General features: G+C 39.3%; 3 protein-coding genes and 1 long non-coding RNA gene across 4 annotated transcripts; 1 reads left to right on the forward strand and 3 right to left on the reverse strand.

Annotated features, from left to right (window-relative positions):
- Window positions 1–6,554: 6,554 nt before the first annotated feature.
- Window positions 6,555–16,011, reverse strand: LOC124286380 (39S ribosomal protein L2, mitochondrial-like). The gene is made up of 5 exons (XM_046722742.1): window positions 15,972–16,011; window positions 10,369–10,500; window positions 9,364–9,485; window positions 7,821–8,069; window positions 6,555–7,054 (listed from the first exon to the last, which is right to left on the reverse strand). Exons 2-5 carry the CDS (start codon window positions 10,461–10,463, stop codon window positions 6,642–6,644), a joined length of 879 nt encoding a protein of 292 aa, XP_046578698.1. The 5' UTR covers window positions 10,464–10,500; window positions 15,972–16,011; the 3' UTR covers window positions 6,555–6,641.
- A 198-nt stretch (window positions 16,012–16,209) lies between these two features.
- On the forward strand, window positions 16,210–20,276 carry LOC124286381 (U6 snRNA-associated Sm-like protein LSm8). The gene is made up of 4 exons (XM_046722743.1): window positions 16,210–16,312; window positions 16,743–16,783; window positions 17,902–18,029; window positions 19,807–20,276. Exons 1-4 carry the CDS (start codon window positions 16,282–16,284, stop codon window positions 19,895–19,897), a joined length of 291 nt encoding a protein of 96 aa, XP_046578699.1. The 5' UTR covers window positions 16,210–16,281; the 3' UTR covers window positions 19,898–20,276.
- A 3,403-nt stretch (window positions 20,277–23,679) lies between these two features.
- LOC124286382 lies at window positions 23,680–28,482 on the reverse strand. The gene is made up of 2 exons (XR_006901024.1): window positions 28,438–28,482; window positions 23,680–24,892 (listed from the first exon to the last, which is right to left on the reverse strand). It is a non-coding gene; the product is annotated as an uncharacterized LOC124286382 (long non-coding RNA).
- Window positions 28,483–28,532: 50 nt separating this feature from the next.
- Window positions 28,533–121,692, reverse strand: LOC124286379 (cyclin-dependent kinase 17-like). Its single transcript, XM_046722741.1, is given in 18 exon segments — window positions 28,533–30,918; window positions 31,960–32,037; window positions 32,384–32,441; window positions 32,443–32,475; window positions 33,385–33,427; window positions 34,648–34,851; window positions 35,611–35,670; window positions 36,521–36,581; window positions 39,475–39,598; window positions 40,356–40,418; window positions 41,508–41,602; window positions 42,979–43,093; window positions 45,667–45,723; window positions 46,980–47,102; window positions 50,253–50,380; window positions 110,137–110,215; window positions 110,217–110,330; window positions 121,503–121,692. Coding segments are annotated over 17 exon segments (1,404 nt in total). The 5' UTR covers window positions 110,268–110,330; window positions 121,503–121,692; the 3' UTR covers window positions 28,533–30,886.
- Between the last annotated feature and the right edge of the window lie 204 nt (window positions 121,693–121,896).

Below are 121,896 nucleotides of genomic sequence, written 5' to 3' on the forward strand. Positions count from 1 at the left end.
ATCTCACTTCACAAGGCATTATTTGTATTCATCACAAATATATATAAAGACTAAGCGTTAGTCTAAGCCTGACAGCGGCTACAAGTGTGTCACTACCCTGGATTTCTGGAATGAGGCCCTGGGAGACGGGGGTATGCCAAGAAGAGAACTCTTGACCCCAGGAACCTTTGTCGTGCAAATGTCGTGACTTCAATACCATCTGACCCGGTTGTTCTGGAACGTGGTGGGAAAGGTGGGAGACACTGGATAATGGACAGAAGTAAATAGATGGGCCACACTCAATAAAGGAGAAAGGAATAAATAGGAGCCCCAAACTGAATACAGGACAAAAGAGTAAATAGGTGGACCACAGTGAATAAAGATCAGAAGAGTAAAATAGGTGGACCACATTGAATAAAGGACAAAAGAGTAAATAGGTGGGACACACCTGAATAAAGGACAAAATAGGAACCAGGTGGGCCACACTGAATTAAGGACAAAAGAGGAACTAGGTGGGCCACACTGAATTAAGGACAAACGAGGTAACAATGTGAACCTCGATATGGCTATAACGAACTAAAATTGATGGTCCCTTTCAGTTCAGTATAAACGTGGTGTACAGTGTTTATAATCATTGTGATAGTTGATCGTGATTATGTGTTGCTTAGCACCAAAGCCAGCAAGGTCTCAGCTAAATCACGGTAGCCTAGCGAGACTGGATCAGACAAACAAGTGACTCGGGACGTAAACTGCATTGGGTCGTTGTGGGCTCAATTGTAATTGTAATTCATCAAACATGTAGAGCACGAACAAAAGCATCCTAAAAGCAATAAGAAACATTTCAATTCAAATAAGAAACCCATAGTACCATTCCAACTGCATATAATTAACTGCATGCGCCTTGAGCATGCTGCAAGCGTAGAAATGAGCGCATTTTAAATGTGCACTATCATTACATGTTATATGGGCAGGACATCCGTTCTGGCAAAAATATGGCAATATATCCCAGGGTGGCATTATAACCAGGGGCATTATAACCAGGGTGCACTGTACACCATAAGCACCTGTTTATCTCGGCCAGATAGTAATGGTGCCCGGTGTTCGCGAAAATTCCTCAACCCAATATAGTCACGCTTGTGTGTGTACGCTGCCATATTGGGAAGGCTGTTCATCTTGACGGCACGCCTTGATTTGACATATATATCTGAATACTTGACGCGTCCGCTGTAGCCATGCAGCTGAATTCACAGGTATAGACAACTCCCTGATACCCTGATAAGACATCTGGGGTGTATATAAAGGTTATACAGGTGGCGGGGTTTGAGACCACGGACACTAGACATCATGAAGATACTTCTACTTGCTTTTATCTTTGCTTTGGCCAAGGCCGGACCCTTGCAGATAGGTCAGTTACTAAAGAAATATATTTCAGAGCAGGAATATTCAAACGCGAGTCTTACATAAAACGAATCTGGAAAATATCGACTTTCTGTGTTTCAGGGAAGAGGGCAACAAACGGCTGCTTGGGTAAGTCAAACATTAAACAGCCTCGATATATTTCTTGAAACTGCAGCAACTTCAGCAACCCATGCTTGCTGTAAGAGGCGACTAAGGGGATTTTGTCAGTACAAAGTATACATCCCTATGTATGTATTGTGTTAAAATCCTCCTATTGCCCACTGAAATATTACATAAATGTGGGATTGTTGGAACTTATACAACGCAAAAGCTTTTGTACCAGTTTCAGTGTAAAAAACAATGTGCAGTGTAACAAATCAGTCGTGTTGTGCTGTATCCATGGTAACAGCAATGACCTGTTATTAAAGTATATGAAGTATCCTGAACAACATAACAGGCCTGTTATTACCCCTTTTGTAGCATAAAACATTTTTTTCAGCGAAAGTTGCCGTTGCTTCGAATATTTTTTCGTTGCTTCGAGTATTTTCTCGTTGCTTCAACTATCTTTTCGTTGCTTCGAGTATTTTCTCCTTACTTCAGGTTCCTGTCAAAAACGTGAAATTTTGAGTATTTACTCGTTACTTTAAGTATTTTCTCGTTACTTCAATTATTTTTTTCGTTACTTCGATTATTTTCTCGTTGCTTCGAATATGTTCTCGTTGTTTCATATTTTCTTTTCAAAAACTTTAAATTTCAAGTATTTACTCGTTGCTTCCAGTATTTTTTCGTTACTTCAAGTTTTTGAAAGAAAGTTGAAGGAACGAGGAAATACTCAAAGCAACGAGAAATTAATCGAAACAACGGAAATATAATTAAAGTAACAAGAAAATACTCGAAGCAAAGAGAAAATACTCGAAGTAACGAGAACATTTTTGAAATGACGAGAAGATACCTGAAGCAACGAGTAAATAATCGAAGGAACGAGAACTCGCTGAATCAACATAGATATTTTTATATATTACACATATATGCACTTGCTGCGAAAAACATTGACAATGTACAATGCAATATTTATATAATTAACACATATAAAATACAGGTAAGTACACTCATGGAAACGAATAAAGGAACATACGAAAGTGCAAGCGTTCCTATACTCTTTTCCGGGTTTCTTGTCATGCTTTATACTGCACTGTGGGTAAAAATCTGGAAATAAATAATGGAACACTTGTACTTTCATGTTTTCCCTTATTCGTTTCCATGAGTATATGTAAGAATATGATATATCATGTGTATTTCAAACATGCGCGACCGCCTCCGTGGTGTAGTGGTTAGAGCGTCCGCCCGGAGAGCGGAAGGTTGCGGGTTTGATCCCCGGCCGCGTCAAAGACGTTAAAATATGGTACTTGTTGGTCCCTGCCTGGCGCTCGGCATTAATTGGGTACAACAAGGACTGGTCGGCTCGGAGTCAGTATAATGTGTCTGAGTGGGGTATTCATGCTTCACTGCGGCATGGTATCTCAGTGGGCTAGCACTATAAAACCCGCTTCAGTCTGGGCTAGTACAAGCAGCCGCACACACACATACACACGCATGCACGTCGTCATATGAGTGAAATATTCTCAAGCACGACGTTAAACCCAATTCCACCTCACCTCACCTTCAAACATGCGCGACCCGTGAAGATCCGGGGTAGAATAGGTCTTCAGTAACCCATGTGCTTGCCATAACAAGGCGACTATCTTGTCGTAAGAGGCGACTAACGGGATCGGGTGGTCAGTTTCGCTGACTTGGTTGACAAATGTCATCGGTTCCCAATTGCGCAGATCGATGCTCATGCTGTTGATCACTGGATTGTCTGGTCCAGACTCGATTATTTACAGACCGCCGCCATATAGCTGGAATATTGCTGAGTGCGGCGTAAAACTAAACTCACTCACTCACTCAAACATGCGCAGTATCAACCGATAAAATAATACAAAAGCATTTAATGTAACTTAAACGTTCAGGATGGCTTCTATCTAGTGCTGATTGCCCACTGTTTTCCAGACGCTTTTGCCAACATACCTAGTCCTTGCCTGAACAACCCGACCAGCACAGTCTATTTCCCCCCACCCCACCGACAACACCAAGTTCCTTCAGTGCGACGTCTTCAAACGCATGTACATTATCCAGTGTCCCAAGGGAGAGATCTACAACGACGCCACAACGTCATGCCGACCACGTAACCAGGCCACACAAGCACCTGCTGCAGCCTCCACTCAGGCACCCTTTCAGACCAACAGACCTGGCAATTCTGGAAATCCCTGCACCCCACAGAACATCGCCCAGAACAATATCTACTTCGCAATCAATGGCGACGAAGGCCACTTCATCGAATGCGACCCTCTCGGCACTGCAAGCATCCTAGCTTGTCCTTCGGGGCTCCGTTGGGACCAGAAGGTCGTGGCTTGTGTTTACCCACCCGGTACGAACCCGACCAGAAACCCTGTCATCGTTCTTCAGACCACAAAAGACCCTTCAGGGAACTTGAACACCAATCCCTGCAGTGCGGCTAACCTGGCGGCGGGGAAGTACTTCTTCCCTTACCCAGATGCACACAAGTTCATTCAGTGTGACCCTTGGGGCGACGTCTACATCAACACCTGTCCCAGCGGCCTCATCTGGAACTCTTACCTGGAAACATGCTTTTCACCCTTCGGGGCCGTCGGGGGAAACGCTTAACATAATTTCATGGACTTCATCACTAACTGTTCCATTCGCATTAAGGAAAATCATTGCTTGAGGTCATGGACTGATGTTATTTTGTAGTCTGATGCATTTCGTACGTTAATTAAAATATGATTGTTGTTAAACCTGTGGTTGTTGTTGTTATTATTGTAATTATAGTGTTTTGTAACATATTGCAAAATCATATACACACCAAGTTTGAAATCATTGCTTCCTGTACGCAAATGCTTCCTGAAAACAGGCATCAGTAACGGATACCACTTTTAGCCATGACCTTGACCTTTGACACAGGTACCTTACTGTTTAAGAAGTAGTAAAGATCCATACTTATTTAGTTTCGTGTGTGCTGACCATGTCTCAAAAACTGTAAATTGTATACCCCAGCTTACAATACCTGACCTGTAGACCTTGGCCTAAGACTGCAACTTTTCTAAGCATCCAAGAGAAACTCAAATAAGTGCTGTTGATCACTGGCTTGTCTGGTTCAGACTCGATTATTTACAGACCGCCGCCATATAGCTGGAATATTGCTGAGTGCTGCGTACAGGATATGGAATATGTTTGATCCCACACAGAATCTGGGGTAAATCTGACTTGTATCGACTTCGTGGCTTTCCTTTTTTGGACAGTAGGGGGCAGTTCACTCATCACGCAGAAGACCTGCGTTTGATTCCCCACGTGGCTACAATGTGTGAAGTCTATTTCCGTCTTTCCCAGCAGCATAATGGGATCGGGTGGTCAGGCTCGCTGACTTTGTTGACACATGCCATCGTATCCCAATTGCGCAGATCGATGCTCATGCTGTTGATCACTGGATTGTCTGGTCCAGACTCGATTATTTACAGACCGCCGCCATATAGCTGGGATATTGCTGAGTGCTGCGTAGAACTAAACTCACTCACTCAACGAAATACTGACCTTGACCTTTAACCCTGTTCTGAAATGTGCCAGATTTCCCCTTATCCTACATATCTATAGTAACATCAATAACATATGTGTGTGACTCTCTCAGAAGTCAGCACTCCGCTATATTCCAGCTATGTGCTTATAAACAAATGAATCTTGGCCATGTAGTCTTGATATTAGGGCCTGTTCATAATTTAGTGAGTGAGTGAGTGAGTATGGTTTTACGCCGCTTTTAGCAATATTCCCGCAATATAACGGCGGGGGACACCAGAAATGGGTTTCACATATTGTACCCATGTGGGGAATCGAACCCGGGTCTTTAGCATGACGAGCCAACGCTTTAACCACTAGGCTACCCCTGTTCATAATTTATGGCGAAGGGATGTAATGATGATTTTAAGGAGGGGTCACCCATTTTGTTCTGGGGAGGTTGCGGGGTCAGCAATTTCTTACATAAAAATATTGCAAAATTAAGCTGAAAACTTGGGGGGGGTTCATTGATTTTGTACATGATCATGACATGCAGGAGGGGTCTCTTACTTTGTACATAAATGTTAGGGGGGTCATTCACATTGTAAATGCTTCGTGACCCCGGACGTCCACTTCTAGGCCTGTCAGGCGTGACTCCCGTCCGTCTGTAACGGCTCACCAATCTCAGGATTGTTCGCTTTGAACAGTTCATCAACCTTGCAACGTGGGACTGTGTCGCTCCCAAATCCAGCATACCAATAGCTCGTTCTCTCTGCTGTGCTGTTAGCCTTGGCATGTTTCCTTTTTACCATACGATGTGATCATGGAATACATCATTTCCCTACACATTTTATACCTGAATTAAATACGGCTTTTTACGAAGGAATTTCGCAAAATTCCATGCAAATTTAACATTTTTACACAAATTACATGAATCTCGTGCAATTCAATGCGTAGTGTATGTTGTTTGCATTCGGGCAAGTTGTTTCAACCCGGTTTTTATTGAAAAAAATACAAACGTTCGTTAAAAAATGAAACATAATTTTGGTGACGTTTCTTTTGCCCGTGAGTTTATATAGTAGGAACAGAAGACAAACCCGAAATTGTCTCAGTATCAAGATGATTACATATGTCATGAATTGACCCTGGCTCTTTGTAACAGAAAATTTCATAGGAAAAGATGAAAGACAGATTAAAGTTTGATCTGAAGTTAAGTGTTGAGTGAGTGAGTTGTTGTCCTGTCCAAGCATAAACACACAGGCTTATAACATGATAAGTTTATCCTAGTACTTTATCAAGAAGAAGAACATTTCAAGCAACTAAATCACTACTTCGAAATATATTCTCAAATTACAATGTCCTATGCACCTTTCCAACACCAAGATATAATCATCAACTCCACCTAGTGGTTAAATTGTTTGCTTGTCAAGCCAAAGACCTGGGTTTCGATTCTCCACATGGGTACAATGTGTGAAGTCTATTTCTGGTGTCCCTTGCTGTGATATTGCTCAAAGTGGTGAAAACATCCTCATTCCTCGTCCATCCTCAATAGTAAAAATAGAAAACAAACATCTGACGTATATATTTAATAACATCTTTCCAAATGACATTGAACTCACATACACAAACACCATGCCACCTGACTAAATCACACGTCATTACACCGTATATCTATAAACCGAAGGACCTTCCTGTGGAGGTTTATTATAAACTTTAAGAGCCTTAGGCTGCTTGATCTTACGACCATTATAACCAGTTTTCCGATGCCACAATCCACTCTTAGGTCGAATCCCGAACCATCTGGCCCGTCCGGCTGAACCAATGATCTTTTTGTCGTTATCCACGTTGGACACCCGGCCAATGGTAGCCATGCAGTCTGCAGCTACTGCTACTTCTCGCTTGGACGGAAGTCGCAACACACACTGATCGCCGAGTTTGCGGACAATTTGAGCACTGGTGCCTGCTGCCCGGGCAAATATACCTCCCTGTCCTGGAAATATCTCCAAGTTGTGGACCAGGGTTCCTATGGGGAGAGCTCCAATTGGATGAGCATCGCCTTCTTGACCTCGCACTGCAAGAATAACAGATATCTATATGATCCTGAAAGTCTATCAGTCACTGTATAACACATAGTGATCAGGGGGGGTAGCCCATTTTGTTCTAGGGAGGTGGGGTGTGTGTGTGTGTTAGCAATTATGTACACATTTACTAGTGGAAGTGTCATTGATTTTGTACATGAACAAGCAGGGGGGAGGGGGTTCCACTTACTTTGAACATACATTATAGGATGGGGGTGGGTGGGTGGTTAATTCACATTGTACTTGCTTCTCCATAAAAAGCATCATCACCCCTTCCTAGCCATAAATTATGAATGGTCCCTAAAGATAGACGAGTTACAATCTTGACATTTGGTTAAATAAAAAGCTCGACCTCCAACAGCAGCAAAATTCAGATATTTTGAAAACTTTTTTAATAATAGTATCCTCCTTTAACACACAGGATTTGATGTAAGTAGGGAAAAAATAGACACTCATACACACAGTAATTAGAACTCAAACCTAATTAATGTAATAATGTAAATTGTAAAAAAAGGTTTAGAAAACAGGGAAAGGAATCAATCCCTATGTATACCTGTATTGGACAGCTCTCTTACATACCCACTATTACACTAGATTTACAAAAGCGTTCAGAGATTTAACATGTGCTTTCCTGCACAATGCATATTTCACACACTGGTTTTCAGACTGACTGGAAGTCCTTTATAAATACAAATTGCTCCTATAAATACAAATTGATCCTATAAATGTCGCACCTGTGGCTGGTTTCATTGTTCTCACCAGCTATTTTGGTCAATTTGCCGGATGTTTTGATGATGTCCCCTGGCTGCATGTTCTGGGAGGCAAGGATGTAGCGCTTCTTGTTGCCTCCAGCAACGACCGCAATATCCGCAGAGCGACAGGGGTCATACAGCACTTCCATCACCTGTTCTTCCACTGGGGGTCCGTCTTTGGGGCCAACACGCTTGAAGTCCACCATTCGGTATCTCTGCCTGGCACCTCCACCAACTCGGCGATTGGTGATTCTCCCTGTGAATCACACACACACAAACAATGCTGAACAGTGAACTGACCCACTTTTCCTAGCTTCTCACAGTTTGAGAAATAGTGAGTGAGTATGGTTTTACGCCGCTTTTAGCAATATTTCAGCAATATCACAGTGGGGGGACACCAGAAACAGGCTTTACACATTGTGCCCATGTGGGGATTCGAACCCAGGTCTTTGGCGTGACAAGCGAACGCTTTAACCACCAGGCTACCCCACCGCCCAAGAGAAATAAGCTTGGAGTGAGTGAGTATGGTTTTATGCCGCTTTTAGCAATATTCCAGCAATATCACGGTTGGGGACACCAGAAAAAGGCTTCACACATTGTGCCCATGTGGGGATTCGAACCCAGGTCTTCAGCATGACGAGCCAACGCTTTAACCACCAGGCTACCCCACCGCCCTAGAGAAATAAGCTTGGAGGACAGGAGTAAGTGAGTTGTGCTTAACTCCACTTTGAACAGTATCTCAGCAATAATGTGGTGTGTCAGCTTAGTCTGGGAAGAGACCCTGAAGTCATACAGGTCACAGATGATTCCCAGTGGGTATGGCACTGACTCACCTATAATGATACTCTGGGTAAAGAGCATGGAATGAAAACCCACAATCTTAGAATTCACACAGGGCAGTGACAACTCTGCACAGTGATGTTTGGTTTGTTGTTTAACGCCACACTTAGCAATATTCCACCTATACGGCAGCGGTCTGTAAATAATCAAGTCTGGACCAGACAATCCAGTGATCAACTGCATGAGCATCGATCTATTCATTTGGGATACGGTGACATGTGTTAACCAAGTCAGTGAGCCTGACCATTCGATCCTGTTAGTCATCTCTTACGACAAGCATGGATTGCTGAAGACCAATTCTAACCCATCTTCATGGGTATCTGCACAGTGAACTGAAACACATTAGAGGACTCGACCACCCGTACCTCGAGCTGAGATTAAGATGCAAGAGCAAACATATCTTTAGCAGTTATGGCTGAAAGCACAGGATGCCCACTTCCATAACTATATAAATGGATATAAACTGCTGGCTAGCTGTTCTCGAAAAGTTCGTAGCCCTAAGAACTTCTTAAGCCCATTCTTAACACATTGGCTACGATCATAGTTAAGAATTCTTAGGGCTACGAACGTCTCGAGAATAAGGGTCCTAGTGCTGCATATTTATGTCACGTCACCATGACAAAACTTGATACTGTATACCTTGATTTCACTGACATTCATATACCTCAATTTCATATTCATGTCAAACATTCTATGTAGGTTGTTCTCACCACTTGAATCACGGCCTCCAGACTTGGTTAAAGGCAATGGTTTCAATGTGTACTTATTGAGGTCGATGCCTTGATTGATAAACTTCATCTTGCCATTTAAACTGGTGCTGGTGGTGATATTCCTGCAAATAAAATAACACTGAGTCACAAGCTGACACTTAATCTCCAGGACCTATACAGATGTGGTACAGGATAAAATAGGAATCACTACATGGAAAGAAATGAACATGTATGAACAAGGAATTCATGTACAATGGAGTGAGCAAGTTTGGTTTTACACTGCTTTTAGCAATATTCCAACAATTTCACGGTGGGGACACCAGAAATGGGCTTCACACATTGTACCCATGTGGGGAATCGAACCCAGGTCTTCACCACAGCGAGCAAGTGCTTTAACCACTAGGCTACCCCACCGTCTTACATACAATGGAAGCTTACATACCAGAATGAAATGTGAAGCTCTACTGTCACACAAAAGTAGCTACCAGCCACCCTTTGACATCGTGGGTCAGGAAAATGTGAGATCTTATGCCCCATGTGTAAGATGACCTTCCTTCAAACCCCTCTAATTCTCGGTATGAAAAACTCACCTTTTATGCTTTGATATACGTGATACAATAAACTAATACATTTACACTCTAAATTACTTCATACAGCAATATTGAATTATGTTCACAATAAGTAAAATATTAAACAGAAATCAGCCATGACCCTGGAATCTATTCACCAGTAAAAAATAAAAATATTGTTTCATAACATTGAAATGTTTGTGCCATGTTTATTAACGGTATTATTCCATGATCCAAATTGATTCTATGTTCTGTGAGTGAGAGAGTTTGGTTTTATGCCGCTTTTAGCAATATTCCAGCAATATCACGGTGGGGGGACACAAAAAATGAGCTTCACACCAATGTGGGGAATTGAACCCATGTCTTCGGCGTGATGAGCGAACACTTTAACCACTTGGCTACCCCACTGCCCACCCTGGGTTCAGACTATTCCTACCTCACACCAGCAGCTGTGGGAGACATCCTCAACATGGAGGACAGCATGGAGGACAGACATGCCACAGATCGGCCCACCTCCCTTGCCGCTGCCATTGTGATGAGTAGTCTAGGGTGCTCACGTACTGTGTATCTGAAAATAATTACAACATATTAGTCTTATCCTATATCGGTGTATGTTCTGACTTGCTGACGTGGAATCAGAATTGAATGTTATTTTTTCAATAACTGCAAGAGAGCAACAGGATTGAAAAGGGATGTTTCCATGGTGACCTGAAATAAGCGAGAATTGTTACACCCCTGTGGGTAAGAAACAAATGTGAGATAAGTGGTATCAATAATATATGTGAGATCGAAATCCCACTCTGTGATCGGGTCAGATTATGACAGGACTATTTCAAGTGATTATTTAGTTGTGCATTGCTCAAACTCACTTACGTACGATACACCACTGTGGATGTGAAACCCATGTAAAAAATTGGTATTGCACCTACATGCGAGATGGAATTTCAAGTCCGAGTCTTATTAAAGTCTTGGATAATTGACAGCTTTGACGGAAACGTGTGTGGAGGGTCACCCTAGGTATGAGTAGTGACTAGTTGCCCGAATAACGTCTCAAATGACCATAATATATATTATGTATTAATACGCCACTTTGACAAGAGGAGACAAGATATATGTCGACTGGATGTTGTAGCAGGTTGATTTATGGGTGTGTGAGAAACAGATTACTGCCCTTGTGCCTGTCGGACAGCATTTATCTTACAACTTGTTGTTCTGAATATATCTACAGTCACGTCTCAATGGGTCGAATCGCTAGGGACCAAGTAATAATTTCGCCTTATCCATGTATTCGAGACATAGGTATGTCTTTGAGGGTAGAAAAAAAGATGATCCAGTCCTAATTCCTCCGCCTAAGCATTTGTTTATCTAATGATTTCCAAATCACTATTAGGGGCACCTTATCAGTTCCAGTCTGATTAGCACAGACAGTGATTTCCGTAATTGAACTCACCCGTCAATGGCGGAAAGGTGTGAGCCGCGCTGGTTTGTTAATTGGATCAGTTTGCTACACCAATCAACTTCTCATTGGCTGACTTCGGCTTATGTATACAAGATTGCTGTTGTTTGAATCTCATGGGACCAACTTTCCTTTTCGAGTCATCGTGTGTATTTATGAGACGAATTCGTGTAACCGGTATTCAAATGATGACAACTATAACAGGGAATGGTCGGGACCGACAGGTATTTCGAGTTATGCATAATATTCGAGACACCGGCATTCGACTCATCGAGATTTGACTGTATCTCACTTTGGGCATTTTGAAAAGACTTGTGTGATAAATGGTATCTGACAGATACTTAAGCAGTTATCTCTGTTTACACATGATACAAGCTGTAGGATTTATCTCAGCACAAAAAATTCATTTTTATAAAGTGGGGAGATGAAACAGGTTTAATATCACATACAACACTAATTCAATGGACAATCTTTGTCAAATTGTCTTCCCTTCACTAATCTGCTGGGAGGGTTGATCCAGACGGCCAACCTTGAACTGATACCGCATCGCGGTGGGCGAACTGGCTAAAGCGCCAGGCTAGTGATCCAGCGAGCTTGATATGACGGGATCGTGTCCACCTGCGACCGGGTGTAAAAACCTTGAGTCAAGTTTGTGTGCAGACTCTTTCAGTGTTGTCACAACCCCTAGTGTACAGTACACAACCCTGTGCACTTAAAAGAACCCACGAATCTGTTGGTATATGACCAGATGGTGGCCACATGAATACGTGCAAACACCCAGTTGCAGGTACAGCAACGAGCAGTAAACTTGGATAAAGTACAGTGACTATGTGTCCCAGTCCACCCAGCTGTAATTGGGTACCTCATAAGGATGGCAATGCCACAATAACTCGGTGGCCTAGTGGCTGCAAAAGTTGAATGCTCCCCGGGGAGTTGAGATTGACAATACAATGGGCCATTGAGATTGACATCCAGTGAACGAGGGAAAAACAAAGCGCCTTTGAGCAGCTGAGCTGGATATCAGCGCTATACAAATGGGGCGGTGGGGTAGCCTAGTGGTTAAGGCGTTTATTTATCACGCCGAAGACCCGGGTTCAATTCACCACATGGGAACAATGTGTGAAGCCCATTTCTGGTGTCCCCGTCTGTGATCTTGCTGCAAAAATGTTAAAAGCAGCATAAAATTAAACTCACCCACTAACGATAAATTAAGGATAGATCCAGGATAGAAATGAAATTTTTCCGAAGGGTAACAAAGGGCACCAGACAGAATTTAGGTGTGAATTTGTAAAAATAAGTTTGCCCATACCTTTAATGATCCAATTAAACTTAAAACATCACAACAATTTTGTCATTTTAATTTTTTGTTTTGTTTTTGTTTAACAGTAAACATCATGTAAACCTGTACACTGGAGAGCTGGAGTTCCTGAACACTATAACGACTGCAAGAATAGTTCAGCTTCGTTTGTCCTGGACCCATAAACAAACCTACAGACTATGTTATCATCGAAAACATGTTTTCCTGTTTTGTGAAATGGAATTCAAAATAGCCACACCTATGTTCAGCTGTGAGATAGAGTGTCACTGACAGACAGTTTGATAGGGTGCAAAAATAGATTTTCAACAATTTGAGTTAATTTACTTCTGTTTTAGGAAGATATGTATCACAACTTCGTAACAAATAGCTCAATATATTAACACATGTGATGGCTCATATCACTAAGGCCAAATAAAAAAAATGTCGTGGTTTCGATTACACCTCTTTAAAATTTAGGGTAGGTAGGTAGGTAGAATTATTTTTTTTAAAACATATTTTTAGAAGTAAAGTACAAACTTAAATAACACATTTATCAATGTGTAATTGTTTTTTCAATCAAGCTTGCAGCCATTATATCGACTTTCTCTATCAGAATGACCGATGTCTGTCGGTGCGGGGAAAAAACAATGGTATCTGAAAGCTTATTTTATTCATTCCGTCTAAAAAAGTAGGGTCGGCACCAGAATTCAAGGGTCGGTCAGGTAATCGGAACCACAACATTTTTTTTTAGGCCTAACTGATAGAAATATCTTCCCAGTGACACAGTGGTAAATCTTTTCATTCATACTATGACTGGTATGTATATTGCAACTGATTAGATGATAGATGCAAGGTTGATTCCCATGGGATTATTTTTCAAATATATTATCAGAATTTAAAAGCAATCAGATGCAAAGGCGGATCCAGGAATTTTCAAAGGGTGGGTGGGGTGTTTGAACCCCCTGAATCCCCCCTTGTATCTGCCAATTAGATGTAGGAGGAATAACTAACTTAAAGGTAAATTTAATATCAGCTGTTAAATTCTGCATGTTATTTCTTCTCTAGTTACTTGAAAAGGTACATATATGATGTTTAATAGCAATAAACCCTTGTAAAAAAATGCCTATGTTCTCCAGGTTTCTAAGATGTATTTCACAGTTTATTTCATTGAAAAGAGTGGTTATGTCTGGTAGATTTGAATGCTGCAATAGTTAAGGACTTGAAACAACACAAAAGCTGATAAATAAGCGAGTTTGCTTCATTTCATCAATGTGATGTTACCCAACATGGACAATACCTCGTTGTTTCCTGATGAAGGAAAGTTCATGACAATATACCGTTTGAAAATAAACATACAACTGTATGAATGATACCTCCTTGTTTATTGTATAGTGCGACATTTCGATGTAGATTCTTACACCGTTATCAAGCTAAAACTTCTAGAATGCTGATCAAACAATTAGAATGCCAATCAAAAAAGTAATATACTGTTTTTCATGATGTTTTCCTCGTTATCTCCTCGTGTGTCAGTAGACAGTAGATTACAGACAACGAGAATTAAGTTTAAGTCTTAATAGTAATGGTATTTTGACATTACTCAAACAGTATACAATTGTCACAAAACATAAAAGACTATGCCAGAAACATGATCAAGGGAAGACATCACAGTTAATCTGCTGGCTGTTGTGTAACAGTAGTATCGCTGAAGGAGTCGTCGGCACGGACAATACAGATATGTACCCCAGGTACTAGCCAAAATCTGAATACAGATTACAGAAACGTATGTTAGCACAGGTCCAATCCACACTCTACCATTTTCTTGATCATGGAACTGTTATACTGTTATTTTAGATGCATTTGATTGCGTTATATAAGAAACAAGCATACACAGTAACAAATATTTCATGATGCACAATATCACGCTCAATCAGTTGAATGGGTATAACTACCTGCAGTTTCAGTTTTGGGTTGTGGAAGAATATGGACTCGTCCTCTGTTTGGGGTACAGATATAGTGGTGTGACGATTCATCGATACAGTGAATCGATTCAAAGTTTTACATTGTCGAATATCCCAATACGATACTTCAAATGGGCCACGATACATCGATGTTTAATTTTGAATATTGCCGAATCGCGATATCTGTCGATAGAAAAGACTTACTTTTGTTTGATGACTAAATACATGTATATGCTTACATATTTTCCCTTCATAAGTAAACGTTTTCTTGGAAATTCTTGCGTCAAGAACTGTGTCAGACATAGCGTTCGCATGATATTAACATTCACAAAGTCTGTGAATAAACTTAATTATCCCGTTTCCAAATGAGCATTGAAAGAACACTGGCGGAATTTGATGAAATACTTTAAAATGGTTTTGTTTTGATCTTAAGGTGTATTATAGTTAGTATTGTGATACCTTTTGTATCTCCACCCTTACATCGGGATTTGTGAGGTGAGGTGAGGTGAAATTGAGTTTTACGTCGTGCTTGAGAATATTTCGCTCATATGATGACGTGCATGCGTGTGTATGTGCGGCTGCTTGTACTAGCCCAGACTGAAGCTGGTTTTATAGTGCTACTGCTAGCCCACTGAGATACCATACCGCAGTGAAGCATGAATACCCTATTCAGACACATTATACTGACTCCGAGCCAACCAGTCCTTGTTGTACCCATTAATACCGAGCACCAGGCAGGGACCAACAAGTACCATATTTTAAAGTCTTTTGGTATGACGCGGTCGGGGATCGAACCCACGACCTTCCGCTCTCGGGGCGGACCTCTAACTACTACACCACACATCTCAGTAGTACCTGTGTGGACAACGGCGGAATTTGTATCGTATCGCAGCTTCAGTGCACAATACTTTGGCAATATATTGTCGTGACTAAAATTTTAGCAATGTGATGTATCGTATCGCAGGTTGTATGCCAATACCTGCACAAGTACAGAAACATGTTCGGGGTACACATCTCAGTAGTATCTGTGTGGACAACGACCCCTTCAGCAGTAGTGTCAAGGATACTGTCGATCACTTAACATAACACAGACATGTTGGAGGGAAATGAATACCTGATCTTTAGAAATATCTGCATGTATTATTTGACAACTAAATCATGCAGAGATCAGTCAGTTTACTTAATAGACTGAAAAATCTATAATCTGTTGAGAATCGAGCACCACATTGCACAAAATGCTAACAGGATAAGTAATTGCATGTACAGGCAAGTCCTGCCATATATAAGCCTACAGACATAAGGTATTTGATGAAATGTGCTCTCCTCACCTCCACCTTGCTTCAGAAGGACGCCGCCATCTTTGAGATGGGACAGGGGCCATAGCAAATGTATAAATGCTATGGGGAACACGAATTAGTGTTTTGTGAAAATGACCGAATCCTAAAAAAGTATGCTATTTTTGTATCAAATTATGTGCTACACATTATTACATTGTATGTATTAAGCATGTGATTAAGCGACAGTGGTGTGTTAAATATTTAGTGAAAATAGATGCTCCCTGAAACCGGAAGTTATACCAACGTGCTTGGATCGTGGCTATATCAGGCGAATCCTCTTCATATTTTAAATTGTCACATCATGGCATCTGCATTAGAGAGCTATGTTAATAGTATCCTTTGTACTTTTATTAATGCCGCTGTGGTTATGATGCTGATGAAGAATCACCAGTCATAGTTCATTATCATACTACAGATGTTTCAGTCCTCCAGTTTTCGCTCAATGAATATTTGAAAATCTTATCATCACCACATAGTTCCTGATTGTATACGTGTCTCTAACAGTCACTAAGCAGTAAGAAATGATGATATTTGTTCCATTTTTTTCCCATGCAACTAAAGGTTTCAGTAGAAACATGTTGAAGTTACACGTAATTTGTTTATATTCGTCTTCATAATCGTGTTGAGCCTGCTCGTTTTGAACTAGTAAAGAAATGGACCTTTAATCATACGTATACATTTTAGTCCTTTATTGTGTAATTGTTTCTTGTGTACATTAATGAATGACAAATTTGTGGTTATTTCCTTGACAACCTTTCTCAGAAACAGTATCTGTGGTGACAGCTGATGGTCGAATCATTGTGGTAAGAATCTTTCAGTTAGTCACAGGCTACCTGCCCAGTCCATAGTACATGTAGTAGCATGGCCTAAAGAGGACAAATGTGACCTTTACATAGAGTTTTCAGAATTCGTCAGATCACTTCATATTTTGTGTAAACTGTTCACAAAAATAACCCATATGATTTGAGTTGCTTGCTTACAAATATGTATGAAAATGTGGTAAGAGTTCTTCCCATTCCCCCATCCCAAATAATATTTATATATTGATATATACTAAAATTATCAACAAAACCTAAGACAACAATTACTAGCGAACTCACAAAAATAACTAAAAACCCAAACATTAATTATAGGATCGAACTGTTACCTCTGTTAATCTACAGAATAAAGAAATGGGGGAACGGAAGGAACTCTTTCCGAAAATATATCATATGGAAAAGTATAATAACATTCTAGATCAAGAAGTATAATTATCCTATGTTGTCAATTCAGCTTACGGATGTCTTTGTCATCACATATTTTTATTTACTTATCAAATACGGGCATCACATGTACATAAACTCTACTGCAGTGAATATTGCGTAAAAGTGCTAAATCTCATTTATTTGCCATTGTATCACTGTTGTGAGCATATGTTACATGTGGCACATATGGATAGATACTAGTTCGAAGTCCCCTGAACCATGAGCAGAGAGTATTTTTGAGCAGAGAAATGCTGACTCATTTGTTTAAAAGTGTTCAGTTTTCTGGACCAAACATTTTAAATATGTCCTTCATAACCATAGTAAGCAAATGGCATCATTTGAGTAGATACTTGAAAATACTAGGACCCCGATGATGTTTTAATTGCTCTATCTCAAAAGATTTTATAAGTATTCTCTTGCTTCATGAGGGAACTGGAGATTCAGTGCCTAGACATATAATCTGCCATGTCCATTTATTGATTGATGACTCAGACATGTCAAAGATGACAAATAACACTTTGAATTTCATCTTAACCATAGCGGTTAGTTTTCTTTTGATAATCACACATCACTTGGTTATCTACAAGATAAGATCCATACTATCTGTTACCATGGTTACATTCTGTGGCGCGTTATTTGAATACAGATCTATATTCTGGGTTCATCTATCCATACAGGGAACTCTTAAAGGTTTTGACCAGACTATCAACCTGATCCTAGACGAGAGTCACGAGCGTGTGTTCAGCATGTCACAAGGGATGGAACAGGTAGTCCTTGGCCTCTACATCGTCAGGGGAGATAATGTGTAAGTTGCTCAAATTTGACTCAAAACAGTTCCAGGTTTGCTGTACAGTTGTGTAAAATATGCAAGTTAGAGCAACATTAGTCAACAGATATGGAAGTTCTTGAGTGGATAGTGCAGGAAAACAATTAAAAAACATGTTAGCCATTTCACTGTTTTTGCTTGAGCTCTACTGAAGAGACAGTACCGCCTCCGTGGTGTAGTGGTTAGAGCTCTACTGAAGAGACAGTACCGCCTCCGTGGTGTAGTGGTTAGAGCTCTACTGAAGAGACTGTACCGCCTCCGTGGTGTAGTGGTTAGAGCTCTACTGAAGAGACAGTACCGCCTCCGTGGTGTAGTGGAAGAGACAGTACCGCCTCCGTGGTGTAGGTTAGAGCTCTACTGAAGAGACTGTACCGCCTCCGTGGTGTAGTGGTTAGAGCTCTACTGAAGAGACTGTACCGCCTCCGTGGTGTAGTGGTTAGAGCTCTACTGAAGAGACAGTACCGCCTCCGTGGTGTAGTGGTTAGAGCTCTACTGAAGAGACAGTACCGCCTCCGTGGTGTAGTGGTTAAAGCTCTACTGAAGAGACAGTACCGCCTCCGTGGTGTAGTGGTTAGAGCTCTACTGAAGAGACAGTACCGCCTCCGTGGTGTAGTGGTTAGAGCGTCCGCCCAAAAGACGTTAAAATATGGTACTTGTTGGTCCCTGTCTGGCTCTCGGCATTAATGCGTACAACAAGGACTGGTCGGCTCGGAGTCAGTATAATGGGTCTGAGTGGGATATTCATGCTTCACTGCGGCATGGTATCTCAGTGGGCTAGCACTATAAAACCAGCTTCAGTCTGGGCTAGTACAAGCAGCCGCACATACACATACACACACACATGCACATCGTCATATGAGTGAAATATTCTCAAGCACGACGTTAAACCCAATATTCACCTCACCTCACTGAAGAGACAAATGCACAGGAATGATTTCTTGTAACTTAGACTTGTGTATCATTGTGTGTGTGTCTAGAACATGTGACAGACTTCACACCATATGAACAGATACCAGTTTCCTGAAACAACATTTTAAACAGAACTATTTGTAAATAAATTGGAACCGAGGCTGTTAACATATTTTCTAAGCTCAGTGTTAACTACAGGTACCCAATATGAAAGCAGAGCTACAGATAACTTTCTGGGTCATTGAGTTATGTACTCGCTTGTGTTCATCTCAATTGGGTATCCAAATTTTCTTTTGAGTAACCAATTATATTGTACCCACCTTATTCAAACTCAATTGGGTATTTTGCCATTTTTCATTAATTGTAAAAAATATAATGAAGTTTAAATGTTGGTTTATGTGTTTGTTATTTACATTTGATCTATAATATGAAAACGATAAGAAAGACTGCAAGTTGTCAAGTTTATGTGCTGAAATAGAACCTCTCAATATACCTTAGTTATTTTATCTATTTTTTTGTGTGTACGATGTAAGATCAAATTTATTGCGTTTTTACAAAACTTCAAGTGTGCAATAGGCTTTATAGGAATTGAGTTATCGCATATAAATATTTGCGTAATTTACGCAGATACGTACCGGTAGCTTATCTGTACCTCTGATGAAAGATAATGTGAATACTCAACAGGAAATGATGTGTTGTCCCGCATGTATCTTCTCCATAGCTAAAGATATTTCGCATACATAGACAACTGTTTTTAATATTTTTAAACTTATTTTTCTAATATTTTTGGCATGTTCATGTATTAAGTGTGTGTACAATTTTGCATACTGACAGTACTGTCTTTCAGAGCTGTGATTGGTGAAATAGATGATGACACAGACTCTGCTATGGACTTCAACAACATCAAAGCTGAGCCCCTTAACTCTGTGGTTCACTGACCAGTGGAGCAGGAACCTGTGTTTACGTTAGCCAATTGGTGGACATCAGACTCAGTCCACAGCATGTACTGAATGAACAATTTGGCCTTGTTCTGCAGACTGTGATTCCCACTGTCACATGCTGAACATTACTACTGAGTCTCAGCTGAAACCTCCAGACAAGAGGCAATGTTGCATCAGCAAGAGCTGAATAATGAAAGTGGAACTTGTTTAAGATGATACTTGAGGACAACACTTTTTTAGATGAAATAGTGATTAGCAAAATTTTACCATTTATGTGAAAACTGTCTACTTCTCTGTAACATGGTTACTATGAAATAGATAATGTTTGATCTGTTATTAAATTACGATTCTATGTAAATAAAAGTGAGGAAATGTTTTAAAGATCTACATTCAATGTCATAAGTTGTCATGTTGACCTCACTTTGAAAGGGATCGGATGCAGTGCTTGAAATCTTTTTAAAATTCTCACTGGCCAGATGATCCTTGACCTGTTGCCAAACTGGATCAGTAATCAGAAATATCGGGCCAGGGAATCTGTATGGCTTTGTATGATGGGCATATGTAATTAGTTTCACTTGGTCCCTTTGAAGCACTGGTCTGTGCAGAGTTGTGTCTGTTAGGCAAGGCAGTGATTCGAATCTCAGACTCGGTGTGATGATTTTTGTAGATTTTCTGTAAAATGCCTAAGACCAGCATTTATGCATCATGATTTTATCCCCATCAAGCTGACAAATTGAATGGGAACCACTGTTGAAAACGGTGATAAGTCCAACTTTCTATTTTGTGAATCCAGGTGAGTGAGTATGGTTTTACGCCGCTTTTAGCAATATTCCAGCAATATCAAGGCGGGTAGCACCAGAAATGGGCTTCACACAATGTACTTCAGTTTGACAAGCGAACGCTTTAACCTCTAGGCTACCCTTCTGCCTTGAAACCAGAGGTATCAATACAGACAGGTGTTCCACTTACAAAGAAGACACCTCATTGTGTCTGGTGCCTATCACTTGATATTTTGTGAACATACAACTTGGCAGATTTACATGGAACTTTGGGTGGTGGAGGTTTGTCAAAGGATTTTGTTGTACCTGAAGTTTATGTTTCAAATTTTCATGACTCCCCATCCCCCTTCCAATACAAATACCATTTTCTCTTGAAGAACCTCTATCATCCACATAAAATATATTTTGTCTTTAAAATACACCTTAAGGCCAGACCAATTTTATTTCTTGTTTTACAGATTTTTGTCCTCAGAAAACCTAAAGGCAGGAGGGAAAAAATAAAAAAATTAAAATCACCAGTCAAAGTAATATTCCTTTAAAATACTACAAGTATTTTATTTTTGGCACTTTATGAATGTTTTGGGGGGTAAGTTTACATTTTTGGACAATAACATCATGAGGATTTTATTTTTTAAGTGGGGAAAATTCATTTTTAATTTTCTTATTCTTGAAAAAATTTGACCGCAGATCCATAAAACAAGAAATAAAATTGGTCTGGCCTAAAGAATGATCAAGATCTTTTCATTTTATGTCTTTGTGAGAATATCAACGTAAAGTCGTCAAAATTAGACCAAATATTTTTACAGTGATGAAGAATTTGTTTAGAGGTCCTTGGAGTGGTAAAAGGTTGTCAGTAGGTTTTAAGAATTGTTTACAATATTCCATCCCCAAATTCTTGATCTGGAGGTCATTCATCATAATATGAAAGTATCATTCTCATTTCAGCCATTATTGTACACTCAACTTCATGGTCATTAAACATTGTACAGAAGGACTTGTTTTCTGTATTTGTTTTAAAACTTATGTATTGTATCGTTCTGATTTTAGTTAAAGTATATGTCCCCAGCAACCTTTGTATCGTAAACCAATCAGACTGGACCAATAGCACGTCATCACGTCTCCATGGCTCCGATCTGTAAAGATCCAGGTTAGAACCGGTCTTCAGCAACCAACGCTTGTTGTAAGAGGTGACTAATGGGATCTGGTTGTCAGGCATGCTGACATGGTCAATACTTCATGGTATCTCAATTGTTTAGAGCGATGCTGATCACAGGATTGTCTAGTTCAGACTCGATTGTTTACAGACTGCCGCCATATAGTTGAAATATTGCTGAGTGCGGCATTAAACAACAAACGAAACAAAACACTGTTTTTGAATATCAGTCTTTCAACAGTTGCATGGCCATTGTTGGCACAGACCAGTGATTGAATAACTCAACTAGACAGTCGGGCAGGTGACCAATAAATGTTGCCTGTCCTCACTTTTGACTCATAAATTGCATTTATCATTGTTTCAAATGTGAATTAATTCAGCAAATTAAAAACAACAAGCATGAAATTAAATACTCAGACATCCCCAGCCTGTGACATTAGTAAAGAGCCTGTTGAACTTGCAATTCCCCAAATCTATCTTCTTGCGTGTTATTCATACTATGCTTCCAAAAGGGAGGTATTTAAAAATATCAATCGGGCTTGCAGATATTTCTCAGGCGGCCTGACACGAACGTTGCCAGCCTTGGGTAGGCGGGCATGCCGTTATTTCAATCACTGGCACAGACATAACAGAGTATTTGACCATGTCAAAGTACAAGGTATCTTTGTTGTCACAGACTGGTGCATGTTGCATCATGCTTAAATGAATGCTCCCCAATAGGATGTTGTTTGAGTATGGTCTTAAGCTGCTCTAAGCAATATCGGGGCAGAGGACACAAGAATGGGCTTCAAACCCAAAACCCATATGGGGAATTCAATCCTGGGCTTCAGCATGACGGTGTTCACGAAGAGCGTCTGACCCTCTGACGGCAGATTCGCCGATGGTCTGATAGAAGTCTACAACCCGCGGCCCCAGTGTCTGACTGTATATTTCACAATGACTTTGAAGATGTTATATGTGACATGTAACACTTGTTTGCTGTTTATAAATCTTACGAATGTTAAGAATTTCCATGCCAATTATAAGAAATGTAAAATCTGAAATGTGTGTTTAATTTTATTCTATGGGTCCTGTGAATTTTCAATGGGTCAGACAAACATCTGAAACTTGCAGGACCCAATGTCTTGTTACTTTGAAACACCATTTGTGAACACTGGCATGACAAGTGAATGCTTTAACCACTAGGCTACCCAAATGCAGAGTTTTAGAACTGCTCCTGGGTAACCATCCTCGATAATCTCCAGGGTATAGTATCGTTATGATCAATCTCCACTATGCATCCACGGCTTGGCCCGATAATTTTATTACCTCCCTTTGCTGGCTCCGCATTCTCACAGTAGCCAATCAGCTAAGCCGCCGTTACATCCGAGCTTGCCATTGTCAACAAAGATAAAGGTTTGTTCGCAGTGTCACTCAAATTTTGGGGATATTGCTGGAATATTGCTAAAAGCGGCGTAAAACTAAACTGGTCATAACCCTGATGACTAAAAACATGAACAGATTCGTGACTGGCTTCTTAGCACGTGACTGTACCCTGACAGTATGGACTGGTTGGTTGGTTTGTTGGACGCACTCGGCAATATCCCAGCTATATGTCGGCGGTCTGTAAATAATCGAGTCTGGACCAGACAATCCAGTGTTCAACAGCATGAGCATCGTTCTACGTAATTGGGATACAATGACGTGTCAACCAAGTCAGTGAGACTGACCACCCGATACTATTAGTCGCCTCTTATGACAAGGATGGGCTACTTAAGATCAATTCTCACTTGTATCTTCACAGGTCGTTTTCATCAGTATTTCTCACTCCCAAACACTCTCAAACAAACAAAAAACAAAGACAAGCGTACATATTAAACATTTATATGAGGAATCTGATGCCCATGTCGCAGGCAAGCTTACACTAGCACCTACAGTACAGTGTATTCACAGTGTAGAGTACTAGTCACGCCAGCTACAGGGCGTCTAGCAATATCCACAAAGGCATGTCGCTTATCACTTGTGTGAGAATGTACAAAAGCCTTATATACAGATGGTCTTCTCTTGATAAGAAATACAAGCTTGAAAAAAAGAGATATTTCACATTTTTACAAAATTGACAGTTTGATTGTTAGATTTGGGTTTGATCTTATTAATTAAAATGTTCAAATTAAGATGCTGGGCTTGAAAGCCATCCTCCTCCTGTTGAAGAGATTCAGAATGTTGAGCATACATGATCCATCTGAAGCTCAGTGTTATTTCATTATGTTTACACACAACAAAGAAATATCATCGACAATTATCCATGGTATCACACAGCCATTTTGTTACATTAAACACCCTGGACCAATTCACTACCATAGTTTCGCACTAAACCTGATTCAAATAACATGATGCTAAAAATAAGTGTCCAATCAAAATACAAGGAATGAGACATTTCTATGAAAACAGCAAATGACATTTAGAAAGTGGTCAAATGTAACACGTTATGTTTGGGATTAAACTTTCTCAATCAGGTACAGATTCTGTACCCAAACGGGACTAACTCAACACAAGTACGAGACGTTAGTAGAGTCGGTACTTTACTGAGAAAGGGTAATCTCGAATACAATGTGTTACGAGAGAAATTTCCATGTTGATATAGATGAGAGAAATTACAATGGTGACTTCCAAAATGAAACTTTGGTAATATATGGATCAAGGTACTTAGTATAACACAATGGAGATATGACACAGTTGATATGTGAGGATGGGAAATAAGCAGAAAGTTCAACCGATGCTGCAGTTGAACAAGAAACAAAAGTTAATTAAACTACCTTCATCTCATGACACTTTCAACACATAAAGCTAGTTATGTCAAGACACATGAGACAATGTTGATTTTGTGGCGACGCTTGAGCAAACAATGCCTCCAGCTGTACATGAAATGAAAAGTCGGAAACAGAAGATGGAGATGAATAGGACCAGTGGCTGGTAGTTATTTGGCGTTGGACTTAAATGTTGGATCCAATTTTCAGTGAAAACTCAAGATAAACCAAAGCTATCATGAAGCAGATGGGATCATTAACTTATGAGGTACAACTTAATAAGATACTGCAATCATCATCAACACTCACAGACTTTGGTAATGGTGCTATATTCAGTTTATTATGTATATGAACAGTCTCTGCCGAAACCTGTCAATGTACGGGACTAAACATGTAAAATGATATCATTTTCCGTAGACTTTAAGAGTCAATGTAGATATTTTTGTAAGCTAAATTCATGATTAATAAATTTGCTTGACCAAAGAAAATTTACTAGCCTCTAGCCTTAGACTAGTGGTTTAAGTCACAGACATGTCTGGAGATTTGAACTGGGTTTGTTACAGATGGCTTCACGTATCTGATTGTAGGTGAATGAGTGAGTTTAGTTTAACACCGCTTTTAACAATATTCCAGCAATATCACGGCGGTGTGACTGTAGGGACCGGTGTGGCAGTCATGCATCTAGTAATTTCGCTGCTAGAAGTTCCCTGTCAGAAATGACAGAAAAGTTTCTCCAAGACGCTAACCTGCCATGGGTCACATCTGTTAAACTGTATCATCAGTAAGTAATAGCTCCCAAATCCTTTTCTTATTGATGAATATAATATTTTGGCTTTCATTCCATCTCTGCTTGAGGGTGCATTTTTTCACAATTCTGGTTCATATTGAGAAAATGTTGGAGTCTGATGTAAACACACGACTGAATTTAGTCAAGTTTACTTCAAGAAAAATATACTTCTGACCATCGGATAATGAGTCAACATTCATTCTATCCACAGTGAGCACATCATATCTCACATGACAAGATCTCACACTATGGATTACATCGGCAGACAACTAATTGTGTGTGAAATTCAAATGATCTTCCAACAAATGTTTCATAGACAATGAATACTCATCAAGGGAAAGACATTGCATATCATTTTCATGAAAAACTATAATGAAATGTATGAAAAGTTAAGAAATTGGCCCAAAATCATTCTTTGTGTGTCCTTGAAATATTTGTCCCCAACAAATGTATCATGATGTTTGATTGGCATTTTAGAAGTTGATGAGTAATAAGAAAGGTAGGATACTATACGGATGACAACTTCTTTGTTATATAATGATGCAGCGTTTCGGTAGATTTGTGACTCTCTTGCTTGACAACGGTACAAGAATCTTTACCGAAATGTCGCATCATGATGTAATAAATAAGTTGTCATCCATATAGTATCTTACCCTTCTTAACTGCATCATGATTGGTAGAAATTTGCAAATGTACATCTTTAGATTTAAAGCTGCGATACCACTCGCCATGAACGTATGAGAATAGTTTTTAGTGAGTTTAGTTTTACGCCGCACTCAGCAATAATCCAGCTGTATAGCAGTCTATGAGAATAAATCCTTGTTGACATTCAGTAGCCATCTAGATCCACATTTCTGGGAATTGAACCCAAAAAACTAATCCAATTTGTCTCACTCGAAATAAGGAAAATGAAAGATTTTTTTGTACAATGAAAATAATTTTTCCTAAAAATGTTGCCTTCAAATATAATACCTGGTAATGTGACTATCTAAACAAGGTTTCATTTCAAAATCAGTTACGGATGGTAAATAATATATCGACAGCAAGAAAATACTACTACATTAATCTCGTTTGCCATTTGCTTAGCCCTTATTGTTAAAACAATCCTATGAAAATAGTAGCACTTACAGACATAACTAATGTCACTCCATCTAGAGCATATTAAGCACCATGATATGTTTGCTTGTTTGGCAATGAGTGTCATCTTACTACATAATAATATAACCTTTTCCACAGTACAAATTCAGTTTCAAAAAGTATTTCATTGGACATTTTTGGGTCCATTTTGGGTCCACTTTAATGTTTATTCTGAATAAATGAAATTTTATAGTTGCATTCCCTGTGATATTCATAAATTTGGGTAAAAATAAAAAAAATACAATTTGAAAAACTATGGAAAGGTAAGGTATCGTTCACGGCCCAACTCTGCATCTTCCATTTTGTGTGTGACATGTAAGAAAATCCCCTTAGCACATTCAGTTCACACTAGTCAGCCAGTTACATATCTACATTACTTTTCTGTTATTTGAACCCTGTATCATTGAAAGGGCCACTATCCATCAGTGCAGTAAAAGCACAGACTTAAAACCTCATGAACCTTAATGAAATCTGAAATGATCATCTAAAAAATGGTGACATGTGTCTCTATGTTATGAACTTCCTGATAACTTATCAATGTTTCTTGACATGGTAATGTATCCTAATGAGGTCCCAATGTTATGCTAGGACCCTTATAACGCTTGTCTTACACAATTTACATTCGTCAATATCATGTGGAACGAGACCTTGTTCCATGGAGCAAACTTAGCTCTAAGCGATCGTATATCCCGTACTTCGTCATGGATCTACGACAATCATAGCGCTAACATCACCTTGTGGAACGAGTCTGAACGATCCATGTTGGAATTTCCACCTTCTTCTAGCTGTATCACTGTCTGTTAAGTTGTTAGTCTTGGTCCAAACAAAAATGAAAATGAGATGATTATCTTAAGACATGATTAAACACCCTCCATTGAGAGTGGTACTAAAAGATCAATAGTTGTAAACATTATCACAGTCCAAGCACCTCAACATTTCTAAACATTCTGTGGGTAACTTTTGAAGGAAGCTGAAACCAAAACAAAGCAGGATTTTGAGTAAGAAAAATATCACACTCCTAATGATATCGCCAAGCATCTGGAAAACATTAGGTCCAGTGAATAAGTGACTCTCATTAACCTAGGTTTCAACAATATCTGATCATATCACATCTTAACAGATTAATGTCGGGAGAAGGCGCAAAGTTACAAAAATTTATTCTTAGAACTTGGGGTAGGCACCAGCACAGACATGGATCCTAAACCTCATAATCTGAGCTATAATGAGATTCAAAGCCCTGACATGCAGATCCTGGCAGATCAAGGGAAGTAACTGAACAGTGAATTGCGATGCTTTAGGCACCGGGCCATTCTGCCAACTCATCCCCTTTCATGACTTATAAATTCAGGGTTTTGAGGCACTCTCCTACAAAAATAGAATATATCATAAAAATATATGGTTGTAAGTGCACACAGATCGGAGTAACACCAAATCTGAACTTTGAGCCTTCCCCTGTGTGGTGTGGAAAAATACTTCAATAAATTGGGCCGTGTTTCAGTTACTTACATTTATTAAAATCCACTTTTGTACATATCTAGCTGAATAAATAACTGTAATATAAATGCCTTTCTCACAAAACCGACCCAGTCATCCCGTACATGTAGGTTTGATTGTTGTCTAACGCCGCACTCAGCAATATCCCAGCTATATGGCGGCGGTTACATGTACAGTAACAAATGCAGTGATAAATGTACTATCATAATTTGTTTAGGAATAATTTCATTGATTTGATACCTCTGAATTGTTCATTTGAAACCTATGCTAAATATTCTATTTCATTCACAGATTACCCAAACAAATTTAAAGATCACTCAACTTCATTTGAGAGCTATGTTCTAAAGACTGAAATTCTGAGGGTAAAATGCAAAGGCACTCTACTGCAACACTGTTAAGACTGACTGACTTAGTTTAGTTTTACGCCGCTTTTAGCAATATTCCAGCAATATCATGGCGGGGGACACCAGAAATGGGCTGAACACATTGTGCCCATGTGGGGAATCGAACCCGGGTCTTCAGCGTGACGAGCCAATGCTTTAACCACTAGGCTACCCAACCGCCCCACACTGTTAAGAAATATAATCCCTTTCTCTCCAAAACACTGACCCTGTCTTGACTTCAGCTTCCTTCAACCTGTCATGGGGTATGTAAGATCAAGTCATATATCAAATTAAAAGGTATATTTTCTTTTATTTGTACAGGTGAGTAAATGTACAAATTAATTAGATCATGATTTATCAATAAAATGTATATATGAGAAGTGTATATGAGAAGTGTATACGTGTATATGTTGCAATACGAAATGGAAATGAGAGCACAATGAACATAATAACACACAAACTGAAATTAAATAATGATTCCTGAAAGTCTTCCGCCAGATCGATCAATACTGGGCAACATCACCCTAGGCTTGGTTTTGTCAATACGAAAAATATGCATAATTTAACTTACAAAGTTCAATTCACATTTTACTTTTAAAATAGTTGAAATCTTATTGGAACAAAAACCACTGCTGCTTGTGTAGAACGTAAGAACACACTCAACTAGACTAATTCACAGAGACGTTTATGCCTGATGCCATTTTTCCATATTGGCAGTATTTTGGCACTTTTCCTGATCCCCAAACTGACCATTCCCAAAATTAACTAGCAATCACTCATGAACTAAACATAACTAACAAACGTTCACTAAATTTTCAAAAGCACTTCTAGTTCAAGTATATTGGTAACTAAAGCATTTATTGCATTAACTGTAAGTTCTGTCAAATGAACCTGTGTCATCGAAAACTTGATGAAAACCGACAATACACAAGTATAAATTGTACAATAATTGAACCAAAATGTTAACGATATATAATGCTTTCATGTTTTAGCTGTTTTCAATCCTATACCACTTGCACATTTTTCCTTAAGCAAACAAATAGACAACTGTTTTGACTGTATTCATTTCATTAACCAGGTATAATTTTTCCAATCCTTCGACCAATTTAACCCTTCTCCTAGATCAATAGTCTTACATATGCCACTAGTCAATACATCAATGCATTCATATGCCTATAACCTACTAGTATATAAATATCTCCATATCCATTGTTGTTTGTTCAAGCTTTTGTGCTTGAATATTCTCTCATAATGTTTAATTAGTATCAATTTTCAGACATCATTTGATTCAGCCATTCAAGCCAGAATATCAACTCAGAAAACCGATTCTATTAAAGCCAGTTTTTCACCGTATCCCTCCATGGCCCCTGACTGATGACTGTTCTGATACACTGGTATGTATTAGCTCTTTGAGCCATAAATGAACATTTTTGTACATTGACATTAAAACAGCATGGCAAGGACATACAATGACAGCTTAAAACATGACATCAGATGAAAATAGAGCATGTACATAAATGCCTTTACAAAAAAGTGTTTCTAAATATTGTATATCTGAATATTTAAGACCTGAGGATATGGCTACTAAAGTCCCATTCCTAACAAACATCGTTCAATAATCTGACTATTCTGCTGTGCTTTGATATATTTCTGTTGTAAAATGTCTTAATACATGGTTAAATTTTGTTCTTTTTCACACATTAGTTTCCATTTTTGATACCCGACCGATAACAACGTGAAAATATAAAAATATAACGTCGACCCCTGTAACCTTATGACCTTGACCTTAACATTTAGTGTTGTATCGAAAACATTATCACCCTTAGATTTATAATGACTTCAACAAAAATACAGCAAAGCACAGTAGCGTTAGTTCTGTCTGAAAATCACATGATCACACATGCTATCTGCCTAAATACTAGTCATCAATAAGCAAGCCTTTAGACGCCTACTTATGTGAACTATCTGCACAAATACACAGTGATACGATCATACAAGTCCCACACCCAACACATTCTGCCTGCAGAAGTCTTACGCCATTATGTTTTTTCTAAAGAAACCACTTGATGCTGTGGTTGAATTTTTTAGCAAAATAAATAAATTACATTAAAATAGAGACAAAATAAATACACAAATATTACATCTTGGTAGTTGTTAGGACCATGATGTCCTTCCTGCAGCCTCAACCAGGAATACCCCATTATATGGCGTTTCTCCTCGTCATTTTTTGCGTTCATATTTCCTTATGATCTCAGCTGATGTAATTGTTCATCATCGATCAGATTTGATCTCTGTTTTTTCTGCAGTTGTCCATCATGCTCAGTTCAGGGCCTACAACTCCGGGCGGGACTCGTGCTCTGTCGGGGCATGGATTACCCCCCTTGAGCAGCTCACCTCCAGGGGTCTCTCCTTGTACCCATGAGCACCTGGTAGTGTTGATTATTCCATTGTCTAAGTTTGTGTTTCATCAGAACAGCATACTTTGGCGGCGACGGTTGCCTGAAAGGGACGTAACTTTCATTACAAAACATATCAAACAAAGACTGACTGACTGAGTTTGGTTTTACGCCGCTTTTTGCAATATTCCAGCAACATCACGGCGGGGGACACCAGAAATGGGCTTCACACATTGTGCCCATGTGGGGAATCGAACCTGGGTCTTTGGCTTGACGAGCCAACGCTTTAACCACTAGGCTACCCCACCGCCCCTATCAAACAAAGAATACACCACTGAAATATAATGAAACTGAGAGGATAAATATCTAATAATAACCTGGTCAAATGCACACAAGTACATGTCAATGTATTTTAACATTGGTACCATATATAGCTGCGTATAGTGCAACCCATTTATAAGGCACCTCCTTTAAAAGTCAAGGCTAATTCATCTACCTTCTCTATAAAGTGATATGGAATGAACCACTTCACATGCATAGAAAGAATCCTTTCATTTGAAATCAAATCATGCTAGACTTCAGGTGTTGTTTTCTACAATGCTATGTCGCCGCCTTAAAATCAGCAGGGCTCCAGATAATTTTTCAACATCAGGAGTACGTACTCCTTATTTTTTCAATATAGGAGTACTGGAAAAACTTAGAGTACATTTTGATTACAGAATAGAATTAAATGGACTATCAAAAGCTTCTGTTTCATTTCATATATGCACCACAACATTGCTACTCTTGTGTAAACAGGTAGGAAAAACAATAAAACAAAAAAAGTTCAGTCTGTAAATGATTCTAAGACCGTACACCATTGCTGTGGTGCGTATCTGCTACATTTTCTAAATTATTTCCTACCGTATCGTGCATATATTTTATCCGTACATACGCCCATACAGCCCTTATCTGGAGCCCTGAATCAGTATGTAAAATTCCGCAGGCATGCATGAAAAAATAATGCACATGAATGCATGTACATGAGTAAATATACAAGAAGTAAAAACTTGACATTCAACACTAGTTTGCTTTGTTTGTTTGTTTGTTTGTCGCATTATCATTTATGTACAACAAACAAACATTCAGTGCTGGCTATACCGACCTGATGTTGCTACGGACGATGACCTCATCCCGGGGTCCCGATGTAGAGATACTCCTGGTATTGTGAATATGGAAACAGCTGCAAGCACAACATTCAGACGCTACAGCACTGTGTCTTTGACATGGAGTCCAATTCAACACTTAAAATATATGGTTATTCATTCAAAGAAATGTCCTTATTTTACATCAGACAAACTAATAAAATACTATTGCTGCATTTTTGCTGCTTGTTGAAGTATATATAGATCAACAGTTTGAGTTCACACTTTGAGTCGACTGGCCCCAACCGTGACATCATTTTTATCAATTTGTCAATTTAAGGAAAGCTTACAGATACTTGACCAAATTATTTTTTACTAGACTGCTTATTAGATATTAAGTGCAAGACAAGATCATCTCAGAAATGATCTAAGCAGGTGACTTACTGTCAGGCAGTCGCAGTATTGAAGGGCCGAAGGATGTGAAGAATGGCTGCTTCATCCCCCTGGGCGGCCGATATCCTGCTCTTCCCCTCGTACTGGACAAACACAGACATCACACAGTAAGTAGTAGTGTTGGGAATTGGTTGAAATCTCACAATTGATGATTGATTCATTACCAACGAACATCATCGAAAAAAAATTGGTTAGCGTAATTTTTCAGATTTTCCTATCCAGGTTGTTATTGCAGATATGAATAACATGATGCAACTTGTTACTTTAAAGTGAAGACGAATATATCATGAACATAAACTTCCTGGAGTCTTTAAGAAATATTCAGTCATGGCTTTTCAGTTAGTGAAGTGAGTTTTCTAAGAATTAGACACGTTTTCAGGCCCTGACACTTCAACGATATGTTCCATTGTCAAGTATTTTAAAGACTAAAACAGTAGTTCCAAAATCGTTTATGTTCGATTATGAGAAAACGTGATCGATTGCTAGGTCGTTTGGTCACTGCGACCAATCTTCGATTATTTCAATTAATCGGAAACCACTAGTAAGCAGTGAAGGAGAGAGTTGACTTTCAGGAGGAATTTTGCAATATATCAGCCATATTACAGCATGACATAGTTATTCATTTTGTACCACTTAATCGACAAATTCCACATGGAAGATACAAATACATGCCAGATATTAAACTGCGTCCTGTAACGCACCAAATGAGATTCAAATCTATAACACAACATTGTTGTGTTTGATTATTTCATGCCTGACAACTCAGAAAACATTTTGATTGCAGGCCATTTTGACAAAGTTTAACAAAAATTCCAGGCCATTTTGACAAAGTTTAACAAAAATCAAATATACCTTTTCAATGGGGTTCAGTATATATCACCCTGTTGACTTGGACATTTGATGAGTGACTTCTTAACTGTTTTCAAGTGTGGAAAATCCTTATTAAACAGTTCAGTTGTCAAAAGGTATGTATAAAGTTCAGTGTTTCTTACCTTTAAAAATCTGGCTAGAATGTCTAAACCATCAGAATCCAATCTGCAAGGAGAGGTATTTACAGAGTCAAACGAATCATTGACAGAGAGTGTGTCATTAAAAGAATAGTTAAAGTACCGTTCAGTGTGGTGATCTGAAGAGGTGTGGTTATGGTGGTGGAATTGGGTTTAACGTCGTGCTTGAGAATATTTCGCTCATATGACGACGTGCATGTGTGTGTATGTGTATGTGCGGCTGCGTGTACTAGCCCAGACTAAAGCTGGTTTTATAGTGCTAGCCCAATGAGATACCATGCCGCAGTGAAGCATGAATACCCCACTCAGACACATTATAGTGACCTCGAGCCGACCAGTCCTTGTTGTACCCATTAATGCCGAGCGCAAGGCAGGGACCAACAAGTACCATATTTTAATGTCTTTTGGGCGGACGCTCTAACCACTACACCACGGAGGCGGTGCTGTCTCTTCAGTAGAGCTCAAGGGGACACGGTCGGGGATCAACCCGCGACCTTCCGCACTCCGGGCGGACACTCTAACCACTACACCACGGAGGCGGTCAGGTGTGGTTATGACATTCAGAGGCAGATACAAGATACAAGACTCATGAGTAAGTTGTAAGTAAACAAATACAAATGATGAGACAGAAACAGTGTCTAGAAAAGGGAATATACCCCCGGCATCCCCTCTGTATTTATGGTGATTACATCCATTGGTAAGGTGTTGGAATGGAGATGATCACAACAGATCAATGAGTGAGTGAGTAAGTGAGCATGGTTTTACACCGCTGGGGACAGTGAGTGAGTGAGTTTAGTTCTACGCCACACTCAGCAATATTCCAGCTATATGACGGCGGTCTGGAAATAATCAAGTGTGGACCAGACAATCCAGTGATCAACAGCAAGAGCATCGATCTATGCAATTGGGATATGACGACATGTACCAACCAAGTCAGCGAGCCTGACCACCTGATCCCGTTACGCCAGTGGGGATGAGGGAAATAGACTTCACACATTGTACCCACGTGGGGAATCAAACCCAGATCTGATGCGTGAACTGTCCCCAGTTCATAAAAGTCAGATTTACCCCAGATTCTGTGTACATGTGGGGTCAAACATATTCCACATCCTGTACAACTACTGTTAAACATTTCAAATGTTTGTCTAGTCGGACACCTGCAGCTTCTGCTCAGAACAACCAAATACAGGTACAGCAAGTAAAATATTTAATCAGCATCGATATTTTAATAAAACAAAAGAGACTGACCTTGGTGCTATATTGATGAGAGGTTCTGGTCTGTAGAATGGAAAGTTGTAGGAGACAAACTCCTCATTGGTCGAGATTCCTGAGAACTCTTCATCTGAAGGAGTTCCAAGTGTCTTGAAGATGAGGTGGAGCTCATCCTCCACCGTGGAGCCGGGGAACAGCGGCCTGCCGCATGCCATCTCGTAGAAAATACACCCAACTCCCCTGGAAACAGAAAACATGGAGCTTGTAGTGAGTGAATGAGTAAGTGGGTGGTTAAGATGGTTGGGTGAGTGAGTGATTGAACAGTGAGGTGTAAGAATCTGCCGAACCAGTGATTGATACTACGAGCACCTTTCCATACAATCACCAAACTCATCAAGCCTGTCCACATGTGATTATTACCTCTCTTACAACAAACACACTATGTGAGATCTACTGAACCCAGATTTCCTATGGGAATCAAATCATATTTATATTTGCCAAACTTATGATTCAATTAATGATTGCCCATAGTAGATTGAGAAGAACTTGTTTCATAAACATAACCACTCATTAACATGCAACCCAAAACATTTAAGACGTAAATTATTAATATCTCAAAGTTTTGGCATCACGATGTTAGTTTGTCAAATGCTGCACTCGGCAATATTCAATCTGTATGACAGCCATCTGTAAATAATGGAGTCCAGACAATCAAGTGATTGACATTGTGAAGCTAGATCCACGCAATTGGGATACGATAACAAGCATCAGCCAAGTCAGCAAGCGTCCTAACCACCCCTGACAATCCCTTTAGTAGCCATATTCAACAAGCATGGGTTACTGAAGACCAATTTTTACCCAGATAATTATAAAACCTAAGATATGATTCCTAGAAAACACACAGAACAGTAGCAGTTGGAGGATGCAAATCATAGACAAGACCAAGCGGGCGCGAATGATCCTCAAAACTGATGGAGACTAAACTTGGGAGGAACGTACCACATGTCAATCTGTGTTGAGTACTCTGTGGACCCTAGTAACACATCCGGTGGGCGGTACCTGCAATAACAGTCATAAGATTATGTCACACAATTAGTGTTGGGAATTGGTTGAAATCTCACAATTGATGATTGGTTCGATACCAACGACCAATCGTCGAAAAAAAATTGGTTAGCGTCATTTTTTAGATTTTCCTATTCAGGTTGTAGTTGCAGACAAGTATAAAGAAAAAACATTTGGTTCTCGGTTGTTGTTTGGTTTTATTTAGAAACTGCACAAATTATATTTGCAAATTTCACATCCAGTGGAAAATGATTCAGTTCCAGTGTAACATAAACTTCCCAGATCCTTCAAGAAATATTCAGTCATGACTTTTCAGAAAGTGAAGTGTGTTTTCTAAGAATTAAACACGTTTTCTGGCCCTGACAACGTCCTAGATATGTTCCATCATTAAGTATTTCAAACTCTATTCCTATTATGAGAAAATGTGATCGATTGCTTGGTCGTTTGGCCACTGCGACCAATCTTCGATTATTTCAAGAGATACATGATTATTATTGTTGCTACACCATTTCTACACCAAGGAATGCAACTCTGCATAACAAATCGTGGTGCTTTCGTCACTTGGTCACCCCTGCTTTTCAAACCTACAATCATTATCAGGGTGAATTCGGGATCCAAACCAATGATGTCTGGCTCATCCAAGGGACATAACTCTGTACAGCACGACTGGGCCAACTGTCCACTTACCCCATCACTGATAAATGATTCAAGTAATAAGGTGACTGCAATCCCTCAAAGAAATGTCTGCCAAGGATTATGTTAACCAAATATTTAACAATTCTCTGATGAATACTTTTAACATTCATGAACCACAAACATGTTGCCTGATACTGGAACAACATCTTACCACAATGTGACAACTTCATTTGAATATGTCTTGGTTGGAATTGACTTTGCTCTGGCTAAACCTAAAACATGAAAAACAAACATGTAAGACAATATTTACCATAATCTTATTTGTCTTGATTACCAAAACGTTTGATGAAAGTGAGTTATTTTATAATGATCTACATTACAACCTACATCCCTCTCCACATAATAGTGGTACACACATCATTGTTGATGTGATCTGTAAAGAGTAAGTGAGTGAGTTTAGTTTTACACCGCACTCAGCAGTATTCCAGCTATATGGTGGTAGTCTGTAAATAATCGAGTCTGGTCCAGACAATCCAGTGATCAACACCATGCGCATCGATCTGCGGAATTGTGATGTGCAAGGAAGTTGCAATGCTAATGAGTGAGTGAGTTTAGATTTACGCTGCTCTTGGCAAAATTCCAGCAATATCAAGGCGGGGGACACCTGAAATGGGCTTCACACATTGTACCCATGTGGATAATTGTACCCGGAGAAGTCTTTAACCATTGCGCTACCCCAAATGCTAATGGCATCAAACCCCATTGTTATTAATGTCATGTTGCACTGTGGCATGGTTGATGAAGTAGAAACAATAAAGTGTTGATAGTAATGAGATTAATACTTTGACATCAACACTTCTTGACTTACATCAGTTTCACCCCCTATGTTTATATGGACTTGGATTGGGTAATGAAGACTATCAATCGCCAACTCCCTTAGCAATATTCTCAAATGTACTTGTAAAAACTTGTATTGATTATCCTTTCACATGATAATTGATGCCATCTTGAAAAACCAGCGTCTTCATAACATGATAATAAACATTTATTTCAAGAGTTGAAATTTGATTAAGAATTGACTTCAATATTTTTTGGCTTTTATTGAAGTATAAATGTCAAATCTAGCATGATCTTATGTCCATTACTTCTTAAACTCAAAGTTTATTAACTAGATGTCAAAGTGTTGGCTAAGTCAACAGTAATAGTTCCCTGACTGTCATGAAACAGTTAGACCATTTCGGATGTCTTCTAATTTTATTCAGTGGAAAATAAATGCATAACAGATTACCCAGTTAGTCAATCAAATGCATGGGATCACTTGCAATTCATATTTCACAAATTCTCAAATTCCACTTTTAAATGTATAATAAATACAATATGTTGACATTAAAGTTCAATGTACCCACGGTAAGTAGAGTTGAGCATGTATACGGTTACCCCTATGGAGTCATGACGTGACATGTGCCCAATAGCCCCCTGATAGCTTCCGAACATTTATCTGCCGTTATCAGACGGTGCCAGGATGTGGAAATGTCAGCCATGAGCTGCTGGCCTTAACATCCAAGCTGGCTCCTCCTCATCACATTACACAGAACACATGGGGATGTCGGCCATTGCCAGCTGTTAGTTCATGCTGCATATAGCTCACAATTACCATTCTGTAGTGAAGCTTACATGAGAGAACCCATTATGGTGATGTCACGCTATATTGTGCTGGCTGTTCGGAGCCACGATTGCATTTGTCATTCTGAGTATGTTTTTAAGCACTGACATGACTATAGATCATAGTGCAAAATTATTTAGATATTACCTGATAACTAGAACATGGTTTTGGTCAGAGAAATCACTCAAATCTGTTCATTCTGAGGTTGAATAAACTGATTAAACGATTTCACCATTACCAACTGTATGCTTATGTAGAAGACATCAGTTGCTTCAAATGTGTTTCGCCAGTTATATTCAAGTGTATAGTGTCTATTTGACCAACAGGCAAATGCGATGACACTATAACATTTCTTTTTATTTAAACCTCCCAATGCTTCTGTTGTAAACATTTCAGATTGTGATACTTCATTAATGCATCAGGAAAGATGTTAAAACCCTTTGTATTAACCTTAAGACAAGAATAATTAAAACATTTGTTTACTTGAACCAATTTGTCCTGCTTGAGCCTAGTAATTATTCAGCCTTAATCATTTTGTACTTACTTTGACTATAAGATTTAAACCTGTTTGCGATGTGAATTCTTTGGAAACTATCATTTTGAAACAGGGTAATTACAATTATACACCATCAATCATTCCCTGGCATTAGAGTATTTGCAAGAGTGAGTGAGTGAGTTTAGTTTTACGCTGCACTCAGCAATATTCCAGCTATATGGTGGCGGTCTGTAAATAATTAAGTGTGGACCAGACAATCCAGTGATCAACAGCATGAGCATCAATCTGCGCAATTTGGAACCGATGACGTGTCAACCAAATCAGCGAGCCTGACCATCCGATCCCGTTTGCCGCCTTTTAGTTTATGACAAGCATGGGTTGCTGAAAATCAGTTCCAACCCGGACCTTCACACGTCTCTAATTTTGAAATGAATGATTACCCGCTTAGATTACTGGGTTCGGACATTGTAGCTGAAATCATACTGAGTGACTGAGTGAGTTACGTTTTACGCCACTTCTAGCAATATTCCTGCAAAAGCACTGCAGGGTACACCAGAAATATGCTTCACACATTGTACCCGTGTGGGGAATTGAACCCGGGGTCTTTAGTGTGACAAGCAAACGCTTTAATTACTGGGCTACCCCACCACCACCAGGGGTGGAAATAACATTAAAATTGCTAGTGTACTCCTGTACAGTGGCACATGTAAAATCACTTGCCCTGATAATTTTTCCACTATACCAGCCGTTTTCTTGTTGAATTTTTAAAATAAACAACATAATTAACATTGGAAAGTCAACTGGACACCGGTACAGTGTGATATAAAAATTTGCTTGCCAGACAGAAAAAAACACTGGCCTCGGACGTCGGGCAATGGGTTATTTCCACCCCTGCGCCACTGAAGTCATAGACTGTACGTATATCATGAGGAGAGCTCATTAAACCTCTATATGTCTCGTGTGCTATGTTTATTCTACAGATATATGAACACGTCGTAAAAGTTACCAAAGTCTGCCAGCTTCAGCTCCCCACGCTCATTGATTAGAAGATTTTGTGGTTTCAGGTCTCGATGGAGTACACGGCGCTTGTGACAGTACGCCAACCCTCGTAATAACTGGTACAAAAATATCTGGAAAAAAAATACAAGGAATTAGGAACTCCTTACATTGTTCTATGTGTATCATCAGTTCACCTGAGTTAATGTCTGCATTTTTAATCTGAACAATTTTGTTGGTGTTGTTTGTCTGTTGTTTAGCAATATTCCAGCTAAAGGACAACCAAGTTCTATGGATAGTCAACTTCTTTACTGCAATTAGTGTGACGGTTCGGTGTAGGTACTAACACTGTTATCAAGCAAGTTACGATTTATCATCAGTTGACTATCCACAGAACTTGGTTTTTCTTTATCTTTACAACTTCTAAAAGGCCTCTTAAAGTGAGTGAGTGAGTGAGTTAAGTTTTACCCCGCACTCAGCAATATTCCAGCTATATGGCGGTGGTATGTAAATAATCGAGTTTGGACCAGACAATCCAGTGATCAACAGCATGAGCATCGATCTGCGCAATTGGGAACTGATAACATGTGTCAACCAAGCCAGTGAGCCTGACCATCCGTTAAGTCGCCTCTTACGACAAGCATGGGTTACTGAAGGCTCATTCTAACCCGGACCTTCATGGGTAAGGCCTCTCAGAGAAGTAATATTCCAGCTATATCTATTTTGAAGAAAGAATAAAAAGCAATAGCAACAATTTGTTAAAAATACACTGATGAGGAGACTCAGAGTTTGAATGTTTTTTTTAATGAAATCTGGAAGCAAATGTTGGGCAATCTATTATTAGACTGACTTACAAACTTCCTTACAAGGGAGATAAATCCAGTGACCTACCTTAACATTGGTCATGCTCATGATGTTGCCACAGTCATCCATATACTGTTTGAGATCCTTTTCCTGAAACAAGGAAGGATGTACAAGACTTCTTCAAACAAGTAGGAGACGCCTAGCAGGAAGCTCCATCATGTAAACAAAGATGAGTCATCATAAACTCCCACATATCATCAATTCAAAAACTTTCTGATGTAAATAAATCAAAAACAAAAACTCAGCTTAGGAGACTAATGTGAAAAATATGTGAAGCAAAATTGTTCACATACATAGTCAAGTGCTTCCATGTGTGTATTACTAGCTTGGAGTAATGCTGACTTTATAGTGATAGCCAACTGACAGGATGACACTATGCTGTGGTTTAATGTCCATACTTCACTCTATGTACTGACTCAAAGCTGGCCAATCCTTTCTATATCCCCTTAATGCTCATTGCCAGGCAGTACCATCATTTGACATGGACTGAACCACAGACCTACCACTCTCATGGAGTGAGTAGAGTATGGTTTTATGTGTTAGGGATATGATGTTGTGGTTTAATGTTGATACTTCACTCAGACACAGTATATTCCAAGCTGATCAATCCTTGCTATATCCCCTCAATGCTCATCACCAGGCAGGGTAATAACAAGTACCATTTTTAACATCTTTGGTTGGGACTGAACCACAGACCTGCCACTCTCATGGAATGAGTGAATAAGTATGGTTTACGTCGCTTTGAGCAATATTCCAGCAACATCACGGCAGGAGACATCAGAAATGAGCTTCACACATTGCAACCATGTGGGGAATTTAACCCAAGTCATAAGCGCTTGAACCATTAGGCTACCCGTCCACCCCCTGTTATCATGGAAGATGCTCTATCCTCTAAACCATGAACAGGGTCAGTGACAAAAATATGTACATGCTTTCTGTAATCTACAAAAGCATTGTATTGTTATTCCGAGAATATGCTTATTTTTGTTCTGTGATGCATTAATCTCTAGACACAAATATTTTATACATGGCACTGTAGTCTAAAAAATCAATGTCTTGCACAGATAACAGATCTCAGCTGACAAGATCGTTTTAAGTGTGGCAAATCTTCCCATAATAAGTAGGTGTTACATCTAATGCAGACCATCACTACAAAATCAACAGGAGAGTGCTACATACGAGATATTCAAAGACAAGCGTCAGAGACTTGTCCGTGTGTATTATATCATGTAGTGTGACGACATTGGCGTGCTTCAGATCTCTTAGCAGTGACACTGAAACAGATAGAGGTTGGCAGATTAAAGTACATCCACAATTATTATGTTGTGCATATTCCACTTTCCCTACAATTTGCACTCATACATAGCATTTGATTTATCTAAATATTTACAAACACCTATGTTAAACATGTTTTTCTTGAGAGACTTGCAACTTTGAATATCTCAAATTCAGTGACATTTGAAGCGGTTTGATTAAAGACATACATATTGATTTGACCAAAACTATTTGAAGAAATCATAGGGCATTATCTGAGATCTGGTTGCCTTGAATTTTAAGACATTCATTTCAGAAGGTAATTGTAAAGGAACTGTGAATGTATTATGAACCCTGCATAAAGATATCATTACTTACAGAATACACTATATCAACTCAGACTGGAATAACGTGAATATTATAATTCCTGAATTCCAAAAGCTAAAACATGCCCAAACCGCTGCATTATTACCCTTGTTATTTGAACAAACATGTATATTAGCTTTTCATTCTCAGCTTCCTGGGGATCATACAAACAGTTCTAAATATCACACACCTTTGCCAGTATAACAGAGATTTAGACAAATAAACCATCTAATTCACTGTGATCCAGGACTGGTGTACATCGCTGGAAGTGACAAGAGGCCCCTGATCCTGCAAGCTGGGACCTGTTTATCAGTTTCACTAATATTTACTATCACTTACACTAAAGGGAATCTAAATGTGGTGATGGCTGGGTTGAAAACACTGATGGCAGTGTAGGGGGAGACAACTTACAAACCCTTGTACAGGGGCAGACAACTTTTGATCATGGCAATTCAGGTGTAGATAACTCACTGCCCGGCAGCCATGCTCCTCACAGTGACAGCCTGTTCATGGAGCTCTCTGTACTATTGCTAATCAAAGCTCCTCACTGTGTTGGGCACCCCATAAACATACATGAATCACCCTTATGTTTACAAGTGATGACTGTATACTCTCCTACCGGCTACAGTGTATTGGTTTCAACTTTGCTGTTCCAACTATATTTAACAAAATACATACATAATTCATCAAGGATAAAAAAAAACTTGTATAAATTAATAAACAAGATTGGTAAGTCCCTGTAGACTAACAGAAAACCCTTCCTTCCCCCCCTCATCAAGGAAAAAAAGATTAGTTGTCAACCTTTTCTGAAATCACTATAATATTATTCCCAAAACATAGTCACACAAATATATATCACTGTGTTTGGGATCAGAAGTGTAAGTTTCAAGATTGTTGAAACAGCTGCTAGCACATGGGTGACAGCTATGATAGCTTGAGGGTGATGAAGGTATCACATGTTGGACAGCAGCTTGCTTGTTTTCAGGAGCAGATAACTCACTTGTCTGGCATTGAAGGGCAGGTAACTCACCTTCCCTGATGGCTGTACAGGGAGCCCCTTCTTCGTGCTCCAGCCTGATTTCTTTCAAGGCAACCAGGTTGTCAGTAAGTCGACTTTTCCCTTTAAACACTGTTGCATATGTTCCCTGGAAAGATGAGCAAATGAGTATGGCTTTATACTGCTTTTACCAACACTCCAGTAAAATGAAAACAAGTGTTTGTTAAAACAAGATTCACACTGTACGAGGGGAATTGAACCCAGGTTTCTGGTGTTTGAAGTGAACTCTCTAACCACAAGGCTACCCCACTACTCGTTATGGAGAGATGATCTTTTGACTGACCAAAAATACAATCAGCTTATTTGCAAGGGCAGCTGCTGATATTAGCCTTCTAGCACAAACAGGTTTGTTAAAACAAGAGACGCAGCTTACTAGCAGCTGGAATGATGTCCGTATACATCAGTCTATCAGACTTTCCAGTTGACTGTTGTAACATTTGATAAAGCTGCATCACAGCATAATAGAGACAGTAGAAGTAGAGGTCATGTGAACACTGGATGTTTGACATCTAAAGTATCCAAAGGAGAACCTATTATCACTGTAAAACTTGACACTACATACTTTTCCACACCATGTTCTGGAACAATAAAAGGTTTCTGGGATTCCAAGACACCTATCAAATCCTGAAAGCAGTCCAGTGTCAGAGATTAGCCAATGATGATACTATAAATGTCCCCGTAGAGAACCTTAAATCACTCAGTGGAATGGAACGGTGAACAATGTTGTAACTGCTATGGGTACACACCACAGTACAAGAGTTACAACAGTGACACTGTGGACCTGACCGAGGCAGACAGGGGACATAACATGAGGTATCTCATGGCTATGCTGCATTTACTGATATTCCAGTTAAATGGCGGTGGTCTGTAATTGATCAAGTCTGGACCAGACAATCCACTGATCAACAGCATGAGCATTGATCTACGCAACTGGGATACAATGACATGGGTCAACCAAGTCAGCGAGCCTGACCCCCCCGATCCTGTTAGTAGCCTCTTAAGACAAGCATTGCTGTACCGAAGATCAATTCTAACCACATTTGTTGCATACAAGTTGAAAACCAATGAGACATAAATTGATACGCTGAGAATATATTGTAGCCAAATAATGGCAGTAAACCATCCAAATGAAAATTCACGAAACAGCACTGGAACAGTTCCACAAGCACAGACCTTGAGGAACAGGAAGTAGGAAGTCCTAGTAGTAATGGCCAAAACATTGTTAAGTTGAGAACAGTTTACTAATTTACTCGCAAGTCAGTTTGGCGGGCAGGATACAACTGATGCTTCATGGATGGGACATGCGAGCCAGAGTCAGTCAACCATAGCAAGGTTTAATCAAGCCTGGCTTCAATAGCTGATGTCTACAGATGCTCACATCAGTGATGTAGAGTGTATTTACAAACTTGCTGTATCTCACCAATCACTGACAATATCTGGCTATGGAACAAACAAATGGTTACATTACACTAGAACTGGAATACGTGTGGACACACAGATATAGTATGAGACTTAATTCTTGATATCTGATTGGCTTGAGACTGTGATATCTGATCTTGATTGTCATGAGAATTCACAACCATCAACACAATGCTGTCTGTGGCAGGGCTTGAAATAATTGGTATTCTGGTAGCTAAACATAGTACACATTCTCTTGTGGATATTCTCATGGCAATGGTTGGAAACAAATTATCACAACTTAAAACACCCCTTGCTACAGATTTACATGTTATTGATACATGTTATTGATACATGTAATTGATACATTTAATGGAAAAAAGGAAAGAAGAGAAACGTATGTACATTAACAATGATCACCCAAACCTTTTTGGCTTCTTATAAACTATATCCAATTTACATTTTTTGTTGAAATCTAATATAGCCTATGTACAATATAAGTATAAATGTCACAGATCCTGGGAACTATAAAACAATTACTATATAACTGATTTAGATTCTGTACTTGATATGTGGAAATGGTTTGTAAATCATTAGCTACAAAGTCTATAAACCACAGTCAATAAACTCTTAAAGTTCTTAAATGTTTATTTGCTACGTTTAAAACAATAACCATAAAACTGATTTTCAGGTTAAAATGTACTCCAATAAAAGGGTTCTGGAGGTTTCAAGACAATGTTGTCAAGCTTTTGCAGCTGAATTAGTTTAGTCTAAGAATCTGTTTTAGCATTGTGTTACTTCAAGCATTGTAACAACCACACTCTAAACTTCAGCCCGCGATAGCTTTACAAACTGCACCTACTTTGGGATTCAAACCCATTACTTACTGTGACACTAACAACTTGGCCATTGGGCAAAAGCAATCTACCTAGCATTGAAGCCTCCTTCGGAAGTCTTCTCGTGTTTTACAATCTCTCAACTTCCGTTATTATTCAGGAAAGAGCTAAGAAAAACAAGCTGCTTTCCCTGAAAATTCACACGCCCCTGATGAACACAAGTAACTTCCTCGTCATATATGGATGTAAAATATTGTGCTCTTATCATGCATGAGGTAAAACATTTTTCTTCAATTCTCCAAAATGGATCCTGATGTTATAGGCCCTTGAGAATCCCAATAAGAGACTGGTTGGATGAGAAAACAGACTCCTTGTCGGAGTTTGTAATCGTGTCTCTCTATCATCCATCGATAAATGCAATCCTTACCTCCCCAAGCTTGTCCAGTTTGGTATAGGATTCAATCTTTCCAAAACCAATTTCAGACTGTAAAAAGGTAAAAAGGAAAAATATTAATTCAGCAATATTATGATGTGAGGAAAGCTCTCAAAGGCAGAAAGAATCAATACATATTAATATCAACTTTCAAAAATGAGAAAAAAGCAGGCTTCTCTTCTAAATTGCCTGGTTTTATGGTATGTGAATTTCATAAATTGAAATTCATTACAAACATGAGCAGCTGAAGTCAGACCAGTCAGATAATCACATTTTCTATAAGGGAATGAGATGTCAAGACTTGTTTCACACAAACACTACAGAGATATAGTCATTGGCCAATAATGACATAGAGAATATTACTAATAATTTAGCCCAGCAACATTATTGAAGCATCCAGTAAGTATGGTTTTACCATACTTTTTAACAATAATCCAGCAAAATCATGGCAGGGGACACCAGAAATGGTTTCACACATTGTACCCATGCAGGGAATCAAACCTGGGTCTTTGATGTGATGAGCGAACACTTTAACCACTGGGCTACCCCACTGCCCCCAACCTGTTAAGTACAATCATAGGAACTTGAAACCAGTGGTTAAAAGTATGAGCACGAGCGTGTTGGGATTCTGGGTGAGAAGAAGTTTCCATCATGCTCTGCTAGTTGTAAGGGTGTCATTGATGGTCAGACTTGATAGCATGTCACTGTACGGTGATGGTGTAGATCTTTGCTCACAATATCCCTGACTAGATTTGTCTAGACTAGACAGTTTACAGGCAAGCAATATAGTCAAGTGAGTCAGTGAGTTTAGTTTTACACCACTGTTACCAATATACCAGCAATATCATAGCAAGGGACACCAGAAATGGGCTTCACACATTGTACCCATGTGGGGAATCGAACCCAGGTCTTCGGTGTGATCAGCAAATGCTTTAACCACTAGGCTACCCTACCGCCCTGTCATATAGACAAAATACTGACCACAATGAATGACAAAAAAGGAACTACCAGTCATTCAGGATGCAATGACAAAAAACATCTCGTTCAGGTATTAAATCTCACACAAGGTCATTTACACTGCTGTTCTATGACACAGTAGACAAAACTGAAGCCATGTCCCAGTCCACCTTCATGTACAACCTCAGCAGCAATCTCCCTGTCAACACCATCACTACAAACCCCCACCCAATCAACATTATTCGCCTCTTGTAGAGAAACAGGTACACTGAGGACAGTCTGTAGCCCGAAAATCCCAATGCAATCAAATCATTACAAAGCTTGCTATAGCTGTGACAAAATGTGCCTACCAGAGACTTCCTCCGTGACCTCCGTGACAGTTGGCCATCGGGACTAAGGGTCAGATTTTGGCGTGCTAGGAAATTTTCTGGAAGACGGATGTCAGCCGGTAGAGACAACCTCTTTGTCACCTCCTGGAAACAGAATAAACCATTATTCCACATATTCAACATTATGGCTTCCATTGTTGCAGTTTCGATCCGATCCCAAAGGAAAATCACACCAATTCTTTACATCACTAAGATTTTGCTTAGATTGTAGATTTACTTCACTGAGCTATCAAATTAGAAATAATTAGTCAATTTCCCCGATAACTGTATTGTCTTGTGTAATGTGCACACAACTTGTCCAAAAACACAGCTGGATGTGAATTTTACATGCTATAATGAATTTTGATGATTCATTCCAAACTAATGCATTTTCATCTGCACATAATACTTGAAATTCTATTTTTCCAAAATACTGAATCCCCTAAGACGTGCACATTATACTTGGGTGTGCACTATCATCAAGAAAATATGTACATATTTGCAATGGAATGACAAGAGGCTGCAATTTGTAACAGGAAATCATCCATTTACCACAATGTAATATGATTTTAGCTATCACGAGACATAAAATCCTACTTGGTTTACTCTGGAACATATGTATGATCTAATCGCTTGAACCAACTTCCTCAGTGCTTGTCCAGCTCTAAGAATATCTTGGAATCATTGGACAGGATTTGCTTTTTGTTCTGAACACACTGATTGTGCCATGGCTCAAATCAGCAAACACTCTTAACGCAATTACTGCAGCAAGATGAAAGAACACCAAGAAATAGTGAGGTAGGATTTACAATCAGTTAAATTAGCAACACTTCTTTCCCTGTTGGTTTAGCAAACCACAACTCTAACACTCGCACATGAAAACACTGTATGCATTACGTGTTAATACAACCTTTACGAGATTGCATTCTAGAAATGAGGAAATCATTGCAAGCTCAGACTTTTTATACAGTCTGGCCATCACTCCATGGTGGTCTACATGCCAGTATATTCCCCCACACTGTAAGGGAACATCTTAAACAGATCGGATCCTAAATGGAAACAGATCGTCAATTGAGGTTGACACCTCTGTGGCTGTTGACTAGATTGTCCACAAATTGTTTTCTTCAAAGATTTTAGTGGTTTGGTTTGTTTGTTGTGTAACGCCGCACTCAGCAATATTCCAGCTATATGGCGGTGGTCTGTAAATAATCGAGTCTGGACCAGACAATCCAGTGATCAACAGCATGAGCAACTGGGATACGACATGTGTCAACCAAGTCAGCGAGCCTGACCACCCGATCCCTTTAGTCGCCTCTTATGACAAGCATGGGTTGCTGAAGAACAATTCTAAGCTGGATCTTCACGAGTACAAAGTTTTAAGTGAGTGAGTTGGGTTTAATATCACTTTGAACAGTACTGCAATTGTATGCAGGCATGTTAGCTTCATGTGGGTGGTAAAAGGTTTTAGATTTAATTACTAGTCTTAAATTTTTATCTGTGATAATCTAGTTGTTTTACTGTCCTTCGTTGACAGGTTTCTATAATGTACCTTTTATTTTGTAGTAATCTATAACTTGATTTAGTCACAATATGGCTGAAATATTGCCAAAGTGACTTTAAATTTTAACTCTCTCACTCACTCATGTAGGTGGAACGCCCGAAGTGTTCCAGGTGAGACCTACTAGCTAGAGTATGGAGACAACAAAAGCAGGAATATAATCTGTTTGAATGAGAATTCAAAGCCTTAAACCAAAAGATATATTTATTTTCATGTAATTCAGATATACCGCACCACATTATCCACTTTCATTTTGAAAGTCTTTTTGAGACGGTCCTCACATTTCCTGAAAAAAGACATTTTCCCCGCATGCGCAAACCATTTCCTGACAGCATCTTTCTTCAGGTGATGTTGTGTGAATGGATGTTCGCAGGGTGGTTGGTGCTTGCATTGGTTCTATTCAGATGACAGTGTACTTCAAAGGAGAAACTATTTTAGAGTTAACTAAATAAGGGCAGATATTTCATTCCTCTGGTAGACCACACTGTTTCCACACCAGCTGGTTGAGTTTGAAGTGAGGACAATGCCACGGTAACACAGAACACGTGGCAACTGTGGCATGGTGTTATTTAACACTCCATGTCAAGCAAAACCAGGTTTATGGTTCCCTGTCAAGGATATGTTAATTTCTCAGGTTGTACTTTTGTATTTGTTTGTTGTTTACCACCGCACTCAGCCATATTCTAACTATATGGCGGCCGTCTTTACATAATCAAGTCTGATCCACACAATCCAGTGATCAACAGCATGAACATCGATCGACGCAACTGGGATATGATGACATGTGTCAACCAAGTCAGCAAGACTGACCATCCTGTAAATCGTTTCGAGACTATCTCGACTATCACGAGAAGTAACCAAGATTACGCGAGAGGAAGCCATATTTGTTTCGGGGTCAGTGCGCCGTGGAAGTGTGGGAAACCACGTGCGAGATTGGAAGATTAAAAGAAGAATTTTAACCACCAGAATTGTGTTGTCTGTCACATCCGATCCCGTTAGTCGCCTCTTAGTCTTACGAAAAGCATGGGTTACTGAAGGCCAATATTCTAACCCGGACGTTCACGGGTATTCCATATTGGGACCTGACAGCTTATGTAACTGTGGAAGACATACACCTGGTCTGGTTTTATATCGCTTTTAGCAATATTCCAGCAGTTTCATGGAGGAGGACATTGTACCCATTGGGGAATCAAACCTGGGTCTTCAGTGTCACAATCGAAGGCTTTAACCACTGAACTGCCCCACAACCCCTGTTCTGAAAACATTTTGGGTTTTATTCACTAAAAGTGCTTGCCCAAATGCACCCAGTGCATTCTGGTTGTATCGCATGGAGGTGGGTCTGAGTGCACGTGAAATTCAAAGTAGTTTTGGGTATATAAGACAGTGGTAAATGATACAACGGGCCCATTCGTCCCATAGGCTTGTAGGACTGATTCATTTTGCTATTGTGGCATTAGATTGTTGTACTTGTATTAGAATATTGTGGTGTTTAGAGGTTAGCCAATTAGCCTTATTTAGATGTTTCATTTCAAAGTTCATTTTCTACACTTTAAGAGAATCGTGTTTAGTTTATTGTAAATTATCCATAGTTCTCTCACAGGTAATAGTTTTCAGTTACATAAAATTTGTTAGTCAGCTCCGCACATGTTTATTTCCACTGCACAACAACCCCTTGTCGTACTATCAACACAGCTTACCTCACTAAACCTCCTCTGTTTGTTGCGGAGTCGGACGGGAGAGATGACATCCTCTTTCTCGTCCGACGTGACTGATACCTCCTCACTTTCTCCATCAGATCCGATTCTGGGGTTCTCGTGTACAATGCCTGCAATACAAGCAATACAATTAGCTTATAATAAACCACAAACCAACAACACACATAAAACTGGAAAATGACAATTCATGTCATTAGGAAACGGTGAGTGAGTTTAGTTTTATGCCGCACTCAGCAATATTCCAGCTATATGGTGGCGGTCTGTAAATATTCGAGTCTGGACCAGACAATCCAGTGATCAACAGCATAAGCATCGATCTGCGCAACTGGGAACCGATGACGTGTCAACCAAGTCAGCAAGCCTAACCACCTGATCCCGTTAGTTGCCTCTTACGACATTAGGAAACAGAATATATAGTAAACAGTATGTGTGACACTAACAGGTGACACCTTCTGGCATCGTCACTGACATGTCCTGAACCGATCCTTCCTATACCACTGAAACCAGTCCCAAAACAGCAATGCAATATACATAACATATCATTACAGCAAAACTATTTGACTCTTGATGTCTTTCAGTGGCATTTAGAAGTTGTACATTGATGTCCAAGTTATTTTTTTATGGATTAAACTTCTTTATAATTTACTTCATAACAATTCATTCCAGGTCCCTTCATCACCTGATGAAGGAGACCTGGAATGGTCTCAATCAAACGTTGTGAGGGAAATTATAAAGAAGTTTAATCCATATAAATATCTTGGATATTTGACTCTTGTTCCTGGCGCTGGAGGAGTCCCCATACTTAGTCTCTAAATATATATTACTTTGATAGAAACCAACAATTCCTTGTATATTGAGTCCCCCCAGCTGTGATACAGTCATCCTTTGGGGCAGAATTGTTTAATAGGTGAGCAATGAGTAAATGAGTAATCTCCCCTGGTACTAAGTTAACTCCCCTGCCTAGAAGCATCTGTTCCACGTAACACATCAGCTGGAGGGATACAGGCCTTCACAACACTGCATCACAAACATATGACTATTAATCGAGCTAACTTTATTAAACATATTTACATTTTCCTTCTTCATTTTCAGAACTGACACTGTGGTAATCTAGACTTGCCACACAGTATGGACTTGCATGGACAGCATTGGGTGTATTTGTTTCAGAGTCTGTATGACAGACTACTCAAGATTTAACACTTTTATAAATTGTCAAAGTACAGACTACTGTGGATTATATTTGGTTGATGTTTAGTGAGTGAGTGAGTTTAGTTTTACGCGCCATTCTTAGCAATATTCAAGCAATATCATGGCAAGGGACACCAGAAATGGGATTCACACATTGTACCCATGTGGGGAATTGAACCCAGGTTGTCAGCGTAACGAGAGAACGCTTTAACCACTAGGCTAAAGCATTGGTTGCTGAACATCAGTTCTGACACAGACCTTCCCGAGGTACTGCAGATTAATGGATTGTTGTTTATTTATTCTATTCAACAATATATTGTTCAAACATTAGTTTTTGCTAGGTAAAATAAACAAATATATTTAAGAATTCAATGATGATATTTCTATAAAAACTTTCCAAATATGGATCCAGTTGAAGTCTACAGTTCGCAAGCATACCGGTACATCAGTTACCAAAGAACTGTCGTAACTGGTTCATGATATCTGATACAGATGGCAAAAGAAAGGCTGACTATAAGAGCAGAAAACACAAGAGCTCAATTCAGACTCCATCATATTTATCTTTCCAGCTAAATCCTTTTCATATCTTCACATTCCACCTCATTTCATGCAGATAATTTCTATTTGGGAAACCCACAGTAATATATACCAGAATCCTGGATTCCACAGTACCAGCAGCATTTCCCTATCAGACACCCAGTATTGAGAATGCTGCTGCTTCAGTGTACATATATAACCACTTGTAACTCAATCACAGCTGGCATCTGATCTGCCAACCATTAACAGATAACCCAGATCATACTCCTGGATACCGGGACAAAATAGGTCACCTCTTCATTCAGTACACCAGAGTTCCACTCCTTCATCTCACACCTTGACCCACCAGCAATCAGTGTTGGCATGAGTTAAGGCCAGCATCATCAGTGAGCATCACGTGAAGGGAGCATCTCCCCACTCCCGCCCTCCCCTGTACACACAAAGGACTAAAATCTCCCAAATCATAATGTAATGCCTTCGGTAAGCCTTTTCTCCATCTTGAGTATTGTCATATATTTATAGAAGGTAGCTGCACCTATTCTGACACACTGCCAGCCGTGAGCAAGAATCTCTACAATATGGTTCCATACCAATTCCCATAAGGAGGTAACAGTACGTTGGTAATTGTCCTGGTTCCATGTTCCTGGGTCATTCTGCCATTTTGGAACCATGTGTGAAAACACGCAAGCCTTCACCTACCCCAAGCAAACACTAGGGTCTGAGTTATAGCAGAATTAGTGTCGGAATGTTCAAGATGCACAACAGAAACTAAATCTAGTGGAAAGATCTCATCCATCGTGTCTAACACAGGCCATTACCTCCGCTCTCCTACAAGTTTGGAGTCAGCGACCTTGCACCAAAGACAAGGAAGCGTGGTGTGGATGTACGTAACCTTACCTGCATTCCTCCTATTTCTGCTGCGACAGTTACATCCGATCCAGTTGAGGCCATAGTCAAAAACTTTGGAGATGTATGTGAACATGGTTCATGCTAGTTCCCGAGATTCGCCTAACTCCTGTACTGCTGCCCATTAAGTCCTGGCAGACTGTTGTTACACTGAATGGGCTAAGGAAGGGGTGAGGGAGGGAGGGGAGGCAAGGGGGAAGAGTTGGCACATACACTTCCCCTTGCAGCCTTAGACCAGATGGTTTTCATCTTCCAGAAACAATAACAGTCTCATTTCCTGTACTGACAACATGCAGCTGATCCAACTAGGAGAGTACAATAGTACGGAAGTCTTATCTATAATTTTATATCTGTGACACAGTTTCCATCCGTTTCACATATTGTCCTGCTCTCATCAATGATAGAGAAGATGTCATGTTATGCTTCCTTCATGAATGTTGTTTGACATCATTTACACTGAATACGGCATCCAATGTTTTCAGGACAAACTGACAATTTTTTAAAGTTTAATAGTAAAGGAAACAGAACATTCAAAAATCAAACAACAACTCACAGAGCAGACAGAGATTTAAATGTTTTACGCAGAAGAAAATAGAAGATTTGATTGACATAAAGAGACATGCTCACTCCACTGCATCAATGCCTAAATTGCAAACACAGATTAAAGAAAGCATATGGCCAACAGAACCCATTAAATCTGGGCCATGTTCCTTTAAAGAATACTTTGGTATCTGTTCAACAGTTTCTCAATTTACCATCTGTCTAGCATGAAACTACACAGGCGATGTGCATCTGGAGACAACATGTCCTCGGTGACCTGCTGACATGTTCTGCCTGGAGCGTCTCCGCCACTCAACTAGGGGTGAGCAGTGGGTGAGGTGAGTGAGTTTAGTTGTATGTGTCACTCAGCAATATTTCAGCTATATGGTGGCAGTCTGTAAATAATCGAGTCTGGAACTGACAATCCAGTGATCAACAGCAGGAGCATTGATCTGTGCAATTGGGAACTGATGCCATGTGTCAACAAGTCAGCGAGCCTGACCACCCGATCCCGTTAGTCGCCTCTTACGACAAGCATGAGTTGCTGAAGATCAAATCTAACCCAGACCGTCATGGGTCAGGGGTGAGCAGCACTTAACACAGGGGACTTTAATACTGGGAGGGGCTCCAGAGGTCGGAGAGGTGAGATAGCACAGGTACTAGTGAGGTATTGCTGCTGTAGACTAATGCTTAGTCTCTGAATATATATAATTTTGATAGAAAACAAACAATTCCTTTCAAACTGATAAGGAGCCCCAGTGACATGTGAGATTCAGGGTGAGTGAGTGAATTGGGTTTTGGGGTTTTACACTGCTTTTAGCAATATTTCAGCAATATCACGTCGAGGGATACAAGAAATGGGCTTCACACATTGTATCCATGTGGGGAATCGAACCTGGGCTTTTGTTGTGACGAACAAACACCTTAACCACTTGGCTACCCCACCGCCCCAGGAGATTCAGAACCTGATGAATCTAGACTTGCTTCATTTAGGATTTAACATTTCAGAAAGGGTTAGGGAGAAGGGTAAATAATGTGGTTCAAGGACTGTGAGACAGACTATTGCTGCTGCTGCTGCTGCTACTGTTGCTGGTATGTAGTAGCCTGTCTCAGAGTCCCTGTTTTCCTTCCACCCAGTCCTGAATGCAATGTTACTGTTGAAATGTATTTGTCATTGATGTTTATTTTTTTCGCGTCACGATATGGCTGAAATACTGCTGATGTGGCAATAAATATAAGTCACACTCACACTCACTAAACACTCACTCACTATGTTAAAGCCCCAAATGAAATAAGTCTAGACTGAAAATGATGCTGTGTCCCGAATCAGGTTTATTGGATTCAAAACATATTGATGCAAACTGATACCTTCAGACAAATGCTGAAATATTTTGAACACATATTTTCAAAACAAAATATTTACCAACTCAAAATATCGCAAACTCCCTAAAAATATAAACAGCAATGAGAAATTCATTTCTAATCTCCAAAAGATGAAAACGACAAATTGATGAAACAAACTCATCCCACGTCGCCTCAAACCGTAGCCTGCTACTGCTCGCACTGTGGCTGTTCATGTTACAAAGAAGACTCCTTCACGATCTACAGACAAAATATCACCAGTATCGTATATGGATGATTGTTTCCTGATAGAGAGCTATCAAGCGGCTGCCTGAGGGAGCAATTGACGTCATATGTGACACATCAAACAGTCGTCAGTTTCCTGTCTGAATCATGTTCTTTCACAAGACACTGATGATGTGTGTGGCCGGACTACAGACAGTCGGGATATACAGTTACAACAGGGAGGATGTTCGGACTATTATCTTCTGGTCTGCAGATCGCTGATGGCATGGCGGATGTGCCTTTCTCCATGTTGACAGAAAGGTTACTCGTTTCAGAAATAGTCAAATTATCGTCAATACAGGAAATCAAAATGAGGTTCTACAAATAGGATTCTACAAAAAATATTTAGGAACGTGCATTTGAGGAAGATTGTTCACAGAAAGATACTGAAAAGATAAACGATATGTGCTATCTATAGCAAACAAAGTTTAGTTACACATTATTCCATTTGTGTTTTTTACATTTGGTGGTTACATGTATAGTTTGTTTTTTAATGATGCATGCAGCAATATTCCACCTACATGGCGGCAGTCTGTAATTGAGTCTGGACCAAACAATCCAGTGATCAACATCATGAGCATCGATCTATGTAATTGGGATACAAAGACATGTGTCAACCAAGTCAGTGAGTTACAAATCCCATTAGTCGCCTCTTATGTGTAGCTGAAGACCAATTCTATTATATATATATTACATAAATATATCATATCTTATATTTATACCATCAAAAAGGTTATAAAAATGACATGCTATCATGGCCATCATGAAAAGGAAACTGTCCCAATAGAAACATCCCCTCTAATTGTAGTGAGTATGGTTTTATGCTGCTTTTAGCAATATTCCAGCACTATCACGACAGGGACACCAGAAACGGGCTTCACACATTGTACCCATGTGGGGAATCAAACCCGGATAACTGGCGTGACGATTGAACGCTTTAACCACTAGGCTACCCCACAGACCCACTATGATACAATGTTGTATTCTACACATCTATAAGGATGCAATCACAATCGGGCACACAGTGCATCAGTGAAACACTATCAGCTGAAGCACGCCAAGTTTTGCCATTTCTACCAACAATAACAGACTGATAACAATAGGCTGTGCTTCTTCTCTCAATGTCAATATCCCCCAGCTTTCATAGACACTGTTAATGCTGCTCAAACCAATATCGCCATTGACGTCACACATCTAAACACAAAGACTCCCCACTTAAAAGAAACCCAACATTACCGCAAAAAGCACCCTTCTCTGCCAAGCGCATAACATTCAACAGGATATTTATAATATTGGACAAGAAGGAATCAAATGGTCTCGTTCTGTGTGATAAAAGGAAATGGGGGTTTTATGGCCCCCTTGTCTGTGTTAATGGTTCTGTGTTGTAAAATACTAACAGCCTGATGACTCGGAGATAAGCCATGAACTGATCTGCAAATAGATTTCGATTAACCAGCAATAAGGGAGGTAACCCTACCATGTAAACACCTGTTTTCCTCTGTTGCCATATCCCGTATTACTTACCCAGGAAGAAACAAATGGAGTAACGATCACATCTATAATTCATACCTGGATACGAAACATTGAATAATAAATCAAAATCCTTTCAATAATCATAAGAAATCTCTGCTTAAAACAGACTACATTGTATACGTCATATTGAATATATATTATCAATGCTATAGAATATTCACTCTAAACTGAAGCATATGCCATGGGCATAAAAGACAAAATAACGGTGAAAAGTATATGAATGATTCACGGAGTATCAGTGTTGAGAACAGGTGTTTTTGAGTTGAGTTTCTCTATAAATATAAATCTATCTGTAGGAACTCCTGAATTATTGCTTTAGTTGAAATTAATAACGTTGAATCATGTTTCAATGTCAATAGTTATTTGGTTCATGGATATCAGAACAAGCTGGAAGTATTCTGTTATTTTCACTTGGGTGGTCTGAGTGACAATACAAACTAAACTCTCTCATCAAATCAGAAATACTGCCATGTTGGTTTGTTGTTTAACGCTGCACTCAGCAATATTCCAGCTAAATGACGGCGGTCTGGACCAGACAATCCAGTGATCAACAGCATGAGCATCGATCTACGAGACTGGGAACCGATGACATGTGTCAACCAAGTCAGCGAGCCTGACCACCTGATCCCATTAGTCGCCTCTTAGGACAAGCATGGGTTACTGAAGATCAATTCTATCCCGCATCTTCACAGGTAAATATTACTGTGGAAAACAAAGGAACACCATGACACTATCTAATAATTGTTTGTTGTCGGCCTTATGGGTTCCATGGTCTCAACATGATTACTTTTCTGACATTTTATGTTCCTGTAGCCAACAGTAGATTGTAGCAATGTCATTTAATGACAGACATATTTTTTTTTGGATTTGACTGATAACCATAATGTCAAATGAATAAATATCTAATTGTGAAGTTTAAAAAACTCTTCACTCGTTTATTCACAAAGCCCTTTAGTATGAACGTTTTAACAAAAAGCCTATGGTACAATACTGGCGCCATTGTTTGTTGTATAGTGCAGCACTACATTCCAGCTGTATGATGGTAATCTGTAAGTAATATTATATAGGTCTTGAAGTCAATGATATTTAGTTTAATAAAAACCGCTAAATCATAAAAATAATAAGTACAAGTTGTCCCAGCTCAACTTGACCTATCTAATATGACTGACTGACTGAGTTTAGTTTTACGCCGCTTTTAGCAATATTCCAGCAATATCACGGCGGGGGACACCAGAAATGGGCTTAACACATTGTGCCCATGTGGGGAATCGAACCCGGGTCTTCGGCGTGACGAGCCAATGCTTTAACCACTAGGCTACCCAACCGCCCCCGTCTAATATGAGGAAAGAGTTCTATACATCCATTGACATATCATGAAGTTGTCATCGTATCTCAGTTGTGTAGATCGATACTTATGCTGTTGATCACTGGATTTTCTGGTCCAGACTTGACTATTTACAGATCAAACATATCATGCAGTTTTGGAGTGAGTGAGTGAGTTGGTTTTAATGCTGCTTTTAGCAATATTCCAGCAATATCACGGCGGGGGACACCAGAAATGGGCTTCACACATTGTACCCATGTGGGGAATCGAACCCGGTCCTTCGCCGTGACGAGCGAACGCTTTAACCACTAGGCTACCCCACCGCCCCTGCAGTCTTGGAGCAAGTCTAAGGACACAACAGCAGCAGATGTCATTATTTCTAAAGACACAGCTATTATTTCTATTTTAACAGTCACATGGATTCAACTTGGATCAACAGGAAGAAATTCCTCTACAACAGGCAACTGGCGGCAGAAGTAAAGTCAGCGGGGAGCTGCGACCACGAAGCTGACAGAACCTGGCGCCCTAAGATATCTTCAAGAGATCCCAAACCTAACCCACTCGCTCATCCTGATCAACAGCAAGTACTTTTCGCATAAAAAATAACAGGTATATCCTGCAAATTACAGAAAACCATGATGGGACTTCATTATTTTCCCAGCCGCCACCTGCAAGGTACAATAACAAATCAACCCTCCCATCTGTCTGCGGAATACCCAAGGAGGAATCAAACTGACCACAGATGGCCGTGTCTGGGTCCCATCATATAGTCCCCTCGATATAATTAATTACATCTTTGTGGTTTCTCTAACACCAACAAATTGATTCGCCATTATCTAGCACAACTGAGATTACAGCGTAATAGCATCAATTTAGACATCTTACACCCTGCTCAGCTAAAACTGGACTGGCTGTGGAGGATATTCTCCATCAGCAGCCCCATTGAAATCTGTAATCCCTCATCCCAATGGTCAGCGGAAGTGTCCAGCTCAAATCAATCTGACTGTAAGACGGTTTAAATCAAGGCCAACTAGTTGTGAATGGGTATCCTTGTCTGTTCTAAATGCAGCAATAATGTCCCAATTACCAGACTAGGCTGGGCCTAATGGAGGCCTGGAGCCCCATGCTGATGTGTCTGTACACCGAGACTGGTACATTTACAGTGAATAATCAACTTGTGAAGTTTGTAAATTACATCAACACATTTTTCATCTTATCCACGATAAATTTGATCTTCATGGTTGATTGTCTTTTGAGTGAAGGTATTTCAATTCTTGTTAATTTAGGTCAATGATTAACACGCTACTATAAATAAGTTAAGCAGTGATTTCATTCATATACTATTCACACTTTGCTAAGGATCAAATCATTGATTCAACAAAAAACTATGATGTGGGGTCCAATTTGGTTTAAATATCTAAGCTTATTGTAAGCATGGATCCTAGGTTTCAGTATGTCACTGCATCTTGTGGATCCCGTACCTGCTATTGACAGGTGTTGTGTACTTGTCAATGACTCGTTCCATGATTTGCAAAATGGTTGATTGGTGCCATGAAAACCATTATTATGGTTACTCATGTATCAAGTGCATAAGGTTAGATTAAAGTGGCTGTTTGCCTAAAGAAGGGTTACCATATTACTATTTATCCAGTTTTAAATGGATACAATTTCAAATTATAAATCTACGTTTATCCTCGATAATCTCCAGGGTATGTGTTACAATCACTCTCCACTATACCCTGGATGCATCCGAGGCTTGGCCCAATGATGTTATAACCTCCCTTGGCTGGCTTTTTATCCAATCAGGTGTCTACGCTGGGAAGTTGAGCGAACCAATCACAACTCACTTACGCTTCTTAAATTATCTAGCCGTTTAAACTTAGCAACACAATTGATGCAGAGGTACTCTGAAAGAGGCAGGAGTTCTTTTACATATTATTTTAAAGTTTCAGATCTGTCAATGTGTCTGTATTATTTCTCCAAAAATCTGAGCGGCACTGTGAACAAACCTACGCGACTGTGACCGCTATCTTTGTTGACACTGGCAAGCTCGGATGTAATGGCGGCTTAGCTGATTGGCTACTGTGAGAATGCAGAGCCAGCAAAGGGAGATAATATAATTATCGGGCCAAGTCGTGGATGCATCCAGGGTATAGTGGAGAGTGATCGTAACGTATACCCTGGAGATTATCGAGGATGGGAATTTTTGTGATCCTTAACAAAGTGTGAGTAGTATATTACTACAGTATTAAAAAAGACAGGTTAACTATAGTAATATGAAAGTATCGGGTGTTCTTCACTACTTTTGAGTAGTATATTATACCGTTTACAAGTTCAGCCTTATCAAATTTCTGAAATTTGTCAGAATTTTGAGAATAATTTCCCAGAAAGATTTCTTCTAATACAAATCATAATTATCAAAAATACAGGAAGAGTAAAAGACATTTGGTTTTACTTTACTCAAAAAACCCAGAAAATACATCATGAAGAAATGAACAAGTTTCATATGTTTCTTGTGTATCAGGACTTGGATAAATAATCTAAAAATAACACTGATATAACACCAAGTACAGTGGAGCTCAGCCGGCATGTTATTTATCAACTCGGCTGTAATCGGATATCGCAATGACGTTAATGTGAGTAGCATTCAGAATTCATTAATGTTTTGATTTCTCAAATCTGAATTTTATTCCCCTCTTAGCATGGGGAGCAGATTTATCTGCGAAGTACGAAGCTCGCAGGAAATGAACATTTAACAACGTTGGTTTATCTTGCCACAACTGATGTGAAGCAACTGCACATTGGGAGATACAGAAGGGGATAGAGACAGAGATAGAAGAGGGGAATGACCACATAAGAACCTCTCAGCTGATCCACATGTTGGACAAAAATAGGCCTCCCAGCTCCCAAGGTTGCCAACACTCAACAAGAGAGCTGATATGCTCAGGCAGAAGTACAAACACAAAATGTGTGTTCTTCAATTCCCTTAATAGGCATCACCATTAGAGGGTTGTCATACGCCTGCTTCATTTCTTACCAAACTGAAGGTCAGTCACACACAGAACATTCCCTGCATCCATTGGTGGAATGTTTCTTGTTAACGTAAGCTGATATCTATAATGTTCAAAATTCAGGTGGTCCTTGGTACTTGAGATTTGTTACTACAGTGTTTGAATCTAAGACCATCTAAATCATTGGGTAAGTGAGTAAGTGAGTTTAATTTTACGCGCCGCAATTAGCAATATTCCAGCAATATCACGGCGGGGGACACCAGAAATGGGCTTCACACATTGTACCCATGTGGGGTATCGAACCCGGGTCTTCGGCGTTATGAGCGAACGCTTTAACCACTGGGCTACCCCACCGCCCCTCTAAATCATTGGGGCTATATGAGGACCGTCATTGATTATGGGTGAGTGAGTATGGTTTTATGCCACGTTGAGCAATATTCCAGCAATATACCGACAGGGGACACCAGATATTGGCTTCACACATTGTATCTATGTGGAGATTGAACCCGGATCTACAGTGTGATGAGTGGACACTTTAACCACTACACTAACCCACCGCCGCTGTGATTATGAGAGGTGACATATCAACATCATTATATAAAACAATCTCAAATATCCATGGAAACTCCTGCTAAAGACAAATTAGCAGTGAATGTCACTGTATAGAGAACTATCTTCCATTCAAATTCTGGCAAAACCATTCCAAGACCAATCCCATTTGAGACTGTGCAACTCAACACACAAGAAGGATCAGTTTGTATACATACGCTTCAAGAAACATATACATTCACTACATAATATTGCTCTCCTGTTATTTCCTAATCTCCTGCCTTGCCGAACCTTAATACATCCCAAGAGAAGGTGAGTCAGAAAACATAACGAAGATCTTATATACCTGGATTCCCCAGTCCTAGACGAACATCTGGTCTCTGAACCAAACACATCAACAGAATTACCTTTTAAATAATCTTAAAAAATATACCATTAAAAAAAAGTAGAGGATATTCCATTTTTCAAGCATACCACTAGCCAATGCCAATGCATATGAGAAAAGGTAATATATATCCATACAGATGAAACATTTCCAAAGGAATGGAATAAATTGTCACATTTTCCCTGAATTTCTCTTCATCATCTGTTTCCTCCTTGGCTTCATCATTTGCATTTATCAATCTTGCTGTATATCCAATATCCCCTACTTTTTTTGAATGGTATATAATATAATATAAATGAGCCCAGTGACTCTCTACACTAACAGCAGTAGTCTAGTCTTGCCAACACCTGTAGACTTGGATGGGCCTGTATGACACTAAACCCTACCATCCTTTATTCTGTTTTCAGCTTGTATGCACACTCAGTGAGCATTTCCTTTTAAGAGACTACTTATTGTTATTTGAGGATGGACAGAATGTTCAAATTCAAAGCAAAAATTCAAACTGAGGAATTCTTGCCACAGAAATTCTTCACAGGCCCTCCTCTTGAAGTGTGTGCATGCAAAGAGGAATATTCACAGGAGCTAGCTCAGGAAACATGCAGCATGGATAGTTTAGCATTGCTGACAAGGCAGACATTCTCCCCATAGCAGACATAGTGGAGACAGAGGGTGTTCTCCTTGGTGAAACCTCCCCTGCCCGACATGGCTTCCACAGGTGTCTCTGAACCACAGGCACACATCTACATGTTGACTTCAACACATTTATTTTCACTCCATCTTCAACTGGCAGGTCAGTTACCAGAAATCGAAGGGTCAACAAGCAGCGGAATTGAGCAGCCATAGACTAATGTTTAGTCTTGAAAATATATATAGCTTTGACAACAAATAACTCATCTAGGCCAGATCAATTTTATTTCTTGTTTTACGGATCTGCCGGTCACATGTTTTCAAGAATAAGAAGAAACAAATTCATTTTCCCTGCTCAAAAAATAAATCCTCATGTTTTTATTGGCCAAAAATGTAAACTTACAACAAAAAATTTGATTGTTTTCTGCCCCATATAAACTTCATAAAATGCCCAAAACAAAATACTTTTAGTATTTAAAAGGAAAATTAATTTGACTAGTGATTTTTATTTTTATTTTTTTCCATCCTGCCTTTAGGTTTTCTGAGGACAAAAATCCGTAAACAAGAAATAAAATTGGTCTGGCCTTAATTTGACAAGGAGCTCCAGAGAGGTGGGAGATTCTGAACCTATGGAAAATCTAGACTTGCTTATTTAGGACTCTTGCATCACAGACAGAGCTTAAGCGTTACAGATAAGGTTAGGCAGAATGGAAAATAATATGATTCAAACACTGAGACAGATTAGAGCAACAGCTAACGATGATGTAATAACACTGAGTCGTGGAGACTTTGTGTAAATGAATATCATCACTTGATACTAATTTCCTTCCATCAATGGAAACCACTAGTGTTGGTTTCATTCATTGTTCACTGACTTCAAACCAGGAAGTGAACGAGAGACATAATGGATGGACTTTACCATTAACTACATGCTTCCATTTAATCACATCAATGATTTTACCCTATATGATAAACAATGAGTCCTTCCCAGAATCTTAGCAGATATTCCTTTGCAAAAGCATGCATTTCATGAATTGTGTCCCTTACAAGCCTATCAGCAGGTCTCAACCCCACTTTTTGATATGTACCAAACTGTATGCTATCAATGTAGGATTGGCCTGAAGACCGGCAGAGTTTGCATGTTCATTAAGAAGATGGACAAAGTACTTAAATCCTGTCATTACTTCAGTTTCATTTGTCACGAATGGTACTGCAACAAATGACCATCCACTTGCTACAAAGATGAGGATCATGATACCAGATTCTATAGTACAAGCGTGCAACATCAGTATAGGTGATGAGGAATTAGACATAATACACAATCCTCTTTGTTATCACACCATCCACATCTTATAACGGCAAGGTCAAACTCAGGAACAAACGCCACCAGCACAAGAATTGTAAAAGAATAATCACGTAGGTCTACGTGCCTAATTTTCATCATAGTCTTAATATATGGATAAGAATTAGCTGATTTTACCAGATCAAGGAAATTCTAGTTAACAGTTTTTGGATGATACAGTCACAGACTGTGCAAGCATTCAAAATAGCTTGCTAAATTAGAATAAAGTATTGTATTTAACAGACTTGACCAACTCGACAGACATTCTGTCTTGAATAGAGAATTACACCCTGTGTCAGTGCCATCAATTTCTGAAATAGCACTCTGATTTCATCACGAACACCAACAAGATGGAAGATGTACTTAATTAAGAGACTCTAGCATCCTCACAGATCACCTAGATGTAAGCAAACAGAAGCTCATTCCCACCTGATTGGCAAAAGATTATCTTCACTGAACCTTCTATAAGGTAAATAAAACTAGAAATCCAGGTCGTAAGGCCTTGTCCTGTATATTGATTGAAGTTGAAGGTTTATCCTGAGTATTGCATTAGTGTGAACTGTTAGTGATCCTAGGTGCTGACAGATCTGTTTTTGAAATACCAGCTGGATACCAGCTTTGATAGGTGCCAAGCACCACATGCTTGAGTGAAGTGAGTTGGTTCTTAAACTGATTTGAATGGTATTTCTGTTACATCACGGCATGTCAACTTCATGTGGGAGGAGAGTTGAAATCATCCATGATGTTTACGCATCAACACAGCACAGCAGATTTGGGTAAGTCCAACCAGGAATCAGTAAATGGATAAGAAGCAAAGATCACAGGATCCTGGTACACTAAGGGGAAACAACACAGTACAGCAAATTTGGATGCCAAGACAACTGCACCACCTGATTGGGTGTGTCAAACTAAGAATCAAAAGAGTGAATGTCCGATTAGAACCTAACATCACCGGATTCTGGTACACTAAGGGGAAGCAAGACACAGCAAATTTGGGTGCCCAAGTCAGTTGCACAACTTATATTAGTTAACTATAAGTGTTGCATCCAAAAAATGTTCTAACCTGTGAAGATCTGGGTTAGAATTGGTCTTCAGCAACCAATGCTTGTCATAAATGGCAACTAACGGGATCGGGTGGTCAGACTCACGGACTTGGTTGACACATGTCATCGTATCCCAGTTGCGTAGATCAATGCTCATGATGTTGATCACTGGATTGTTTAGTCCAGACTCAATTAGTTACAGACCACCGCCATATAGCTGGAATATTTTTGAGTGTGGCGTTAAACTACAAAGCAACCAACCAAAAATCTTGTAATGTATGGGTGAGAACAATTATGATCACAACAACCATACCTCCTGCTTTGATGATATAACTGGGTACAATCATACAGCTCAAACTAAATATTCTCCGTTCTTGTTTTAATGAGATCATTGAGAATAGAACCAGTGTTTCTAGCCATCTTTTTCATGATGTGATGTGTGATCCTGAACCGGGACCTTGAAATGTCAAGCAGTTAACGACTGTAGTTTCCTGCTACAGTCATCAATCTTTCAGTTAAGTCACATCTTGCTTTGCGTGTAACAGTATCTGGCCCTGACCTAACTGAGTAATCCTGTAGACTTAACCTACAGTGACATAGATCAACTTGTGCTGCCATGCTATGTCGGAGTGCCTTCCTGTCAGAGCACTGTCTGTCCTTCAGACACGCGTATAGTCAACATTAATGGGTGAGTGAGTGAGTGAGTTAGTTTAGTTTAGTTTTACGCTGCTTTTAGCAATATTCAGGGTTGGAAATAACTTTAAAATTGCTAGTGTACTCCGGTACAGTCGCACATGTAAAATCACTTGCCCTGATAATTTTTCCACGATACCGTCCGTTTTCTTGTTGATTTTTTAAATTAACAATTTAATTAACACTGGAATATCAACTGGACACCAGTACAGTGTGATATACAAATTTGCTTGCCCGACAGAAAAAAACACTGGACTCGGGCGTAGGGCAATGGGTTATTTCCACCCCTGATATTCTAGAAATATCACAGTGGGGGACACCAGAAATGGGCTTCACACCCACGTCTTCCCTGTGATGAGCGAACACCTTAACCACTAGGCAAACCAACAGCCCCCAACATTAATGACATGCACTGGGATGTGGTGTCATCCCTTCCAGCAACTCAAAACACAATTGAAAAGTAGTGGTATGAAGTTTCAATGTTGGGGAAAGAACAAGAAATATCTTCAAAGAAACTCAATGCTAAACTGTTGCATACCTTTTTTTGTACATACGACTTTCAGAAATTTCTCCCACAAGTTCAACATGTTGCCCGAAACCAGAAACCAGTTATCTTATTAGGAAATATATATAAAACAAATCCAAATGGAGCCCAGAACCATCCTTAATTCCTGGGAATTGAGCTCAGGCAATTTAATTTATTCTCTGGGGCCTAGGAGGCAGACTCGCTTGTGGCATGAAAGCCACAAACTATGCATGTTCAGAGTACCGGTATTCAATTGGAAAATTTGTTCTTCAGTTTAGAGCAAATTAGTGAAACAGAGGTCATAATGTTCATATAATCATGATAAGGTAAAGCTCCTCCAAATCTCCTTCCCCAGTGGAGTAAGTTTTGCATGACTGAGTGAGCTGGGTTTCACAGTTAGTAACTCCACTGGCATGCCAGTCTGATGTTGGACTGACTGACTGACTGAGTTTGGTTTTACGCCGCTTTTAGCAATATTCCAGCAATATCACGGCGGGGGACACCAGAAATGGGCTTCACTCATTGTACCCATGTGGGGATTCGAACCCGGGTCTTCGGTGTGACGAGCCAACGCTTTAACCACTGGACTACCCCACTGCCCCGTCTGATGTTGGAAGATATAGGGCTCACTTTTCTTGAAGATGAGCTTCCAGACATTGCCTTCTGTAATCACAAACTTCTTTGTATTACAAATTGTTTCAAAAGTATGCCCAAACTAAAATAAATCGCTGTATCAATATCACCCATCATCAATATAAGCAAATTATGCTATCCTATTTCAAAGTTTTACATTTTAAGAAATTATTTTCTATCAACAGTCCACAGGCACAAGACATAACTAAAACAAATACCAGAAGATATTTGATCTAAAGAATCTGCAGCTTAATGGATGGAATGCTTCCAAGAGTGTGCATGGCAGATGGAACAGCCCCAGGGGGTATGCACAGCAGATGGAACAACAAACACAAAGCACTCTTTCCATCAAATACCCATCATGGTTATGGAGAACAGTTGGCAGGAAAGTAGTATTGTGAATGAACACTACTCGATATGCAGGAAAAACAAACTATTCTCCTGACAGCTAGTTCACAATGAAGGAAAGGGAGTCTGCCATGAATGAAAGGTCCAGGTACTATATTCCAAAGGAGAATATCTCAAGAGGTCAGATTTCAATCTGGACACAGGTGTTTATTTAGCTGTTACATCCACACCTGGCAACAATAAACACCAGATTCATTGTTTACGCCTGGTGTATCTTCAGTAACCTGGTATCATTTTCCTGGCAGCAATGTATATTCTTTAAGTACTCACTTTTTTAAATAACTTCATTATCGCAATAACATCTTTTCCATCAATTTAAAATCTTCATTAAGTTTTTCTCCAGTAGCTAATTCAAGCCTTAGAATTGCTGTTGTAATTAATATTTAGTTATATTCTCATGTAATATGTAATAACACTCAGACAGCAATTAATTATTCATTAATAATCTTGGAAACATCATCATCTTTTTTGTAAATGAAATAACAGACACATAAATGTTCATCAAATCTGGTTTTCACAAGGGACTGCTAGTTTCACTGGCTTCTATTTGTAATATCATAATTAATGGAGACCAGATGAACATAAATATATATGACTGCAAGTCATTATATTTCATGGGAATGTGAAAAAACACCCAATAAAACATCGCTTAAGCTAGTCATGAATGCATTAGACATCAATGATGATCACTCGTGTATCAACATACACGTTCCAACGAGACAGATTCACAGACACAATTAAACCCAATTAGCGGCCGCTGGATCCCTCTACCGTCTATGCATAAAAGGCCTTCAAGCAGTAATAATGCTAATAATGTATTCAATAATACACATGTTGTGAAGACGTCAAGAAACTGTACAGTTGCCAAGGAACGCTTTTCGTTTCTATTGACGCACAACACAGAGCCAGCTACAGGGATATCGGATTCTAACACATTCAGTCCACAGAAAAGCAACATAGAAACCTGTAATCAATGAAAAATATGCCTCATCAGAACTGACATAGCAGTCTGACCATTCCAGTTAACTCTCAGACATTATGTTCTTACAGCTAAATCACACTCCTGGTTGGTTGACTGTTTCTGGCGTGATGTGTGAGAAATGAAATAAGCTGTATACAACTACTGTGCAAGGGAATGATTCAGTGAATTGTTTTCTGCTGATGTCAGCAAAATATATCACAGCAGCCTGTAAGTGATGAAATCTGGCTGATGAAACCAGTGGTTGATAGTATGAGCCATAACCCATGCAGTCAAGGCACATAATCACATGGCAATCATCACATGATTCTTATCTTAGAATGACACTTATCACAACGGCCGCGGGGTCAGTACAACTGACAGGGTAAAAATACCTGAACTATGGACTGGATAGGAAATCGAAAAAAAACCTGAAAGCAGTTTTGGTGGATTATTTCTTGAATGAATGAGAATGGTTTTATGCTGCTTTCATCAATATTCCAGGTGACACCAGAAATAGGCTTCAAACATTGTACCCATTAGAGGAATCAAATCCCCATTGTTACACACACAAATTAGCAGGAACAAACTAATCCTACAAATCTTCTGAAACCATCGTAATATGGTTAGTACCAATGGTTTGTGTGTTTGCTGTTTAACGCCTCATGGAGCAACTTTCCAGCTGTATGATAACTCATAGTGAGTGAGTGAGTGAGTGAGTGAGTGAGTGAGTGAGTGAGTGGGTGAGTGAGTGAGTGAGTGAGTGAGTGAGTGAGTGAGTGAGTGAGTGAGTGAGTGAGTAAGGATCAATATCACAACAGGGACACCAGAAATTGGCTTCACACATTGTACCGATGTGGTAATTGAACCCAGGACTTTGGCACGACAACCACTAGGCTACCCCACCGCCATTGTAGTCATGAAGAAATACAAACTGAAACCGGTAATGCCAATGGGTCATTATGTGACAATGAGCTTTTACAGGGAAATTTCTTTCATCTTAACCTAATTACAGCCTACCAGTAGCAAGTGATGAGAGGCCAATGCATCACTGTCTGTGATATTGACATCTGGGACACACACCTGGGGAAGAGTTAGTCCCCCGAACTGATCTTACTCAAAAGCCCTAAAAATAGTCCTTGCTTTCTGTAAGTTTGGGGCTGGGGAATGTGGTAGTCAGAATATATTTTATGTCCCATCCCAACCGTCAGTTTTGAAGATATATGCAAAAACGGATTAAAGAAAATTCTAACAAATAAAGTCAGTGAATCTTTACTCGCTGTTGTAGTTATTTATTTTACAGATGACAATAGCAATTCAAGGATAGGCAACTGCAAGAGTGAATAAAACTTTGCTAGTTTACCGACTTGTCCATTATGACAGTTCAGAGTACTGTAGATCTATTCTTCCTATAACTTCCAAATGTTCAATTTCACAAGAATAACTACTGAGCGCGCAAAGGCAGAGCCAAGAGTGCAGCACTGTAATTATTATTAATTCAAATATAAGACTCTAATAATGCAAAATTTCCTAAAAATATCTCGGCCAAAAAACACTACAACTTAGGTTGAGTCTGTTGTCTCTCTAACTGCTTTAGAACGAGAGCATGCTATGTGTGACGTCATCATACTTCCAGTAATGCATGTAGCAGAAGATGCCGAACATTACAGCGAGAAGAATGCGATCTAACATCCAAATAAGACGTGACATTAAATTAAACGGATATAGTTTACCAATTACCACCTCCAGGAACACGCCTGCTTAAGTACTTTTTTAATATTTATTTATATTTTAGCAGATTTAAAGTATAAACAATCTCTGAATCAACAACACATGCTTTGATGACGTAATCGCCTGGAGATCGCGAGACAATTCGAGCATATCTCTGGAGCAAATCATAACCATTAAATCTTACGAAAAACTACATTAATATGAACTTGTAACTACAATATACATTGTCTTTACATACAATACGTGTATGTAATAAGATGTAATCATGTCTTGAGAAGTTAAGAAACATGAACACGATCTCGGGAAACGTGATAAAAATACAAAGTCCTCGATCGTTTACGACCTGACTATTACACTTTCCTTTAATATACAACTATTTATGTGCCAGTTTATCAATTTTCACAAGTAAAAAAATCATAAATATTGGGATGCAGTATAGTGAGTGAGTGAGTGAGTTTTACGCCGCACTCTGCAATATTCCAGCTATATGGCGGCGATCTGTAAATAATCGAGACAATCCAGTGATCAACAGCATGAGCATCGATCTGCGCAATTGGGAATCGATGACTTGTGTCAACCAAGTCAGCGAGCCTGACCACCCAATCCCCGTTAGTTGCCTCTTGCGACAAGTATAGGGATGCAGTATAACCCGAGACTTTAACTTATACTGAATGAAACACCCTAAAAGATCTGACAAATTCTACTAACCCCTTGGAGACATTTAAAATTAGGCAAACAGACTTGGCTAGCTAGTGCCATACTGCTTTGCTGATGGTTTAAGTATGCTTATGTTCTATATGAGATTCAATGTGTAAATGAAAACAGATAAAGTGAATCATCACTGTCAAATAGCTTCTTTTTTAACTCAAAGTGAAATATCTGTTTGATAATTTCATCATGAGTTACAAACCAATGCAGTTATTTGATGACACATATAACAAACAAACTATTTATTCATCATGCAGCTTCATCCATACTGCAATGTGCACAACAGATTCTTTGAAATATTTCCAGATATTACTATATAACCTAATTTAAAGCTGTGTACTAGATGAACTCAGCAAAAAAAAAAAATTTAAATGGAAAAATGTCAAAAAATGTTTTGAAACATTATCAGAAGGCTTCCAATGCCATCATGCCAAAATATTATTTAATGAAAAAATTTAATTGGCACTTGAACCATGGGATCTCCCCCACCTCACCTCATCAGTGCCACTCAGGTTAGAGGTGTTACCTTGTATAATGGCGTGTAGGCTTCTGCAGCCTGTCAGTAGAGCTAGCACAACTGACACACACATCGAGACTGACTGGACCTTGCCTATCTGAAATTGATTCTTCCAGAAGTCCTGACCGAGGATCTAAGTATGTGTTATTCAGAATCACAACCGCTGAGACAGAAGTTTAGGCTTGACCAATGGTCATTCTCTTGACTGATATCAGGAGAAAGTTTGGTGGTCTGTAATTACTTCAGAGGCTCGTGGGATCTATCCTTGTTTTGGAAATAGATTCTGCACAATGTGCTTAATCACCGAAGGTCAGTCTGAGTTGGACTGAGAGATATATAGTCTGTACAGTACTGTCCACTCCTTGCAGAGTCAGGCGTCCTGATCAGCTGAACTCTGGATCAATAGGAATGTATTGATAAAGATCTCAATCAAAGTCAATTCATCAACAGTCTTGGAATAACCACTGGGTTATTAAAAATAACGAATATACTGATGCCACAGAACAAATTACACGAGAGGTCTGAGACAGGTTGTCTTCAGAATTCATCACCTTTATCTGGAACTGACCATTTGTCTTGTCAAGATCGGGACACTCCTGGGAATTTCCAAATGATGTGATTGTTGTTATTATCAGGTCATGATTAGGTTACTACAGACTCCTCCATGAAAGTACAGGTCGGCAAGACATCTACACATTGATGTCCCACTAATTGTCTGCCTTGACACTGCTGTTCAGCAATGTGATCACACTTTGTCAATACATTCTGCTGGAAAGAGCTTATATTGGGTGATTACATTCTCGTTCTGTGTACATCTGAGCATGTTTGCTGACTGCAGTGATCATATTACTCCGCATATTTTTCAAACAAGTCAAATGTCACATATCATTTGACAGGCTCATTCTACGACTGCATCCACAGTCTAGTGAAATTCCATTTGGTTTAGTGTTCACCGCTACCTACAGTCCAATAATTCCACAGAAACTGATGTTTATTACCAGGTTTCGATAGTACTACTAGCAGACGCAAATGTTTGGGCACAAACTGCAGATAGGTACAATTTCGTTGATATTTCTTCAATAATGATTGATTTACAAAATGCTATTGATCACGGATTAGTAAAAACTGCAAAGACCTCATACCCAACCCTATCATCACAAGAGCAGACGACTTTGCAATTTGTACAAATCAACACAAAGTCAAGCAAACTCCAAATGTCTTCAACTAAATTCTGGCAATGGTAGCACTTCACATTCAGAGTTCTTAACTCATCTGACATAGATGGTTAAATCATAACCTCCCAATCACATATGACAGCATCTAATCACCATTCATCAGACTCTTGGACATATCAACTATTAGAAGTTGTCAGGCAGAAATCACTCCAGTATCCATCCTTCTCAGTGTACCAACCATAGCCTCCTGAACACTGCTGCTAGACGAGATACCAGCATCCTGAAAATCCTGTCAGAGAAGCATCTTGTCCATGACAGTACCACCTATCAGTGTTCTTCACATCCGGCCTTGGCAGAGGATATTCATCATGTCAGAATTATCTGGCTGATCCACTAAATCTGTCGGAGCACCTATCTTGTCTAGTCTTCATAAGTAAAACAGCCAATCCATCAAGAAAATCACTGCGTAGACACAAGATAGACCATAGACATCAAACAGTGTAATCTTGCAAAAACCTCCTCCAAAGTTCAAATTCCACCCAGGAAAAAAGTTACATCTAGTTATTCAAAATGCAACTATTTCACTGATTTCAGTTCTGCTTGATTTGACAAGCAAATTCAAACTGTAACATCAAGTCTTCATTTACTGAGGGTCACAGAGTTCAGTCGGGAAAGATGGTGATGTATGTAGACATGAACAACTGCTTCATCCACAATCTAATCTTGTGAAGAAATTTCAAGTGCATGTCCATCAAAATTTACTAACATTAAATAGTCTGAAAACATGCCCAACTTCCAAAATTGTGGGCCAAAAGAGAAATTCACACCACACAGCTTCACCATCGGCAACCCACTGTATTTCTATAACAATTTATCCAAACATGTGGACATATGGCTTCAATAATAAATCAACAACTGTTCTCACAATATCGATGACAACCTAATCTGCGGTCTCCAGTGAGAATTACAGCTTAGTCACAAACTCCAGGTATCTTAGATACCGCACCAGATACGGAGGCAAGCACGTAAGCACCATCTGGTCATTAAAACAATGTTGATCTGTCTGAGCACGGCATCCGTCAGAGCAATATCTACTTGGTGTGATGACAATACACAAAGTGCACCTGCCTTCCCACTATCAGGGTATCTATTGCCTGAATTTGGACTTTCAGTTGTCACACCAGTGATGCAGTTCCCATTCTGTGACACGTGTTCAGATTATACAAGCCCAATAACCACAACCTTGGAAAAACAAATAAATGCTGCTGACAAATGACCTTTCCAAGTGAAGCATTCGCAGACGGCACAGTGTGACCAAACCTCAGTTTCTCATCATGAACAGCAAAGTGGAACACACATTAGACTAGAATGTCTTTCAAGTTTTTATCAGGCTGTTGTTCGAGGCTGATGACTCAAAAATGTAAGGTAGCGCACTGATCAGAACAATCTCACTAGACTTGCTGGAAACATAAACAGTAATGTGACAGATGTAAATGCGAACACTCTTCACAGAATTCTGAAAATTAAGTTCCAATAGCGATTTGAGGTGTTAATTTACGTCTGCCGTGAAACTCCTGATGTTAACATTAGCTAGCAGCAGACAAATAGTTTGGGTTCATTTTTAAGGAAGAACCAGCATTTCTGTTGCTTTCATTTGAATAAACAGAATCCTCTGTGTGGCAGAAAATCAATCCCCCATTGTTTTGTTCCTCATAAGTAGATTCATCTTGAAGCTGACACTTCCTGGTTCAGTCGCTGGTATGTGATGTATGTCATGTCAGATTCAAGTAGGAATGTTCACCTCTCCACTCAATGCTTTCCTCGACAGCTAAGATCTATCTGAAAACTCAGTGCACTTGCATAACAATGAGTGTAACCTGATCATGATCATAATCGTTTGACCATTTGTCGCTAAACACATTCATCACTACAGGCAAAACTCCAATGCAGAACTGACACGCAGTCCGTGCTTATAGATTTCATGAATTACACTTGAAGCCAGACGAAACCCAACATTAAAAAGCCAGCATGTGCAGATTCATGTCTACCCTTTGGCTGTCATGCTGTTGCGGGTTGGCAACAATACTGCTCATGTAATAGATCCCATGTTATTTAATCTTATCACAACAGCATCAACAGGCTGACACATTCAGACATTGGAGCATATGTTGCCACCCAAACCTCAGTCGTGGTGCGACTTGAAATGTTTCAGCTCTTGTGACATGAAGACAGTTTCACTGACTTATCACCATCTTGTCTCTGTGAGTTGAGAACATGATGACACAATCTGAACCAGGGTCTGTGAATCACTCCTCACCATCCTGTCGTCATCTTGTACACAGTAGTGACTCATTCCCATCAACCATGCTGGTGTTTTGTCCAACTCAGATGAAGTAGCCCTGTTCTTTGCACTTAGATTGCCTGCTGCTGTCAAACTGTACAGCCTGCTTGTCCATCTTGGTCTTATTATGTTGCCATTTTCAACCAAAGTATCAATCTATGACCTTTCTCGACCTGCAGGTGACGTAAATACAATGATATGACACTTCCCTGTAACCACTGCCCTTGTGAGTCCTTGTCATGTTTTGTATGACTTATCAATAACTTGCCTGCCATTTGTCTGGGTCAGTTATATTACACCATAGTTATTTCCATCCATAATTGCACAATATAATTGAAGCTGATCTGCCTTGTGAATGTATTGCCATAAGAACTAAATTATCCCACAGAAAATGGTGCTCAAAATGAATGTCGTAATCGATGGAATAATCACCCCATTTCCACAGCCATAATCGCAGGTATTTTTTAAAACTACAAAATGAATGTTATTTACACCGATCAGGTAAGGTTACACACATTGCAATAATGGTGTTCATCAACTACATCCAAGGACATCAGTAAAGAAAGTATGTAGGTTTAGATTTCTTCATGATTAACATTCTATAAATCCTTATAACTTGAACAGAATGAGATAGCAATGGATAGGATAACCAGCTAGCATGTCACAAAGAAGCGAGTGAGTGAGTGAGTGGATGAGCGAGTGAGTATGGTTTTACGCTGCTTTTAGCAATATTTCAGCAATATCACGGCGGGGGACACCAGAAATGGGCTTCCGAAACTGTACCCATGTGGAGAAGTGAACCAGGTCTTCAGCGTGATAAACGGACACTTTAACCACTAGGCTACCCCATGGCCCCTTCCACAAAGGACAATATTATACAGCTGTAAAATACCAATATCCTGTCATTTTTTGTTTTGCTGGTGTCCTCTTACAGACAAAAGCTTCTGCTCAGGAGAGTCTGAATCTCATACAGTTGTAATACACCTGAACTACATGGTGGAAGACAGAGCACTGAGGTGACAGAAAACAGGGAATATTTACATATGGAGGGACTCACATCACTTTAGTGCAGTCTGCCTCTCAAGCCACTAGCCAGATGCCTGAGTCTAGTAAAATTCTGTTTGGTCTATTAGCTTACATAATACAGCCTGCATGATAACTGAACATCTAACGGAAATGATCTTAAGAGCCTTGTTCGGACATAGTCATTGGTGTAGCCTTGTGGGTCAAGCGTTAGCTTGTTATGACAAAGGCCTGTGTTTTATTTCCAATATTGGTACAGAGTGTGTAGCCCATCTCTGGTGTCTCCCACCATGATGTTGACGATGACTATAAATGATGAACAGTAGACCCAAAATTCTTGGGCAAAGACGTTCAGTATCAAAATATACACGACATGTCATCCCTTTAGTTTAACCATTGCTTTAGAGACTGTCACCGTTGGATACACAATATACCAGTATGGAAACATCAATGACGCCTGTACAGTCAGGTTCTACAGATGTTCACTACAGAGCTACAGCCAGACAGCTGGCCACATGGAAACACCATTAAACCATCCTCTGAATCACGGTCTGGCCAACATGGCAAATTTTGAAATGCAATCCTCGTCTGGTCTAGAATGGCCATTATTGGGAAATGAGCCTAGCAACTCAGTTTGGGGAAGCCGGCTGTTACAGAATGACATTTAAGATAATTAATATTTAACAATGTATACATGTTATACATAAAGTAAATTGCTCATTTTCATTCACAAAGGAATATGGGCAGGTTGACACTCTAAGTTTGGCATGCTGGTTCCATCTCTCTAAAGGTCATGATATCTGCATGACGTCCCTTTAATGTCATGTTGGATCATTTTCAGCTGGTTACGGTAGTGAAAATGGGCTACGGCATTATCGCTAGACATGGTTATTTGACTATCAGATTCATTGCTGTAGGAGTCGTGATATTTTGATACATGAATTACCTGTTTCACTGAGCAGAAGAAATAGTAATAAAATAATACTTCAACAAGAATATATATATTAATTATTGACAATCTATGAACAGTTTTCAACATTTTAATTTGTTTGTGTTTCACTGAGCAGAAGTGAGTGAGTTTAGTTTTACGCCACACTCAGCAATATTCCAGCTGTATGACGGCGGTCTGTAAATAATCAAGTCTGGACCAGACAATCCAGTGATCAACAGCATTAGCATCGATCTACGCAATTGGGATACGATGACATGTGTTAACAAGTCAGCGAGTCTGGCCACCCGATCCTGTTAGTCGCCTCTTATGACAAGCATGGGTTACTGAAGATCAATTCTAGCCTGGATCTTCATGGGTCACTGAACACAAGAAATAGTGATCAAACAAATAATACTTCAACAAAAACATATATTAATTATTGATTAATTATCTCCTGTAAATAGTTTTCAGCATTTTAATTAGTTTGTTGTCTAACACTACACTGAGCTATATGGAACCAGTTCTGTAAATATTCAAATCTGGACCAGACAATCCAGTGACTAACATCATGAGCACCAATCTTCACAATTGGGACACGATGACATGCATCAACAAGTCAGTGAAGCTGACTTCACATTTTAAACCCTCTTATGACAGCATGAGGTCTAACCCAGACAATCACAGGTTCATCATTATAATTGATACGACTTAGGATGACTTTACATTCTAACAATGAGAATGAAATATTTCTTCTTTGTTGTCAGCATTCACATTACGTTCCATGCTGATGTTTCCATTAAATTCCACGTAAGATCTATTTACCATAGCATCTTGAAAGTACACACAATCATTCACAACCAACAAGCCCACAAGTGAGAAAGACTCTTTGTTATTTACAGAAAATAAGTACATAAACAGGTTTATTTTGCCTATCAACAAGTAAAGACAAAAATTCCTTGCCAAATTTAAATCTAGCTCCAAGAGCCAATACTTTTTATCAAATCAGTGAAAAAGGTATCTCTATTTCCAGCAAATTAGTACATAAATAGGTTTACTTGCCTCCCACAAGTAAAGAAATTACCTCCTTTCCTCTAAAATTAAATCCCCCTCAAGGCCAGTATTTTTTAACTACATCAAATCCCAAGGCTGGTTTTAACATTCTGACCCCTAATCTCCACCTGGATAGATATCATCAATCCTTCAGTGGTGCCTATCTATACTCGGGACATTTAGTCATAGAAATGAAAAACATCTGCGACAGAAAAATCTCTCCAAACATGACCCACACAACATCGATTTACTTAATTCTACTTGAATCTACCATTTTCCATCAGTGACGAACTAAAACACTATTGGTGGAGATAAATTTGACGTGTCATAAAAGATTCAATAAAATGGTGGAAGTTGATTGGCCTGATAGCTAAGTCCACACTTTGATAGCATTTATTACTGACATATGTTATTGATTTTTCATAATTTCAGGTATTGGTATCAATGACATGTATCGTATATATGATGACATGGTCAGACAGCCATGTGGCTGTGTTTCTCTATCGATGAGTATCTCCACTGCATAACGTGGTGTTAAGGCCAAGTGAAGTTATAGGTTAGAACTGGTCTTCAGGCTTGTTGAAGGAAAGTACTAACTAGACTAATGCTTAGTCTCTGAATATATATATACAATCTTCCTTGAGACAAGCAATGCCTTTTAAATTGAAAAGGAGCCCCAGTTAGATGAGAAATTCAGAACCTGTGGAAATCTAGGTTTGCATAATCTAGAGCTTTTGCATTACAGAAAGGGCTGGGCAGAAGGGAGTATAATGAGACTCGGGGATAGACTAATGCTTTGTCTCTGAATATCTATAATTTTGATTGTAACAAATAAAACCATTTAATTGGAAAAGAGCCCCAGGGAGACCAGAGATGCAGACGTGGGGAAATCTAGACTTGCTTCATTTAGAGATTTAGCGTTGCAGGGGGGGCTAGGCAGTAGGGAAAATAATATGGTTCTAGGACTGTGAGACAAACTAGGCACTAACAAGACTGGGTGGTTAGACTTGCTGACTTGGCTGTAGACGAAAGTTTAGTCCAAGAAATAAAGTTATTTCACTTAAAACAAATATAAATACACAAAATGAAAAGGTCTAGAACAATGCTTACTGTAAGAGTTAACACAATCCAAACTAGCCCAATCATTCTAAGCTTGTGGTGGACTCTTTTTCCATTCTATTCTATGGGATCTTGACAGACTAACTTGGCTGATGCTATCATTGCATGCAAATTGCGCAGATCGATGATGATCAATATGATATCACTAACTGGATTGCCTTGTCCAGTATTGATTACAGATTGATGGCATGAAGTGTGATTATTGCAGAATGTACCGTTAAACAATAAACGAGCAGTGAGGTCAGCACAACATGAAATATAATATCTGCTATCTGACGTCACTCTATTGTCTCGCCAGGTTCTCCTTTTACAGAGTAAACCTCTACAGGCGGTTTTGAGGGAATTCCCCAAGATATGTTGGCCCTCCCCATTTCCCTCTGCCGCTGGCCGACCAGTCCTTGTTGTACCCATTAATGCCGAGTGTCAGGTAGGGACCAACAAGTACCATATTTTAACGTCTTTTGGTATGACGCGGTCGGGGATCGAACCCACGACCTTCCGCTCTCCACTTTCATGAGAAGGAGTGTTTGGTTTTACATCAGTTTTAGCAACATTCCCGCAATAACACGGCGGGGACACAAGAAATGGGCTTCACACACTGTGCCCAGGTGGGGAATCGAACCCATGTTGTCAGTGTGACGAGCCAATACCTTAACCACTGGACTACCCCATCGCCCCTTGATGAGTTTGGAGTTTACATAGTAGTGACATTATTTACCAGAATATTTTTTAGTAGAATTACAAACTGTATAAAGTATCATTTCATTCTCAGAATAACGGCTTAACTTTACCCAGCCCAAGCTGTGTAACTGAAGAACAAACTTATCTTATGATCTTACATTCCAAATACATTTTACTATTAGATATTAACAGACTACAAGCACTTTGCAGGGACACCAACATCCAAGGCATGTTGAACTTATCCAAAACCACAATGTAAGATCAATATATCATTTGAGCCATATCGGTTCAGGAATTTGAAATAAATTTAGCAGCAGTGTACATAAATCATGAAAGCTGCATTGACCAAGAGTAATACATACATCTGACATTTTCACAACAGGACCTGAGGCGTACATATAGATGAAGGATTTACCGACGCCAAAATAGCAGGCATAAGCTGCTTTACTGTTAGTTGTCATTCATAGGCTATTCTCCCTCCCTGGACATAGTCTTGAAATCTTTTATCACAAAAACTATTTCTCTCATCAATTTTTCCCCGATCATAGACTTGCTTTTATCTCATCTGGATCGGTTTATATTCTATAATATACTGCAGGAATACTCCCTGCTGACACGTGCTGTGGTACTACGGTGGTTGGTAGCTACAAAGGTCAGACTCTGAATCATATTTCATTCTCCCGGTTTTGCTGTAACTGTTTGAATGGTAAACCAAGTTGAAACATTCTTACGGTGTTCCTTCTGGTACTGATGGTGTTGAACTGGTTATTGTTAAATGTAACACTGAAAATATTAAATATGTAGTATGAGTTTTTTTCACTGCTTGAATGATTTGAGAAGATCCGATTTCATCACCATTAAACAAATACAATATATCTAATATCTCAAGGGCATTTACAAGTGGAATGCATAAGAAAAGCAAGATTTATGCAGATATATAGATATATTGTAAGAAAAACAAGATTTATGGATGTGAACTTCTTTGTTGTGAATAACATGACGTTTCGGAGCGTATGCTTGCTCCTTCGTCAGGTGAATGGTAGGGAGGTTATGATGGAGCAAGCATACACTCCGAAATATCGTGTTATTCACAACAAAGAAGTTCACATCCATAAAGTCTGCTTTTCTAACAATATATTTATATAATAAAATAGGGATTAAAACCCATGATCATCAGATCCTGACATGGTCAAGGGATGTAACTCTGCATGGACATGTCCCCAACATGGCTCCACAGGTCATTACAGCCATCCATGACTCCACTAGTCCTGTACAAATCACTTACACACAGCGAAACATGACATGCAGTTGTAACCTTGACATACATGCTGAATGTGTTTTTGCTTGTTGTTTGTGTGCCATGATATGTCATAAATGCTTATAGTACTTGGCTGTGGCTCAACACGTACTACAGTGACATGTGGTGGCATGACACTGTTCCATCACTACACAGTTGTTTACCAAGGTAGGTTGTAGGTAGTGAAACCAGATCAGAGTGCCCCAAACAGCTGACATCAAGAAGACAGGAGTCAGTGAGTTTAGTTTTACGCCGCTTTTGGCAATATTCCAGCAATATCATGAGGGGACACCAGAAATGTGCATCACACATTGTACCCATGTGGGCAACTGAACCCGGGTCTTTGGCATGACGAGCAAACACCTTAACCACTAGATTACCCCACTGCCCCTTCAAGAAAAGAGTGAGTGAGTATGGTTTTACGCAGCATTTAGCAATATTCCAGAAATATCAGAATTGTTTAATCATATTTTATTGTCCAAAAATACAAAGGTATCCATCTAGGTTGAGTGGGCAAATGCATATGGTTCCTTATCATGACCAGGGAATAATGAATACAAGGTGAACTGCACCTCAAGACCACTCTTACGTGACTGTCCGCTATCATTTCAGTAGTTCCACTTTGCAGGTTTAACAGCACAAAAATGGTAATACAAGTCATCAAATCTTATACTGGACGCAAAGGAAGAATCCTTCTGAAGATTAGCCGCGACAATGCTCGGTCTTCACACAACCATATCATAAGCCAGCATCATAAACATTCACATGTTATCAGACAATCATGAGACAAGCTGGCTGTTCAAAGGAAGCTTGTTCTGAGCCATGATCCGTATCCCGATAGAGAGGGCTAACAAATTAAATGAGCTGCCACCCACTGTACGGTTCATTAGTAGTGAGTGGAAACAGACCAGATTGCAGCATCAGTTGTGGGCAGGCCAGTTCCTGTAACTCAGCTCTGGTAGATAACACACACATGGGCAATACGAACAGATATCACCACATTGCGGAGGTAAGCAGGAAGTTAGCTCAGGTAAACAGCAAGACATGATGCACATGTAGAACTGACAAGGAAAGCTGCATAAGCTGCATATCTTGTTTATGTAGTTTATAGAATATTGTCACTGTTTCTGTATGGAACGTTTGGACAATAATTATTTTATCTCTCTTATCTCTAAGAAGGATTGTTGGAAATACAGGATCACTGATGAAAGAAATGATTCATTGAAGAAAGTAGCAATAGAAGGATTGGTGTGGAAGGCAATATTACGAATGTTGAGAAATCAGCATTGGAGATGAAATCAGGAATAAGGTTCTTGAGGAAAGCAGCATTAGAAGTATTGGTGTGGAAAGTAGCATCACAATTGTTCAGAAACCAGCATTGCAGATGAAGGCAGCTATAAGATAGCTGAGGAAAGTAGTATTACGACTGTTGAGAAAGATGCATTGCAGATGAAAACAGCAATAACATTCTTCGGAAAGCAGCATTGGAAGGAGTGCTGAGGAAAGTAGCATTTGAAGGACAGTTGAGGAAAGCAGCATCCCTTTAAATGCATCAATGTATTGTAGCATTAGATTTTGATAACGTCACTTGTAGCAACAGCAACACATCTGGAAGAATGTTGCTAAATAAAAATCTATCTGAAGAATTTTGCTGACAAACGAAACACTGGGAGAAATATTCTAGATAAAAGTAACGTGTGGGATTATATTGCTGATAAAAGCTGCATCTAAAGAGAAGAGGTATGAATGGATCCAAGCAACATTCCAGCTCCATTACAGCAGGTGTTCCTGTAATCAAGCCTGAATCTGACCAACATGGTGGTCCCTCTTCAAAGCAACAGTCATTCCAAGCAGCCATTTTTACCATCCCATCCCCGTTTAGTGAATGAGGAAGATGGATTTAATGCCACTTGAACCAGTATTTCAGCCATATCCCTTGTCAGCTTGATGTGGGGGATCAGCCCAAAGTGATGCTGGTTTGGATGTTTACAACTCAGCTGAAACCGAGAATATTGGTACAGTGCTGACAAACATCAAACGTAATCAAGGTGAACTACGATGATTTTAGTAGCGAAGCATGACCCTTCTGAGGTAGTACATACTCTGATAGGGAATCTTCATGGGGACATCTGCTCATAAACAGCATTGGCATCACGATGATTGCTGATGTTGTAAGATTGTCCATAAAGACAGCAGTAGTGGTATTTCTACAAACCAGTCAGCTATTAATCGTATTTACTATCAGTGATAGATTCAAATATTCCTATTTCTCACCGACTATATGCTACAATTGAAAGAAAACACTGTTATGCATTTTGCAGATAAACGATCCTAACATTGTAATGTTAAGATTTTAAACACGCCCAGTCTCACAATTTCTTAAAGATTTAACATCGTACTCAGAAATTTGACCAGCCAATCCAGTGATTACCATCATGATGACGGATCTAAACAGGAGATATGATGAAATTGAGCAGTCAAATCAACAAGCCTGAACACTCCACCCTGTTAGTCGCCTGTTACGACAAGCACAGGTTGCTGTAGACCACACTAACCTCAACGACTAACTTCTCACAGGGCCATATAAACGTAACAAGCAGGTACATCAGCACTTACTGTTTTCACCAAGGTCACCCACCATGTTGTATGTTATCAATGAGCATTGATCTATAAGACTTCATAGACACAACGTGGAGAATTCGAAACAGCTATATATTGCTAGAATATAACATGAATACATGTGTTTATCACATATGCTCTAGGTTTCTGCACTGTAAGATGTGCTAACATATTCTGACATGTTTACCAACTTGTTTTTCAAGGCCCAGTAGATACAAACGCTTATTCCACACTTATTACACTTCTCTGCTCATAACGCACAGCAACCAAGTTGTTAAATCCATCTACGTGATAATCCAATACAAAGATCATTACTGGGGGAGACTGGAGAATCAGGCTTGGTTACGACAATGACGTAGCGCCTCCATGTAGCATACAGAAGGTAGATCTCATCATCCCTTTCCACAGATGCTTTCACTCTGTATGGAGAGTACAGGCTTGTTTATATGCTGTTGTCATGGTAATTTTTGCACTCTGATATCATGAATAAATAACATTCTAATTATGCGAGGTGCAAAGCACTCCCTTTTTTATATTTCAGCATGAAATGATACAACACATGTTGAAATGGAGACCTCTGAGAAGCGACAAAGTGTCTGAAATATTTAACCCATCGGAGGAATTGTGTTTAAAAACAACTTAAAATAGCCCAGTTTGACACAGCATATATGGAGTGAGTGAGGATGGTTTTACGCCGCTTTTAGCAATATTCCAGCAATATCACGGCGGGTGACACCAGAAATGGGCTTCACACATTGTACCCACGTGGGGAATTGAACCCGGGTCTTCGGCGTGACGAGTAAACACTTTAACCACTAGGCTACCCCACCGCCCCACAGCATATATGGAAATCAAACCAAAGACATTAGTTCATATGTGTCGAACTGCCTAAGACAGCTAATTTTTCAGAACAATTCTAATGGATCTCCTCAAAAACACAACTAAGATTTAACTAATTACACATCCGTGATATTTACAAACATCCAAGGTGAAGTTCCACAGATTAGAAACCTACATGGAACGCATGCAACAACAGACATCTCTTTTATCAGTTGTAGTATAGATCAAATAATTCTAAAATGTTTCATCTGTTAAAAAAAGCCTGGGTTCCATGAGGAGGATCGAAATTTAAAAGCCTCCTGGTATCTATGAGGTTTGCTGCAACAGCATTTAAATGTAGAATCCCTTGAATCTTTTTTTCAATTAAAATTGTAAAAAAAAACAAATAGGTTCCTGTGGTCCTCAAGGTTGCTGCTAAAGTGTTGGAATCTAAGAACCCTTAAATCTTTAATCAATAACCTAGTTTACAAAATCAGGTTCTTTTGCTCCACGAAGTTGTTGCCATAGCCTCTGAGTTAACAAGCCCCTTAAACATTATTAAAATTATTTTAAAATAAGTTTTCTGAGGTCATTGAGATTTTCATCATAGTATTTGAATCTTGAACATCCTTATGTCTAACTCCTTACATAAGGGTAAGGACGAGGTGGCCGTGAGGTTCATGCCTTATTTCACACAGGTAGGATTAGTAAGCTTTTCCTGTATAGCCTCAAACTTGTACATTTCTCCTTCCAAGCTGAAGTGGAACTGCTGCCAGGCACACCTTGAGTTAGCCATGGACTGTGTATACACACATGGTGCTGTGTAGAATGTTAGCAGCCAGGGGACGGACTGGGCAGTACCATGTAGGTCAGTATCCCAGATGTAGATAAACAAGCCTCGCCTGCACCTGAGCTGTCAATCACTCACGCCTACACAGTGTACATAGCTGGTCAATCTCATCTCATAGATAGCGCTGGTATCGGCTTCCTGTTTCTGTTGGATGAACAACCTGGTGATGATTTTCCAACTCAGTTCAATTCGAAACACTTTTTCACCTGTTTATTTGTAAAAACAACCTTGTGTATTTGCTACGGGTTTATGAAAACATCTATGGAAAACATTATGATTCCATGTAGCCATGAACCAAACTAATATATCTTAAAGTGAATCAACAGTCAAACTTGCATCTGAATAAACAGTAAAAATCCGTCTAAATAAACAGAAAACATTCCAATGTGTTTGATCATTTAAGCCTGATAGCGTGTAATGGTTACCACAGCACTTATTAACAGTAAACACATGTTTCCCAGCAACCTGTACTGAAATGACAACTAAACTATCAGGTGTCATTAATATTCCTCTCTACCTACATTCACTGCACATCTAAGTGGTGGTGGGGAAGTCGAATGATATAAGCGTTCGCTCACCTGGGTTGATTCCCAACATGGTAAAATGTGAGAAGCCCTTTTCTGGTGTCCCTCAACGGGATATTGCTGGAATATTACTAAAAGTGGCATCACCCCTGACTCTGTCACCACACATTCCCCATTGAAGCACTTCAGATACAAATAAACAATAAACAAAGTAATGAGTGAGTAACTTTAGTTTTCCCGCCACACTCAGCAATATAATAAACAAAGTAAACAAATTGTATGTCATATTGCAAGGAAGATTGAACTACCTTCCACATACATATCTAATGTAAAGTATGCATACCTCGTATAAAGTGCAACTCAAAAGAAGTTTAACAACACCTCAGTCTTTCATATTACAGCTTTTACCGTGACATATAAATCTAGGGGTCAAATGATCATTACAGGAATTACCAAAATCCTGTTGAGTAAATACTGACTGACTGACTGACATGGTTTTACGCCGGTGTTTTTGCAATATTCCAGCAATATCATGGCGGGGATACCAGAAATGGGCTTCACAAATTGTACCCATGTGGGGATTCAAACCCGGGCCTTCGGCGTGACAAGCGAACGCTTTAACCACTAGACTACCCCACCGCCCCAGTTGAGTAAATATGTTGTAACAATGTTGTAATAGTTGAGTTCACTGTAAGATTGAATAGTTTCTTTACTTCCAGGAACTTCATATTTCTTCTCAAGAATTTTCTCCATTGTATATTTTTGTCGTCCTTCCATGTCACATGTGATGAATTTTAGCATCATGAAACATGGCGTGTTCTTTAAGTTTGCTGAGTAGTCAATGGAGTTGATGACAATTTTAACATTCTCCGGTAATCAAGGCAAGTCCTGTTTTCTCCCACCTCCACACCTGACATTCTACCAGTAACAGATGTCATTGATTTTATTCAACTTGCACGTAGCTGTCATTACACTCACAATGAAAAACGACCCTTGCTGAAAAAATGTAAGAGGAATATTCTGTGTAGATTAACTAACGTGACTTTAACGGACACATTGAGACACTCAAAGATGAACAGAACATTTCTTGCTTCAGGGGAAGTACAATGACAACACATAAATTCCTGGGCTGTCTTACAAATCACACCAGGAACAGAAAAGGGATTAGCACCTAAGTACAAATTACCAGCACAAGCATATCATATGCTAATTCTTTAAAGAATGGATTCTGTCATACTTTGCTAAAAATTCCACAGTCGTTATGTCAGATATGTGAAGGTTGTGCTTAAAATCTGAAACTAACATTTAACTGTAAAATAATTTTAAAATTTGTGACCGCTAAAATTATGATTTGATGAAAATGCAATTATTTTTTTTGCTTGGGTTGAAAAACTTGGACCTCTTCTTCTGTTTCACAAGCAACATCTCAGCCATACAACAAAATGATCTAAAGATCTACACCTATAGTTAATTATAACTATTTTTAATAAAAAAAAGAAAAAAAGAAAAGAAATGACTATTAATTTATTTTTTTAGAAATGACAAATTTATGGCAAATTGTTCTAAAGGAATTTAGAAATGGGTGCATTCAAGTGCCAGATGATTGATGACAGAAGCCCAGTCTTGATGTATCCTTACAGAGTTTAAGGAACTATCTGGTTAAAGGATAAGAAGATATCTGTTTACCTAGCTTTGCATCCCTGGGTAGAGTGGAACAGTTCCTAGTCTGTGGCTGCAATGAAGCTCTAGATGCTGAAGATGAAGATGTTGAAGATGTATCCAAAAATCGGAATTATCTGAATGTCTGGACCCTGATGCAAGTTGAGAGGTTGAGGAATATCGTGACTTGGACCAGGGCTTGAGATTCCGCAGCCAGGACAGGGTCTTGTTATAGATGGAATCTTTGCACAGCAACTGCATGTCCACGTTTCGATACAGTCTATCGGACTGATACACAGTGTCCGATGTCACCGACTGCAAGCCGGACATACTGCCTGACGACACCCCCCCTGCATGGACAGATGGACAGGTACGGAGAGACGGACAGGTATTCACGTCAGTCATCAAGACTGCCAACTAAATCAGTGAAAATGACTCCAAAATATATACATCCAAATGGTGAAATGGCAAATGGAAAGAGAGCAGACGGATTCACAAATGAAGAGATGAGCAGACGGACATATCCAGATTGGTCCCAGTAAGAATTGTACAGAGTCGGAGCTGACGTATTCACCACAGTTGCCTGTAGGACTTCACTGTGCTTTGTACAGTTTCTCAATGATGCTACTCGGGCCTGCTACGGCTATAGTCAGTTTCAGTAAACACTCCAAGCTTGGGTCAGCCTCTTCTCATCAAGCACAGCCTTTCATCTCTATTGTCTGTGGCCTGGCAGTGAAAGCATGTTGCCATGCAGGCTCAAAGTGAACACTTTCTCACCACAGCTATTAGCACAGGCAGACCATGCTAAACATGACATGCTTCACAGGGCATGGTCACACTTACCAACTGATTTCAAACGTCAGCTTACCAATCAGGATTTAGTGCTTCCAGTTATGTCAAGCATTTTAGTATGCAATAAATCTACTATATTACAAGGTGTGTATAAATGTAATTCAATGAATGTCCTTAACATGTTTAATGCTTACATCATTTATGACATAATCTGTTAATTACTATCAAATGAACATGATGAATGGCAATATAGATTTCATAATTATTGATTTTCAATATGTGTTTTTCTAAGAATTTTATTATATAAATAATCTGAATTGAAATAATATACACTTGTAAGTACTATATCATTAAATATGAGATGGTAAAGCGACTGTTACCCTTCTGGACCCTCACAGACAGTTCAGGTCATATTCCCCACGGAGCCGAGAGGTCATATTCCCCAGGGAGATGAGAATGATCGTTGAGTGCACCCTGATGGATTTCAACTTCCATATATTCTTTCAATGCAACCTTTTGGAACCAGTGCTCAAATATCAAGTGTTTTGTCTTCATTGATTCAGCAACTTCTAAAATGCAGCTTCTAAAAATTGAGTCAATTCTTTATAACTGCATTCAGAGCTTTACTTAAATGTTACATCATTTATTGACACGATTGTACACAGGTTTCAAATCAATCTGTACCTGTTCGATAAATAGAACACTTCAACCAAAGTCTTATTGTGCTTACACTTAATTTAGACCCACCCATGAAGAGAAACATCACTGCTTTAGAAATAAATCTGTGTTTTCACAATTGTCAAAATACAATTTACTATCTTTGTCTTAGGCACCTGTTTCAACAACAGATCATGGTTCCTTTGGAAAAAGTCATCACAGCAAAGAACCTGTTACCATGGAAATGAAATACATGTCTGCAGAAAGGTAAACATGTTTTTATTGTCTGATGATGTCATTATGACATCATCGTGTGCTTCTTTTCCATGTGAACACCATGGAGATCAGTCACTATCTGCAATACAATAACACCAGCCATAGGCGCCCTGCGTATATCCCTCTAGACTATCTCACATTCCCTCACCCACATTATTCCCTCCTCCACCCAGCCCCTCCTACAACGAAAAAGCCCTAAATGAAGCAAGTCTAGATTTCCTCAGTTTCAGGCTCTGCATCCTTGATCTTAGACTAATGCTTAGTCTCTGAATATATATAATTTTGATAGTAACAAACAAGCCCATTTAAATTGAAAAGGAGCCCTAGGGAGACCAGAGATTCAGAACCTGAGGAAATCTAGACTTGCTTTATTGAAGGCTTTAGCACTGCAGAGAGAGCTTGGCAGTAGGGACAATAATGTGGTTCAGGGACTGAGACAGACTACCTTGATCTCACTGGGGTGCCTTTCCAATTTAAATGGAGTTATTAATGTCTGTCAAAATCATATATTTTCACTGACTAAGCATCAGTCTAATATTAAGAAAAAGCAGTAACTTGAACATTAGAAAAGATGGAGTAAAACAGATCAACTGAAGCAACATCAAAGAATTTGTTTTTATTCAACTTCTTGTAAGTATGGTATATAATATTATTCAAGATGGTTTTGTAAAGTGCCAAAGTTATCATGTTCTACTTTATCTGAATAAAACTGTGTTGTATAATAATTCACACTACTGATGTTCAATGGCCTAGAAATATTAACAATCTCCCAAAATAACAAATCATTTCCCCTTCCACGAAAAACACCCTATAAACAGGACATAAATTGACCAATTTTCAGTCCACAACACCGTCATTACAACAAACAAGTTTCCTGATTCTCAAAGCATCGGAATGACCAAAGGTCCGCCCACAACTCCAGTGTCCTGAGAAATCCCCGATACTGGTCCTGTATGGCCAACCATATCAATTTCCCTGAGAGGGTTCCGCTGACTGGGTAATCTCTAATCAACTATCACAGCAGCATCAGGACCCAACAAAATGAACAGTTCTGTTCTTGCAAATGGAGTGTCTGAGACCCAGCATCAATCAATCACCAGATCTCCCTATCATTGCAAATTTTTCGGTTCCGGAGAGCCTTTCACCTTCAATGTCTTTATTGCAGGCGATCAGTATAATGTGCTTTTCATGGGCTTTTACGGATGAAACACATCCTTAAACAAATAGATAGCTGCGGAACTGCTCTAGATCTTCAATGTTTACTATGGATTGGATTTAAAATCCTTGAATACACTGTGGTCTTCTTAAAAATTTAGGTTCTATGTTTCTTAAATGGGTAAATGAATTCTATGGGATATTATGCTTGTTCGTAAAGAAGATTGTGAGGCTGTCGAACATTAAACTGAAATGAAATTCACCAGTGAAATGTATGATCAATTGATTTTACCAGTCTTACACCTAATCAGGCCTGGGCAAAAGGACTTTTTTGTCTCTTATCTCAATTGAATATTGACGAGCTGCTGACACTCCCAGGACACAAGAGACATAAACTACTTTCCATACTACTAATTCACTCTCAGACAAATGGAGAAAGTCTGACATGTTCTTTTTCCACAAACATAACACTTGCTTAAGATCAACAACAAAAACCATTGTTGCTCAATCTTATTTTTGCATGTACACATATATTTTCTAATTTTATCAAGAGTGTATTTGTTATGGAAACTACTGTTTTTCTTACAATACATGATTAATTCTGAACGCCAAATTCATACACTATAAGTGATCAGAAACACAAATGAGTGAGTTTTTGGGTGGTTGGATTTTGAGTGAGTGAGTGAGGATGAATAACATGACAGGGACACCAGAAATTGGCTTCACACATTGTACCCATGTGGAAATTGAACCCAGTCAGTAGGCTACCCCACCGCCCCTCAGTAACAGTCATGAAGAAATACAAACTAAAACCATTAATGTCAACAAGTTATAATGTGACAATGAGCTTTCATGAAGGAATTTCTTTTATCTTAACCTTATTACAGCCTAACAGAAGCAAGTGATGAGAGGCCATGAAGTGATGAGTGAGAGTGAGACTTCATTAATGTCTCAACATTGAAAGTGAGTGAGTGAGTGAGTGAGTGAGTGAGTGAGTGAGACTTCATTAATGTCTCAACATTGGGGACACAAATACTGAGCTTCACACTAGACAGAAACCCAATCTCAGCCTTCAGCATGATAAAACAACAATGTAACCAGCGAGCAGCGCCATCAAACCTGTAAGTTTGTAATAGAGCTGTTTACTGAAACCGAAGGAATCAAGTTTCCCATTTAAGCGTGATGACGTCAATATCTTTACCTCCTACAATAAGTTCTGATACAAGCCTGTTTTGTCAAAGAAGCAGAAAACAGCAGAAAGGTTTCACTTTCTAAAATATCACGTACTTGAATTACCACCAGAACATGTAGGTGCTTGGAAATAAGTAGGTATTTGTTGCAAGGCACACATCTCTTTTATACAGAGACCTACACAATAAACAACAGGAGAGGCTAGAGTATGTTACTTAATCAACATTTAATGGACACAGTACTGGGGCTGACAGGTCTCTCAGAGCACAGCTGATACGAAGCAAACTTATAGTTATACCAGAATGAGTGAGTTAGTGAGTAAGTGGGTGGGTGGGTCAGTGAGTGAGTGAGAGAGTGAGTGAGAGAGACTTCATTTATGTCTCAACATTGGGGACACAAATACTGAGCTTCACACTAGACAGAAACCCAATCTCAGCCTTCAGCATGATAAAACAACAATGTAACCAGCGAGCAGCGCCATCGAAACCTGTAAGTTTGTAATAGAGCTGTTTACTGAAACCGGAGGAATCAAGTTTCCCATTTAAGCATGATGACGTCAATATCTTTACCTCCTACAATAAGTTCTGATACAAGCCTGTTTTGTCAGAGAAGCAGAAAACAGCAGAAAGGTTTCACTTTCTAAAATATCACGTACTTGAATTACCACCAGAACATGTAGGTGCTTGGAAATAAGTAGGTATTTGTTGCAAAGGCACACATCTCTTTTACACAGAGACGTACACAATGAATAACAGGAGAGGCTGGAGTATGTTACTTAATCAACATTTAATGGACACAGTACTGGGGCTGACAGGTCTCTCAGAGCACAGCTGATACGAAGCAAACTTATAGTTATACCAGAATGAGTGAGTTAGTGAGTAAGTGGGTGGGTAGGTCAGTGAGTGAGTGAGTGAGTGAGTGGGTGATTGGTGGGTGATTTGGTGGGTGGGTCAGTGAGTAAGTGGGTGGCAGGGTCATTGAGTGAGTGAGTAAGTGGGTAGGTCAGTGAGTGAGTGAGTGGGTAGGTCAGTGACTGAGTGAGTGGGTGGGTCAGTGATTGAGTAAGTGGGTAGGTCAGTGAGTGAGTGAGTGGGTAGGTCAGTGAGTGAGTAAGTGGGTGGGTCAGTGAGTGAGTGAGTGTGAGAGGGTGGTTGAGGTTTTACAGCGCCTTAATTTAGTAATATTACAGTAATATTACAGTAATATCATGTTTGGGGACACTGGAAATGGGCTGTACACATTGTACCCATGACAGTAGACCAGTCATAGATGGATGGCAATATATTGATGATGAAAGAAACTGGATGCACTGGTAAGATTTGTGATTTTCTTCCCTAACACTGTTCAAAATTGAATAGGATCATTGATTTTGCCTGCTGTAGTATTTCAAACCTTCATTTTTCTGCTTTTAAAACAAATGTCTTGACAAGATTAGTTTTAATTTTGAAATTGCAGTGAGAAACGGACCTAGTCAAATAGACTAAGATTTAGCTTATTACACATCCATGATAATTACAAACATCATAAGGTGAAGTCCACCAGATTAGAAACTGACATGGAATGAACACTGCCTCAAACAGTTCAAGTTGTAACACTTGTCAGTTTAATAGGCGAGGCAAGCAAGTCTCAGATGTTATCCACCTTGGTGAAACCCACGGGCAAGGTACTAAAATACTTTAAAGGTACTTGAGTATTTCTGGGACTAGATGTTAGGTTGGCCACACACTATAAACGCTGTGAACTGGTCAGTGTTAGAGACCTGGGACCTAGCCACTCTGTCATCCCTGTAGTCCTCAAAATATATGATTCCCTTCTCTCCAGCCATTTCTGTGGAAAAGCTCTATATAAAGCTATACTCAATTTTCCTCAGGTTCTAAATCTCCCATCAAACTTGTGATCCTTTTCAATGTAAATGGAGAAATTTGTTTCTATCAAAATTCTATATTTTCAGAGACGAAGTGTTAGTCTAGCCACTGCGCACCACATGTGTAGGAAGTACTGACCACCACATGTGGTCCGTAGCCGCAGTAGCCCCTGGCTATTGCCACATAGACCTCTCTACATTAGTGCTTCGTGGGGTCCTGTTGTCTTTGTTTCCAAACCATAACTTCCTCAGCAGGAGACATCCATTATATTGAAGGCGGTGGACTAGCCTAGTGGTTACAGCGTTTGCTTGCCACACAGAGGACCCCTGTTTGATTCCCACATGGGTTCAATGTGAGAAGCCCATTTCTGACGTCAACCTCTGTGATATTGCTGGAATATTGCTCAAAGCGGCACAAAACACTATTCACTACCTCAATTTTAAGATATTTTCTACATAAAACATTCAAACAGTATGTGATTAATTGCTGAGTACAGCATTGAACAACAAACAAACAAGATGGCGGATGCTGGACATGGTAGGACCTTGACTCTGGGGAAAAGCCACCGATGTACTCAGTCGACCTGCCACTATCTTCAGTCAGCTCAACCTACTCCCAGCTGTTATATCACTAGGTACCTAGGTACTATATCAACCACAACATCAAAGATCTAGTACTGGCTACTTGGTGCAGTTGTGAACCCAGCCTTCACCACTCCTCATTCCAATACTACACATCTAGTAACCAAGCGCAATCAGCTCAGACAGATTGTCATCCATTACAAGTGGTGACCTCTTGTCTAAATAGCAGCAGGTAAAAACCTTCACTTCTCAATAGTATGTTTGTCACCGTGACTGATTTGTTGAGCGAGAGAAATTAACATAAATCTGCATTTATTCATATCTGAATGAGTGAATGTGATTTCATACCCGGTTTAGTTGGTTGGTGTTTTTAGCACCGCACTCATCAATATTCCACCTATATGACGAAGGTCTATAAACAATTGAGTCTGGACCAGACAATCCAGTGATCAACAGCATGAGCATCAATCTACACAATTGGGATACGATGACATATCAGCAAGCCTGACCACCTCTTTCGATAAGCATGGTTTACTGAAGACCAATTCTAACCTGGATTAGATTAACTATAAAAACACGAAAGAATCGAGTGAGTCTTTACTTTTCAAGACCGCCTCCGTGGTGTAGTGGTTAGAGCATCTGCCAGGAGAGCGGGAGGTCACGGGTTCGATCCCCGACCGCGTCATACCAAAAGACGTTAAAATATGGTACTTGTTGGTCCCTGCCTGGCTCTCGGCATTAATGGGTACAACAAGGACTGGTCGGTTCGGAGTCAGTATAATGTGTCTGAGTGGGGTATTCATGCTTCACTGCAGCATGGTATCTCAGTGGGCTAGCACTATAAAACCAGCTTAAGTCTGGGCTAGTACAAGCAGCCACACATACACATACACACGCATGTACGTCGTCATATGAGCGAAATATTCTCAAGCACGACGTACAACCCAATTTCACCTCACCTCACCTTTACTTTTCAGCAGAATAAACAACTTGTTTCAAAAAGACCCAATGTTCTGAGAGCCAAAAGAAGTGATATGTATCCAAATAGCTCAAGATTACAAATAGAACTCACCAAGAAGGATCTGAATCAAAGTTTCTGGCATCCCATCCATAAACATGTTTACTTCATCAGTGAAGATTTCATTCACTGTTAATTACATAGCTAGTTAATGAACCACCAACATGTCTCTCAACAGGGGTCAAATTGAATTCGAACATTAGACTAAAGACTGAGGCTTGTCCATAACCTCAGTCAACTTGCCAACATGTGAAGATCAAAGCCTTATTGATGTATCCGATATAGGAGTGTCTCCTACAGATGGTTGTGCCATCAACACATGGCTGACCTCAGCGGCTGACCTCAGCAGTAGGAGAATCCCACAGGATATAAGATACAAGATATTTATTGGGCAAATTTCCTTTTCAGAAATAGTGACATCATCAAACAAGTATATAAACAGATACATAAAGAGTTAAAGAAACAACACAAAGTATGAAAACAGGGCTTGCTGACTTGATTGACACACATCATTGTATCCAGATTGATGCTCATGCTGTTGATCACTGGATGTCTGGTCCAGAACAGATTTTACAGACTGCCATTAAACAGTTTTCTCAGTAGGAATCATGACATAGACTGACTGACTGACTGACTGAGTTTAGTTTTACGCCTCTTTTAGCAAAATTCCAGCAATATCACAGTGGGGGACACCAGAAATGGGCTTCACACATTGTGCCCATGTGGGAAATCGAACCCGGGTCTTCGGCGTGACGAGCCAACGCTTTAACCACTAGGCTACCCCACCGCCCCTTCATGACATAGAAGACTGTCATGCAAATCTCACTTCCTGGTATATATCTCTGGTATAAACTGATTTTTAATTACAAATGACCAGTGTTGGGTCCAGCAACAAAGAAATAACTTAAACTATCTGGCCTGGAATGGACTATATATACAGATAAAAACAAAATGAAATGTAAAGAGGAAAAAAGTTTAAATTTCAGCAAATTTGAAACAAGGGCCATCATCTCCAAGCTGGTTCTCGCAACCACACACTCAGAGATATAGATCCTCAAATTAAGTTCTATTCCTGCCCAGAGCAATGAGTGAACACTGTAGCAGGGATGCTGAAACTGGCTATAGAAATGATAAGGCTAAGATGCGGGTTGTGTTATCAGTGTATATCCACCAGGCAAGCAGCATCACAACCCCCCCCTCCCCCCCACACCAGATACAGCTGCACATCTTAGATATATCACCAGCCTCGCACTGTGTACAAGTATCCTCTTCTGCCCTAGAAATTCCAAACAGGCTCTGTGTAAAAAAATCCAAAGGCTCATTTATAAAGAGAAGTTATAATGTGTTTTTTAGACCACAGAGGCCATGCAATCCAAACTGTTACACTAACCTTTGACTAATATAATATTACCTAAACAATCAATCTCTTTACTTAGTCATACACTGCATTACCTATGGAGGTTGTTCCTCTGTCAAGTTACAACCATCTACCCTAATCTGAATCCCTTCAGATGAACCTCGTTACCAGTGCATAACGCTTCATCATTTGTTTGTCATGCAGCACTGTCTACAATGGAACTGTTTTGTCCTCAACTTGATTTGGCAGTAATGAAGACAGAGTTCTGGACCTTACATAACCAACCATTTACCAAGTTGGTGCCTCGAGACTACAAGACACATGCCTTTCTGCACATGGAAGTCCAGCTGAGCCCTCTTAGTTATGTACTGTGTGGCCGACTGACACTTGTTTGTTTTAGATATGTCAAGGTTTAAACATCAAGACTTTTACTTATCTTGGTATAAACTTTGGTGGATAAGCTGAGGCACGTACCATATAGTTATTTTATTGCCAAAGGATATTGGTGCAAAATCTATGGTAGATGAGATAGATCACCCTTTTACAAATGTGAAACATTTCCTTTTCCTGATATGTCTTCTAAGCACAATCACCATTATTCTGGATACATGTATCCCCAAATACCATTATCTGGCCTTGTATAGTTCCAATCCAAAACTTCCTACTCACGTCCTGTATAGCTCTACCCCTCGATTCCCACTCTTGTCCTCTAACTCGACCCCCAAATCCCACTCTTGTCCTCTAACTCTGAGAGACAGACAACTAGATTCCCAATTTGGTTCTCTATGGTTCTGTACAGCTCTACCCCAAATTCCACCCGTTCTGTATATTTGTTCCCCCAGCCTTGTGTAGTTCTACCCCAAGATTCCCACTTCGCCCTGTACAGTTCTGTATAGTTCTACCCCAAGATTCCCACTTTGCCCTGTACAGTTCTGTATAGTTCTACCCCAAGATTCCCACTTCACCCTGTACAGTTCTGTATAGTTCTACCAAGATTCCCACTTCACCCTGTACAGTTCTGTATAGTTCTACCCCAAGATTCCCACATTGCCCTGTACAGTTCTGTATAGTTCTACCCCAAGATTCCCACTTCACCCTGTACAGTTCTGTATAGTTCTACCCCAAGATTCCCACTTCACCCTGTACAGTTCTGTATAGTTCTACCCCAAGATTCCCACATTGCCCTGTACAGTTCTGTATAGTTCTACCCCAAGATTCCCACTTCACCCTGTACAGTTCTGTATAGTTCTACCCCAAGATTCCCACATTGCCCTGTACAGTTCTGTATAGTTCTACCCCAAGATTCCCACTTCACCCTGTACAGTTCTGTATAGTTCTACCCCAAGATTCCCACTTCGCCCTGTACAGTTCTGTATAGTTCTACCCCAAGATTCCCACTTCACCCTGTACAGTTCTGTATAGTTCTACCCCAATATTCCCACATTGCCCTGTACAGTTCTACCAAGATTCCCACTTCATCCTGTACAGTTCTGTATAGTTCTACCCCAAGATTCCCACATTGCCCTGTACAGTTCTGTATAGTTCTACCCCAAGATTCCCACTTCACCCTGTACAGTTCTGTATAGTTCTACCCCAAGATTCCCACTTCACCCTGTACAGTTCTGTATAGTTCTACCCCAAGATTCCCACTTCACCCTGTACAGTTCTGTATAGTTCTACCCCAAGATTCCCACTTCACCCTGTACAGTTCTGTATAGTTCTACCCCAAGATTCCCACATTGCCCTGTACAGTTCTGTATAGTTCTACCTAAGATTCCCACTTCGCCCTGTACAGTTCTGTATAGTTCTACCCCAAGATTCCCACTTTGCCCTGTACAGTTCTGTATAGTTCTACCCCAAGATTCCCACTTCACCCTGTACAGTTCTGTATAGTTCTACCCCAAGATTCCCACTTCACCCTGTACAGTTCTGTATAGTTCTACCCCAAGATTCCCACATTGCCCTGTACAGTTCTGTATAGTTCTACCTAAGATTCCCACTTCGCCCTGTACAGTTCTGTATAGTTCTACCCCAAGATTCCCACTTCACCCTGTACAGTTCTGTATAGTTCTACCCCCTAAGAAGCTGGCCTCCAACTGCTGGACCACTCTGACCATGTATCCATCTGTTATCACTGAATATCCCCCAGCGAGCCCACTTTAGTGTTTATAAACAAAGTCAGCACCACTGGCTGCCTCCGGCTCCAGATAGCATCAGAGAATCTCTCCTGTAATCTGTACATTTGTCTTCCATTTCATCAGGCAGCAGCGCCACACATACCACACTGGCCACAGACGCGTTGGTTGCCAAATCCAGAGTCAGTGGAGATACCTTGTCCTTGTGGATGAAGAACACCATTTCATGTGTTGTACTAAACATTCAGATGCAAGAAAGCCCATATTTAACTCCCTTTCCTCTAAAATTAATAACTTTCTCAGCCTTACTACCACTGAAAAATTTAACCTCCTTTTTAGAAATAATGATCCAAATAGTATAAAAATTATTTGCTACCACATGTACAACTTTAAACAAATATAGAAGATCTGATTGTCCTAGGCCATTATTATTATTATTATACACATTTGTATTACACATGTTTTGTTTATAGTCCAAGTTTGCATTTTGAACAAACGGCAGATTTTCAAAAAGCGTAGTACCAGATAATATATTAAGTTTTCGTCTTTGCCTTCTGATATGATCATGGGGTAATGTCTAGCATTTACTAATAAAGTTCTTTGTTGATTGAAAAAAAAAATATAAAAGAAAAGTAAAAAATTTATATGTTTTGTTACTCATCATATATATATATATATGATTCATTATATAGCTTGTTTATGTAGTTTATAGAATATTGTCACTGTTTCTGTATGGAACATTTGCACAATAAATATTTTATCTATTTACCTATTTATCTACCACACATATACTGGCACAGCAATATTACATTCCAATACTACCTCCAGTCATGTTCCATTATACCAAGGAATATATAACATGTACTAAGAATGCAAAGATGAATTTGTCAGTTGTGTAATTCATAAACATTTCAGAGACTTGTAAAATTCAGCAATGGTATTTCCATTTTGACGAACACTTTTACCATCAGTTAGATGGAAACTGTGCAGACGACTGAATTAGATACTTCATATGCATGGTATTTGTAAATCAACAAGATTGACCATATGGCCCTCATTGTATAGGCTGCAATAATTGGAACTAGATCACGCTAGACACTGTTGCATTAATAACAAACGTGTGTGTGTGTGTGTGTGCGTGCGTGCGTGCATGTGCGTGCGCGTGCATGCATGCGCGCATCATTAACAAACGTTAACTGTGAAACAAATGAGACCATCAGCATATTCCTTATGCAATTACCAAATAGAAAACATGGAACATTTTATAACGAAAACAACTGAGATTCTATACAGTGACAAAAGATTTGTTTGTTTAATGCAGAACTAATGTAATAGTCTGAAATTGGTGGCCTGTAAATGATCAACATCGTGGACATCAATCTACACGAACAGCATGCGATGGTGTGCCACATACAAGTCTGTGAATCAACCATCCAATCCGTAGTTGCCTCCACAATTCTAACCTAGATCTTCATCTGAGATTTCCACAGTACTCAAAGTTCAAACCAAATGAAATTCATTTTCTAAATTCATAAAATGTTCCTTACACAAACACACATCTCCAATATTTTCCAAAACCCATAAACAAGTTTCATTCTATTATAACACAATAGAAACTGATAAACAGGCTTAGGTGAAGCCACTGCAATATACCAAGGGAGGTAACTCCTGCATGTCTCCATAGAGAGTGAGTCATTGTCCGTTTTAACTTGTTATCAAGCAAATCAATCAATACTTGTAATGTCCACAAGGCTTTTCTGATGCAAGCCAACACACTCTTGATTCATCATCTTACTTTGTGTGGCATGGGAATCAATACATGACCTTACAAACAGATACTGTCAGTTTGGGATAGTAAGCCATAGCCCTACCTACATCTAGTTTCTGAAAAGAAAAAAAGAAAAAAAATTCACATAAAACAGCTATCAAATTACCTTAACAAACATCTGAAAGGCACCCACTGACTCTCTTTATTTACAGAGACAGTCACCTGGGCTTGTTTACTGTAACTTGCATATCTGTATTGGATACATTTGTTGATGAGGGATAGGATTGGTCTTTAGCAACAAATGCTTGAAATATGAGGGATCGAGTGGTCAGGCTTGCTGACTTGCTTGACACATATCATTGTATCCCAGTTGTGTAGATCGATGCTCATTATGTTGATCACTGGATTGGTTGTGTTGGCCAGACTCGATTATTTACAGACTGCGGTTGAATAGCTGGAACATAGCTGAGTGTGGGGTTTAACAACAAATAAAACTATCTGCCTAAGGCAGACTGTAACCTTAGAAACTAGTCAAGAAGTCGGAGTCTGTTAAAATAGCTTTTGGTTCAAATTACCTTTGCTAGTACAGTTCATTCGTTCATACAGAACACCAAAATCTTCTGAAATTAATATCAAGTGAGGGTCCCTGCTAGAGTGAGTGAGTGAGTTTAGTTTTATGCCGCACTCAGCAATATTCCAGCTATATGGCGGTGGTCTGTAAATAATGGAGTCTGGACCAGACAATCCAGTGATCAACAACATGAGCATTGATCTGCGCAATTGGGAACCGATGACATGTGTCAACCAAGTCAGCGAGGATGACCACCCAATCCCATTAGTCGCCTCTTACGATAAGCATGGGTTACTGAAGGTTCATTCTAACCCGGACCTTGACAGGTTCCCTGCTGGAAGACTCAATTACTTTGGCACTGACAACTGTGACATTATAAAGGGTCTATGTAAAGACAGAAAACATGCGTTTTTTGGTTGATCCAAAACTAAACCATTCCTGCTTCTCACTATCCCATCTTAAATCCTGAACAAATAATCATTGTAGTCGTGTTCCATAAACAAATGTTCTCAAAAGTATTCTCAAAGAAGCAGTCATTTCCTTGTGTCAAAAATCTATCTCAATAAACAAATGGGTAATAGAACCAGTTGAAATGAACCATTTTGCAAATTTTCTCTTTTCACCACCAAATCATATTATCTTACCTGCATGTCAGAAAGCAGAGATCTGATTGGTTCATGTGATCTTGATAAAATGCATTCTACCATGACTTCAGTAAATACTGGATTGTGATTAATTAAAGTCATTCAGAGGTACATAATTATGTTATATGCCTCAAAGTTTCCAACACAGTATGTATTTTTTTTTTTAAAATCATAATTACGCGGTTATGGTAGAATAGCGACAAACATACTGTGTTGAAAAATAAGAGTTATATAACGAAATTATAATACCTATAATTTTTTTATTGAAGACCTCTGCGTTTGATTTTAAATCAAATTTAGAGCCATTATAATTTCATTATATACCTCTGATTTTCCAACACAGTATGTTTATCTCCTAGTTATTTCCGGAGTGGGACAATAAATTCTGTATAATGTGATGAAGAAAACAATCTGTACACGGATTTGTGAGCACGACAGTAAATCTCTAGCATCTCTACCTAGCAAAAAGCTGTCTTTTTAATAAGTCAGTGAAAGTCTTGTGACAGCAAAGTTAACCACTGCTCAACTGAACAGCTATCATTTATCAGTGTCTATTAATTCTTTTACTAAAATGGCAGACAAAAAACAGATCAGCAAGATGAATTTATCACAGTGCTGTTTGGTCTATATGTGGTACTACAAGTTATTGGACCGCCTCTGTGGTGTAGTGGTTAGAGCGTCCGCCTGGAGAACGGAAGGCCGCGGGTTTGATCCCCGACCGCGTCATACCAAAAGACGTTAAAATATGGTACTTGTTGGTCCCTGCCTGGCTCTCGGCATTAATGGGTACAACAAGGACTGGTCGGCTCGGAGTCAGTATAATGTGTCTGAGTGGGGTATTCATGCTTCACTGCGGCATGGTATCTCAGTGGGCTATTACTATAAAACCAGCTTAAGTCTGGGCTAGAACAAGCAGCCGCACATACACATACACAGGCATGCACGTCGTCATATGAGCGAAATATTCTCAAGCATGGCGTAAAACCCAATTTCACCTCACCTCACAAGTTATTGTGGGTTATATACCTCAAACCAGATGAATAAAACAACATAACATGTGATACTACTACTATTACTAGAACTTATAAAATATCCCTCAAAACACAAGAAAGAAATGTCACTGATAAAAATTGTATAACTTCTGTAAAAACAACCTCAACTACAGCACCACACTGTCTACTTACTCATGCCTACGGGACAGGATGATCACCTCACAAGAATAAATACCATTTGTACTCATTCATCCTTATATAAACTATTTCAGCATTGCCATAGTTACAGAAACAATCTCACACATATTTCTAAACATGCGCCAAGTCCAAAAGCCAAACTGTCAACCTGGCCAGTTGTTGCAAGGAAAAACACCAGTGGCAATGCTTCTCCCAGCTATTGACCAGTAAACAGCATCTAGGCGTGAGACGACTGAGACGGTGAGTGATGATTGCACAAGAGCATCACTTCAGTCCTAATATTAAACAAAGAGTCTACAGCAAGTAAGTTGTTTATTCTGAAATACACAATGTCATTTAGAAAGTGGTCAAAAGTAACTCATGTTATATTTGGGATTACACTTTCTGAGTGAAGATCAGACAGGGCTCGATTTAGTGCTTTGTTACTTGCACTGGTGCAACCCAATATTACAAAGTGCAACCTAGTTACTTGTCTAACTTGCACCAGGTGCAAGTCAATTTTGAGTGGGTAAACTTCTGAATAAAACATCTAAATAATTCAATAGCATATTTCTGATATTACATATTGCATTAAAAACAGTGCAACTGGAATTTGACTGGTGCAACTAGATTTTTATCTTAGGTTGCACCTGGTGCAAGTGGGTAACATCTCCTAAATCGAGCCCTGTCAGATTCTAGGACTTTTGTTGGGTTGAGACCCATCCAAGATTCAAACCCACACCCTCAGAGTCAGGCACATAATCGCCAGCGCACAATGTCAGCCACCTAGCCCGCTCAGCCACCGTGACTTCCACAAAAACGGACAACTGGTAGTCTAGACTACAGACTTTGTGTACCCCCCTCTGATAAGTGTGAACTGGCACGGCCCCATGTCCATATGCTATGAAATACCCAATGCTGTTTAGAAATGAAACACAATGTTATATTTGGGATTACACTTTCTCGATTAGGGGCCTGACTCTGAGGGTGTGGGTTTGAATCCCAGATGGGACTCAACCCATCAAAATACTAGAATCTGTACTTTACTGAGAAAGTGTAATCCCAAATATAACATGTGTAACACATAGTGATAACCTAGCTATCTCACATGGACTTTAAACATGAAATTATGGAGTCTTACTCTGGGTGACAACACCTCTTGATAGCATGAACGTTTTACACTGCCTTCCCACAAACACAAACAAGTCAGTGAAAACACCAGGCCATTGAGCGGGTGATTGAATGAGAGAGTGAGAGTGAGAGTGAGTGAGTGAGTGAGTGAGTGAGTGAGTGAGTGAGTGATAGATAGATAGATAGAGAGATAGAGACAGAGAAAGAGAGAGTGAGTGAGAAAGAAGAGAGAGCAGAAAACAGATAGAGAGAGGTATATGTGTGTGTTTGAAATAACAGCATTTCAGTTATATCATTGCATGTCAGCATAATACATTTGGAAAGCATGAACAAAGAGTTATCTATAAACGAAATATATATTTTTCTGCAAAACAGATTCAAACTGAGCCCAGAGCAATCCTTATTTCTATTAAAACTGATATAATCTAAACGCACTAAAATATTCTAAATCTGAGTAGGACTGATGTCTTCTCCAGACTCTGGGAGATGGACTACTAGACCACATGTACTAGGGGTGTTATTTTGTTATTCAGTTTTGAAAATTCCAAACAGTAGCAAGTTTGAGACTAAACTTTATTGCAACATTCTTTGTTGTACAACATTTATTAAATTGACATCTTCGAATGGGAATAATTTAGATTCAGTACACTGAACTTTTACCTAAAGGCAAAACATTTATGACTCTTTCAGTTTCTAGTAATGACATAGAATCATGATGATGAACACTGGATCATCAGTTGAACCTATAGCCAAGTGTTTAAAGCGCTCGCTCGTCACACTGAAGACTGGGGGGGATTCCCCACATGGGGAATCCTATTGTGAAGCCTATTTCTGGTGTCCCCCACCGTGATATTGCTAAAAGCGGCTTAAATCTAACTCACTCACACTTTGTCTCGCTGACTGCTAAACTGCTGATGTGTCATAAGTCACTAATTCACTGTTGTCCTTGACAACGAGCAGTGTGCAAAATAGTTTCAAAATTTTGTTAGCCAGTTGGGATAGCTATGCCTGAAAGTTACTAGCCCACAAAATAATTAACTAGTCCGAAATTTGAATATAGACACAGGTTTCATCATTAAGCTGCTAATATGATGAACATCAATGCATCTTGCATGATATAAAAGTGTATAATAACTTAACAAGTCGGAGAGAGTGATATATTCACAAAATGATCCCATGAACATTCACTAGTCAGTCTGGCCAGTGACTGTGGAGATTTACTGGCACAACTGGATTTTTACTAGCCACGGGCTAGCGGGCCAGTGGATATTTCACACACTGACAATGATGATGATTAACCAGTTAACCAGCTCCTGGAACAGTTAGTTACCTTGACGGACTAACTGAACACACACTTCCTGTTCCACTGTCTACTTGCAATCTCTCGATCAACAGGCCTGTATTACAGTGTTTGCGTCATACTTAACATGGCGCGAAGGCTATTTGTCATGGTACAGTGTTCCTCAACAGGCAGGACACTTGGACAGCTTAAGTGGGAAAGCCACATAGCGGTGAGGAACAGATATTTGATTTGAGTGTGATAAACAGTTGAGAGCTAATTCCCTAACCACTTCTTACACCGACCTGAGCTAAGTTATCAACATTCCAATGACATATCCTTGAAAACTGGGACACATCGTTAACTTATACCGGCCACCAATAAATGTAATATTTTATAGGACAACTGTAATCGGGTATTTTGGAGGAGGAAGATGGAATGAAATTGGAACAATAGTACAATCAGACAAATATCAATATTTATTTCCAAAAGATACCCACAGGGCAGAATACAATCTACCTATATTCATGAGAACATGTAATTGCATACATTTTTGTGGTGAGGAAGATGAAATTAAATTATATTTGAAACAATAATTAAGCAAAAACCAAATTAGATTGTAAAACTTATTGGAATACTACTAGTAAAGAAGCTAGTTCTCTTATCATATTGGTACCATCCAACATAACTGCTTTTTATAAAATTATCTGTAAGTGAGTTTTTCACTGCTTTCAGCAATATTCAAGCAATATCATGGCAGGGGATACCAGAAATGGGCTTCACACATTGTAACCATGTGGGGAATCGAACCCGGGTCCTCGGCGTGACGAGTGAACGCTTGAACCACTAGGCTACCCTACCGCCCTGCAAGACAAAGCCATGCTACCTGCAGTCTAAACTGCGGTTGTAGTTAAATTTGTTGTTTGTGGCTGTCCATAGTAATATTCTATCATAGACTCTGGACCAGACAATCGTGTGACTGATATCAGCAGAGCTTGCAGTAAGCTGTAATTTTAATCAGCAGAGCTCACACTGAACTGTGTATTTTTAGTAAGATAGACACCATAACCTAATTCACTGAGTGTAGCTTGAGGGCCGATATAGATGAAGAGACTTCACATATCACATCACAGTGTGTAATTGGGCAGCTGCATGTATACCTTGACATGGTTAATCTTACTGGATGAAGTGCAGACATCACGTATATATGAAATCGACTGTATTAGACACAGGTGTGCAACATGACGTTTGTTGTGACAGGTGTATCAGTGTTGTGAGTTGATGTGATACGTGAGACGAGACAGTCAACAATTGCTGATTGAACTAAAATAAAACTGTAGAATTGTCAAAATAAAAGTCAACCCACTGGATTATGACGTAAAAGACAGTACAAGTAAATTGTATAACTGAAGAAAACAATCAAAATCCAATGTGAAAGATAACCTTAGAGTGAGTGAGTTTTGTTTTATGCCACTTTGAGCAAAATTCCAGCAATATCAAGGCGGGAGACACCAGAAATTGTGCCCAGGTTGGGAATCGAACCCGGTCTTCGGTGTGACTGTTAGGTTACCCCAGTGTCCGATAACCTTAGGAGGCCCACTCAGGGCTCGATTTAAGGGATGTTAACCTACTTGCACCAGGTGCAACCTAAGATAAAAACCTAGTTGCACAAGCCAAATTCCAGTTGCAAAAACGTGTGCTAAAACGTCAGAGGTTTTGGTGCACATAAACATATTTCCGTGACGTATAACCCATGAAATCATAGCAACACAGATACGCAGCTGATCCCTGTTTACATGAGCTGTCATAGCCGAGAAGTGTCTAAAAATGGCAATGTTTCGGTGCCATGGCTATTCAAAATTTAGAAGAAAAATGAACTGACATACTTAGATTTGTTATTGATTTATTTCTCAAAAAATGACTTGCACATGGTGCACTTTTGACTAATAACTAGGTTGCACTTTGTGATATTTAGTTGCACCAGTGCAAGTAAAAAAGCACTAAATCGAGCCCTGCCACTTATGCCTTAAAACATCTGCAGCCATGATTATGGTCAGTGTCGACATATGATTCAATCAAGCAAGTCAAGACCTGACCATTCCATCCATATTCTGATTGTCAAAGCATAAGTTGCTGGGAACCTAATGCTCCAACCTCAAATCCTCAATTACTGCTCGGGAATCAAAATATCTTTTGAAGAACTCAAATTTCAGGCAAAGTCAAGCAGCTGACTTCACAGCCATGTAAAATACTTGGTAACAATAATCTGAAATGAAACAAATGTAGACACAATACCAAATATCTCAGGACCAGGGGTCCAGTCTTATCTAGTCAGTTTCACAGTCCCCGAACCACATCATTTTCCATCTGCCGAGCCCTTTCTGTAATGCAAAAACCCTAAATTGGTGGGTTGGTTTGTTGTCTATCGCCACACTTAGCAATATTTCAGCCATATGACGGCGGTATGTATATAATCAAGTCTGGACCAGACAATCCAGTGATCAACAGCACGAGCATCAATCTACGCAATTGTGGTACGATGACATGTGTCAGCCTTGCAAAAAACCCTAAATAAAGCAAGCCCAGATTTCCCCAGGTTCTGAATCCCTCATCTCTCCTTGTCAGTTAAAACGTAAGTATATATTTCTGTCAAACCTGTACACATTCAGACAAGAGCTTAAGTCTAAGTCCAGTCCACTGAAGGCAATGATGAGACTCAGTCTATGTGACCATGAGAGTAACGATCTGAGTTCCTTTGTGGAAGAGAGTCCAGGCTTCGTACTTCGTGGTGTATCAATCTGATCCTTTATACCAGCCAGGCCAACTGAGACCTAACTAGAGATAACCACCACTATACGACCTGACATATACAAGTCATTCATCAACCAACAATAGCTGTATAGAATGTCCCTGTGTTACTCTGTACAGTCGCCTGGCCCTTCAGTTGTCCAAAACGCTCTTGTCATCATTCAGGATGTTCACAGGTGGTCAGCACTTCTCAGTCGCTATCCATTACATGTCAATATTTGTGTAAGGCCACAATACAAACAGTAAACAACATGAGCTAAAGCCCTCTACTTGTACAAGACTCCACATTGTAGCAGCTTACTACCCCGGGGTAAAGAGACCCAATGCTAACGGTATCCCTTGAGCTTGTAGAAATTTAGCAATTTTGTAGTGTCCTTTCTTTTACACTTGCAATCTTAATTTCAAATTTGGCATAGAGAAAAAATTGCAATATTTCACTAAAATTAAAAACCCCACAGAACTGATCAGACTCTAAAGCACCATGTTTTCAGAACACTAGGTATCTTTCAGGTAGACAAGAACAAGTCTCCATTGCAATAATTACTTGTTGAATTAATATTTTGTAGACTTTATAAATAACAGTAACAAGTTGTTCCTTGAAGAGATTGACATACTAACTATCCACTTATCAAGATTTGCATATCATATGCACAGAAATACAATGCAGTCATAGACTTAAAATTAAGTAGAGTCTTGAGGCAAGGCTATATCTAAGTTTGGCATGAGTGTAGTTTTACCCTGCTCTTAGCAATATCCTAGCAATATCATGGCGGGGGACACCAGAAATGGGCTTCACACATTGTAGCCATGTGGGGATTCGAACCCGAGTCTTCAGCACTTTTACAACTAGGCTACCCCACTGTTCCCTTTATGCTTGGACTACAGATGGAGTGGACTGCCTGACTCTGTGAGGGACAGCAATAAGATCTCTGTTTTTTCTTATATTTCAATAGGCTCTTGTCCTCTAATTGTCCTCTAAATTTCCTCCATTAGGCTCCATATTAAACCATGAAGCAGAATGCTCTGGACCCCCATCAGCAAGATAAACCACTGGAGGTGCTATCAAGTGGAAACCTAATGGCCTACAACCAACTGCATGTTTAAACACAAACATCCACAAGAAAGTTAAGATAAGCATTCATTTGCAGAAAAGTGCTCCTTTGTAATACAATATACACAGAACAGCTAAAACAAGACTTTGTTTAAGTGGAAGACAATTAAGATTGCTGTTTAAATTTGTAAACTCGCTTTGAACAAGCTGATAAGCTGGCATTTTTTAAGAAGCCATTAACTTAACCCAAATTCAAGCTCCAGCATATCATTCTGTAAAACCACCCTGAGAGCTGGGAATAGTGTCATGCCTTTACACGACTTGTCTGTAATGAGCACAATTTGTGCTGACTTGTAAAAATGTTCAGACTTCATCAATGGCTAGCTGCGGTCACTGCGGTCAGTATTCATGGTTATACCACAGCTGGGGGCCTTTGCAAGCAAGGTCCAGCCAGTCAGGTCACAGAGGTGATGAATAGTCTTCTACCATCCCAGCGACCTGGCACGACCTTAACTGACCTCCACACACACCTGTTGCAGCCAGGAGATCTGATAACTTAGTTGGGAGTGAAATTATACACTTTGTGCAACATTCACTGTATGGAGCGTTAGTGAAAGTAGGACCTACGTGCTACATTTCATAAATTAATATACACATATATATTCTGTTCCAGCTATCATTCCCTACGATCAGTTTGATAAAGAGTCATATATTGGATCACCTGTTCATTAGTCTGATAGATCAGCCTTTTATGAGTAGTTTCCGGACAGACATCACATTAGATATCTTGATAATTACACAACAAATCATCACATACACATCATCTATCAAGGAACAGGACCCACATTACTTGAATAATTATTAAATATGTTCTAAATGCAAAATCAGAAGGGGCTGTATAATATATACAGGGTATTTTTAAATTCTTATATGTTTCCTTTTACAACTGAAACCTGAAAAATGTTTTTCCATACTACTGACTGTCATAGATTACAAAGATCAGATATCATGTGTATTAATTGATTCACTGGTTTTGTCGGCAAACTGGGACAGCATGTCCTTTTAGCATGGGTCATAAGTCAAGGTCAAGGTCGTTATGTATAAATGAGATAACTCTACATCCTCTGAAGTATAGAAACTACATCCTTCAGAACCATGCTCTTCCTATAATGCTCAAGCTCTTATATTTTATACTTATTCCATCTATCCTGGCATATGGTTTTCTGAGATGTGACTATTCTTACTGTTTCAGTGTGAACTGAAAGGCAAAGTTCACTCACTAACTTTATGAAATGTAGCAAGTAGGTCCTACTTTCACTAACGCTCCATACAGTGAATATTGACCAACTGATGCCTATATTACATCAACAAAGGTAAAGGATCTTCATCTACTAAATCCCTCCGAAGTTTCACATTTCAAACCACATCAATCCAAAGCAAAGAACAAAGAAATACTATCAAAATGTAAAACTTCACGAAACCATCACTTTTCTACACATACCCCAATAATATCACTAAGCATCAAGGTTGTAAACAAGGACTCACCATTTTCTCGTACAGCAATGTCGCTTGTTTCTTCTATTGTTAACTGTTCCGCAAGTTCCGACAGACTGTCTTCGCCGGGCGCGACCCCCCCTTAGAGTCAGGGAAAGCCGGCGCTTCAGTCGTTTCATCATCTTTCTCAAAGCTCAGTTCCACCAAGTGGACTTGGTCAGTGGTATTGCCAGATAGCCATTGGTCTGTAACAGAAATGTCATGTGTCTACAAAGTCAGGTCATCATGTTTATTATCTCCTGGTGTATCATGTCGCATAGGCGCTAATGGACAAACACTACAGACTCATTTATTCCTGAGTCTTGTTTCCTTGTGCACACCTGTCGTGATCTACGTCCGTCTTCATCAACTTTTGTCATCCACACCCATACACCCAGTGTGTTTGTGTGTGTGAATGATAGGAATACACAATGCCATTTAGAAAGTGGTCAAATGTAACACATGTTTATATAATATTTGGGATTACACTTTCTCAGTAAAGTACAGATTCTAGTATTATTGTTGGGTTTAGTATTCTGGATTCAAATCCACACCCCCAGAATCAGGCACCTGATCGCCTGATATGCATGATATCTTTCATATCCTATATATTGCAATGACATCTATCCTAAGACTGGCCCTAGCAAAATCAGAGAAGATTCTCATGAATGTTTTTTTTATGTTACATATTAACTGATGCTCATGCTGTTGATCCCTGGATTGTCTGGTCCAGATTCAATTATTTACAGACTGCCACCATACAGCTGGAATATTACGTAGAGAGTGTGGTGTAAAACTAAACTCACTCACTCACTGTACAGCGATATCATCGGAACAGTCATACTGTTGCATTAAATGCATTTGATTGCATTATTATACTGTGGGAAAAAATTAAGGGATCACATGAAAGCACAAGTGTTCCCTTATTTTTTTCCAGGTTTTTTCACAAGCTGGGAAAAACTTTGTGAAGGCATCGAACAAAATAAAGGAACACTTGTCCTTTCATGTGATCCCATATTTTTTTCCCTCAGTAAATAAAAAACGAGCATACACAGTAAAACATATTTTACAATGCACAATACCATTTGCAATCAGTTGAACGTGTTGAATGGGAACAACTACATACAATTTCGGTTTTGGGTTGCGGAATATGGATTCGTCAGACATCTAGATACCGGATACGTTTCCGTATTTTGTCATAGTTTGGGGTACAGTTCTGTATACAGAAACGTACCTGGGGTACACACCTGTAGGACACATGCCGACAAGGACTCCTTCAGCTAAACTTAGAGCCTTGGCATGCAATGTAGGAAATACTCTCGAAAATTTCAAAAGTTCAGATTCAGATATTATACAACTTAGCATCAAAACCTCATTTTCTGTATCAGATAAGTTACCAGTGAGATACAGGTTAAATCTTCAAAGCAATCAAATTAGTCATTAGTTATTATACACACAGGGAAATTAATAACAATTGAGGAAGTTGTATTTACATTTGCAGCCGATTTTTTCAATCTATCAGCTTTGACAAGGTTTACAAAAAACTTGTGTTTTTTATTGCAATCTAAGAAGAAAGTACACAAAATACTTTCTTCACTGCATCCGCTGTGATGACGATTACTTAATAACTTGCAATGTTGTGGTAATGTTGAATTTGAAAAGACATATCCCTTGACAAATAAATATAAGCTTTGTTGAAAGCTGGGAATCCCAATGTCTAATAATAGCTGAATACCAAGAAAAGCCTTGCAATCAAGCTCTTGATGGTGGCCAAACAGAATAAATTTTAAATGTGTTCTCACTAGGGTGCTTACATTGCTATCAGTCACCTCAAGCCAACATTGAATGATGACTTCAAGTAAAAAACCAAACAAAGTCATTTTTCATGTTATTCGAACTTGGGGAGAGTACTACATCTGTCAGGGTGACAGCTATTTCAGATAAATTTGCTATAGGTACCAGTTACATCTCAAATGAAAAATAATGAAATCAATGGAGCCTTTTACAGAAAAATGGTTCCAGCAGTCATATGGATGTGTTTTCACCATACCAAACTTTTCACTGTCACATCCTAAGCCTGAACGGCTACATTAGAATTCCCACTCACCTAATCGAGTGAGTGAGTGAGTGAGTGAGTGAGTGAGTGAGTGAGTGAGTGAGTGAGTGAGTGAGTGAGTGAGTGAGTGAGTGAGTGAGTGAGTGAGTGAGTGAGTGAGTGAGGTTTTACATCGCTTTTAGCAATATTCCAGCGTGGGACACTAGAAATGGGCTTGCCACATTGTACCCATGTGGTGAATCAAACCCGGGTCTTCAGTGTGACAAGCGAATGCTTTAACCACTGGCTACCAAACTGCCACCATCTAATCTAGAAAATATTCACAAACCTTTAAGTCTAAAGATCTGCAGCATAATGCTTACATCCAAAATGCAAGTAGATATTTCTGTTTATTGATAATATTTATTTCAAGTTTTCCATGACATAATAATATTGGTAAAATCTGGTTCTGATTTAAAATGTCAAACTTAAACATCACATACTATAAAACAATAATATATGAGGCACCATGATCAATTCTGTGTATGATAATGTCAAACATTCAGAGCAGCACATCTGATCGCAAAAACAAATGTTAGGGGTTAATTCCAAACACAGATTAAAACTGTAAAAACCTCATATCATTTGTACTTAGTGCTGTTTCTTTCTTGTCCAAATATCAGATAGCAACTGCAATTGCCAAAGCCATAATTGACAAAATTAAGAATATGATAAAGTCGCATCATTTTAGAAAGTTGACATCAGATTGGCTCAACAAACCATTCATCCTTCATTAAGATTTGACGTCAACATTGACAAAGTTTCCCCTGGGTTTACCTGAAGTGATGCCCAGTCAACAATGGTTAGTGCCGGCAGAATTTGTCAGATCTTCCTACAGATATGTATGGAATCAGATCTTATGAGTGATAGATCTTATTTTAAGGGGGCTATAGTAAAAACAGAGATTGCCACAAGTGTGTCTGTCAGCTACCATTTGTCTCACAATAAAATGTGTCAAAATGCATCGAACATGCGGAACGATTTTTAATAATGAGGAATAAGATAAAAGATATAATAACAGGCAGTGGCGAAAGAATCTGTTTCTTAAACATTTCAACATTTCTTTATGCAAATTTGGTCAACTGTCTTCACAGCAATGCACATGATAGATCAGCAGAAAACACATTTAGATGTTTTCTTATACTTAAACAGAAATGTATGATAGAACTGGAATACTTTCCAAAGTAACGTAAACTTGTTCGTATAATTTTTTGTGGGGAAAAATTAACGAAAAATCTATTGCATAAAATTCTGAATATAATCAATGAATAGGTTGAACATGTTGAAAATATAAAATAAGAAATAATATAATAATGTGTACTTCTATAGCTCTAAATTCTGCCCACCAAATAGACAGTTCATTTTTACCCTGGATAACCCAAGCTGCCTGTAAGGCACTAGAAGGTTATAGGCACATGACAAATCCCAATGGGTACCCATTTTCTGCTGGGTGAACAGAGGCAAGTTAAAACAAACTCACTTGCCTAAGGTGACACCACATGTATCACATGTGCTTTGTTGTGGGGCAGGACAGAAGTCCTAGAAACTCTCAGGAGTCAAGCTGCCGAACACGATCACCCGTCCAAAGACTCTCCGCACCCAACGTTGCTTAAGTTCAACTTTTTTGTGACCTGAGCTCTGATTTTCACAGGACCACACACCATTACCAAATACACAGAATACAAAACTATTTGATCAGATAATGTAATAATCGAGGCAACATGCACATTAGCAAAACAAACATAACCTTACGTGGACATTTGTGAAATATTTTCAAGAGTTGACGAACATACACTGTCGACAAATTACTGATTATCGATCAGTTGATAAGAAACTAATTCCCTACATTAACATCAGACTGTCCTTTTCTTTTTTTCCTAATTCAGATATTGTCACAGAACGTCTATAATTGATGTGCCTGAAACCAAAATCAAAATTCGTATCTTCAACAAAATAAGCTTACAAATGGAAGCGAAGCAGTATTTCCAACTCCACACGACTCCCTAATGCCAGCATGAAAGACAACCTAGAAAAATAAATTCAACTGGCCTTAGGGCAGCCTTAACATTCAGCTAATTGGCTTAGGCTTGAAGGCAGGATTTAACTTTTACCGTACTGGTAGAAGTTCCTTTAATAAGTCGGTTTCCCAAATGGCAAATCGATGGGACTTTTTACAGACTCAGATCTTTCTAAAAGTGTCGACATAGTCCATGTTCAAACAAATAGAAACGTTCAGAAGCACTTTAAATATGGGGGGTTTTAATGGCAATTTCCACTGCTCACTGAACATGATTCACTATTAACTTCTACAGCAAGGCGATTTATACTTAGTAATGTGTGACATGTCATTGTCACATGTGTAAACAGATGTCACCTCCAATAGACATCTGAGTCAGACAGGCAGAAGAATGTTGGCAGATCAATACCAATATGTGTTCACCCTAAGTGAGTGAGTGAGTTTAGAATTACTCCGCTTTTAGCAATATTCCTGTAATATCCCGGCGGGGGACACCTGGAGTGGGCTTCACACATTGTAGCCATGTGAGGAATGGAACCCGGGTCTTTGATGTGACGAGCGAATGCCTTAACCACTAGGCTACCCCACTCCTTAGTGCTACGGTCGTTTTGTGAAACATGGACCTGGTGGATCAAAACCACTTTGTTTACCATATGATGTTAAAAGATGGTACTTGTTGTTTCCCTGTCTGCACTTGGCATTAGGGGATAAAACAGACGAGGGCTGGCTGAGAGTATGCTCTGTCTGAGTGGCATATCTATGCTAAACTGTGACATCATAGGATCTCAGTGGGCTTAGCTAAGGCTGGCTAAAATTATTTGCAATGGGAAATATCATTAATGATTATCAATATGTAAATTGTGTTGATAATATTGTACATAAACTTTTGTCATAGAATAAAGTTTTGATTTACTGACAAACACAAAGTTAGGTCTTTATTCTAAATAATGGCCTGCTTCTAAGTTATGTTCAGGATTGTATTTTGTCACTACTCAACAGTGATATGAAACATGTTGATATCTTTCAGATCTTCTTTGGGTATTTTAGCTCAAAGTTACTTTTCTGATATTCATCTAGAATCATTGATGTGAAGAAATATTAACGATCATCAATATGAAAGTTTTGTCATTGATAACATCTTATCGATAGCCAGCCTTAAATCACTGATACAATATATTCAATAATAAATTGTCCTAATTGACTGCACCCGTGAAGATCCGGGTTAGAATTGATCTTCAGTAACCCATGCTTGTCGTAAGAGGCAACTAACGGGATCGTGTGGTCAGGCTCACTGTCTTGGTTGACACATGTCATCGGTTCATGCTGTTGATCACTGGATTGTCTGGTCCAGACTTGATTATTTACAGACCGCTGCCATATAGCTGGAATATTGCTGAGTGCAGCGTAAAACTAAACTCACTCACTGCTAATTGACTGTGAAAAAAAATATATCCAACCAGGGATGTTTGTATTTTTCTGTCAAGCAGTTCATATTCTATCTACAGCAGATCTGGGAAACAGTTGATGAAAATGATGAAAAGGAAGCATCTCCAATAAGGACACTTCAAATAGTGATAATACTAAGAAAGTCTTGAGGGTCATGACAGACCTATTTAACACCTGGGTTGACTGGATTATTTGAAAAAAGATTCTACATTTTATATTAATTAACTGTCCAAATTCCAAACTGGTCAGCACAACACTGGTGCTAATTCACTCATAGTTTACAGAACTAACAGCTACGATAAATCAATTCTGCATTACCATATTATCATTATATCACTTGTTACCTGGCAGGTGAGATAACGAGGACTGGCAAATCACCTTTGACAACCTGGACACGACTAATTGATTCATTACCTGGATAGGGATTAGCCGAACTGGCACCAACAAATTCCCTTTCAAATGGTCATTATCCTGTTGGCCTGCTGTCAGTGATGTGATGTAAGTCTGATTGATGAACACTACACTGGTGGGAATATTAACGTCACTTTCAAGCAAACACACAATTTACTGGTAACAGATTACTCAGGCCGTATTATCGTGATGAAAATCTATGGAAGTACTAATGAATCATTTCTGACAACTATTATGTATGTCATTAACTGGGCTGGGTAAGCCAGGTTGTGTTTCAATGAACCATTGAAGCATGAAGCCAAGTCTACGAGAAACTGTTGTATTATATTTGGAAAACACAGACTTAGACAATAGAATGTTTGTAAGACCACATTCTGTGAAACAATCTCAGCACTAAGATGATATCATCCCTACTTTTACACAGACTTATTATTGTCGTAATTGGTAAGTTCTGTTTGTGGAACTGGCCTCATTTCTACAAAGCGACCAGAGCTCTTGATCGTAACAAAACTCAGGGCCATCTTCAATGAAGCAATTATACAGTTACTAATTTTCTACCTCATCCCTAAAAATTGATAAGCGTTTCTCTATGTGCGAGCTGTATAATGAGTATCATCGTGAGATGAGTCTCCAAGTAGGATTGTCATGCAGTTTTCATACTACCACTGACTTCAATGAAATTCAATGCTTGGTACCACAATACCTAAATATCACAGATCTATTACTATTACATCCGTACCCTTAATAAGCAATACATAAGAAAAATGTGAAGATTTAACAGATGATTTTATGTGTTAATTTAACAGGAATATTTCCTCTTACATCAGATTTAAATTTTTTAAATCTTTTTTAATAACATCAACCCATGCATTACTTAAATATCATGATTGTCATACATCTGTACTTCAAGACAACTGTGGTATCAAGTCCAGTTATAAGATACTGTTATGAGCTACAAAATATGATGTTTAAAGTTTTAAATAAAACCATTTCTGTCTTAAATTTATTATGACTGTATTGTTATCGTGGTATGTCTCTCACGGCTACATGGAGTTTGGGCAGCTGGAAATGGTAGTCACTGATGTTGTGAATTTTGAGTGAGTGAGTGAGTAGTGAGTAGTGAGTGAGGAGTGAGTGAGTGAAGGAAGAGGAGTGAGTGGGGTAGGGAAGGAGGTAGGGAGGGGAATAAGTGAGGGAGGGAGGGACGGAGCGAGCGAGAGTGAGTGAGAGTAGTAGTGAGTAGTAGTGAGTGAGTGAGGGGGAGCGAGTGAGTAGTGAGGGAGGGAGGGAGGAGGAGGGAGGGAGGGGTGGGTGGGTGAGTGAGGGAGGGAGGGAGGGAGGGAGGGAGGGATGGAGGGAGGTCGATTTTAGCAATATTCCAGAAATATCACAGCAGGGGACACCAGACATGCCTTTACACATTGTACCCGTGCTGGGAATCATGACGATCAACCACTTCAACCATTAGACTACCCATCACCTCTCAAGCACACCTTGCAGAACCTTTAGAACTGAGAGAAAAGGGCTTTCACTGAAACTTCTCATGGACCATCAACTTCATTGCTCTAGGACGTTTAACGATGACAAGAAACACTGTCTCAGCACAACCCTTACACTTTATCATCGTGATCATAAAGTTGACTGAATGTCATTACTTACATCAATAAAATCCACTGGCCCACAGAGCCTCAAGGCCAGCAGTGGTGTCTGAAAGCCAGTATCCTTATCAATAAGGTTAAGTCAGTTTAGTGCATCAAGTCCGATCAAGTGCTTATCTGGTAAAAATGATACTCCTATAACATCATAATAATATCTGTAGTGGGGAGTTTCAACATTAGAGCACTGGTCGAACTTGATGAGAACATCTGGCCTTTTCTTGAAGTATCTGCCCTGATCGTAAATATTGCCAGCTTTTGAAGTGTTGCGGTTAACATTTCGTCTTTGACATCTTAATTCTGTTTCCTTATGTGTAAATACTTTAACAGAGATGGAATCATTCCATGACGAGTTTCAAACACCATATGAAGATGGTTGAACTTACGACTTGTTAGAAAAAAACAACCTTAAATAAACTTCCAATGTGATCAATATTACCTTTAGTTTTAAAGCGTAAATCTTATTATGCTTGTAAAATCACTGAGTGAGTTTAGTTTTATGCAGCACTCAGCAATATTCCAGCTTTATGGCGGCGGTCTGTAAATAATCAAGACAATTCAGTGATCAAAGGCATGAGTATCGATCTACACAATTGGGATACGATGACATGTCAACCAAGACAGCGAACCTGACCACCCGATCCCGTTAGTCGCCTCTAACATGTAAACACATCCAATACAAAAACATAGCTGCTTCATCAACTGATTTATCATGAATGTTGATACCGTCCATAATAATGATTATTATATTCTTGAATATTCAAATATAGCAGGTCACATCAGGTACTATACTACTAAGTACTAGAAATTCCCTGTTTCACTGCTAAAACTAAGAAATGTGTTTAATATTTTGTACTTGAACAAGTCCTATTTTCTGAAATGTTACGAAATCTCTTTCCTAGTCAAACATGTTTAAACGATTTTAATGTTATCTTTACGTGACTTTATAACATGGTGACAGAGAGACAGTTGCTGTTATTTCAAAAAGCAATTTTCAAAATTGATATTTACAGAACTTCTAGAACTTCCAACAAAGTCTTGCATGACGTGTTGGATGCTCTTGTCATGCCATGAAGGATGTAACTGCACAATCTCCAACACTGTCTAAGATCCCAGAACATCACCATGATCACAGCAAATGTCTTGTTGCATCTAACTTTTATGTAAGGCTTTCAGTTTGATCCTTCTTTTTCATCATAGCAAAATCAATAAGGTCTTTTCTTTAGCATATGAACTATGAGATGGAATTAGTGAGTGACTGAGTTTAGTCTTACGCCGCTTTTAGCAATACTCCATCAATATCACCAGAAATGAGCTCTACACATTGTACCCATATGGGGAATCGAACCCAGGCCTTCAGTGTGACAAGCGAACGCTTTAACCACTAGGCTACCCCGACCGCCTCGAGATGGAATTAGATGAAATGGTGTTTATGAAATTGTGTTTATCTGCCAGATTATATAAACAACAAACACATATGAGTATGTGTGGGGTTGGTTGACTTTGTACAGGTTTCAACTAATGCTGACTTTATGTTACTAGCCCAATGAGATGCCATGCTTTAGTTAACCAAAAACAACGACTATAACTTAGTACACTGAACAGTCGAAGTTTCATCACCCAAATGCCAAGTGTATGTCCGGGGTGATCATTACAAACATGAAAGGCCATGAGTGAGTGAGTTAGTCAGTGATAAGGTATCTGCATGGACATCACACATGTCTAACATAGAAAGTTGAATTTACAGCGGGATTGCAAAGATAAAAGACATTACTCTAGAAAGAAATTCACTTTCCCAACCTACATCTACACAGATACAACACATCATTTTGATCATGACACTCCCTGCATGGTTCTATTTTCCTGATCTATTTACACAATCACCATGCTAATATGGACCCAATAGACACACATGCAAATGTCAAAATGTAGATCTAAATATGTCTACCTTCAAGTCCGTAGACTTAATGTACACACAGCCATCACAATAAAACCACAAGGGGTCCTTGTGAAAAACCCTAATGTTAGAAGTTAAAGATTTAAGTGATGTGCACATATAAAGTCAATAGTAGCAAATCTTGATGCCCAGGGTGCTTGTTTCCAAACACGTCCTAACGCTGTGTGTAGATATCATATAACTGATGGTGTGAGGTGTAGGCCTGCACCGAACCTAACGCTGACAATACCAGCTCAACCTGATGAATCAACACAAACAGGAACTATCAGCATATATTACTATCACTGAAATAAATTAGTAAAATACAGCCCTAGATTAAGATTTTCTGGATTTTCTGGGTTTTTTTTATATTCTTATATGTTTAGGTTGTGAATACATTACAGTCCTGCATGTTTATTATTAATACATTCATACAACATGTTTAAGCTAGAAAAGTCAAACATGTCATTGTCAATCATGTGTAAACACAGCACATGCAAGCATATCTGTCTGACCTGTGAAGATCCTGGTGAAAATTGCTCTTCAGCAGCTCATACCTGCAGATGTGCAAAAATATCCAAACAATCTTTCAATGAAGACAGCTGTATTCAAAATCAGTGGGCGACACCACCAAATGTCCCAAACAATTACAAAAAAACAACATCTGCACCTACATTGCAACATCATCGTTTTACAGTGCCTCATTATTATTCTTTGGTCTTATCTAGATTGCATCATCATCATCGCCTTGATAATGCACAAATTTCACAGAAACTTTTTTGTGGAGGGTCACCATAGGAACGAGTGACATCATTCATTCATATTCGTTGTGTTGTGTACTATTGCACCATTAAGAGGAGAACCTGAATTTATTCGACCCTAAAGTGGTGCGATTTTATGGTGTGTAAGAAACAGATTACTGTACTCGTGTCTGTCAAATACCATTTTTCTCATTGTTTCCAAATCCATGTTTTGAAACAACTCATAATATATTAATGGTATTGCTGTTTCTGAACGTATGTAACTTGCTAACTAGATATGTTTCGAAACAACTTGTTTAAGGATGAATGTCTGCCACACACTTGTGTAGCAGACTCTATTTGTGTTGCAGTGTTTCTAATTTAGGTTTCTAACTTTCCTTTATTACTTGTCATGATCACACTTTTGTAACCTCCCCGAAGGTGTTCCGGTGAAATAAACCTTCCTCATCTTGACTGGACTGTAAACAAAGACACCCGTGCTGTACCAACACTATTTTCCACACGACTGACTGCAGGTGTGAGACCTATCCCAACACACTTTAGTGTATACTTAGACCAATCCCATTTGAAGCTCAAAATATTTGTTTTACACAGTAAAATCCACTAAAATAGCAACTAGTTATGCTAGAAATAACCATCATCATTATAATATCCCGCTGAGAGGTTCATATCATCAATGGGAAACAGTAACCAATCTCGCTGAAAGCTGTCACTATGAAACTGTATTTCAAACACTGTATTATACGTCATGCATGAAAGCTGTTTGATATTTGATTAGGACTACATAAAACCTCCTCCACAAAATAGAAACAAACGCCATGTTTACCAACCATTGGCTTTCAGTTTACCAAATGCACAACACATGCTTTATCATCTTTATAGCAGTAAATAAGCATGAATATAATCTCCATTCCCAAAACAAACTATTTCAGAGTGTAGCCAAACACCTGCCCAAGGCAATACAGAAATTTCTCACAAACATATCAATGGTTTCCATGCCAGCAGATGAGAATGACCGTACAAGTCATAAATTTCCTGACACACATCAAAACTTTACCAGCATAGCTATCCAAGCATCCTTTCACTGTGAATCCATTACCAGGAGTTCATTTCACTGACCATCAAGCTGGGCAACGTCCACTGGGAGTGACGTGGACAGAAGATGGACATTGAGATGATGTGGCGTTAAAGACATATTCACATCAGACCTTACTTCCTGGTCCAGGAATGAATGATGATGTCTATTAGACATGACAGTAGAACATGTCAAGGGTGAACAGATGTATACATTATTCATCTGAATCACTGACAGTATTAATGTTGTATCGAGAATTTTTAAAAATCAACAAAACATTTCACAGTAACTGAACTGGACTGAACTTTACAGATTGAAGTTTCATTGATAAATATTATTACTATGATTACTGGACGAGAGAAAACTGAGCTGAGCT

The sequence above is a fragment of the Haliotis rubra genome, unplaced genomic scaffold (assembly GCF_003918875.1).
Source record: "Haliotis rubra isolate DU_JTF1 unplaced genomic scaffold, ASM391887v1 Scf381, whole genome shotgun sequence".
NCBI classification, from domain to species: Eukaryota; Metazoa; Mollusca; class Gastropoda; order Lepetellida; family Haliotidae; genus Haliotis; species Haliotis rubra.

Coding starts and splice junctions, on each gene's coding strand:
- LOC124286380 (XM_046722742.1), bottom strand. CDS start 10,463: ATGGCAGCGGCAAGGGAGGTGGGCCGATCTGTGGCATGTCTGTCCTCC. Junction 9,486..10,368: donor CCCACAGCTGCTGGTGTGAG/GTAGGAATAGTC, acceptor TTTTATTTGCAG/GAATATCACCACCAGCACCA. Junction 8,070..9,363: donor TGGAGGCCGTGATTCAAGTG/GTGAGAACAACC, acceptor TGTGATTCACAG/GGAGAATCACCAATCGCCGA.
- LOC124286381 (XM_046722743.1), top strand. CDS start 16,282: ATGGCATCTGCATTAGAGAGCTATGTTAATA. Junction 16,313..16,742: donor ATTAGAGAGCTATGTTAATA/GTATCCTTTGTA, acceptor AACCTTTCTCAG/AAACAGTATCTGTGGTGACA. Junction 16,784..17,901: donor CTGATGGTCGAATCATTGTG/GTAAGAATCTTT, acceptor CTATCCATACAG/GGAACTCTTAAAGGTTTTGA.